The sequence below is a fragment of the Leptosomus discolor genome, chromosome 3, assembly GCF_034619465.1.
Source record: "Leptosomus discolor isolate bLepDis1 chromosome 3, bLepDis1.hap2, whole genome shotgun sequence".
Taxonomy (NCBI): Eukaryota; Metazoa; Chordata; class Aves; order Leptosomiformes; family Leptosomidae; genus Leptosomus; species Leptosomus discolor.
Window position 1 is genome coordinate 83,373,877 of NC_141393.1, and position 144,179 is coordinate 83,518,055.

Consider the following 144,179-nt stretch of genomic DNA (forward strand, 5'->3'; position numbering starts at 1 on the left):
TGTTCTCTCTCTGCTGTTGTCACCAGCCCAACATTTTTGTCCCCAAAGACTAGGAAAACCAAACCTGATAACCTAATATTAGGATGCCACCCACCCCCCAAGAAATTCAAGCACCGTACACTGGCCATTTCAAAAGTCGGGATCATTAGTTTTTGGTAGCTGATTACTTTATCTCCTGTTTTAGAACACAGGTTAGGGACATCGTAAACATCTCAAGCTCAACTTAATTTATGTTTATAAAGTGAACTGAGATGCTTGTTTGGAGGCTGCTCAGTTTGTGGAACAGCTGCCTCCCTAAAAATAATGAATTTCTGTGGTCAGCATAAATGTTGACTTCACAGCTTTTATAGATTTCCCATGCTCTAAGGATTAAATCTTTCCAGCTACTAGACAAATCAGTCATTTGTTTAATGGATTCCTTATCTGAACAATGACTATTCCTATTTCATCAATACTAAAAAAAAAATAATTGGATAATTGCCTCTCTTTACTGGCGTTTTTCAAGTGAATTTGAATGTATCTTCTATGGATATAGATTTCGAACTGTACACATGTATTGACTGAAATTGAAGTTTTCAGTCCTCTGCAGAGGAGGACTCTTCTGACTAGAAACAATAAGAATGAATCTAAGCAAAATAGACTATTTTAAATGAAACGGCCATTATATAGTTTCAGACAAATGTACTCACAGCTTCACTTACCGCAGGATGGTATTTGTAGACAGACTGTCTGAAAAGAGACAAAATCTTTCTCCTGTGAGGGTAATAGCAGGACAATTTTGTTCATTTTCCTGTAAATGCCGGGAAGTCAGCTATTAATGGACTTAATTATAAAAGGCACTGTTGGTTTGCCTTTAGCATTATGGAGCAGCAGTAAGAACTTTGTATTTTGATCATCCAGAAGCAGTTTAGTCTGGGTGGGACCGTAAGGGAACGACGAAGCAAAACTCAGTTTCTTTTTGTACGTTAAAATAAAACTGTGCAACATAAATGTATCTTGGACACCTTGTTGGTATTTATCCCAGCTCTGTTGAGAAATGCGTTACCAGGTTTTGCTGAGTGATGAAGCGTGGCACGTCTAGCTTAGCCGGGTCCAGTTGTGTTGCCTGCTGTGGGGTTGCAGTCTGATTGTTGGCTGGTGTAAATCAGAATTCCCTGTGATTTGTTTCTCCTCATACGTGTGATCTTATGCTGCGTTTAAATTTGTGTGAAAATGAAAGGTGGCTGCCTCTGTTGGGCTGTCCACCTTGAGGGTGCTCCTCTTCCTCCTTCAGCAATTGGCAAGCGTGGGTTTGCGTTAGCTGAGCTCTGGGCTACGGCCAGGGGGGCTTGCCAGCCCCCTCTGCACCCTGCCTCTGCCCGGGCCCCGGCTTCTGGAGAAGGCAGCCGCCGGTGGCGTTGCTGCCTGCCTGAACCCGCGTGTTCCCTCCGCCTCTGACGGGGAGAGGGGCCCCTCCGGTCTCAGCTGAAAAGTGGTGGTTTTGGGGCTGCCTTTCAGAGGGGTTAAAACCAGCTCTTCAGCGTGCCTCCTCTCTCCGCTCCTGGCAGGTATTCTTCCCGGCCACAAATGGCTGTTATTAGTCACCACCTTCCAGGAGCAGGGAGGAGATGTGTGCCAGCAGGTAGTTCTGGTCTCCGCAGAGATTTGTGTATCTGAGAGGCGTTAGGAAATAGCTCCGTAAGCTGCCCCTGAGCTTTGGTTTCGTTGAAACAGTGTTAGCGAACTTGATCAGTGGGCTGTTTCATCTCTGCTGTGACACAGATTGAAAGGCTTAGCATAACATATAGCGTATAATTTTTACCAATAAAGTGTTGGTGAGGATTAAAATAAAGACATCTTTGACTGTCTCTGGTTGTGTTGAGCATTCTGTTTAGATACTGGGTCATTACTTGAAAGCCTGTTGTCATTGAAGAACAGACTCCGTTTACTACCTGAATATTAACTCTAACTTGAGTTTGATCTAGCGTGAAACCCTGATGTTGAATGTTCTAATAATTCTCATTTGAGTTGGTTATCTGGAAGGGAGTAAGCACAGTAGCTATAGTTAGCAGAATTTGGCAGCTCATAAAATAATAATGTTTTTTTCTGGTACATTAGTTCCTCTTAACAATTGAATAATCTAATCTGATTCTGCAGCCTTTGATAATAACATTTATTTTTATAAAGTTTGCCTTGTTGTGTATCTTGAGTAAGAATAATTCATTTAAGAGGAGTTGTCTCAGGTGTGGTTCGCTTACTGTGAATATGTAGCCCGATTTGAAGCAAAGATCTCTACTATGGGTTGAATCACAGTAACACCTCTGCAGCTCTCGCGCTCTTCTGGAGGTGTTTGATTCAAACACTGACCTCAGCTGACCTGGCTTTGCTTGCGTGACCTGGTGGGATCGTCGTTGGAGACGGTATTGCTGCGGGCGTATTGAAGATTATTATTTCACTATCAGAGCAGTTCACTTAATACTTTGTCCGCCAGTTTATAAATTAAGCGTTTATCATGGAGAGGCTGTTGTGCTTCAAAAGATTATGGGGCTCAGCTTTGTCCTACCTCAGGCAAGAATCCTGTTTGTTGAAGTGTAGTTTTACCAACGGACCGTGAGTCTGGAGTTTTGGTTTATGTCTGCTGAATAACTAATTGTTGGAACCCTAGATCACACAAGAGGCGCTGGCCACTTTGTTCGTTGGATGCCACCACTCGTACAATAATCTTAAAAATATAGCAAAAATTCTGTATCTAAAAAAATGATGACCCGATTTTTTTTTGTCATAATACAGTTGCGGTGTTGGTGTACACAAGAGTTTCCCTTAGATCATGTCAATATTCACCCTGCTACCGAAGGTGGTGTTACCATTTTGGATTTTAGTGGGGCATAGGTCTTTCCCAGACATCTGAGGACTGGAAGACTGCATGTACCCTTGCCTGCCATCTCTTGGAGGTGGACAAGATGTCAGAAGTCAGTAGGTATTGAACTAATAGAAAAAGAGCCTTAGTATAGTGGTTAAAGAAACATTGATTTATTTTTTAATGTTAGAAATATTTGTGTATAGGATGGATTTTCCACATTTGCCCTTTACTATTGCATTGACAAAACCCCCCATATCCACACCTGTTTGTTTTTCATCAGGTGGAATTGTGTAGTACACACAAATATTTGCCACCTTGTTTGACCTTGTCCCAAGATATTTACATTGTGGAACCTATTTAAATTTTCTTGTTCTGTTGGACTTTGAAGTATTTGGCAGTGAAAGAGATGTTGTTGACATACCAAATACCAAATACTGCTTTTAGTTTTAACTGCTTATCGTACTGTATATGCTGCATGGAAATGAGAAACATTTCAACAAGTTGACTTCATTTCCTCCTCTTTTCAAGGCAGAAGTGTATTTATTTAAGGGAAGGAATAAACGTCCAAGGTTCAAAATATTGAGTCTAGTATACCTGAGCAAAATAATAACAAACCCTTTCTTCGGTGTATTTGAAAGACGTTTGTGTTTGTGCCTTAATGCTCTTTGCTTTAAAGAATAAAACAAGCCAGAAAACCGCAAAACTCGGCTGACCTGTATGTCAGCCAAGGCATGGCCATTCTGAACGGTGAGGGCACGCTGGTACAGCCGGGCCTAGCCCCTACCAGCCATGGCAAGTGTGAGACACAGGTGTAGAATTTCATAAATGGACCTCTTATCTTGGGGTAAATGAGAGAAATGCACTTCCCTTTCCTGCTTTTTATAAGGTACCACATCTGCTGCCTCTCTGGCTCACCTAGAAGTTCTCTCTGTTCCTCCTGAGATGGAAAACAAACACCCATTTAAAGCTGTAGTTAGAAACGAGTCTCGTGGGTTCGCCTCCCTCACTGTGGCTGCTTGTTCCTTCAAGTGGAGCCAGCTGCCTTCTGGGTCTGAAGAGGCCCTCATGCCCCATTTTGACTCCCACGTGGTACAGTATGAAAGCAAACCAGTATGAATTCATCTGAAACAACAAGTTGAAATTCCAAGGTAAAGGCACAACATAAAACAAGCCAAGTGGAAGTAAAGGTCCCAGGTGAAAACTGGGGAAGCGGGGGGGAAAAAGACAGTAATAATTGGAGTAATAAACATCCCAGAGGAAGTGCAACCCGAGTAAGCTTTGCTGCCAAGCCCTCAGTTATCGCTTACCTGGATTGCAGCGTCTGCTAGAGACCCTAAACAAGGCTGGGACTCGCTGTGCTGGGCAGGAGCATGCCTGGAGTTACGGGCAGTGCCTGCCTTCAACAGGGCGTTTTCTAATTAGGCCAGTCTAAATGGGGGTTAGCGTCTCTTAAGGTGTTAACGGAGCAGCTCAGAATTCCTTCCTGGGACTTGAATCGCTGTGATGCCAGGAGAGCTTACTGAAGAAGAGGCGAAAGCTCCATTCCTGGAGACTCTTCAAAGTAAATTGAAGAAGAGACTAGAAGACTGCAGGGAGCAATCTCGCTTTGGCAAAGGAACGCGCTGTAGATGACCTGAGGTCTTTGTTATCTCCCGCCTTCGTTGTATTTTACATGATTTGATTCATAACAGTCTAGGAAGGAGACATTTATTTGTCATACAAAAAAAAAACCCTTTAAACATCCAATGAGAAGTTTATTACTGGAAGCCTGTAATAGCTCCTTGGAGAGAGGACACAGAAGCACATTCTGCTGTGCTGACATCCCGTTAATTGGCAGACAGGGTAGATGCTCCTTCCGCTCTGCGTCCTGCCATCTCCTCACGTACATTAATTTCTTCTGTACACTCGTAGTAAAGACCTTGGCCCTGCCTGTTGAAAAGTGCCTGCCAAGTGTAAATCAGCCCGGATCGGGCAGGATTTAGGGAGCCCTGCCATTCCTTCATCGGCGCCTGGAGGCTGCTGCGTTTGAAGTCTTACACCAGCTCAATGCAGTGCTTGTTGGGTGTAGCCAGCCAGCCTTCATCTGCGATGCGTTACCACGGTGTATCTTGAAGATAACTCTGAGCAAGCTCCCAAAGAGCTGCATCTTTCCAGTCTTCTGCTGTGGAAGTTCAAAGGGGACATATAGAAGAGACACTACACCCTCCCCACTCCCTTTCCCCCCGCCCCTGCAGTGTATTATGTAATTTGATCAAGAGGGAAAGGACTTTCCCCAGTATTTGTACAATCATGACCACATGAAAAGTAGAAATCCTGCTAGCTGTGGTTTAAATGTCTGGGGAACTGTCTGTATAACTGACCATGCAGTAGGACCAAGAAGGGAAATTTAGCAGAGAAAACCCGTGAGAAGTATGAATTACTTGTCTAGAGAGCTGTGTGGACATTCGTTCCCTTTTGTTTCATTTTTAATTATTAGCCTTTGTACTCAATAGAAAATGTAAAAAATTCATCTGCAGAACTGTTGGACCCTATAAATATGTAAGTTGGAGGAATGGGTAATTATCATGTTTCAATCAAGCACTAACATTTGTATAAAATAGCTACAACATAACGCCCCCCTATACATTAATATTAGAAAAATATTTACTCTGTCTTTGAAAACCAGTAGCAGTGCTTCTGAATGCTTTGATTTAGCCCGTTTTGCTTTGATTTGGTGTCTTCTCAATCAGAGTTTGTAAAAATAATGCCAAATTCTTCATATTGGTTTTCTTCCAGAGGGATTTAGGAAGTCGGTCTCTCCTTAGATTGGGTGCAGAAAGAAATAATGCATTTTTCCTCACCTGCAACAGAGAAGAAGTGCAGTATGACAGTTAATAAGCTTGCAAAAGCATATTAGTTATATCATCATGTATTTTCCCAGTTTTTAATGTGCATGAGTAACGTGCATACCTGTGTTGCATGGATCTGTTGGAACCGATTCAGTAAGTTCTGTAGTTCCTCCTCTCAGGAGCAGGAGGACAAATTATACAGCCTAAAAGCTCACAACTTTTCACTTGTTTTTTCTGCTTCTCTTCCCAAATGACCTGAGTCATAAGTAGTGGAGTGGTTCACACACTCCATCCAATACAGGACTTCGTTCTGTGATTAATCCTCAAAACCAATATATGCTGTGCTTAAATTTGATGTTAATGTTACTTTACATCCTTTTCATTATACTTTTAATGGATTCTAGTAAGCACTATAACTAGCATGTTTTTCTGACAAAACGTTTTTTTTCGTAGCTGTCACTATGGATTTATTCTTTCTGTTGGGTTAAGAAAGTTCTTTGGAGACGTATCTTTAATCCTTGACTACGCAGCTGACCACTGTTTGTGTTTTGGTATGAGCAGTACTGGTGTAGAGCGACGTTGGCCGTGGTTTTAAAACCATGTGTACTCATCAGCTTTAACTGTCTTTGGCCGTGTCTCCAAGTGCTCTTCAGCACCACTGAAACTAATGGGTACCATTGAAACTAACCTACACCAGCTGAATTTTGAATTTCCTGGCATCTTTTAATGGTGTAGGCATGGTGCCAGTCTTGTATGTTGAATCTTATGGAGGGGACAAAAGGACTTTAGCTGACTTCACGAGGGCCCAAATGGAATTGGGCCCAAGGGTGACTCGTGCTTCAGCAGAGGTCAAACCACAGGCTCTGTGAGGAGAGTCGGTTTTGCTAATGAGGCCCTTGCTTTCATAGACAAATAGAAGCACGTTTCTTAAAAAAGGTCTCACTTAGCAGAGGGCAAAGCACCTGTTGCCTAAAAAAATGTAAAGAAGAATGGTGCTTGAAACGTTTCCATTGAGTAGCTTTAATGATCAATGACAATTAATATGTTTGGGATATAGAAATCTTTACATTGGAAAAGACCTTTAAGATCATCGAGTCCAACCGTTGACGCGCCCCTGCCAAGTCCACACTAAACCTCGTCCCTAAGCACCACGTCTTTTACGTACCTCGGGGATGGTGGCTCAACCACGTCCCTGTGCCAGTGCTTGACACCCCTTTTGGTGAAGAATTTTTTCCTCGTGTCCAACCTAAACCTCCTCTGGTGCAACTTGAGGCCGTTTCCTCTCGTCCTGTCGCTTGTTGCCGTACCGTAGACAGCTGTCTTTAGGTGGGCCTGTAACCACACAGCGTTCCCCACGTGCTGGTTTTGTCCTCAGTTCGGTAGGATACTTTCAAATGTTTTTATATATCTTAGATATATTTGTTTAGGTATTTAATATATGTTTACTATTTATTTACTTTATTTTTTCACAGAATTAGGTAAGATTCCCATTTGCTTCCGTTTCCCGGCACTGTGTTTCCCTTCTGTCAGCATGGTCCGTGTTTCCTTCCTTCAGCACCCGCCGTTCCCGTTAAGTACTACCTCTGGAGCTGAACTTGCATGTGGCGCGAATTGATGCCCCATCCTTCTGCTGCCTGTCTGTAGAAGGATGAAGGATCATAATTTGTCCTGGCTTCTGGGCTTTTGGGGGTTGTTACTTTATGTGCGTGCATGTCTATATGTGTGTGCGCTCTGCGCTTCCGCAGCGCGTTGTAAATTAAAAGAGAAACCTGGAGCGGTTTGATGTTCCCGTATTTTTTCTTTAAGCAAACCTGGAAAGGTTCTGGCCGTGGCTTTGCTGAGCTGGCTGTTGCTGTTTTGATCCATCTTTCGCCCTCTTGTCTCACATGATGCTCTAGGCATGTGCCCTGTAACAGTTGTATAAAATATGTCCTGCTGTTTTACCCGTACCGAGGGGGTTGCAAACAGCTGTAAGGATCCTCCTGTGACCCAGGAATATGTGAATCAGATTTTTCTGATATGAGACTGGAGACCCAAAATTATTCTTATGACTTTTCCATAACCACTGGTATTTGTGGTATGTAGCACTTTTTCAAAACAGCAATCATATTGTGCTATCAAAATATGAATCTCATGTATAGCCAGTAAGTAGTGTTGTATAACAAAGTCTGCGATGAGCACGGCAGAGAAACATTTCCTGAGCAACTGATCATTTTAGAAGTCTGGGGAAATGTGCCCACCGACCTCACGCAGCTTATTTGTACTTTAAAGTCCCAGCAGCGGTGATAGGAATTTGTTATTAATGTGTTAATGTGTATAAGCCCTCAGTTTAGGGCACCAGAGAAATACCTGCAAAATTGGCTATTACTTAATGGGGGCAAAGGGACTCGAATCCAGTACGGAGGAGCCGAACAATATCGTGTATTTCAGTGAGGGTTTGAGTGCTCCGTCCGTCTGAATGGCATCGCAACTGTGTGAGTTCCACCAAATCACTCCAAATTAGGGTGGAAATGGGGACGTCTTCTGAAATTGCATTGTGTTCACCTTTATTTAAAAAAACCCCAACAAACGCTTGCAACTTTTCTTTTGAATGTCTGTATTTAAAGTGTTCTGTATCAACAGAATTGCCGCTTATTCTCTGGGTTTGAAAGGAATTCAGATAGTCTTAGTTGTATTTATTGTTTGAGTGATCTACTTCAATGGCGCTTGTTGCTTGCTTTGTAATTTGTTGCTGCAGGTGGCTCTGACTTTGAATTGCATCAGTCTTTTTATTTGAAGATAATCTTTTTGAGCAATCTGAAACATCATTCAGCCGTTCCAGCTATGCCCCCTGTATTTAAAACAACAGATTCCTGAGCTGCTTTTCTGTTCTTCAGTGTAAGCCTCATCATACGTATTTCTTTATATTGTTCCTCCTATAGTTGCTCTGGTGTTTTGTGTATGGCCTGCACGTAGCTGAGCCGTGCAATCCTAGCTATGGTTTTAAGTTTATAATGCATTTATGTTAAGAAAGCCGGAGTCTCGGCTGGTGCGGGTTGGTTTAGCTCTCCTGAAATCAATAGTTCTCTGCCAGTTCCTACCTTTTGATGATCTGGCCATAATACTGTGATGTTCTGAAGCGATACCACGGTGAAAGGGATGGAGCTGGGGCAGCCGTTAGGCTGGAGTCCTGCTGAGCACGGCCTGTCTAATGGTCACCTAACGGCTGACAGCCATTGCGTGGCACCCAGCTTCTAAACCTCAGCTAAGCGGAGTTAATGAAGTTCGTTTTCCAGTAGAGGGTGGGGGGATTTTTTTAAAACCACCAGAGTTTTACCAAGACGCACGATCTTCTGTTGGAACAAGATCAGCTCGTAAGGTTAGCACAGAAACGTGAGTTTTGCCCACGTCTCTGCTGAGGACCTGGCACCAAGGCTCTTGCTTTATTAGCGCCATCGGAATTGAAAAGGCGGTTGGACAAACGCCCTTTCCCACATCCCAGGGTGCCTCTATCGCAACTTGTAGTGTGAGGAGCCGTTCTCAGGGTGCGGCTCAGGGTCAAATGCAGCTGGTTTACGTTGTGAAGAAAATACCGGCGGTGTTCCTTGGCTGCTAAAATAGCACATACCTTTGTTTCCATTTCTAAATGCAAATATGCTCTCACACATAGCATAAATTGTAATTGCTTTAAAGAAAAGGTTTTTAGGGATAAAATTGCTATGAAAGCAGAATAACAAGTTTCACTTCTGAATGTACAGAGATTCATAATATATTGGTCTAATTGTACTATGTCTATATTTTTCTCGTGTTCTACAGAGAAAATTAAAGTGTCTCCTTTCAGGTAACTTCTCATAGCACCGTGAAGTCAAATGCAGATAATGTGGATGCAGATAATAATTCTTTGGTATGATTTTAAAGAATTTTTAATCTTCATTTCATCAAGTAAATTATTAATTGGACTCAATATTTTTTTTTGTTCAGTTCACTTCTAATTTAATGCCAGTCACTAAGAAGATTTAATGTTCTTACTTTTATCCTCTAGCACACGCTAATGCTGAAGCCAGTGTTTTTATTTTATGATCTAGTTTCTTAACGTGACTGCAGTATAGGCACGGGGCTATGCCTGAGCACTTAGGCAGATTGCTGCCGGCAGGAGCACACACGAGGTCCGGGCTTGCATACAGGGTGCTGGATGAAAGGCTTTGGAATACCATCTGTGATCGCTCAGATAGACCTCATTTTCAGAATTTATTCCATAAGTCTTTTCCTAAAGTTACAGTAAAGAGTGAAGTGTCGAGTCTCTTAAGTTTACTGGATGCCAGTGCTCTGATTATTATTTTTTTTTTCTTTTCCTTTTTGAATTGAGAAGGAAAAACCAATATGTGAAATTAAACTCTAGGAAATACTATGACTTTCCTACTGCCTTTTCCTCACTGTTGAAAATGGCACTCTCTCCTGGCCAGCTGTACTTTGCGATGCTTGGAAGAAGCATTTCACAAACTTTCGGCTGTCTTTGAAATGGTTATTTTTTAGTTTTTCCTTTTTTATCTAATTTAAAAATTAAAGGATGCATTTTTTGATGAGAACTTTGTCTTTTATATTAAAAGAGACGTGCTCTCTCTTCACTTCGTTAAGAAAAGCCTACTTGGCTGAATGAGCACCTTGCAGTGTTCTCATGAAGCAGAGTTACGGTTCACCCATATTTCCCCTTCCTCTGAAGGAAGTAAGCAGGATTTGCCTTCTCCTGTCTCAGCTACCTTCTTTTTCTAACGCTTCCTTGCTCAGCTCAGAGACAGGGAGAGCAGCCACGAATCCTTACTGCTCACCTGATCAGCATGCTAAACAGCAGCAGAGCATCTCCTTGCCCTTCGGTTTCCCTGGCCAGCAGCGTGAGTCCAGCTGCAGTAAGTTTTTGGGCAGTGATTCGTGCCTGACTTCTTCCAGTAGACTTACAGGCTGCAACACAGTTGAGACCGAAGGTTCACAAGTTCCTCTGTGTGCTTTCTTTACCTGTTAAGGTCATTGTCTGCTTTCGTGCAACACAAAGATAGCTGGTAGCGTAACTTTTGTTCCCTGTCCTTGATGGTTATTTCTGGTGGGAGCATACCTTTCCCGATAGTTACGCTAATAATAATGAGGCTTGGATGGACATATGGATGAAATCACAGTGGAATAGGCAAGAAAACTCAACTGAATGCTTTATTGGCCCCTGACACTCACTTCTGCTTCATCTGCATAGAGCGTGCTGATGCATATGACCGTGAAATTTCACCTTCTACTGACTGTTTTGGATATAAACTTGTCTAGTTGCTGGACTTTAATCTGTCAGAAGTATTTGGGTGCATTTTTTCACGTGTCTCAGAGTAAAACGCAAGTCAGAGTTATCCACGCAATCGGGGAACGAAACCGTACGAAGTTATTTGTAGTATAAATACTATCTGTTAATGTGTACTGTAGGGATGATTTTCTCTTTCAGCACCCTAGGTAGGAGAACGGCAACTACAAAAGAGGCTTCACACTTTATATTACTTCCAAACAATTGTGTATAACAACTGGTGTTACAGCATATCAAACCAAGATGGGGTGATCCCCCTTCCCTTGGTTTGATACACTTTCAGCTTCTTTAAAGGCTCTTGAGATCAGGACCCCTGCGGAGTCTTTGAAGCTTGTGTTTTTCTTTCACTAGAAAGTGAATCCTTGGCTTTTAATGGCAGCTCAGCAAATATCTCATCAATATTTAAAGTGTCAAGTGTACCTCTGTTAGAGGTACCAATCGCAGATCAAAGATACTAGCACCAAGGTGCAGCATTTCCTTCAAAGGTCTTCACAGTTGAGCTTTTCCTTTTGTTGGAAAAGAACTTCTCTCTAACATCCGTTGCTCGCGTGAGCCTTAAACATGTTGTTTGACAACCGTGGGGAATTAAATGTTTTGTTTCCGTAGCCAGCGAGGATGGTGCAGTAGTTTTGAACAGTCCTTCGTGCTTGTTTAAGAAAGGAGGATGCTTGGAAAAGCCTTTTTCTGGCTGTTTCCACCTTTCTCAGTTGACCAAAGTCTGTTAGATTTAATGGTAGCAGTGACGTACTTGTTGAGGAGCTCAACAAGAATTCGAGGTGGATGAAAGGTGAGTGGCAGGTACAAATAAACTGTAGCAGGATGGCTCTTTTTTGGCCTTTTCTCTTTCAGTGAGGATTTATGATGTTTCTTTTCTCAATTTTTTTTTTTTTAATCCTCCGTTGCCTTCCTTCCGCTTGTTATGTAGGGTTTATGAATATGGCTGGGAAATCTAATCCTGTTATTACTCTTCCAGCACTTACTGTGTTTTTCTTTTTTAACATCTGTTAAAGCAATCACAACAATAATTACAGTAAGAAGGGTTCTGAGTATGTTGTGCTTGTGGTTTATCTGTTCCCATGTTGTAATTTCGGTTGGCCCATACCCATAGGCCAAGTCTGATGTCAAGGTGTTAAACAGAGTTTGGACGGTGAATGGCCGAAGTGATGGCGCTTTTAAAAAAGAAGGAAATGTGGATTAGGCATGCTTCATGGTTATGTGAAAAACTGAAAATTAGAATTAAGAAGCTTATCAGAGGATTCCTGTAAAACATAGAGTATTTTGATTCCGTGACCTGTTACCTGATTGTCTTCAGAGTACACTGGGAGTAACAGGTGTGCTGTTACTGGAGAGTGTTTTTACCCTGAAGGCTGAGTTTCACTGAATGATATTTACCTCCTTGGAAAACAAACAGAAGTTTGTGTTCTTCACTCAGTTTATAAACTTCCCCGTTGTGTACCTCAGAATACACCGAAGCAATACAGAGGGGTGGATGCCAATTTATACTTTCCAAAGCTGCTTGCGGAGCCAAGAGTCTAAGAACTGCTGTTGCACAGTGGAAAAGGACGGCTACTGTCCTACCACACACAAGGTGGTTCAGTTGTCACTCCTCGCTAAGGAATGTGTCATAATCCAGATTTCAGTATGTTGGGTATTTAGGTGTTTTTTACTGAACAGCTTAGGAGTCATGTGGATTTCAGTGGCGAGAGGTCTTACCAAGTAACGAATTTGCCTTGGAAAAGCCCTGTGAGCATTAGGGTAGCAATGTGTTTTCCCGTTCTTGTTCCTTTCCCATACGGGTCCCGAGTCTGCAGGAATCCTTGTTCACGTCTGTCTGCCCTTCTGGTGCACTGACAGGGCTGGTGGCAGTTTGTCTTCTGGGTGGCTGTGAATAAACCACTGATCTCACTCATCTTTAGCGACATTTTATCAGGGACCCCCGTTTCCATGAAGAGCAAGCAGAGGTGGCAGGATTTTGCTCTTGACTAGCAGTACGGCGTTCAACGTTGCGACGGTTTGAAAAGAAACTTTCAGAGTGGTGCATTTAGTTCTTCTGTCCCTTCTCCTCGTGCCGGAGCTGTTCTCTGACTTTAATAAACGTGGCAAGGCTATAAATAAAACTGGCAGTGGAAGCGCTGGCCCAGCGCTGTGAGCTGCACGCCATTTATATCCTATCAAGACCATTGAGTTGGCTGCATGCCCAGGAATAGCAAGGAGCGTTCCTGCTCATGGCTGCACCTTGCGCTTGGAAGAGGATTATATGTAAGTTGACAGCACGGCAGAAATGTTCCCTAAATTCGTTTTCATTGTGAATAAACTCTGTGCCTTAAAGAAGAGTGCCCAGCTGTGATTTGACAAGTTCTAGCAACGGAGAATCCACCACCACTGGTGGAAGGCTGCTACCCTGTTTCCTTCTACCTGGCAGCTGAAATCCGCCCTTGGTTTTCGGTTAGAATTTGCCTCTCGGCTTCCAGCTGTGGATTGTGTTGTACCTCTGTCTGCTCAACAGAAGTAGGCAGAGGTGTCCTATAATTATTTGCTCCCAGATTTATTGCTCCACGTTTGGCCGTGTTGAAAGGAGCATAAATACTTTGTGCCCCGTTCGCTGCAGTGATCTGCTCCGTATCAATGAGCTGTTCTCTTCATTACAACTTGTGCCAGAGTCCTCTTTGCATGCCAGCTGTGTGGGTAAAGATTCTGTGTTTTCCCACAGGGGACTGATAAAAATGCTAAATAATAACGGGACCAAAATTTGCTCCCTGTAGGAGCTCGGTCGGAGCACACGCACAATGAAGATTCTCCACTTGCAGTTGTATTTTGAGACCTATCAGTTAATAAATCTTGAATCTTCCACTGAATTTTTCTAAATCTTTATGAAGTGACACACAAGCAGCTCTGTCATTACTTGTGCCTGTGACTGAGGTTGTATCCACTCACTCGTTTACGTCGTACCACTTAACTTTTAAATGTCATAAGTACAGTATTAGTTTTCATAATTTTCTCTGGGAAGTTCCCTGAATTTCATGACCTAACAACAACAAAATAAATTTTTCTCCAGCTCTTGGATCACTGTTTTCTATCTGTGCTGGTCTAAAAAACCCCAAGGTCTTAGTGTGGTAGCTACTCAGCATTACTTCCTTAAATCACTTTTGGATCATAGTGTATTTTCTTGACAGTGTAGACCTGTATTGGAACCCTCCCAAATTCAGAATGGAACTAGTTTGTGAGCCTTTCCATTTTGCTTGGATTTTAATGACCATTCTACTACATTAATCTATTACTGTACTAATACTGCTGTTAGAATGCATTTTGTTGCTAATGTACTTTGAAAAATCCTTATTGTCCTTAATTGTGTTGGCCATTGATTTCTCATTGACGTTAGCCTCGAGCATTCTAGCAATCTCCTTGCTCTTAATTTATATTAATTGCTATCAGTGTTCCCTTTTTTGCTTTCATTATTTATTTTTACACGTGCTCTTACTCTCCCTGTAAATCTTTTTCCTCTAAGGTTGATTAATTTTTCCTTGACTGAGGATTTTGTGGCATTTAGTATAATATTAACTCTTAGCTGTTACCATAGCTCTGATTTCGTAGGTCTTCAGATTTAGAAAGTGGTTTCAAGCACAGTATATGCCACTGTCATTTGAATTTCAGTCTCAGGGTAATTTTCTCTTACAGCATTCAACTCTCGGTCAACCTTATAGTATGTATTGTTGTATAATAAGGAAAAATGTTAGAACGAGCAGTCTGTATATCATTTTCATAAAGGTCTATACTTGTAACGATCAGTATTTTGAAATGACTATAGTTTAAGTCAGAAGTGGATGAGTAGCCATCTTCAGAAAAGCATTATTCTTTCAAGTAGTTTGAACTTCCATTTTTCAGCTTTTCATGCTCAAATATGTCAATGGTTCTTTTGGCTAAATGCTGAACCCGATTTGCATTTTAAACCCTCCTGATGGAGACAAGTTTAAATTCTTTGAAGAATTAGGCTGTTGCGAAGAGAGACTAGCATATGTTTTAGTAAAGGCCAAAAAATTTACATTTTCTTACTCTAAATATGGAATGCAGACAGAAATTTTAAAGCCTCTTCGTCTTCTCCTCTTCCAAAAGTGTGATCCAGTGGGCTTTTTAATGAAAAAAACAGATACCTGGGCTCTCACTCCCTGGTCTCACTCAAACCTTTGGGACTTCAGAGCTACACCTTAACTGTGGTGGGTTGTTGGGTAGATCCAGCACCTGTAGAGCCGTGCAGCTGCAGTACGTGGCTTTACAATGAAAAGTAAGGCAAGAGAAGACAGAAGGTTATGGTGTTTGGTGTAAGCAGCATAGCTCTGTTGAAGTCCTGAGGGGACACCCGCGCGTCTCTCGAGGATGGATGAATTCGTGCCGAGCTCTGCGATACTGCAGCTCAACCGGTGGTTGCAGTGAGTGTGTAACCAACTAAACCAAGTAATTTAGTATTGCGACTTGAGTGGATAATGGCAGCACGTGCCATGAATTGATACAAACGTGCTGAAGGTTTTAATCTTTTAGCTAGAAGAGCTGACGTCTTGTAATCAGGGAGTAGGGTGGAAACGGCCTGTTTGCCTTCCGTTGAACTTGTGTGGTGTCCTGTGGTCACAGACGCTAAATGCAGCATGTCCGTCACAGTGGAGCAAAAAGTACATGCGTCATTTAGAAGAAGGAGAAGTTGGCTTTCAGAAGAAAGATGGCTTTTAATCAAGAGCCATTAAAAATTCTACCACAAAGGTGTTAACACCTATTTCTAGAAACGGTTCCTTTTGTGAAAGGTGAGCTTGGACAGAGCTGCCTGCCGCCCTGGTAAGGACAGGTCAGTCGCCAAAGGCAGTGACAAAACAGGACCACATTGAGCTCTTTCTCGTGACACTTGTGGCTCCAGGACTGAATGTGCGTCGGTGTGAAAATGTTTAAGGTAGCCTTACCGAGGGTTAGGCTGGGTGTTAAGTCTGAACGGGCTCCTTCGCCGTGTCTCTGCGAAACTGGGTGTCTGGCAGAGAGTGCATTATTGAAAAAGAGTTGAGGGTATGGAATGGGAAATTTAGGTAAAGGATAAGTATTGTGAGTAGCAAGTTCTGGTAAAAAATTACCATTTTTTTAATACATTGTGGCTGACCCAGAAGCCCCAAGAACGTGGCCATGTTACCCTTGGCAATGTAAAAATCCCAGGGAATTTTAAAAGTGAGATAAGCAAAGGAAGATATTTTTATTCTGGGGCAGTATTTTAGGCAAGATGTTGAAATGACAAACAACATGCAAATCCAAACCCGTGATTAATGGCATCGGAATATTTTGTTTTCCTTCGTAACTTTTTTTTTCTTTTTGCATATTAAAACTTTTTACACATAATTCATGTTTAATTTAAAAATATTTGCTTCTAAACATAAGGTTTTTCTGAACTGAAAAAACCCAACAACTTTTCATGGTGAGAATGTTGAAATGGGACAGCCTGTCCAGAAAATTTTACAGTAGTAAATTTCTTAAACTAATCATGTACGCTTTCAGGTTCGATTAGTTGATATTCCATGATGAGAAAACCCCAACTTTTAATTAGAAAATTCCAGACTGACTCAGCTGTAAAGTTTGTGGAATGTCAGGGTTCTTACCAAAGGCTTCTTTGCCAGGGGTTTGTTCACCAAACTCAATTTCCTCTGTGCCATTTTGGTGCTTTTGCCTTCCGTGGGCTTTCACAGAGTGAAGTCAGCATTGCTGCTGTGGTGCTAACCTTGAGCTGTTTTTTCTGTCTAAGTAATAAAGCGTCCTTAGCTCCTGGTTCCTTTTGTTCTTCACTCGACGTATCAAATACCCATAAGTAGAACATTTTATTAACACCAAGGTCACTGCCTATTTTAGCTTATAAAGGGAGAAAATAGAACTATTGAGAAATCTTTGCACTGACGCCTTCTTGCTATCAATCTGTAGAAAGACGTATTTTTCTCCGAAAACTAAAAAAAACTGTTTCTGCATCTATCATTTTGCTTTGATATTTGTTAAAAAAGGATTTTTGTTCACAATGAAGCGCTACAAATTTCTTTTTTTTTTTTTTTTTTTTTCGTTGAGAGGAGGTAAGGAGCGTACAAATCCGAGAACCGTTGTTAAGGAAGATGCATTTGAGGGAGGGGAGTCCTCTCCCCTCCTTGAAAGCTATTCGTTATCTTAGTTCTACATTATTTCTGTACTAGAGTAACGTTTCATTGCCTTAATAACCAGAAACTCAGCAGGAGGTCCTAAGAGGTAGAGGTGGCTCGGCGCTGACCTCCAGCTGCAGTGGCAGAAGGTCACGGATGGCCTGTGGACTGTCATTAGAGTTCCATGAAACTGGGAGGTAAAGGGTGACGGAAGGTCTTGGCAGTAAAGTGGGATCTTGTAAGTACCAAGTCTGGATTCTACAGCAGTGTCACTCATTCAGGAACAAGTCAAATGTTACGTTAAAGAATAAATTTACATGTAGAATCCCTAAAGCTTAAGGAGTGGTGAGGGTTAGCGTGGCGGTAGAAAAACAAGTGCGTATCAGTCCTCACAGCTTTTAAAATATCTGGCTTTTCCCTCCCCCTCCTCTTTTTTTTCGTTCATCCTTTCCCCAGTCTGCCTTTAGAGAAAACTGTAAGAGAATCTAAACAGGGGAAACTAATATAAAAACCCTTTCATGCAAAGAAACAGTACATCTGTCTTTACATTGTTTCTATTCACGGCTGGCTAGTTTTACATTTTCTGATCAGCAACGGGCGCTGCGACCAGTAAGCCAGTTACTTCGAAGAGCAGCAGTGGTCTGTCTGGAGGTCCTGCATTATTGATTTTCTGCTTGTACGTTCTAGTTGCCCTGTCAATCAGTGGGCTGAAATGCAAGATGACAGTCAATAAGCAAAAGGACTGAGCTCCCACAGATACAACAAAATAATTCAGAAGCTTCAGATACGTGGGGAAAACACCAAAATCCTTCAGGAGCAGCAAATCTGGTAACCTCTCGGAAAGAACAGCACAAACTTATGCTCCTCTTAGCCCGTCTTTTGTTACCGTTTATTGAGTCTGCTGGTTACCAGATGCGTATGAAAATCCGCCGAATCCTATATGGAAAGCACATGGGGTGAACAAAATCTTGAGAACTCTTTTGAAAGAAGTTCTGTGGGGGTGAGATGTTGGGGTACGTTGTCCAAAACCAGGTTCTAGTCGAAGCAGTTACGTGGCTGAATTATTCCCTGGCGTCTCCCTTCACCGCTGACTTTCGTTCAAGTGGATCATTACCCAAGTTAGGCTACTGCAAGGTATTTCTTCTTCTGTCGTATCATCTTCTCCTTCCACGGGAAACAGGATACACTGGTAAGGGTATCTGCTGCCTATGGATTACATTAGCGCTGGCCGAAATGAATTCCTAGCATTACAAAATGAAATTAAAAAGCTGTGACTTAGGTTAATTAGGTTACTGAGAACCCGTGATGTCAAAGTTAAATCTCTCATTTCGTTGATAACAGTTGAATGTGTTATCTGCTCATCTTGCTACGCGGCACAATTTAGTGTAGAGATACCGAAGTTCATTTCAAACAAGCCGGGCTGGATACCAGAAACGGTCTGTCTGTGACAGCACTCAGCTTAGCACAGTCTAATTGATTTTTCTAAGAAATCGAATACATTGGCTTATATGGAACTTCCACTGTCATCTTTAGACTACTTTTGATGCCCAGGCTGATTCCCACAGGTATCCAGTACCGGGTCAGGTGTCCTCCTGTTACACTGAAGCGTATTGTGCATGTAGCCCTGTTGGTTCATCTCGTTCCTGCAGGGTCAGAATGTAGATGAGGATTGCTCGGAGAAAATCGAGATGAAATGGTGGTGATGTTAGGAATTTGGTAGCTGCTACTCTTTTCTCTTAGTCAGTAAGTAATCCTGTGCTTGGTTAAAAGCTGCTTGCAGAGCATATGGAGTTTCCCTTTGATATTTGTTAATGAGAATCCCCACTTGATGTGCTTAAGGGCATTCTTCAACAAATTCCCAGTTCATTTTTAAAAATCTGTGAAAAACAGCGGGGAATCTTCACTAGGAGGGACTTGAGCTGGCTGTTGGTACAGGCAGAGGAGCTGCCCTAAGGGTGGAAATGACAGTTGCTATCACATAACTTTGTGACCAGTAGTAATATTTATACTTTGCATGATAAATGCAGGGGCAATCAAGTAGCTTGCTTTAGAGTGTGTGCTGATCACCCCAGCGACTAAGAGAAGATCTTTTCCCCCAGTGTAAGAACCGCTTCTTTGGGCTCTCTTTCTCCTTTCAGGCAGTCAGCTCTCTTATTTAGGGTCGTGGGGTCTAGGACACACTGCATAAGGGAAGAATCCAGAGAGTACCAGCGCTGGAAAACAAATCCTAAGAGGCTTCCTATGAACCAAGTCTCCTCCTGGCCTCCCTGCCACTGATTTTGCCTGATAACCACACAGCTGTTCAGAAACTGCTTCAACAAGGTGGTTAACTGGACCTGAGCTGAGCCTGAGCTGAATCAGGGCGTTTGGGCTGGCGATTGCCCCCGAGCAAAGACAGCGGCAGGCTTCTGGGCGGCTCTGCTTGTGTCACGTTGAGTTGGGGCTGTTTGACTGCAACTCGGTTCTTGTTCTAGTTCTGGTTCTTCACACTGCTGCTGACTCGGCTCAATTTGGGTAGAGGCTGTAATTTCTGAACAGTTTTGGTGGCAAGAAGACAACGGTTGAGCTAGATATAACCCGCAGTGTTTGCAGTCTGACATAGATGTGTGTATGGAGTGCCCGCGTTATTCTGAGCAGAGAATTTAAGAGTTCTATAGACAGATTCCCTAAATCCATGTCACGAGAATATCGGTTAATTAGCAGGGATGTTCAACAATGGATTGCAACTCCTGTGTGGAACAGGGAGGCTCTAACAGAAACCAAGTTCTAATAACCCTGCCATGTCTTTTTATTTGCAACTATTTTTCACTACTTGTTTACACGTTAGTCCTCTCTACAAAGTTTATCTGGAGTAGTTTTGGAGGCTTAGGAGTGTTTCAGTTCAGTCCGTTGCTGAAGAGAGAATGTAAAGTACAGGTTTCTGGTTCAAACTGATGAAACCTTGTGTTTTTTTCAAATCAGTTCTTTTCTAGTGGCAGCAGAGATTTCCGTTATATTGTTGAAGCAGAACTCACTGTTGAGGTTGGAATAGTTTGCCAACAGCATGGTAAATATTTTTTTGGGGGTTAGAATAATTTTCACGTTAAAAACACAGAAACTGAATCTCAGTTGGTTCATTGCCTTTGCTTTGAGTCTCCAAATGAGTAAGATGGGCGCGTTTGGAGCTGGAGAATCACAGTTCAATTTCATACGCGATAAATCGTGGTTTTCAGCAACTTCTCTGTGGTCACAGGAGGTGCAACATGGTTTGTGGACTTCTACTGTTACATACACCATTGCTTCTAAATCTCTTACAGTAAAGCTTAGCATCTGTTTTGTGATTTGATGAATGGCTTTGATCTGTTATTTTAATTGCTTCCTAGTAAGACACTAATGACCTCTTTTGTTCCAATAAACACTGTTTTGCTTGGTTGTAAATTAAATTTAACTAAACACTTGGAGCTTTATTACTTGTTTCTGTTTGATGACTCGTCAGGCAATGTGTTAACTCCATATGCAGAGACTTCTGGAATCATCGTATCTTTGACTGCATTAGGGGAAAAATACCCTGATAATATCCTAGATAAATGATATAAAATATGGATAGACTTCACTTTCACATAATTACCAGGTCCATAACTGGCATCCAGTTACGGAATAAAGCAGATTTATATCTATTCTATTATCTATCTATATTTATTCTATCGTTTATCAATTCCTTTAAAAGTAGACAATGTGAACATTGCTTATAAACTTAAAGAAGAGTTTAGGGAAGAGCTAATCCAGAAACTTTTGCATTATCTTTGAGTAGATCCTGAGTAACATATAGACTAAAGCTTTTTTACTGCATTGACTTCGTTTCATGGTAAAATAAGAAAAAGACATTGGTATGAAACAAAAAAGAAGAGGGCATGTCCAAATGAGTAAAGAAACCTACAAACCAGATTCTGAACAGCTGAACTTTTGAGTACCATTTGTTGTGATTTGTAGCGTGATTGTGGGCAGGGATTTCTCAGGGCTGTCGTGGCAGAGAGGTTCTTAAAACGTTTTGCATAGTGACCTAAGAAGCATATAACGAAAGCCAGTTCTGCTTTGTCAGCTTGTAATACTACCGTTTTGTGCAAAGCTGCTATGAAATCATTAAAGATCCTTTGGGGCCGAAGACGCACAGATTTTACTGTTTATAGTATGTTTTGTTCCATCTCGTGTTAATAATCCGCCCAGATGCCCAGCGGAGGGTGGTGTTTGAAGTTCAGGCGGATCCAAGTCTGGGCTGCGTGTGCTGACCTCATTGCCAGCTGAGCGGTTCTGCCGCTCCTCCAGTGCCACGCCGTCTGGTGTCGTGCCATGGCTGGGGCTGGGGCACCATCTGACTAAAAACTATCCCAGCAAACAAGAGACGCTCAGTTACACAGCTCCTTGCACAGCCGGAGGAGGCGCCGTTAGAGGATTGTTCGTCTGGCAATGATCCGCAGTTAGATCAATTCCAATTGATCATCCAACCACACCCTTAGAGCCCGAAAGGCCAAAAGTGGTGCGAGCTACTCAGGGAGAGGGTCTGCTCAGATTTCGAGCTGATAATAGGTCTCTTGGAAGAGCGCATTAACAGAGTGTGTTGCCCTTGAGGTACGAGGGCTGACTGCAGTTTTGCTCGGAGAAGATTAATCAGAGGTTCAGCAGGCGTTAGCGGCAGCTAAGAAGCGCAGCTCATCCAAGAACAGTTTCCAAGCTTTGCCTTCCTCCTACCGGGTTCTTGTAGAGGGAAACGGGGTCCCTGCCCATGTGGCTGGGCGCATAAAAGCCTGCTCTGCTTGCGGAGAAAAAACGGAGCAAGCTGCAAGTGCTGCGGCAGTGGGCATGAGGACATCCTGTGGTTTCCTCGGTGATGATGGGGAAGAGGAGGTCTTGAGTAGCAACTTTAGTGTTTACCTGGTTTTCGTAGTAAATCTTGTGTGAAACTGCCCAGTTTTGCCATTTCCATTAGTCTCGAGGAGAGGAGACTTTTTTCCGTAGATTAACTGCTGTTGCAGTACTTCTCTGACACGACTGGCTGTATTGTAGCTTGCTTACTTTAATATTTTCTTCTTATTTGTTATTACTTCTGGTATCAGTTTGTAGCCACTCTTGAATCTTTGACTATTTGTATACTTTCTTGCTTCCCCAAAATGACAGGAACTTGTTTTATTGAAGAAAAAAAAAAACGGTTAGCATTTCTCCTTCTTGCAAAATGAGTCACGTTTATCCTTCTGTTGGCCTTTTGATGCAGGATATGTGCTATCCTTCCTAACGTCTGTCTGCATTAGCTTTAAAATACTCATAGAGAACTATGGAAATTGCCAGTCTCAGCTCAGCTGAACTCTCATATCTTATTCTTCAGCTGTGTTAAACAAACAAGCTAAACTATGTATCTCTGTAGTAACTCAAAAAGCTGCCTTTTCCTCTGGGCTGTTTATTTTGGACTTCATAAGAGTTTTCCTGGGGGCTGAAAGGTGAGTGGCCTGGTTTTCTCTGGGACTTGGAGGTCCACAATTTCAGTGACTTCTCCGACATACCTAATTAGGAACCTCAGGAAGTCGTTCACAGAGCAACTTTCTGAATCAGCGTTCTCCAGAGAACCCCAGTGTTTCTTTTGGCAAGGAGGAAAAATAGGTTAATGCTGCAGCGCTGCAGAAGGCACAGTGTGAGCTGTTGCCTGAGAAGGAGGTGCTGAGAATTCAGGAGCAGGCTGGTTGGGAAATGGAGACAATGCTAATGTTGCTTCAGGGAGAAAATAAGAGCGAAGTACAAATCTGTACAAGCTGAAAGTGAGAAAACATTCAGCAGCAAGGAGAATACACACACATTGTAGACATTCTGACTACGTTACAACTTAGGGGGAAAGGTGTTTTGTTTTTTTTTTAAAGTGAAAAAGGGAGGGTTAAAGAAAAGCATGTCTAAATATTTCAGCTTTAATGATCTGTTTCGAGATCTCTCCCAGCTTGTAATGATGAGCAGGAAGAGTAAAGGCTTGAAGCACAGTGGAGATCTATTGATATTCTTGCAGTTTATTATTATGTGGCTGGGAAAGTTTAAAGAGCAAGTTACTGGGTGACACTATGAATCCATTTTAATTAAAGAGAAATTTTATCTTCTCTCTTTTAGCTGTTTTTCGGATTTACTATCCCTTTGCCTATTGTTACCTTCGTTGCCATTTAATTATAGTTGACACAATGTATACTTTTTTTTTTTTTAATATTCTGGCTGTAACTAGTATGTATATTTTATGATGCTGGCAGACGTGAAACATTTTTGCAGGGGTTTTTCTTCTACCTTACTGCTAATTTTGAGATTTCTCTGTTTTTAATTTATTCATTCATTTGTAGTTCCTATTCCAGCCATAGCTTGCATACCTTCTGATGTCTCTTGCTTCAGTCTTGCTCAGTCTTCTTTCGGATTATTCCCTGCCATAAAGTAGGCACAGCCTGCTCTCTTGCGTTCATTAAGTAAAACCCCTTTATCTTCCCAATTATCCTGCTGTTTCTTTTTTATGTTACACATCCAAACTCACTGAGCATGATGCTCGCAGCTATTGCCACAAGCTCCTCTCTGGTAATCCAACCTTGATCCATCCTGGGTCACCTCCAGCTTGGCGGCCAGCCCTTTTGCTTGACTGAAATTGGTTCAGCTGAAATCTCAGCTGACTTTTCCTAGTGGTATCTTGGAGTTTTTACTCTCACCTTGGTCTTATAGCTGCTTATGATATTTAGAGTAATTAATCTTAAAATTTTTTATTGGGTTTACTTTCAGACACTCTCCTCCCTGGCCAGTGCTTCAGTGTGACTGTAGGTGGGTGGTCTCTTTCCCCCCCAATCTGTGGGATTTTCATCAGTTGAACGTTTCTGAGAATGGAAGTTTTGCACTGAATGTGGAATGGGAACAGCCTCGAGATCTGCTGTGATGTGCAGTAAGGAGTGATTCACTAAATACTGTCCTCTTACTAAATTTTTAAGTAAATTACTAAAAACTGCACCTCTCTTTCCTTTTCTTCCAGCTCTTACGGGTCTGATCTGTCATTTGGACGTCAGTGACGTACACATGTAATACCCTGTTGTTGGTGCGTGCTTTGCCAGCCTGGCATTTCATCTCGTTCCGCTGACACTCCTACAGTCTCATGTGTGGTGCTGGTTTTCTTAAACATTGCGTGTGCTAGTCAAAATAGGACGTACGTTACCGGTGGGGGAGAAGCTGAATTGGAGCCCAGTTAGAGCACATGAGGACCCCTGCAATGCAAAAGTCAAATAACGACCCCAAGCAAAGGAGCGGGCTATACCCCGATGTGGCTGACTCGCCAGCAGCTCTGCTGCCTCGCTATTTCACGCAGCTTTTGTCTCGCCTCTGCTCTCATGTTCAGAGGGAGATGCCCGTGCAGTTGGCAGCTGCCCACGCAGCAGCGGAGGTAAATCCCGTCCATCTCCCCACGGAGGAGCTTTCTCAAGGGGGTACGCAGCTAGGCAGTGCTCCCTGAGGCAGTTGGTGCTGCTGCTGCTCCAAGGATAGTTTTTCCTCGTCTTTTCCTAACTTTTCGTTTTCTGGTCAGTGAGTCTAAAGCCCCAAGGGAAAGCTGCTCTTTCTCTCGTGTTTGTCTGGATAATAATTGTGCTGGTTGGTACTGACTCCTGCTCGTGCTGGCTGCTGCTGCTGGGCTGCTGCACTGGTTGGGGGCAGAGGCCAGGCTGGTCCCCTCGTAGCGGGTGGGCGCCTGCCCAGCGCCGGGGTGTACGGAGCTGCCCGAGGGACGTGGGGTCAGGAGCGGCGAGGGCTCCCCGGGGCTGGGCCTGGCAGCTGGGACCAGTCCCACCATCCCAGCCAGGGAGCAGGGCAGGCCCGGGGGGAAAGCTCGTGGTGATGAGGCAGGTCTGAAGGCCAACTGGGAAGCCATTCAGCAGGCCAGGGTCAGGGCTGGGCCTCCGCCGGGCAACCAGGGTCATGGGGCAGGTCCGTGGCGATGGGACAGGGCCAGGGTCAAGGTGGGACGCCGGCCCACGGGTGTGGATTAGCAGGGTCCATGGACAAGCAGGGACGCTGCTGCTGCCGCTGAAGGCCCCAGGCTGAGCCAAAATGGAGCCCTGGATCATGGGCAGGGGTCGAGGCGGGGAGGCCCAGCATGGCGAGGCCTACGGGTGCCTCAGGGCACCTGCATGCGAAGGGCAGCTGGGCAGAGGAGCCCAGCGGCTCCCAGTGCGGCCAGAGAGGCTCTCCTGAGCCCCTGCTGGGAGCAGGACGGTTTTGGTGGCCTGGTTCAGGTGGGCTGGAGGAAGAACAGCACCGAAGGAGAGCAAACGGATTGATTTGCTGCCCTCCGCTTATTCTTAGGCAGATGGGAAACGTGGCGGCCAATAATATTAATGGATGCGATGAGAAGTTGGCACATACGGATGCATAGAGAGCAATGGTTTGGGGAATTTTTTCCAGTCTTTGAAAAAAATTCACCATGTCTTTGTTTAGAAAATCAGGCTGTGTGCCCCTCTTTCCCATCCCTAATACTTTGGCCTTAATTATGTGATGTAACAAGTACTACTTTCTGTCCTGCTATGAATTACATGAGTTTCTTTTCTAAGCCCACATATTTACTTAATGTTTGAGGAATGGGAAAAGGAAATGTCTTTGATCACATATTGCACAAATGACAAAAGGATTAAAAAAAAACCCCTCCAGCTTGGAACTTCTTAATGAACATTTATTTTTGAAAGTTTTGCTTGTAATTTGTCAGCTTTTACTGCAAATATATTTATCTATTTGGTACATAAAGTAAGGTGAGGCTTTTCCTAGGTACTGGGCTACAAGGAGTTTTATTGTCTTGCCTTTCTCTTGCCTCTGTGTTACCGTAGAGGGTTATAAAGCGTATCACCCTCCTCCCACCTTTTTTCTCGAAACCCAAGCACCCAGGTCACTGGTGCTTTGACTTCTGAGATGCTGGAGTTTGTTAATTTTTTTAATGGCAATAGTGTGGTTTCTTCTGTTTCTTGATTAAAAGTCATTTGCTCATCTTCCTTTTGTGACGGAGGAGAATTTCCTTTCTTGTCACTCTCAATGCCTAACATGCGTGGTGCATTACCTGGAAGGAAAGTTAATTCTTTGCTAAATTGCTGTAGTACAGAAGGGCATTAAAGAAGCCTTTAAAACAAGAGTGGCGGAAATTCACAGCTGTTGAAAAGTTTTCAGTGAAAACCTTTGGTTTTCTTAGGGTACCGTGTAGATGCCTTAAGAGGTGCCTTTCTGGCCATTGAGCCATTGAAGAGGTAGTGGAGCCTGTGTGCGACAGTCGAATGCCAGTGTGTTTCTCAGATGCCCTCATGCTGCTGTTCTTAATAGTCTCAAGGAAGGTCTCTATGGATGGGAGTGTAGGCTGACAGACCCCACAAATTATGCCCTAGACATGGGATAAATCATGGTAAAACAGCACCAAAATGAATACTGCATTCCCTATATTTTTTGTGTCTTATTTTTTGTCCCCAGTTCCAGGAAATAATTACCTGAAGCAAACCAAATAGTGTTTACTCTCAGTATCGTCCCTACTGACTTCAATGCAATTAGCTCTTTGAATTTCTCTTGCAGGATAAGGGGGAAGTGTCTTAAGAACAGAGCTGAATCAAGTTGATTTCAGTATTGTACAGTGTAAGAAAAATCCTGGCATGGTCCTTCTGGATTACTGTACCTTGCATATCACTTTTTCTTAAATTAGCTTGAGGTTAACTGGTCGATTATGGAATCAGCTGTGCTGTAATGGCCCAGTGTGAAGGAATCCTGGGATTTTAAAGGAAAGGATAACTGAGTTTTCATGCCTTTTAGCATCTGCGGTGCTCTGATGACCAGAGCACTAGGGAGAACAGTGAAGTCATGAGCATCCTAGAAGGGCCAAGAAAACAAAAAAATCTAAGTTCCAGGATTATAGGTTTTGGTTGGGTTTTTTTTTCGTTGTTAAATGTAAAAAATGAAAGACAAGGATCTGGATTACAGAATTACAGAGGAATAATGTTAACTGTGTTTAAAGACAGTGTTGATCTGTTGTCAAATGAAATCCTCATTTCTTGGTATGGATCTTATTACACTATGGTTATTACATTGACATGGTACTGATTCCTCAAGAAGAACAAAAGAACTACAGAAACCACCAAAAATCTGTTTTTGTTTGTCTTCCTTAGCCAAACCCTCTGACTCTCCACAAAGACAGCTGAACTGATTTTTCTCTAATTAAAATATAAATCCCTTTTGGAACGAGCTTGTTTGCTACATTTTCGCCAAGACGACATTTTTGTAATGGAGTTTTAATTGTAAATCTCTGAAAACAGGACTGTGTAATAAGGTTGCTGCCAGTACTCTCGCAGCAGAGCAGCCAGCGTGATCTGTGATGGATGCTGTATGATTCAATCTGCTCTCTCCCAGTTTCCCCTGTCGGTCTGGCGGGCCAAACCAGCAACAGCCCTTCAGTGCCTTTTCCCGCAGGGCCGACCGTATTAAGAAAACTGCCTTATGCAAAGCCTTGAGACTTTGCAGACCTATTGCACTGCAGCGTGGAATATTGTTTGAAAAAAAAAAAAAAAAAAGGGGGTTGCTGGGTCTGGATCCTAAGCTAATCAATCCAGCATGGCTGTTTCATATTGTTAAGCCCATTACAACTTTGTTTGACCTCTTTCATCTTTGTTGAGGATATAGGGTATCATTAATGTTACCAGCTGCATTGTTTTCTCCTAATATCAACAACAGAGAACCCCCCCCCCCCGCCCTGTTCTCTTGTTTTCCACTTAGATAGCTCTAGTATTGCCAAACAAATGTGAAACAGGCTTTTACAATAATAGTATTTTCCCAAATGCCCTGTTACTTTTCAGTAAACCAAAATAAAATGTGTTATTGTTTATTAAGACAGTGTGACCCATATGCATTCCAGATGATAAAAATTTCAATAAAACGCTGCAATTAGATGCAAGTAACTTGAGTTTTCTTTCAGTTCACATATTTATATGTAGCTCAAGACAAGAATGGCCATTAAGTTGTGTCAGCGATTGGGTTTTGCTTGCAATGATGATAGTTCTTTTCACTTCCATGCCACTTTTCACTTGAAACTACCCAAGGCGTCTTGACCCGTCTGGGAATAACTTTAATGTGAGAGTGTGGTAGACACATTGATCTAACTGTGTGTTGCAACCTGTGCGTTCTGGCTTTGGATAAGGACTAAAGGGCTTCATAACTATGGCTTCTGGGGAAGCTGTGTGTGTAAGATGTCTCCCAGTTCCCGTTTTGTATTGGCTGTGTCACAACATATTGATGATTTGGACCTCAATAACTAGATTTTTCTGGTAAAATGAGTTATGAAAAATCCATACAACCTTCTGCTAATTGACATATAAATGTTTTCTCTTGCTATATGTGCTGTGTTATATCACAATCTTGCAGTTGTTTTGTTTGTTGTTTTTTTCCCTCCCCTGAGATTTGTCATTTTCAGAAATGGTAAAAGTGATTTAGGTCATTTACCTATAGAATCAGGACATCTCAGATTCATAACTGAACTTTAAATCCAGCTTTTTGTACGACACTGTATCATCATAACGTGATCTGTGTTCCATCTTTGTATTAACTATCTGAAACCACCATAGATTCTTAGCATTGTGAAAAAGTTGCATCTTAGGGACAAAACAGGAGCTGAAGAAATGCCTTCTTTTTCCCTGACAATGTTAAGTTACCGATAGTTGTGAACATCCATAAGATTTTTTCAGTTCACAGGTGTTACAGGAAGGTTATTCCTGAATATTTCTACACCTGCACAGTAATTGTGAATACATAGTTCACTTAGTGTCATGGAAGAGTGTGCGTTTGGACTGAACTATATGGTCTCTGTAATGCAAATCTGGTAGAACGTTTGTCATCTGATGGTCTTTCAGTGTAACTAATGAAGAATAACGCTCTCCTGGACAGTATACATCTGAAGATGTTATTCAAAGCAAAATTCATTCTGTTTTTCCAATGGCAGTTTGGGCAAATTTTACACCAGATCCTATTACGGACCGTAGAACCTTGCAAGTATCAGCTACTGCCATCAAAGGACTTTGCTGCATGCTGGAAGTATCACATATTTGCACTAATTGTTGTTAGAGGAGATCTTGGGAAGAAATTCTTCCCTGTGAGGGCGGTGAGACACTGGCAGGGGTTGCCCAGAGCAGCCGTGGCTGCCCCCTCCCTGGCAGGGCTCAAGGCCAGGCTGGATGGGGCTGGGAGCAACCTGGTCTGGTGGGAGGTGTCCCTGCCCATGACAGGGGGGTTGGAATCAAATGATCTTTAAGGTCCCTTTCTGTCTAAATTTCGGTAGGTTTTGTGACCACCAGATGTTTCGGATCAGTCAGGGGTAGTTTCACTTTTACTGCAGAAAGGGCACGTGTCACCTTTGGCGTGGTGAAGGTGGTGTGACTGGTGTGTTCTTCAGGGAAGATCTGTTCTCTGAGTGCTTGCTTACGTACCGTGGGGTTTTTTTTTTTCTTGCTTCTTGTTTGAAGAGATGAGTTAATTAGTCTGTGATATGTGTTAGATTGGCATTATGGCCTTTGTTTTGTTTTGTTTCTTACAGACTGCTGATGAGCTGTTTTGCTGGAGGGAACTGAACGCTCGTTACTGATTTGTGATACAGATCAGCGAGGGAGTCTTCATTTTAATCCCAATGATAAAGATGCTGTCCCCATGTCCTGGGTACACAGGAGACTGTTTGGTGCTGTCATCTAGGGGTTTTTTTTCTTGCAAGACTCGTGGGCAGAATGAGTTTTGATGTTTGTGCTTGTTCATAAGGTTTAGAGGAAAAGCTGAAGGTGATGTTTTGGAAGAAGTTAAAGTGCATGGTTTCGATAATGCATTGAGACTGGTAGTCAGTATTGGCTTTGTTCTGGTAGTTGCTCAAGGCTGGCTGTGATGTGGGATGACACTGTGCAGAATGGTGTCCATGGAGACAGGGACAGTGTTGTTCGAAGGTGGATTATGTGGTTTAGTTTGTAAAGGGAATACATCTTTCTTCATATCTTACTTACACAGTGCATTGCTTGGAGGAAATTCTTCGTGGTGGAACGTGTTCGTTTTTACAGCTTCTTTCATTTGGAGTCCACAAGGGGGGTTTAAAGAAAATTAATCTTTCTTCTTGAAACTCACCTGCGTTTTTGTTAGGCAGGAGGTAGCTTTGCTGTTGCGTTTAAAGAATGGATCATTTGTTACTTCCTTACAAGTGCAGTGTCCCCGTCAGCGTTAGCTTACCGCTTGACCCGAGGCTGCGCTGCCACGGGGTGATCACTCAGTTCCTGAGCGAGGCGCTCCTGCTGCTCCCCGGCCTTTGCTGTTCTGGTCGTGCGGCTGCTGAGTGGACGAGATCACAACCCACTGATCCGTCAGAGAAATTACTGTGACAAAAAGGAAGGACAAATAGCTTTCGGCAGATTTCACTGATGTCGTGGCCATGTGAAGAGGAGCTTACGCAAGGCCAGGGGCAGGAGAAGGTAGGGGTGGCAGACCGGCCCGTTGGGAGCCCACGCGTAGATCGACTGACGCGTCTTGTGAAGTTGCAGGGTTGGTGGGCGCTACTTCGAGCCACAGAACAATATATTTCATCTTAATTTTTGTATTGACGAGCACACATTTTGCATAAACCTGAATGGGGTAAATCCCTGTGTCTCATTACTTGTTCTTTATTTAAATGAGACGTAAGAGTTGTGGACAGTCTCCTTGATGTCCCTCAGTTTTTCTTGTAATTTTACCTTAACTACCTCAGAAAGGAATTTCCCAATAAAGTTATTGTTACAGGTTAATTAGTTGCATGTTGTCTTTCAAGCATTTAGTTTAAAGAAACAAATAATCTGCGTACAACAGAAACTCAGGGCATGAACAGAAATGTTGCTATTTTCTCCTACCTGCCCAAAGAATTTTACTGATGAATATTTCTGTTTCAGTCAAGCAAAACTGCTTTTTCTGCTTCATTTATAAAAGCAGAACTTAGAGAAGGATTATTATGTGCTCAGAAGCAAATGTGAAACAAATACACTGTCAAAATGAGCAATGTATACCAGATACTGGAGGAAAGGCCTAGCGGACTCCCAAATTAAACAATTTTATTAATGTGACTGTGCACAAGAACCGCAAAACCAATAGGTAGTTGTGTTCCTCACCTGGTAATTAAGAGTAAAAAATGAGAGTTCCCAGCTGCCAGTACTTTATTACCAATCTTAATGACTAATTTCATATGGCTTTACCAAGATTTAACTAGCAAAAGCAAGTTAGTGTGCGTATAGGCAGGTTTTCATACACATTCTTTGGGTGTCTTGACAGTGGTGGAATAACGGAGAAGATCCCAAGCCATCTCTGCGTCTCAATGCTATAACTGCTGATGAAATACAGGATGGCAAAAAGACTGACAAATTGGGCGATAAGCGTGATGAGGGCGATCATCTGGAGTCGTCTCTGTCGTTTGCTGGTGTAATCCTCTGAAACCAAGTGTGCGTTAGTCCCAGCTGGTGCTGTTCGTAGCTGGGGACAAGGGGAGAGAATGGAGAACGGTGCTCTGAACACTGGGGCTTCTGCTGGAGGGGAAGCTGGAAATAGAGGGGGTTTTTAACCTCTCTAAGCTGGCATTATTAGACTACTGGGTACACTTTTGATATCACTTATTTAAAAGGTGTATAAAGGCAGGAGGTGATACAGATACCAAGTTTATACCAGTAGCGAAGGAAATGCCTACAGTGAGAGCTGTAGAAAGCCTAACGTGTGCCATTTTTAAAAGAGGGGGTTTAGAAGTGACTCACTGTGCAGGAGAAGGTAGAACATTGTAAAGGTGTAGCTAGGCTGATGGACTGGAAGCTGAAGTGAGACGAACGTGACATGGTGCTTACTGTACCGTGAAACAGCTTACTGAGTGGAGTGGTCTCTCTGTATGCCTCGTGTTCGAGTCGTGATCGGGTGCTTCCTTGGGAAAATGCTGTCTAGCAAATGAATCTGCTCGATATGGAAGGTACTGGATGAAATTGAAATGCCTCTTAACTCAAAGTGGTGCAATAGAGAACAGATAACCGGGTGCCCCTTCTGGGTGATAACTCAGCGACTTCCAGACCCTGGATCCCGTACACCTTTGCCTCGCATCAGACAGTTGTTCTCACCGCCGTGAAGTGGCATGAAATCACTGTTCGTGTTTCCTCTCTGAGTAACCCTGGAGCCTTCCTGCTAGTGGCCAGCCGCTACGTTAACTGTGGCAGAGACGCATCCTGCCGATGGATCCCAGTCTCAAAGATACATGAAGGTTAAATTTAGTTAAACTTCACCTGTTGGCCTATAATGTAGAGTGAGAATGTTTAGAAATAGTCGCCTGTCTTGGAAAGGAGGAGGGTTCTCTCCATAGGGACTATGAACAGTGGTTTCTCAGGATGTTCCGTCTGGCAGGGTAGGTGGATAGTGTTTCCAGGAGAGGGCACAAGACTAAAGATTTCCTTTGCATCTGTGTTGTTTGGTCAGCTGGGTACGGATCTGATTCTGTGGATGGGATGAATTTTTATTTGCTTGTCACTTCGCCTGTGATTCATTTTTGTATTCCTAGAGGCCAGGGATTCCCAGAGAGCGCGATAATACATCTTGCAAATAGGTGTTTATAACAACGTTAATGATACAGAATTTACTGCTTGTTGTTTTATATCTATAGACTGGAAAGTGATATGTGGAGAGAACAAATATTGGAGTAAATACTTCACTTTGCAATTTCGGCAAATTGACATTCGAAGGTCTGGAGGCATTTCCAGTGAACTCCCACGAGTATTTTCAAGGATTCTACCAGTGGGAGAGTCACTTAGAGACTGAAAAGGAACCTTTGCAAACAATGTATAAAATTTGGAAATTAATTTCTTCTGAAGACAGACTTTGACTTCTTTAGTGCTTGTGAGTTTTCAGAGTGAAATAATGATAAAATAAATAAAGTTCCTTTTCATTCTGCATCCTTCCAGTAGTCTGGGGGTTTTCTTTTTAAAGATTTGTAGTTTTTAAGCTCTTAAATTTGTGAGTAGCCAAAATTGTTATTTAACCAAATTCCGTGGGAAGAACAGAGTCCACCAACATGAGATTTTTCCAGTGTTACAGGAGTCAAGCTTCACTTTATTTTTTTTTAAATATAAGACCATACTGATTTAAATACAAATAGAATATCGATAAATAACAATGCTGAATTTTTGATACACAGGTCTTTTGAAATTCAGTGGATGTCTTTACGGTTTACAAGTTATCCTTCTATTTAAAATAATATTTAACTAGACTTTGACAAAACAGTTGGGGTCTGAAAAGCCAATTATACGCTTTTAGATTAACAGGACGTAGAGTTGTCTGGTCAAGTGTCATGGTTAAGAGTGAAGGAGCTGTTACATCTTATTGTATTACTGATTGTAAAGCCGAAGAACTTGTGTAGTAGAGTACGTCTTGCTGCGCTAGCTCTTTGAGTAAGTCTGTAACTACGGCTTTAGTTACGTTTCCTAACTGTGAGCCTGGATACGCACCGTTCTGGTGTTTGCAGTGGCTTTGGGAAGTACATGCGGGATGGGAAACCTCTTGTAAGCGTTTTAGTCTTGGTGCATTTCCGATTACAGGTGCCCACAACCCCTCCTGCTTACTCAAATTCCTTTGGATTTTTTGTTTATTTTTTCTTTTTCAGAGAATAACTGAGATGGAGTCCTCAACTACTCTCAGCGCGGCGGAGTTTTGCGCAGCGGGGCTGAGCACACCCAGGACCAACGGGTGAGCCTCACCCTGGCCATAGCCCGCTTCGAGTCAGGCTGTCTTCCTGCCACATGCACCTTAAAAGGTAACTTGTGATCTGAAAACTTCAGCTTAAACTTAGAGTTCTTGTCTATCCCTCGTTGATCATCACTGCCCGCCATATGACGTCCCCCTATTTGTTTTATTTTTTGGTGGTGCTGCGTCAGGCTTGATAGTCATTCAGGATGCGTAGCCCAGATTCTGTTGTCCCTGAAGTCACTGTGTTGTTAAAACTCAACTATATTAAAGTTTTTATCAAATTTGCCATAGAAGAAAACGTTCTCGAAGATTAAAACTACTCTCCCAGTGTGGATGTAGCATGAACGTACACTCTGCGTACCAGTAGACTTGCTTGTTTTAGGTGTACTAATTGGATGTCAAAGGTTTGCTAGTTTGCTGTTTGAGGAACTCCTTCAAGAAGTTTTGGTTGTTATTCAGGATCGTCAAATTAATATGAAATATTAGACAAAGCTGACAGCAGCAAGATACTTAGAATGATTGATGCCCGCATTGTTGAGCTTGCTATCAGTTTCCCTGCCCAAACAGTGCTGCTCGTTACTGACAACAGTGATTGATGATAAATTTCAGCTTTATGTTAGTTTTTAATGTAGTGACTAAACTTTGTGGAAGTATTTTGTTATGCTCTGTGTAATGTTTTCCATTATATAATGAGTTATAATTTGCTTGTTTTCCTTTATTCTTGTTCCGTGTTCAGTGTGCCCCCCTAGAACAGTGCAATTTTTAGATTTTGATCCAGCTGAAGGTTGGTTCTCTCATGAACTTGCACAAAAAAAAAGCACAGGTGATTGCAAAGGACACGTTTTGTGGCTTTGGCTCACTTAGGTTACTCCTATGCCTTTTTTTTTTTTTATTTGCCAGATACTTTAAAAAAATCAAGAGCGGGTAATTTTATTTTAAAATAAAATTGAGACCTGAAAATTAGAAGCAGTTTAGTTATTCTTGTTCCTGTTTGTCATAGATTTGGCCTAAATAGTCACTCTCTCCGTCTTAAAACGTGTGAGAATGTGATAGTGAGTCCGTAATACTGCGTTTCAGAAACAGTGTAGTAGTTGGAAGTACGGACAGAAAAGATATTTTAACAAATACTATTTTTCTTTTTCATTATTTGTATTGTTAAAATGTCCTGTGTTGTCATGAAAAGAAACATGAAATTTCATGAATTGTCACATTATTGAAAAAAATAGAGAGGGAAGACATTGGAAAAGGTCTAAATAGATTTTTTTTTTTTTCTTTGCGATTAATTAAGAATTTGAAAAATAGCGTTAACATTTGCCTGCCTTAGCCACTTTAAAGGAAAGCTTCTCCTTCATGTAGCTATTAATTTCACTGGTGCTACTTACAAAGACTAGAGGCAGCAAAGTTGATGTATGTTGCTATTCTTTTGCCCTCCAAAACCAATTTGTTTTGCCTCCAAAACTAATGTTGAATTATATGCTGCGTCCAAAATTAATTAAATATTTCTCAGAGACATAGGAGACGATCTTGCATTATGCCATACCTTCTGATGCTCTTATTAGAGTGTAGGTGCTTGGTTGCATGCTTGGACTGAGCAAAACTAATAAATATGAAATATCTCAAAACATAATATTTTCCTCCAGAGCCTTTGAATGAAATCTCATTGTTACTGCTTAAATGCATTGCTAGTATAAAGCTGTGTGTTTTGTAGAATTCTTTTTCACATACCTGTAGGTTGTTTTAACCAAAACTTATCTTCAAGGCTATCTTTTGTGAAATGTTCTGTCCACTGTGTTTCCTTGCACAGTCCATTGAGAGATGTTCTGATCTGCTTTTTGTATCCAGATGTAGCTTAACTGTTTAAACGTGAAGACATACGCTGAGATTTAGGAAGGACTCCCTTCAGAGCTCAGTATTATCGTTCTGTGCCAATTAAAAAGTGTCGGTGATCAGCTGGAGGTCTTTGTTGCCCTTCAGTGCAAACAGGCAGGATCTGTGGGTTACGGGGAACCAGATGTAATGATTAGGAGAGTAGTTGGACTGTTTGTACTGAATCCTATTGGCTACTGCGTGACCGTTGAAGAAATAGTAAAGCCAACTAGGACTGCAGAGTCTCATAAAACCTCTAGTTGGCTTGAAAACACAGTACCGTTCACGTTGAAGTGAAACACTTCAGTGAGAAAATGACTTCGGCAGGGGTAAACTGCGTCAACAATTAAGCAGAGGAAACGGACTCAAACAATTTAATAGAGGAAATGGATCGTGGTCAAAGAAAAGATTTTTCACCCTAATAACAGGAAAGGAAAATGCAGCCTCCACCCCGAATCGTTTTGTTTGGAATCTCTAATTAAGAGGAGTTATAGTAAAGATGAGAAGAAAAAGGTATTTAATGATTATGATATATAATGGCAAGAAAGAAAGTCTTTGGAAGGTAAATATTTGGTGTATAGACTGGTTTAAAGATAATGTACAGTCAGTTACGTGTTTTCTCATATTCTCAGATACCACATCGTGGACTTTCTTTCAGCTGCTTGGGAAACCAGTTGCAAGGATTTTCCCTGAAAAAGATGAAAACGGGTCTTTCTGCACACCCAGCCAAATCCTAACGACATGACAGGTTCTAGGTGCGTCCTGCTTGTATGCAGGACGCAGAGAACGGCTGCAGCTCAAGTCGCTGTTACTGGTGTGGTGACGATTTGCTACGGGTTAGGGTGCCGACCATTCTCTACCGTTGCTGTGGCCTGTTTTGGCTGCGGCGCACGGGGACCCGCAAGTGGATGTGGTGGGTTCTGCGTGTATTTAGCAAAGCTCTTACAGAACATCCAGTCTTGCTTTGCTCTGGTTCTGGATTGAGAAGAAAAGCATGACTGCAAAGGGGTTTTTAACCTCTGAGCCCCCAGGTCAGCCTGGCGCTGGTGTTCGGTTCCTGCCCGCTGTGGGACGTCTAGAAGGTTGCCATCTCGGGCAGCGAACGGAGGAAGTTCCTCTGGGAGAGTGTGGCTGGAGAGCGGCCCAGTTTATTCTTGACTGGATTTGAGTCTGCCATGAGTTCAGGAGAGCGTGTTGTTGCCTGACTGTAATGCACGTTTCTATACTGATTTGTAGAGATCTGTTTTTCATGATTCTTCAGGCTAAAAACGTGCACGTGCGCCTAAGAGAACAGGTGGCCACGAGAACAGTAGGGTGTTACAAGAGGGTAACTTCGCCAGTAAATAGTAATTTTATGAAACAATCAGAATTACATTCTTTTTAAAGAAGGCTTGTCAGGTTTGCTTTTCTCCTGTGGCCTTTCTTTATGCCGCAGTGCTCAGCTTCAGGGTGTGTGCGTAGCAGCCACGGACGTACCTGTGAAATGGCGGTACTCGCTATCCTTTCCTTGTATCGAAACACGTTTCCCTCCTTTCTACAGTTATCTGTCTGCTCTGTATTTTGAACTGCTGGATGTCCTCCCTGTGATCTAACTGTACAACGTGAGTGACACTCGGACAGATTTGAAATCCAGGGCTCTGGTTTGTGTTCACGTTGATGTCTGCCAGTCAAGCGCAAGTGTAGCTGTAGTCGTGAGCAACGACAGTCAGAAGCGCCTTGTGTGCTTAGAACCTCACCATCAGCTATTTACCAGAGTTCTCTGCAAGCACTAAATGGAAGCTTGAGTTGAGACCGCACAAGCATGGCATGGCCATTAACCCTCTATTCTTAGACATCTTTTGTATGAGTTTTGAGAATAAAGTCACAGGTTCCCCAGGAATTAAACGTCTGATCCCTTCTGTGCTGAATCAGAGCTCCATGACAATTATCGCAGGTGTCAGTAACTCTCACACTGCGGTTCCTGAAATGTTTGTTGCTGGTCGCTCAGAAGCTTAGCGTTGGTGGGATGGTGCGGTGCTCTTGAGTGCTAATTCAAAGCAAAAGGCAGTAATTTGTGTTTTTAAGATTGCTTCTCTGCATTTGTGTTTCATTGAAAGGTATCATGGAAGAAGAGGAAAATGGAGGGGGAAGTAGGGGAGCACAAAAAAAGTCCTTTGTGAATGATAAATTGTATTCAAAGGTTTGAGAATACTTTTCAGGGTATAGAAAAGACAGGTGGCTGACCAAAAAACTCTGGCTGGCCTTAGGGCTTGGAAAAGCCTGTAATTTAGTGCACTGCTAATTCTAGATGAGTTTTCTGTGGTCAGCTTCCAAGCAGCTTTTCCTCTCCGGGTTATCCAGTTCTTCCCAGGGATCTTTGTAAAGTATTCCTGCAAGACAGGTGGCCTCTATTCCCTTATTGGCTCCATTATCCTCTCATACAGACCTGTCTAGTCCTTTGAAAAGTGATCATGGCAAAGAAAAAAAGGGAGTCCTGGAGTTTGTTAGAGTAAAGGCTGTTTTCATAAACTCTGGGCAGGGGAATTTTGGCCTGGCTCAACTGGTTATTCGTTGTTGTCTTTGTCAATGATGCAGGTAATTTGTTTTCATTGAAGCCTTTGGTCCGGGAGAAGTCGTCATCACAAATAACACAAATATCGATGGTTCAGCAAAGGCGTCTCCTCTAGCAGAGCAAATTGTGTGTGCTCGTGCACACGCGTGTGCGTGCTTGTGCCCCGTGTGGGTCGCGGGCGGGTGATGGGGAGAGATTCTGTCCTCCAGCAGTGAACTCCACCTGCGGATGCAGGCAAATATCTGGAAAACAAACTTTGTGCAGAAGTAGAAGTGGGTCTCCTGTACTTTGTGTTGTTTCCTTTCATCCTGCTCTAAAGCTGCAGATATATTGTTTCCTGACTTTCTGCCAGAGCCCAGCAGAAAGGCTCTGGCTACAAAGTGTGAGAGATTAAAAAGAGAATGACTTTTGAATGAGGAGGCTGCTTTAAATTATTCAGAGATCCTCCCTCTTCCTCTGTTCCTTTTCTTGATGTTTTGGATCAGCAGCACATTTCTAGCTGTAAATGTCTTTAGAAAATATGGTTTAAAGGAACAGCTTCAGTGTGCAAGAGACTTGAAAGCATAAAGAAGCAATTTTTGCTTCATTGCGTGTAGTGTAATAGACAACTGTCTCTGTCTCATTCGGAATTACGGAGAATCACTAAAGAGACAAGTTCTGCATGATTTCGTAAAATCCTTTTTAAGGAACAAACATGCGAGGGAGACTTGCCACAGTAACTGGTTTAACTTCAAACTTCTGGCATCAGGGTGCGTTTGCTGATCCTTTTGTCAGTGAAAAAATACGCTTTCCTAAGAGCTCTCTAGGAAGAGAATACTCCCTGAGGGTGCCCAGGCATCTTGAAGAAAATAAAAACTGAGTTAAATATTCACCCAAAACTTGAACTGGACCCAAACTTAACATTTCTTGAGGCTTGACAAGTTTGGAATGTTTCCTTCCTCTCCACCCTCATTACTTTTCATTTTCACGCTCCTCTGCGTTTCCAGGATCTGGCCAAGATGTGAGCTGTGTATTGCTGGAATTCTGTACCAAAAAGGGGCAATATTTCTGTGGTATATTTTGGCCTGCTTATACGAAAAATTTTCCCACAGAACTTAAGGAGGAACTTGTCCTTATCAGAATGCTGCACAACTTTTTGCCGAAATCAAAAGGTTTAGGTAATACTTTTGTAATAGTAGGAAATGTTTATAGTTTAGGAAAATAGTTTACAGTAATTTCCTCTCCTTTCCTGTGCCAGATCTGATGCTGTTCACGTAATTACCTAAATATAAGAGTAACACTGTTGTGTGTATTTAGAATTTATGTAAATTACTGCAGTGGACTGGAACAAGAAACGAAGATTTAAAACAAAACAGGATGAGAAAAAAAAAAAAATACTGAAAAAGAAAAAAAAAAGTTACTTTCTCAAACCTTTTACATTTGGTCGTTGCTAATACACTAGCCTGACTTGGAAGTTCGGAATTCTGCATCTTGACTGAGATGTCTAAGTACTGTTCCTGTAACCTTAAATGAACTAAGGATCTGACGACACACTCTCCACTTGCCTCTTACCCTTTTTTTTCTCAGTGTGCGCTCTGCCAGTTTCTGAATGCAATAAAATCTTCAACATGTCAGACAGCGAGTGTAAACCTAAATAGCTCTGGCTTGCAGATATCAAACCGGTGAACTAAGCTCTTGAGAAATTCGCCCCATAAATTGATACCTGGAGGTTTTTGCTGCTGAGATTCAGTAATATGAGTTAGGACTGCTAAGGACTCACACGGTTATGTTGTGATGATATGTTGCTGTTCTAATGAAAGATAAAAACTAATAATAAAAAAGGATTTCTTCCTCAAATTTAAATAATTTTGGAAACATGGCTTCCTTAGGGACCAGCAATCTTCACAGCCAGAAGGTACATTTACTTTCTGACAGCCTGTCTGACTCTTCTTGACAGCAGCTACCCTGAAATTGCTGTGGGCCTTTGGAAAAACTAAGTGTTTTTGTTTTATTTGTTTTTAAATAGTATTTCAAAGAGCTAACTCATTTTTCCCCTTCTGATTAGAGACGGTTGCCAACGTTTTTGTTGTTTATCTGTAATATACCTCCAGAAATTGTTTGTCGTTAGGAATGGAAATATACTTCCAAAAGGCAAGAATGTAACTAATTAAAAAAAATTAAATTAGAGGTGTAAAATAACTTTTTAATTTGATTCTGTGCATTGTTGTGGGACGTGGCTGAGGATTTGGGAGAGTGGAGCGAGTTGTTTGCGTTAGATGGTGATACCCGACTGATAGATTTTCCTTACGGAGATTTTTTCCAGCTTTGATGGAGTTTTCTTGGGCTGTCCCTTACAGGAGCTCTGTGTCTTTGCGTTGTTAGGTACAGGACTTCCAGAAAGTGAGCAAAACGGCAGTGCAGCCGCACCTTGGTGCGGCTGCACTGCCGTTTTGCTCACTTTCTGGTTCCGATGCTTTGCTGTGGGTGGGATCTCTCCCGTAAGAAAATTGGCGTTTGCAGCCGTATTCGCTCCGGCGAGATGCAGACTGGCCTCCCAAGAAGTCCAACAGCCCAATGCCCTTCTTGTGGCTGAACGTGTACACTGAACGTGCCTAGAAAAGTGACGTGGAAGGACAGTCCCCAAACCGCTGCCTGGCCCTCAGTGCTAGAAATGTTGAACTCATTTATCTTAAAAATGAGCACCTTAGAATTTACCTTAAGTGGATCTGCTTCTCTACAGGCGCTGCCTCTTCCAGACAGCTGTTTGCCCAGATTAACTGTTAATTGTAGTTTTTCCTAGCTGGGTAGGGAGCCAGGCTCGGCTTTCGCAAGGCTGCAGAGCTCTGTGAAATGAATAAGCGCTGTGTTGGTTTGGATGAGCTGACAGTTTTGCCTGCAGCGTTGAACCGGAGAAAACTCAGGAACAACTCAGGGTTATTAAGCAGGTATTCTTTATTGCAGCACGGGGGAGAGCTCCTTCCACACGTGCGTGCCCAAGCGTTAGGATTCTTGCCTTATATTTACAGCTTTTATACTTAGTTATTACATTTCTAAGGAAAGGTTGGGTTATTCTAATTATTTCCAGGAATTCATTAACATAAGTTCCTCCCATAGTCCCACTTCAGTCCGCCCAAGTTACGCCTCCGTTGGTGGTCCTTGATGGTCCTTGGGGAAGAAGGTCTGAGTCTTCCTTATGGTTAAACTCTTGCACTTGTCCTGTGGCGCATGCCCTGTACCATCCTGGGTCTTTTCCAAACTGCAGGACCAGCTCTTGCTCGCTGCCCTCCTTATCTCTCCTGCTCAGTCCTTTGCGTTCCTTGAGCCCCACGGTTGGATCGGAGGATTCCGCCTGGTGTCCTTCGCTTGGCTAACTTGGCTTTTCCCAGGCCATTGCCATTAACCATTTTTCTTGCCTTCCTCCTGATCCCTAAAAAAGTAGGCAGCTGTTCTTTACAGGAAATTCTGTGCGGTTCTGTATGTGGAGGGGAAGTCCACACACCCAACGGGAGCCATCCAATTAAGCCGGGTAACCTGTACCTTAGGTGCCTTTTCCCATCCGCTGGGAGCGATGGGCAGTCTCCAAGGGGGAGGCCAGAGTCTTTACGTTGGCCGTACGGAAACCAAGGAGTCTGTTTTGCTGGAGCAGGTGCCTGGTCATTAATGATGTGCAGTAACTCTTGATTGTCATCATTCTGGTTTATGATATGATGCTTCTGTGCAATTAACAAGCTTGACTTGATTTGAGCGTTTATACTGCATCATCTCAGAGCCCTTCAGTGAAGCCCCAAAGCTCTCTGGAATTCTGTTGGTTTGACCCGAGAACCCTTGAAGGGAAGTCCTGGTCCACTTTTTTAGTGAAAACCAACTTGGATTTGCTGGTTTCTGGGTAGGTGACAGGAAGGCTTTTTTCATTTGTTATTTTTGCAGCATCTTGTAGGCTTTGGCATGTTGCTTTGGTGCCCTTTGGCTGCTTGGACCTTTACTGCCCCAAGGCTCAGTACTCTGGGGCCAGGTCCCATCCTGAGAGAAGTGGCGAGCTCTGACAGAGGAGAGCGGCCCGGAGCGGAGCTGGTGGAGAGCTTGTGCATGTCGTGCATCAAAGACAGATACAGCGTTTGCTTTATGTTGGGATATTTTAGAACTGGAAATCAAAATGGTTGTATTGCCAGTTATAAAATATAATAAGGAATTAAGATTGTGTAATACACTTTATTTTTAACAGTTCACAGATGCAGTTGCTGTGGGTGACTCTAATGAGTGTTATACCTGTGCAATTTGCTGAAGCAGGGTAGGCAGAACATCTGCTTGCTGTGTGTATGAACCAGGCTGGAGATATGTTCTATATCATTTAATAAATGATAATAAACTATTTATAAATAGAAGAACAATAAAAAATGTTACCATATGCTCAAAGTAATGATCAGGCATTTATCCTCACTCATGAGAAAATGTTTTGGATCCAAGCTTGTTGTGCCATATGGACACGGATGAGAAAAGAAAACAATTATGTGTGTTTCATGGGAGTGTAGAATTTTCACTTCATTATGGACAAGAAGAAAGGAAAAATTAATCAAATGATCAAGTTCCTTAAAAATATTTCTCAAATTGAAAAGCCTCATTGCGTTTATTACAATGCAGATTTTTCACCTCTGGCATCAATACCTTGCTAGTGATGTAGCTCAGGTGTAGCCACGGGTAAATAAGTGTATTTCATCACATGCTTTTGAAGTTATTTGGATGGAAGACTTTTGTTTTCTTTGGGGCTGCATTATTTAGGAAGAGAGAATTTGCAATTTATTTCTTTCTAATTTTGTGATATAAGTTTAAGGTCCAGACTCTCAGCCAATGTGGAAATTGGCAGAACTCCACTGGAGTCAGAAGAGCTCTGCCAGTTCACACCATCGGAGGTGTCACCATTTATTTTATTTTTTGCTGCTGATGTCATATAAAAACTTCGTGATTGAATGCAGAAAAATTATTTGTAATGTAATCCCAAAGTTTTTTGCAGAAATTGTTTCTTTTATACCACACAAAGTGTGTCTTAAATTGCTCAAGTTAAGCTGAAAATGAAAAAACGTGAAATGGAAACCCCTAGAAATAGAATTATTCTGTTCTGTTATCAGAGTGCTTAGCACTTTGCCGGAATGATAATGTTTTTCTTAATATATAAGGCGTAGTTTCTGCATGATTTCAGTTGTCTTTTTCTTCTTAAAAGAGAAATGAATATTTGGATAAGTTAGTGAAGCGATAAGGGGAACAAAAGAGGTATTTTTTTTCCTCTTCAGAGATAATGAGGGAAAGCAAGTGCCCAGAACCAAGTGTCTCTATCAAGCAGTCAGTCTTTTAGGGTCCCAGGAAATAATAAAGGGGAAAACCAAACCAAACAACTCAACGAAACAGAACCCACTGCCAAACCTTGCCTGCCTAAAATAAAAACGTAAACTTAAATCCCAGACAGTATTACAGTGCTCCCAACTTTCCAGTCTGAAGGAGATGTGAAGTTTTATACTGCTTTAACAATTCAAATATATGATTTTAAAAAAATACCTGGAAGTCACATGGGCCAATTAGGAAATGGATATTTGGGGAATTTCTCTATGCCTGTCTTTCCTTTCACTGATAAAGACTAACTTCAAGTCCTAAGCAAGACCTGTAAATCGATTTACTAGGAGACCAGGAATTACTTATGGCATTAGCGCTGGTCCCACAGAACATAATCGTTGGGCTGACAACTCTCTTATTTACAATAAATAAGTTGTAGAGCAGGGACATCTTTACAGGTCAGTGTGAAGTTTAAATTTAAGCAAACCTCACAGCAACCAGGGATTTCCTTATGGATTCAACAGATATTACAATAACCACTCCTTAAACTGCAAATTGCTTCGTACTGTGAATACATGTATTCTTTTCTGCATGCAGGCATGCATTCTTCACACCTTGCCATGTGTTGACACATCATATATATTTTCTCTGCACTGACTAGTGCAGCTACCATTCATTTCCCCTCACACCTGCCTGTAAATTCCATGCTTTTTCCGTGTGTATTTTTATTCTGGCTAGAAAAAAAACAGCCTTACCTACCTCAAAGTTTTGCCTTCACTGGGAAGTGTGATGTATTCTTGATTGAGCCATCCTGAGTTAATTAACAAGAGATAGAAATCCAGTCAAGACAAAGGGGTTTGTGGTTTTTCGTATCAGTTAACTGGTCAAACCAGTGTTAGTAGGTCATGGTTCTGCAGCAGAGTAAATTGGGTCCAGGAAGATGGTGGCTAACTGGATGGTCAGCTGGCTAGTGCTACCATAGCTATGTTGCTAGCAATTCCTGAGCTGGGTAGTTTAAACTTCGCTCAAATACACTGAGGTTGTGCTGCAGAGTCGGGGTGTATTCGTGGACATGCCTGTCGTCCAGAAATCTCCCAGCGAATTTCCGTGCCCGTGCAGCCTGGGCCACAAGCACACCCGGAAAGCCGAGGCTTCCAGCGTTGGCACGTGAAATCTGGAAGCTGTGGCAGCAGCGAGTTCAGCTGAGGCTCTTGGGGCCCCACTGTGCATCCTTCAGGTACGGGAGCTGAGGTGGTGGGGGGGCTGCCGTGTCCTGCTGTCTGGGCTCCTGGCTCCGCCACATGGAGCCTGGAGGCTCTGAGAGCTTCAGCTTCGCTCCAGTTCAAGGTTTTGGCACTTTCCTGTAGGAAGCCCTCTTGTGACAGAGGGCTCCGAGGACTTTCAGTCCCCTGGCTCTTAGAAAACCCCATGCAGTACGGCTGGCCGGAGCTGGAGGAGCCTGGGTGCCAGCCAGGAACCAGCCAGGCCCGGCGGGTACTCTGCCAGCGCATGGAATCGGTGACATTTCTGCAAAACATTTCAACTTTGACAAATTGTCATTTTCAGTTTAGTCAGAAAATTCCCCAACAGTTCTATTTATGAATGTCTTCTGAGAATATTTAGGTTTCTTTTGGTGTATAATTCAAGTGAAGGTTTTGTTGAATAATTTTACTTACTGAAAGGAAAGATGAGTTAAGTGCTTTTGACTTGTGCTTCGTTCCCATAGTCCTGAGTGTGCACATCTGCTGAAGGAATGCCTAACATTAAATTTTCAGCTACCCTTACTAACACCAACTTGGATCAATTGCTGTCTTAACAGGAATGTTTACTTACTACATCGGAAGAAATCAAATTGCTGATTCCTTCTGACTGAAATAACCTTATTTGATTCTTTTTTTTTTTGAATCCTTGTTTTAGAGGCTCACTAAAAAAATGAATACGTACAAAAGAAACAGCAGGAACACTAGGGATGTTTTTAACTCAAGAGATATCAAGCCTATAACTTTTGATTACTCAGAAATACAGAGAAAATAAATCCAGACAAGATTAAAGAAGACCCAGAGGAAGTGAGAGAATATTGTCTGCACTAATATGTTGGCTGAGTAATGAATAACATTAGCTTTGACTCACAATAAACATGTTTTTAAACTTAGATCTAAAATCTTAGTTTCTATAGTCCCTCTTCTACTGTGTGCTTTGCAAAGACATTCCTGAGAGTAGCTCACTGTGAATGTGTGTGATCTGTAAATCACTCTCAAGTACCTCTGTGCAAGTTTGTACTTTTTTATCTTAGTTTCTAAGTGGAAGCACTTTAAGTTTTTTGAACATTCATATCTCAGTATGGATTTTAAAACTTCAGTTTCTTTTAAATTCTTTAGTCTGATATCTGTATCATACTTCAAGGTTGATCAGATAGAACTGTATCTACATTTGACTCTCAACAGCAATTTCCTAGTTTTTGGTGCACTTCATTAGTTACCTCCTTGGGTACTCCCAAGTTGTCCAGATTCTGCTCAGTGGTCACTGTTTTACCTTTCTAATACAGTTTATTCTTGATAGATCTCCTCAGGATTTTATTTTCTTCTTGGAATATTGTTGACAGATTAAATATATATGCAAACAGTTTAATAGGTTAATGCAGACAAAGTTCCCAAAATTCAGGTTTTTCTTACGAGTTGATCTGAACTGCTGGTGCAGATGCTTTTTGGCTGACAGCAGCCAGCGGCCCGTGTCCATCTCTGTCTTATCAGGTGAATCTATTGCTTTAGCTTTATAATGACCTCCTATGCCCTTCATATCCTGTTATCCTCTATGTTCAGGAAGCGTGGTTGTCGGGGATCCAAAAGCACAATGACCTCAAAGCTACCTTACGTGTGTGCTGCCTTCCTCTTGTCCACCCCGGTGGCATTTGTATCTGTTTCTGGAAAGCTGACATGATATGAATCAGCTTCTTTACTGAAAAGATCCATTGTGGAAGAAAAAGGTACCTGCTTCTGTCCTGCCCGTGGCTGCAGGGAGCTCCGTTGTTTCAGAGAAATACGTTGTGCAAGTCACCACTGCCTTTTTCCATTGTAGATGACTGTGACAAAATTCATTTTCCTATGGTTTTATCCCATTGATGTTTCTTTTGTTAGGTTTGGATTTAGTCTCGCATCTTAATCTTTCTGGGCTATATCTATGCATTTCACATTCTGTGTTCTTGTATAAAGAGATTTTTCTGCACGAAGAATCCTTGCTCTTTTATGACTCATTCCCTCAGACTGTTGTAATTTATAGAAGACCTAATGCTAGTTACTCTTACACCACCTCAATTATAATTATTGTGAAAGGCAGAGTAGTGCAATTTTGTTCCAGCTTAATAATTTCCATGCTGTTCTCTGGCTGTAAATCTTCAGCTAGATGAACCCCCCAAAAACCAAAGGAAAGAGTCAGAGTTCTAATTCATTTAAAGAATCTCTGAGTAGATAAGATTTTATTTCTCTTTTTTAAGAAACTCAGTCTGTATAGTTCTGGCATGTGCTTTGCTTTTAAGACTAACACAAGAGCATGCTGGCAGACGTACGCGTAACGAACGGTGAAGGCTTTGCCTTGTATAGCGTCCCACACAGGTGTGTTCTTTGAGGTGAATGCCGCACGCTTCTTTCCATGGAAGTTACGACAGAGTGCCCGTATTTTATTAAATTTTACTTTGCACATTCAGTTGAAAAAGAATACTCACAGCTTTGCGTTGCGCCCTGAGTTAACGCCTCTTTCAGTAGCAGCGCTCTTTGCATGTCCACGCGTGCTACAAGAACGTGTATGGCCTCCTGGGTGGAGTGTTACACAAGTTACACCTTGGGAGGACTTAGGACTTCCCTAAAAGAAAAAAATAAATGCCCTATCTTCATCAGTTCCTCCACTGGAAACTCTGTTGTCAGTTTATGCTGGCCTGGAGGACTGCTCTACTGTCAAGCCTTTCCTGGTCTTTATATATAAACTCACGTTATTTATGGCTCTGAGCTGCTGTTTCTTCTCCTGTCTTTTCTGTGACATCCTTTTTGATAAACTATGGTCTAATGGAATGGTGGTAGATACTGAGCACTTAGATCTTCATCTGTCCAGATTCTCTTGTACAAAACCAGCTTGGTGACCATTCAGACTAGGTAGTTTTTGTCCCTGAAAATAGCATTTGAGATCCATGGTTTGAAATTATTCTTTACGGGTTCCGGAATTGTGATAGATGAGCAAAACATCCTGGAAGGAATTCATGGTATAGGTTGATCACGCGTAGCCTAGGATTTTTGAAAGTCTTCACTTTGAAAAGGCTTGTATATTAATTGAAGAGACTAACCTCGTGTTACGCAGTTTTAAGGTCTACATCATTATAGCTTAAATGTATCGATTTCCTTTAGAGGCTTGTCTTCATTTGTTTCTTACTTTATGATATTGAAGCTTATGGAAGGCTGTTTCGTGTTTAATGGTTAGCAAAATGTTGAGCTTGTTTGGGATGTTCTTACTTCTCTTAAGGTCACAGAGTATCCCTTCAAACTCTTAATGTGCCTGAAAAAGTCTGTTTAATAGTTTAATAGCTTCGGACTGCCCGTTGTCAAGACCTCTGGTGTTGGTTATATTCCACTGCAAAAAGATGACTTGTCTTTGTTCAGAAGCTTCCTCTGGCATGGAGAAGAGAATTGAGCACACTAGAAGTATACGAGAGTGCCTTGGTAATCAGTTAGCTTCCCTTCTCTTCCCCCTCTTCCCTCTGTCAAGTCTAGTCTAAGCAGAATTGTGAAAATAAATCTGTCTTCCCGCTAAGATGTCCAAAATGGGTAGCACCATGGCTCTGCTGCGCGATCAGCTTGCTGGTAGACTTTTCCAGCCTAGTCTGCCAGAACATAACCAACGTTATCCGCCTAATGGATTAATCACCAGGGAGAGTTTATTTAGCTGAGGTCCGTTCTGATTCTTTCAGATACTGAGTTCGCTGTGATGCTCCTGATTTGTTGGTTTTGTTCTTGTTTTTGGAGTCCTCAAGCGCTGGAGCCTTGTGGAGGAACTGAGGAAAAGTTCCTGCTTTTTCCTATTGTCTGTTCTTGTTTGGGAGCACTAGGAAGCATAAGACAAAAGGCGTGGTCTTAAAGAGGAGTGTTTCCGAAAATAAGCTGGCTTTATGTGTATCTGCAGGTATATCTGGATTTACGGTACAAGTCATAGGGAAGGCTGAAAGAATTCCAGACTTTAGATAATTAACTGCATTTTTGGTTTGGTGATGTGGGATTTTTTTCGGTGTCTTTTTTTTTTTTTAAGTTTAATTTTATTTTTAAATTTTTAATTAATAGCTGGTATGTTAGAAACAGGTTATGAATATTGACAGTGAATCTTAATTTGTCCAAGAAACAGACTAGTACCGTTTTGAAGAAATTATATCTGCTTTAAAAATGAAACTCTAGTGAAATGTTGCTCGTTCTGTGGCGATCCCGTTTGAGAAGAAGTGCGTTTCCGTGCTGATACCAGTTCACAAAATGGAGGAAGATCCGTTATTGCGATGAATGGTTCTACCGACTGCTTGCCTGAAAGAGGTAAGTAACATTTTGTTGGTAAGGAATGAGCTGTTGGAGCCGAGTTCTGAGACTTGTTGGGAGTGCCATGTGCTGTGAGTATACCACAGGCTTTAGGATTTTGTTTGGAGTCTCAAAATATGCTTGAAGACCATAACAATAGCATTGTGATGGCAATGCATGTATAGCAGTGAATGTAAGAAGATGTGTTATATATTTGTGAAAGAAAGCCAAGTCGTCATGCCATTGATAATTGCTATAATGAAAGCTGTGCAGAAACCAGGAATGGGTCTTTGTCCACAGAATTGAACCGTGTTCTGATTCAAAGATCTCAAAACTTTGGGGTTCAGGTCTTAGGAATGGGCATGCAGACAATGTTGTGTTTGTGTTTACTTCCCTGGAAACTAAATTGTGGACTTGTGTCCAAGACTTGTCAAATCACAGGGGAAACTTCACGTTTCTTTAGAGTATTTAACAGCGCTGCCTTAGTTTCTCTTAGCATGTTTTAGCCTGGAATCAGTCATAACTAGAGATATTACCATTCTACTTTTAAGTAAATCCTATTTCCTTTAGGTATGTCGGTGTGGATGTCAAAAAGTGAATTCTGGGGGTGTTGATAGTCGTGAAGAGATTATTACTATGATTCTGAAAATCCTTCCTTATGCTAGGTATATTATCCTGGCAACTGGTGCTGTCAGATCTGCTAGCAGATGCAGAAAGGGTCACTTCTAGCACAGAAACAATTTGGACTGTTTTGCAGAGATTTGGTCCTCTTTTCGAAATTGTGATTCCTGTATGTCCTTCTTGACGTATATTTACAGCGTGCATTTCGGTGTGTTTCTTTTCTGGTGTAGATTGCTTGTCACCATTAGTTGTGTGTTATGACAGCAGAGATTATACATCTTCTGACCAAGCGCTCTGTCTGGTTTTCAGTCCTGATAGAAACATCTTTTCTTGTCTGGCTGTGTATGTTTTCACCACGAATTCTGGGAGCTTTATGCTCTTTTCATCTTTAAAAAAAAATAATCCAGCAATGATATTAAGTTTAGTATTACTTAATGCCTGCCGTTGTGGTTTTTGCCTGTAATGTCCGTTTTGTATTTGGTGGCACCGTGCATTCCGTGATAGTGCCACATATACAGTAGGTCAGAGGAGAAAGGAATTTAAATCTTTCTTATTTTAAACACAGCATTTAAAGATCCTCATCCATAATCTTTATTTTACTACAATGTAAGTATCAATCCCACAGGTGGGCTTGGTGACCTTTTCAAGCCATCAACACCACTGAGGTCAAAATAAAGGTGTCTTGTGTTTCCTTGCCATTATGTGAGATTCAGGTCTCAATTCCCTCCCGTGTCACAGTTAATGAGCACCCAGGAGGCCGTGTGGTCCAGTCGGTGTGCGCTCCCTCTTCTGCTTGGTGCTCTGCCTGCAGAGGCTTTGCATCACTTCTTTATTTACAGCCCCAGCCTGCAGAGCTGCGTCTTTTCAGTCGGGCTTTGGAGTCTGCCGCTCGCTGGAAGCACTTGCTGAGTCTCTAAAGACCTAATGTTTTACTGACTTCCCGATTTGCCAGCTCATGAGAGTTTTGTGGGAAGCAACAGGGCACACAGAGCTCGGAGGTGAGCACAGTGGTTGGAACAGTCGTTTTTGTGTCAGCACCGTGTCATTAGCGTGGCCGCTCCCTTTGGTGACAGGCTTCTTGGAACGGCTGCTGCCAAAAGCTGCTGCGTTACCGAAGAGGGACTCAAGAGCCGGTCTCTGGAGACCTATCAGCAGTTCAAGAAGCCAGAAGACTGAAGATGCCATTTCACATATGTCATTCCCAAAGCTCAAAGAGAAAGCACATCCATGGGTCGTTAACCTATTTAAGAAAAACAGGTGCCTTTTATTGCGGGTTTGAAAAGTTTTGTTAAGTAACAGAGAAATAAGAGTAATCGACAGGGAAATGTTAAATTTTTCATACGTTGTAGATGATCGTTCTTGTGATGTACATTAGAAGATACATCTATCAGTCCATTAAGGTCAGTGTTATTATCCAAATGGATTTATAAACATTAAATACATCTTCCCATCAAGCACAAACAATGTAGCTCCATTCTGACCTCTCTGAAGGTCCCCATGAAACTGAGGAGCGTTCATTAATAGTATTTTTGGCCAGCTTCCACATGTAGGCTGAAGGATTTTAAACAAGATTAGTTTCCGTGTGCAGGAGTATGGGTTCTCACCAAACACCGTCGTTTTGGCATTGTCTGAGTTTCTAATTTTAGAAAGTCTGTAACGAAGATGGAGTGAGGTACCTGTCAGGTGAAGGCAGCTCTTGGAGTCGGGATGTGGTGCTCAGCACGCGAGCGTGGAAAGCAGTGGATCTGGAGAGACTCTCTGAGTAGCTGTGGGAGTCTGGTAGTGTAGAGGGTGACAGTCTACTTCCAGCCAAATATTAAAAAATAATTTGGTGGACAGATTGTGGAAATACCCAATGTAAGAGATGATCTGTTTCCTGCCAAGCCTTTTCTTGTTCTTCAGAAAATGCCTCCAGCTTCTCTGTGTGTGCTAATCTCACACAGAAAGAAAAATGAGAAGAAAAAAACTTGTCATTTTTTGAAAGATTGTTCCACTTGTGAAAATGAATATAAAAGGAGTGCTCTAAATGTGCTGTTCTTTGCAGAGCAGAAAATAAAAAGGCAAACTACTAATGTTCAGCAAAGAATGAAATGGTGGGGTGGTATTGTTACGGTTGCGTGAGGGATGGGAAGAAACGGTGGTGCAGCTGCTAAATGTACCAGCCACCACCTCTTCAGGCTGAATGAGGGAGCAGTTAAACGCATCTGTGTGTAGAGATAGTTGCAAATATTGAAACAGCGCCTCAAAATTCAATTTGTGTGTACTGCTGTTCGTTATTCTTGGTGGGCAGTTTCTTGGTGGGCTGGAAGTTAACTGCAGGGGTAGGGGAAGGGCTTTGGCTGCAGCTGGGTGCCGGTGTGGGTGAGGACACGCTTCGGGAGCACACGGGAAAGGAAGAGGGAAGCTCCAGGTGCGACCAAAGCAGCAGTTTTACCGCGAGCTAGGAGAGCTGTACGTCAAGTACTTGCTAAAAAGGCATGAAGCTGCGAGCGAGGAAGCTATCTCCTGCTGCTCGATTCCTGTTGTGTTCAAGAAAATTGGGCTTTAACGTACAATTTGCTGTAGATTGCACTGACTCCATCACCAGTTCCTCCTCTTGAGAGAAGCGAGGACTTAGAGCCTGAATTTTGGAGAGATGCTTAGGTCAAAAGGGTGGCAGCGTTTTGTTTTAATAGCGGTGTTTGCTTACTGGGTATTGAGCAGGGAATAAGCAGGACACTAACTTTATTAGGCTGTCGAGCGATGGGCCTTGTTCCAAAACATGGTTTTATGTGGGCAAGGCAAACAGAAGGTATAACAAGGTATATGGTGTACAAGCAGAGCGACCACTGAAGCTTTCGCAGTGTTTCTGACTCTCCTGGGTCTCTGCCGCCGTTCTTTGTCCTCACAACCTCTCCTTCTTTCCTCCTTCCACCCTTTTTTTTTTTTTCCTCAGACCATTTGTTGACTGAGGTGTCACTACCCGGCTCCCAATGTCCAGAAAACAGTCATCGGCTGTGCTTGCCGTGTTTCAAATCTGAATTTATGAAAATAATTGCACTGATAACGTTACTATAGTGCTGCATCTTTCTGCTGATCCTGGGCTTTTAATTATTTAATATATTCCAAACTGATTTATTAGGTCTTCTCGATATAATTAAAAATGAAACAAAACCCCTTTTTAACAGCAATGTGTTTTAGATACTTGGAAAATTGTAAACCTCTAGGTGGAAGTGGTTCAGCCTCTCCTAGGTGATTTCGAATGCACAAACATGTGAAGCTTGCTTGTTGCCAATGTGGAAGTGAACATAATTATGACTTTGCAGCTGCTTCTCCTAAAGAAAACAAACAAGCAATAAGACTCACACTTTTTATTGCAACTAGAAAGGAATATGCTCAAAGGGAATATATTTATTCCAGAAAGAAGCAGCCATAACCAAGGTAATGCTGTCCTATCATGCCAAGCACATTCGCAACTATGGTATGAAACTGTGAGAAGCAAAAACGCTTCCTCAGCGTCCGCTGCCAATATAGATTAAGCTGGAAAAAAAAACCCAAAACCAAAACAGTGGAAAGAGTTTTGGCCGCGACAAGTCTGTGTAGGTATTTAGGTGTCTGGGTACATGTTGTAGTGGCCGTGGGTAGAATGCTTACGTCAGAAAAACCCACTCCGAAACACCCAACCCCAATATTCCCAAACAAGCCTTTCCCCTCACGAAAAAGGGCTCAGCTTTGTTGTTGTTGTTGTTGTTGTTGTTTGTTTTGTTCTTTAAATGCTCACAGTTTGTCATCTGTCTATCTTCTTTTGTCCTCCGCTCTTACTTGGTTTTGTTGCCTAACCTCTGGATCATAAAGAACATGTGTTCGCTATTTCTCAAAGAAAATTTCTTGGAGGGGAAATTAATACCTCGCTGATACGAAACCATCAGTATGTCGTTTTTTTTTACGTGCCTGTGTGATGTACAGCAGTAAAATATTAATATCAGGTCAGTATAGTTGGGACAAATATTAAACCACAGTGTCGCTTGTGCTGAGTGTCACGGAGAGGCTCCTCTGGTGAATAAAGGCTTGCCAGGTTGGTTTCAGATAGCCTGGCTTGATCATTAGATCAGAATAATTTGCTGGTTTGAATTAAAGTAGGTAATGTACATAAATTCCGTATTCTTCCGTCTTTATATGCTCGTTGTTCAGCATAACTGCAGTCAAAATATCTGGTCAGCCTGTATATAATTTTATGTCAAGAGGTACATAGAAGTCAGGAAAAAATGAGGAAGAATATTAATTTGCACGACTCATTCATAAAATACGTATTTTCTTTTGCTTTTAATGAAGCACTTACCGGAGAAGTAGTAGGAACAAATATTTATGTCTCCTGATGAAGATCTTTTTTCCCCTTATTATAGTCACCTGCAGTTCATACACTGTTATCATTAAGTACCCAGAAACAAAACATGTACAGTACAACAATACACTCTTTATTTGTAAAATGAGTCACACTGCTTCTGTCCTGCTTCCCACAGATCAGAGCTTTAATAGGGATATAAATAAGAAACTTAACATATGTGACCTTCTGACCACAGAGTGTTAAATTCCAGGCACTATATTGCTTCACCACTTTTTTCTTTTATTTGAATGTGTATTCATCTTAGTTCTGTCGGAAATTGCGTGATTTACAATTGATATTAGGTTATGATATGAATTACATTCAGATACACGGAGAGGAAAATTGTGGAGGAGCAATTCTTGCCAAGGATGTTGAAAACAGTTTCCACTTAACCTTCAAATGTAGTGGAAATGACACAATTGTATTTAGGTAAAGTTTTATCTTTGGGAAACATCTGCTTCTGTACAAAAACTTTATCTTTTTCTGTCCAATGCAATTGTTTGTGTTAACATTTGGATCTTGAAATGTACAGCTCTCCAAATGCGTGACCGTTGTGACTTGATTAATGAAGTCTGCCACTGCAAATATTGTTTATTCTGGGCAAAAGGACTTGAAATAAACCCACGGAATGTGCTACTGTAGTGCAGGTCCAAATAGGTTTTGTGTTCAGATATTTACTATGAAATTTTATTATTAGCTTGATAATATCTGCATTTGAAACCCAGGCAAACTCTGTCAAGAGTGTAGTTTGTTCTCCTTCGCTATTTTTAAATAGTGATTTTCTCTCTTTTAATTAAAACATTTCAAAGGAAATGAACACACAGAATGCATTTCTGTTTCAGTCAAGAGGTACTAAGGATCCTTTAAGAGAAACAATCGTATGAGCCCTCCAGTCCAGTCCTGCAGTGCTATGAGTCCCAGCTATTCAGAGAGACGTTTACTGTGTTTTACGAGCTGCCTCATGAGCCTATACATTTTTGGTATTTCGTCCAGGGTTTCTCCAGACAGAAAAAAACCCTTCCAAATTTCACAAGCTTTTTCTGTTTTGAGGCAACTACTGTGATCATCACAAAACACACTGACCATAAGATTCTTCAGAACATACTTCAACATCCCTGTTCAATAATTACTGTGAAATAAGCCTGGGACCAACAGAAAAACTGATTTAGTGTAGGAGATGTCTTTCAGTCAGTGCCCTTTCTACTCTTAGTCATGAGATCATGTTTGGGGTGCACTTGTTTGCACAATTGAGAATACGTTTTCTTCTAGAGAACAACTGCCATGTTTCTGAAGTCCATTCAGAACAGCGTATCAAACCCTGCACCAAAAAGGACTAAGGACCTGAACCAGAACCATGAACCTCATGACTATGTTCTCTGTGTGTGTGTGGGGAAAGACAACCTCAGGAAAGGTAACAAAGTGATATAAATTGATATAAATTGACTGAAAAGGGAGCGTAAGGTCCTGTTGTCAGCCAGGAGAGACTTCCAAGTGCAGAGGATGAAGGGTTTTGCTGCTGTATCTGCTTGCAAAGTGACAGCTTAAGGGCTGTGTTGTGGAATCAAAATCTTGAGGCTCAAAGTCTGCTTACCAGATGACTCTTAATTCTTCTAATAATTGTGCCTGCACTGTATGAAATGTGTTCAGGAAGACAAAACTACAAGAACAGTTAGCATTAAGTAACATGGCTTATCAGCAGATGTATTAGGTGTTTACAGAACTCTTGGGAATGGAGGTATTGGGGGCTGGGTTTTTTTTTAATTTCTGAAAAACCTATTGGACAAACTATACGATGGTGCTCTCTGAAAAAATACAGCAAGAGGCAGCAATTTTTGTATCATTGAATGTAGTGTTGGGCAAGAAATCCTCACTGGGAGTAAGTCAACCTAGAGAGGTTGGGAATGAATGCTTCAAGGTGTGTATTTACCGGCTAAATTTTATCTCTCTCTCTTATTGTGTAAACGTACAGCTTTTTCTGCCATATGAAGAGAGGATTCAATTTTTCTTTGTTAGATTTTTGTATTATTTTGTGGTTGGTTTGACTGAATATTGTGAAAATACTTCCATCAGGCTATATAGTATTGCCTTGATTGTACTTAGTGTTTAAAAGAGGGGTGAAGCACTCGGGGGATTTCCCTTTGTGCTAAAATATACTTTTGGGTGAAACTAAGTTTAGTGTTCTCCCGTTGCACACTGAGGTGTCAGGAGCAGCCGTGGTTTCTGGTGTGTCGAGGGAGCAGTGCAACTGAAAAGTGGACTCAAGTTGTGCTGCTCTCCGGTCTCCTATAAAGCAGAATGATAACACGGGTCTTGGTGATATACCATGGTCATTAGAAAGTGGTACCTGGGCAGAGAGGAGAAAATATGTATTTGTCAATGCACTCTGGGCTTCAGCTTTTGGAGGCAGAGGGACTGGTTCAGTCTTCCTCAGGCTCCCTTCTTAACATACCCGTAATATTTCTGTCCTGTGAGGATCCCAAAGGTTTATTAGATGTTCAAACAATTCAGTTGTGGTTCAATCCATAATCTTAAAACTGCCTTTTGCTCCCGACCTATCCTGACATCAATTTGAAGAACCAAGATGTAACCCCAATGACATTGCTTAAAATAATATTCTAATGCTTTCATTCAAGCCGAGGAGGGCCTTTGGCACTATTCAGGAGTATCTCTCTCTGGGACATTGTGTAGGCACACCTTTCTGTGCAGTAACAACAGGGTTTTTTAGCTCACATTGCCTAAATATGCAGATTAATAGGTGAAATGGGTCTGACTTTGGTTCACCCAAAGACCAAGAACTTGTCCTTCAGTGTTGTTGCCGATACTTACGCATGCGCTTTCCGCTCCTTGGCGGCTGGCTGTGCATTCCTTTTGCAGGGTTCCTATTGCGAGGTTGCAGTCCCATTTTTGGGTTGGTCTGTCCAGTTAAGGTGAGCAGTTCAGAGCCAATTCCCCCTCTAGCTCCCAGCTTAAGGCAGCAAACCCCACTCTCCCCATGCGCACATTCTTCCATCTTTTTTTAGGGTACGTGACTAGCCCAGCACCATCAGGGTGACACCCCAACACAGGCTCTTGTCTAGGCATTGGCATGGCATTGAAGCTGAAATCACCACTTGTCACGAGTTATATCTTGTTGAGATTGACTCTTCCTAATGAAAGTTCACGGCTGTTTGTCCTTCTGAGGCCGCCCCATCGCGTAAAAGCTCTGCGAGCTGAGGAGTTGCTTTCCCTTACTCTAGCTGATCCTGTTTTGGGAGGGGGAGAGGATGGGAGGAGTGGCTAAAGTTGACCTTGAAGTTTACCTCAGTTAGGAGAAAGAAATGGGAGGAAAAAGGTGGTCTTTAGAAATTGGCCAAACGCTGACGTTTTGAAAAGAAATTGTCACGTTACCTAGTATTGCTAAACTCGACAGATGAAAAATTACCCTTTTAAAACCGTGTGATTTCATTACTTTTCTCTGAACGGTCTTTTTCTTGAGCTTCCCTAGCTCATCTCCAGCCTATGGGTTTGGCACTTAGTGCTGCCCACGCCACCTTTTTTGAGAAAGGTGACTTTAACTCTTGCCTGCTGAAGATGTTGTCGCTGATCGTTCTCTTGCCTATCTTTACCCCTTTGCTATCTGTGCTTGCCTCCAGTTATTCCCATTTTCTTAAGTTCCTTATCAATTTTTCTTATCTATGGAACAGCTGCTATATAAATAATTTATGAAAAGCTTTCAGATCTTTGAGGATACATTCAATTATAAATGAATAAACTCAGTGTTACGATATTCAATTAATAATTAATGGTTTTATATAGTTATATATTTGTACAGGTATGCCAGTGTTTTCTGGATGTTATCACTTTTGGAAAGACCTTTAGTATGGAAAATTATTCTTTACAGTATTCTTGTATAAATAAGTTATGGAAATCCTTACAGACTATTTGCCAGATGCTTCGGCTATTATTGGTGATGAGATATTATTCATGAGCAACTGACATGAGAAAAAAATGGGTAGAAGTACACTTGAGCTGTTTTTAATCCTCCCCTTTTGAGAGGTTGTAAGAGATCATTAAAAGTGATTGCTTGTTTACCTTGAAGATTCTCCGGTGCAGGATTTTGAAACTTTTTAACCTGTTGTCTCTGTTCTACAGAGGAAGAAATGTGACTCAGCGCACACAGGTAATAGTGTTGGTAGCTATCGCCCTTTCCAGCCTCTCCTCTTAGGAAAGTGTTTGGAACATTTTTGTCAGGATTTCACTTTCCTAATGAACACCTGCAATTTTGTCATCCGAAAGCTGAACGTCAACAACACGTGATGTCTAAATTGAGAATTTAAATTAATATTCGGCGGGAGAGATTTCTCCAAGTGAGTGCCTGCGGCCGTCTGCCTGTCCGGTGGAGTCACGGAGCAGTGTGGGAGGGCTGGGCTAAGGACAGAGCGTCTGCTCACCGCCTCTCCTCTCCCTGTAACTTCTGTCCCTACGTCAGTGGAGAAGGTGTGTGGTTACTGGTGCAGCTTGGCACTGATGCGTTCCGTCTCTGCTCAATGGTCTGTATTGTCCTTGTGTTGTTTCGGAGTACGTTAACAGGTCTTAATTTTGGCACAGAAACTCCGATTCTTGGTCAGCCTTCTTTTGTTCCACCCAAATGCTTGGGCAGGGAGCCTTCTAACCTGGATATGTAGGGACAGAGGACAAAGAGGAGTTTAGCAGGAGCTGCTGACTTGAAAACACATGGTTTGTCAGAACCCTAAGACAGTCTGTTTCCAAACTCGCTATGGAGCTCCACATGGTAGTTAGGAGGAGGCTGAGGATGCAGAACTGATGGTGGAAATCACTGGCTTTGACAGGCTAGGGTGAGGGGGAATCGTAATTAAGATGTAGCTGTTAAGTGTTGCTATTTGAACATTTTGCATATTTGCAGTGGAGAACTGAAAACAGGCAGAATGGTAAGAAACCCCAGGAACTGGAACGATAGTGGACCGTTATCCTTAGATGTTTAAGGACAGCAAACTGGTTTTGAAGAAGAGACATGATACATTTAAATGGCGTCTAGCTCAGATCCACGGAGGAGCAGAGTTGTGCGTCGAAGGTAATTGAAAGCACCCTTTGAAACGGGCGGAGAGGAGATGGCTCTTGACCCTGGATCGTCCGGAACTCGCAGCAATGCGCAGGGACTTCGCCATCGTGATAAATGGTTGGAGTTTTCACGAAGTGAGTGTCTGAATATCGTTTATGCTGACTCCCTGATATTTCACTGCCAAGAGGTCAGCTGCTGTATTTGAGCACAGATGAGAGTCACTTGAAGATGAATCCAGGTCTGGACACCTTGCAGAGAGCAGCACTTAAGGACTGTGTTAGCAGCAGAACTGGGTGTTTTTTGCTGGATATTAGATGGATGCCTGTGATTGAAACTGCCACAGAATTGGACATCATTGATGTCTGAGTAGAACCAATCCTGCCTGAAAATCAGAGCATGAATCAGTGATTTCTTGGCTCTTGACAAAGGACGTGATAATGACCGCACTGGATAACAACCGTCAGCTTCTGACTCGTTAGGATTCCAATCCACAACTGTTACCTGGGGGCTGATGATTGAATAAAAAAATACTTTTATGACTAAGGGAGGCTGGAATTCAGCAGTGCCTAGGGCTGTGAAGGCACAGCCTCTTGAAAACCCAGCAAAGTGTTTGGTCAGCAGAGAACAAACTCATGAGCTTCTGTGATGCGGAGGGTATTGTAATGGACCGTAAACAGCTTCGATGGCCCATACTGGGGATTACTGCAACAAATTAATGCACTGCTAGAGACTGGGAGGAGAACTCGGGAAACCTCGGCATTTTGGTGAGCTACTGCTTAACCCAGTAACACGGAGGCTGTAAAGTGTGTGAGTGTGCCAAGGGTTCCCAGAATCCCATTGAGTTTTAACCAGTTGCCACTTATTTGTTCATGGAAATTAGAGACGAAAGCAAACCCCCGTGTTTCATGGCAAAGGGCGATCATGTTCCCAGTGCCTCAAGGATGGTTTGGCCGTGCGTCCAGGCCTGGGCCACATTTCGATGTGAGAATGTATTTGGGAGAAATCAATACACGGGGATTTAGGGTTCAGCTCTGTTTCTCTGCATTTGCATTGTTATTGAGATCCCCCAAACTTTTGGTTCCAGTTTCTCAACTGAAAAACAGACATGATAATGATTCTTTCTTTTCCCCACCTTTTGGGTTTTTCGGGGTTTTTTTTTTTTTTGGTATATTTATTTTACTTGAAACATGTCTAAGTATCATAAGGCAGTAAATAGTAAGGTCCTTGCTGTCAAAAACTGAAAAGCTTGCATGCACTGTGAACTGAAATTGCTAAAATTTTCTTTTGACTTCTCCTCTTTGTTTCTATCACAAGGGATTTCCTAGGGACCTATCAGTTTCCTACACATGATAATTAAGATTCATATGACTAACTTGACTTAAAATTCAGTAGACTGCTCATATAACCCTCTAGCAGTCCCCGAATCCTGGGTTATTAGTCTGAAACTGGCAAGTACAGAATAGTAGAGAGAAAACTGGGACAGATATGTTCAATATTAATGCAAAAAGGTACAGAAGGACTATAGTGAAAAATAAAAATAAACTTTCTTTTCCTATGCAGTGGAAGTACCTCAGGCAAAAGAAGTTATTATAATACACATTGAACTTAACTGAAATATAGATCTAAACCTTTAAACATATTCCCCTGTTTTTAATGATGTAAAATATTCACTGTAGTCAGTAAATTAGGCAATGATTGAAGAAGTGGGCTAAGAAATTTATTTTGTAGTATTTCTGTATAAGTGCAGCAAAAGAGCTCTCTGTCTTTTTATCTCTCCTACTCGGTTAAAAAATTTTAAGAATGTCCACCAGGAATAATTTGTATTTACAATTGAAAGGTAAGACAGACACCTTCAGCAAATGAACTTTAAATAGAAATAATTCTAATGTTTTAATTGTCTTGCTTTTTTGTGTTGCTTCTGAACAGAAAAATGTAAGAAAAATATTTCAGTGCTTCCATTCCAAAAATCAGCTGCAACTTTGAGCATTAAATCTGTGTTAATTCCTTGCTTATGGATATTGTACAGCAAAATAATGAATGTACTTATCGGAATTTTATCTACATTTGGAGGCAATTGTTGACATTGGTAAAACTGACATCCTTTTCATGTCTTTCTGCTTTTACCCCTGACGTTCAGATCTTTGTGAGCATTTTTGTCGTTACTAACTATTCCAGTCATTTGTGGAGACATTTAAAGTCAGTTCCTGAATATTTTTTTTTTTCCCCATGTTTGTAAAAATAATTACCTTTCTCAGAAAAACAATTTCAGTGCTTTTACCAGCCCTCCTTTTTCTCCTCTTAGCTGTCCTGTCTTTTTGAACATTTTTCCACTTAGCATATGGTCCCTGTAAGAAACACAACCTCTGGCATTTTCAAAATTTGGGCTGCATAGGGTTGTAAAATTATGCAAAAGGAATTCAACTTTCTGAGGAAGAAGAGGAAATGTTTGGTGAAAGCCATATAGCATGTTCATATTTAGTTTCAATTATTCTCTGAATTCAGTTTATGGTTTTCAGCTTCATAAATTGTGATATGAATGACTTTGAGGAATTCTGAAAAAGAAATAATCTCTGCTTTTACCTTTAATGCTGAGAGAGGAATCAGAGTGCCTGAATATTGCCCATGGAATTTTTCGTCATGGTATTTCTAATTCCTGCCTTAGGTATTTTCTTTGTTTTGTGTTCTCTCTCCTCATCCCCTTTCCGAGTTGTGTATAGATCAAAGATGGCTGAAAAATTCAGTTAAGCGTTTCATGAGTATTTTGATGACCAAGTCTCTGAACGTTTCAGTAGAACACTGGGGAGTGGTTCAGTGTTCTTTGAACCTAGGTTATACAACAGTGTCTTCTCTTTGATTACCACCATTGCGTAAGAGCCACTTCTCCCCTTTTTTGCCTGAAATATCTGAGATAGTCTGGCTAAGGAGACCCAGAATAAAAAAACATTAATGAAGGAATTCTGAGCATGAGTCTCTAATAAACACAAGTTAGAGGACAGTGTGTTCTGTGCTGAGTAGATGCATATGGCAAGTGCTTTGAATCAAGTCAGGACTAAAAGGAAATGATCTGCAGTCCTCTGCTTGAGCACATGTTTAGATGAGTTTAAAAAAAAAAAAAAAAGGAAAAAAAAAAAAGAGAGGAAAAGCAGATTTAAAGGCTTTATTAGACCTCAAAGTGGGAAGCAGATGTAAAGTTTAAGGGTAGTAATGCTTAAATTCCCATGTAACTGCTCAGAAACAGACATGTAATATAAGATAAACAGTCATCTTTGAAATTAAAAGCCATTATGATTTCAGTGTTGCCACAAAATCAGTATCCTAGCCTAATTCACCAAAGCCACAGTAAAGAAAATAAAAAGAAATAACTAAAATCTCTTCATGAGGCCAACCTGTCAAAGAAACTTACACTACAATACGATTTTACGTTGTTCAGTGGCTTACTGAACAATAAGTTTATCTTTTGAAGTCTACAGTGGGTCCCAAGAGAAACGAAGCACTGAAAGCATGAAGCCCCTGTATCAGCACATGGCACCAACAAAAAGTAAAATGAACTCTTAACAATGGATTAAATTTTTTTTCTTCACTAAATTCTCTCTTCTTAGTTTAAAAAGATGGAACTATGGTAACCTCTTAAACTCTGTTCTGTCCCTTTTTGAAGAAGGAGAAATTTTGATTTCCAGTGTGTCAATATCTTGTCTCCTTTTAGAAGAAAGGACTTTGGGTAGGAGCCATCTCCATCTTGTCTCCTACACGCCATGAGGGGAGCAAGAGTGTTCTTTAGGGAAGATGGAGTTGTAAGCATATACCCATACCGTGTGGGTCCTGTGCCAGAGAGTCATGGTGGCACGGCTACAAAAGATGGTCCTTCATGCCCTCAGAAATGTTAAGAGTTTATTTAGAAGGGTGGCGGTCTGCCTGGGTCAACGCACGTGTGCTGGGTCCTAGAAAATCCCTAACAGTCTCTTTAGTACAGGGCTTTGAATAGTCTCCTCAGTAAAAATGGTTTTATAGTAGTTAAATCAGGAGAAATCTGAATTGCAATTTTAGGACTAATTTAGCTATCAAGGATTGATTGCACTTAATTACTTAGTGACTTAACGTGAGCTCCCAGAGATTTAGGAAGTAGCTATTACGGTGTTGCTATTGTGTACCTTTCTAATAGTGTGGGATTTGATTACTAAATTCTGCCTTCGGTTGCACTAGAGAAACTGTTTGCCTAAAAACTCTGACACCCCCCCCCCCCCCCAAAAAAATCATTAGCTCAACACCTCGTTTCTCACTCTCAGCAGAGTCGTCCCTCAAACCACATCTCCTCTGCGCGATGCGATGTTGCGATAGCAGCTGTTGTCTCCTCTTCAGTTGGCTGAATTAGCCTGAGCGCCACGCCACGCTAACCCGTCTGAACTCCTCAGGAGAAGCTGGTTTGAGCGTTTTACATTTGCTTACAGTTGTCGATTGTCAGGATTTCCATTTGTCAAACCCTTCCAGCCACGTGATGCTGCTTTACCTCTCGGCAGTTCTGTGCAGGCTGTGGAGCTTGATAACGAATGCCGATAAATAATTCTTTACTATCCTTGCAAGAATGCCGTCAGCAATTGCCTGGAAGTGCCATAGTGCTAGTCCTGACTGTGGCTGAGGAAAAAGGTGTGGGGCGTTTTCTTCTGTTACATATTGATAAATAAAAAGGGAAATTTACAGCCCTTTGCAGTTAAAGGCCTCACTTACAGTCTGCTCACATCAGTAGAAGTTCTTCTGTTGATTTCAGTGGTAGGTGAGTTACTGGATTGTATTTCACAGGTAGTTCTGGCTGAGGACAAGAAATTGCAAGATTTAGCAAGCGTTAGAAAAATGCAATCTGATTAGAAATCAGACCTTCCTAGCTAATAGTACAGGATGAAAAAAGGAGAAAAAGTTAGGTTTTGGGTAATCATGAAGATAGCTTTCCCAAATCAAGGTAGGGAACGCTGTGAAAAAGGTTGTCCATAAATACATCCCATTATAGGGAGATATTTCTGGGTGATTTGTGGCATCCAGTGCATTAGTGCAATAAGAGGATGAATAGAAAAGAAATCTACTTTAGAAAAAGAACAGAAATTCCCATGTGCTACCACTTCTTGGAAACACTTATTTTCTGAGAAAATGTAAGGGTAGGGAGGAGTACATCTTGTATTATTTATTTCTGATTGGGAATATGTCTCAGGGTGGAGAAGTAGTTTGTGTTGGCTGGCATACGTGATGGAGTCTGACTAAGGTACAGATATACCATTGTTTTCTGCTGAAGCAGATGGATGGCAGAGGGTACAGGCACTGGGATGTGGCAGAAGCAGTTTCATATAATCCCCAACTAAAGGGACAAACGTACCCAGCTGCTTTTCAAGCTCTCAGAAGGAACAAGGAGAACTTTAAAAATTCAGCAATAATGGAGAGGTGATTTCACAAGTCACAGTTAGAACCACAAAGATCATTCCTCTAACGTTTGAGAAAATGAAACCTACTTGGTATCCTTCATCACCATGCATGCACCCTCAATTAAAGCAGTGCCCCTGATAGCAGGCAGTATAATCTGCATTTTATTTCACTCATGAGCAAAATAACAAGTTACTCAGGCCTGCGGCACTCATGAGTGATATGGGCCGTGTAATATCCTCTCCATTGAGTTTCCTATTATTAAGCTTGAAATAAAGAGTTCAAAATTAACTGTGACAATGATTTTATCTAGCGTTGGCATCGCCATTAGCTTCTGCAGTTTACTGCTAATAAAACTTTAAATTTGCTATTACTTGTAATAACCCTTTTGCCACCTTAGCTGTAGAAATGAGACAAAGAACCCTGCCAAAACATGGCTAATGACGTTAGTTGCGTGGAAGAATTGACTAGAAATCCTGGCTGTTATTTATAAAGTGTTGATACAACAAAGTACAATATTTGGGATTTCAGCTGATTAATCTGAAGCACGTGCTTCTTCTAACAGGTATCAATGGTTCATGGTTCATGCATTTAGCGGACCAGCTTTACATGCAGTGTGTCAAACGGGTGAGCATTCTCTCGGGAGCTGTCAGGTTGTTTTGAAAAACAGACCCACAGGTGAGCACAGGTCGTTTCATATTTCTGAAGCACTGCTGAGCTCTTCTGTTTAGAATGGACGTTAATGGGGCAAAATCCTGAAAAACTTTCAGATCCTGAAGGTATCACCCCAAAAGACTTTTATAAGGTGTTATCCCGATCGTTCCCAAACTGGTATAAATCAAGAACAACTTCACTCAAATCATTGGGCGTGTACTGTAGTGTAAGTTGTGGAACCGAAACTGCAGCTCAAAATCCACTTTATTATCCCAACGGTCTTTGTTTATCCTTTTGACATCTTTTCTAAGCTGTCGGTTTTCAGGCTTCCTAGGTGCAATTTGCAGAGATTTCGTTGAGGCAAGAATTTCAGCACCTTTCATCTGACGTAGCGCCATCCAGAAGTACAGATTGTTAAACATCAGTAAAATCACAAAAGAATTAAGGCTAGGCATACCGATGACGAGGCAAAAGCAAAACACTCAGGATGAAATGCAAAAAACCACTTAGATCCCCTTAGCTAGAGTTTTTAAAGTAAGTACACAAATTTGGTGTGACTGTGGAGTCAGCCCTAACAGGTCCTACCAGGATGCAGAGGGAACGAGAAGCCGTGTAAAGTAACCAGCAGGGGAACTGACTGATGGTGAATATTATCAAATACCTCTTTTCACATAATTTTCACAGCTTGGCATACTGACTTTGAGCTATATCATTCTCCTAGAGTTGAAAGTAATAAATGAATATTCTAACCAGAAGGCGGCCGTGCTCTTTCTTGTGGCCTTGCTGTGGCATAAGTGACCTTTAATTCTTCATTTTGTATGTGGGACAACTGTAGAAGAGGTAGAGATTGTTCTTTCCCTTTCCCCGTTTCTTCCCTGTGTCACAATGTGATGGGTGGGAAACTCTGCAGGGAGATGGCTGAGATGAATAGGAATTCCATGAAAGACTGACATGAACGGAGCCAGGGTTTCCCAGGACTAATTCTCATGGTCATAATATGGTGAATATATTGTGAATAATTTCTAACTGGTGCTGGGCAATGCACTTCCCAAACTTCCAAGTTCAAGGAACCGTTCTGAATTTCCATTTGAAAATGCTGTAGGTATTCTTGCATGTGATGTCTGAGAAAGTACCAAACAGAGGATAAAATGCTCGGTCCCTAAGTAGCTTGCGTAGCTTGCACATGCAAAATGTCTTATTCTGCGTACTCTGCTTCCTCCCTTGAGGAGAAGAATGCTGGGAGGGAGAGCGATGGACATTGACGATATTTTGTCCCCAAAATGATGGATTTCCAATAGCTTGCTTTTGTGCCTATCTTTTTGTGCATATCTACTTTAGTACATGATTTTTTTAGGTGTATCAAAATGAAGCAATCTTTAGACCCCATCCCCGAGAAGATTGTGCTTAGCTCTGTTTCTGTGCTGAACTCTCAAGCCAGTGGTACCTCCGTCACGAATGAAATGCTAAAAATTAAACGTTTGTGTCATTATTCAGGAAGTAGGGGTGGGTGGGCAACATCAGCAGTTTCCTGAGCTATGCTGCAACCACAGTGAAGCCAGTATATGTATGTCAGATATTTTCTTTTAATGGAGAGATTTATTTTATTTTAGACCTGGTCAGTGGAGCAATTAAAATTATATCTATGCTACTTTTGATCTTTCAGGGTATATTAAATGTTTCCCAGCAATTTTTGCAAAATACACCTCGACCTTACAAGCTTTATCTGAATGACACAGGTCAGGAGTGGTCCTACCTGTGTGATGAAATGTAGATGTTGCTCCCATGGTCTGATACGCTTTCGCCGTGGTTTCGTCACCTTTAGGGCTGTGCCTTCAGGAGTGATACTTTCAGCCAATCACCTTTTAATTAGAAATGTAATTTAGATTTTCTTCTTCCCTTGCACAAGTGAACTGTCCGTCTTAAAAGTACACTCCCTTCCCCTTTCCCCTCCTGCCCCCTTTTTTGCATTTTGGGTGTAGGTTTCAAGCAGGCCAGCTTGTGTTACCCTCGGTGCAGTGAGCGCGCTTACAGACTAGACATGATCCTCCCGTGGTGAAGCTGTTACAGAAGGGTTCTGGGCTTTAAGAGGAAAGACCATGGCAGGCTTAGCTTGATGGCAAACATACTAGAGAGTTAAGGTCAAAATCAGGACTTGATTGACAGAGGTGCACTGTAGAGAGAGAACTGGATACAGAGCAGCTTGAATTCCAAACGGAGTGGACATGCAGAAAAAGCTTTCATCAACATTTATGAAAGCCTCTCTTTTAGAGAGAAGGCCTTGCTTCAAGTCTGTCAAACGGCCCTTCTTAGTGCTGTACCTGGGTCACTCATTCCTGAGTCGGGGCGGTGGGGAAGGCAGCAGGGGAGGGCAGTGTGGGTGGTGGATGTCCTCAGCGTAGGAAGTGGCCGCTGTGCCGCGGTGGTCGCCCCTTCCCTTGCTTTGAAGAGTGTTTCTTGTCCCTGGCTGAGGGTGCTCTCGAGCTGGCCTGACCAGCTGCCTGGTTTCCACATGTTTTTCTCAGGCTAGGCGGGGCTGTTGTGAACTGTCTCGTCTTCTCGTGTAGCTTTTATCCAGAGCAATTAAATTTCGTGGTATAAGTGGAAAGAGAAGAAATTGAGGAGGAGGAGGAGGAAAAAATATGAAAAAGCTTCTCTCAGTGCAGCATTCTTTTTGGCTAAGTTAAAGTAGCTGTGGAAGTACAGTTGTAGAAGCAGTAACCTTCCAGATAATGATGGAAACAATTGTTTTTGATATAACTTAATTATGTTAATTGATTTGACAACTTGAGAGAAGGGGGTTTTTGGATGAGTGTTAGCTGGGGAGAGTTCCTGTGGAGTGGAGACAGAAACTGCGATTTAGCACCAGTGAGTGGAGAGAGATCAGTAGGATGTACGGTAAGAAGGCTGTAATGGGCCATAAAACTAATGTCTTTATTGAGTCCATGATTTTTAGTATCCATTAGTTATTGAGTTCCTGGATTAGCTCTGGTAGGTGTTCTGTAAGTCTTGCGTGGGGGTGAAGGCTGAAAGGTCATTGGGGAGGGGCTGTTTTTTGAAAATGTTTTCCTGCTAATAGCTGTGTTCTTTCTTTTCATTGATCATATGAATTTAGGTTGGCACAAAATATGTGAATTGTTTTTTAAATCGTTGCTATGAGGACTCCTTCTCAGTATAGAGTTCACTAGATGGTAAAATAACATCCCATACCGTCACAGGTGGCCTTAAAATATGTAAACCCAAAAATGACTCCAAAAGGCTTTTGCTGTGGGCTTGTACTTCCTCATCCTGCTCTCAGATGCTGAATTTGCTCTAATAACGAAAGTTATTAGATATATAAGGATATCCAACAGTTACATGCTTTTAGAAAAGGAACAGCGTTTTGGAGTACTCCAGAGAAATGAAAGTTCTAAGGAAAGTTAATAGGTTTTATTTGGACCTTTTATCAATTCTGAAAGGGCAGAAATAAACTCCCCAGTGAAGTGTCATTAGACACAACTGTTGGCAGAGTCAGCGCAACAGCACGGGCCCTGACAGGTCCCGCTCTGCCCCGCTGGCTTGTGGCCTTACCTCGTCCCTTGTCCCAGCTCCTCTCCATCCCTCAGTGAGCAGAGGCGGCTTACTGCAGCGGCACAAAACCGTTTAGATGCCTTACCGGATTAGTTTTCTTCTGACCCGTTGGGCTGATTTGGCTCCCTGCACGGTGGGGTGAGCGCTGCAGGCGGTGAGAGGAAGAGGAAGGACGAAGGGGAGGGCGGTGAGGCAGGGGCAGGGCACCAGCAGAGCAGGGCACCTTCAGCAGCAGCAGCCAGGCGTCGGGTCCGCTCGGACGTTTCCTCTGGCTCTGCAACGGGGTGGCTTAGCCCGTGGCACCAGCACCTCGGTCCGTGGGTCAGCTGGAGAGAAGGGACACAGGCAGCTGAGGAACAGGGGAGCGAGAGGCTGTGTCAGCAGGAGGAGGGGTGGGAGAGGAAGACTGGTGGGCCATAACCAGTGTCTCAGCTGGATCTGTGGCTGTTGTTTCCAATCCGATAGGGTCATGAGTTTCAATTTCTACGATCGTCTTTTGAAGGTACTTGTGGTGAGCAGAAGTGGGAGTAACGGGTTTGGGTGTTTATGAAGAGTGAGGAAGCCACCAGAAAAAAAAAAAAAAAGAAGAGCTGTAAAAAAGTTAGCTATCAGAAAAAGAAGAGCTGTAAGAATGTTGGCCTGCAAAGACTTCAAGGAGCTTAACATAGAGTCCTCTACCGTGGCTAACAGGGACTGAGGGAAAACCCCACATTTTTTTACCGTAAAATACAGTTTGTCCTTAACGCTGTTCCTTAGCAGCTTCAAGAGAAATGGCACTTTCCCTCTTCTGGAGCTTTTAGTTTGTTCTTTGAGGTCCGCAAGGCAAAAACTGCTGGCGGACCAACCGGACTGAACAATCCTTCAAGGACTGCTGGGAGAAATTGTCCTCAAACTTTTCATCTTTTGAAAAGCCAGCTTTCCTCTCGGAGCGGGCAGCCAGTCTATTAGCTGTGAGATAGAACCGGCTCCGCGATTGCCACAGAGCAGGCGTCTGGTGGTAGGCGCAGGAAGCACAAGCTTGTGTGGAGAGTCCCAGCTCTTGGAGTAATTCTTGTTCTTGTAAGCGTTTAAGGGAGGCTGGAGTGCTGTCACAGCGTGAGATGTTATTCTGCTGGCTGGTGACATCCACAGTCTGTTTTATCTTTTTATTTTAAAAAACCCACAAAAAACCCCCGTAAGTACAATTAAATACAAATAAAGTAAGTGTCACGAGGATGAAGGAATGCTTGAAACCGTAAGCAACTGTAACAAATTAGGTTTTATTTGCCTGACTCTCGAGATAGCCTGAAATAGTAATCCTGAATAACAGTGTTTTTACCAGGCAGCTCAGATTCAATTCCCGAGTCCCATGAGTTGAGCGCCTCTGTCCAACACGGCGGTTCAGAGGCTTCGTTGCGGAGAGGCGGGGGCAGACAGGACCTTTTGGCGCATGTAGGCATTTCACAGTGAGTAACTGCTGCGCCCCTTCCCTTATCCTAATTGCCATTTTTAAAGAGAGAAGGAAAACTGTGTTCGGAGTAGACGTGTGGTCCTGGAAGCATAGTGCTGGGGGAGAAGGGTGTTTGTGTTTGTATCACTTAGGCAAGGCCCTTGGTCATAACCCTGGAAAATCTTAAAATCGTGGGTTTATTATGCACAGGAAAGTAGCTTTCGGTAGGTTTTGGGAGCTGGTTGGTTATTGGGAGCATAGACCATGAGAAGCCAAGGTTATCATGTTCGTAATGAGAGCATCCTCGTAACATATTTTCCTTTTCATATTGCTGCTAGATTTATGCTGTTGTAAGCTACCAGAACAACTGGTGTGTCTGTGTTTAAACTACAAACGCTGTGTAATGACTTACCACTAAATCCTAATGCATTTTTGTTTTGTTTCATTTCATTTTGTGGCTCATTTCTTGCTCTGCACTCCCAAAGAGCTTCAACTCTGTGCTTTCTTTCTGAGTCACGAATGAATTTTTAAAATAAGCACTTGTACTGTGAACCATAAAGCAAAATACAGTTATGGAATCGAAAGAAGAAGGTAAATTACTTTTAGTGTTCTGCAAAGAAACTTTCACTTGGCTTTTCCTGTTGTTCTGAAACTGTGAAAATCAATATAGAAACATATATTCTGAAGACAGGTCATCTGTGCACCGGGTGTTTGTAGCAGTGAGCTTTGAAGGGGATACTTACGCCCTGCCTGACATGAATCTACAGTTCTTTGCGCTAAGTGTCCTGATGAAACTACATTTTAGCTGTGGCTATCCATCTCAGTGGCTGTTACTTTTTGCTGTTTCAGACTGCTATCTTTTATTATGGATTTACTGATAGATCAATATGACACAAGCAAGATAAAAGTCAGTTAGCTGTACATGTCTATTGTAATCTCGAGACATCAGAAAGCATTTTTGGGGGGATAGAAAGGATATGCCATCCCCAGAAGCCTCACAAATGCGACTTTCCCATTAAGTAAACCCAAGTTTCCCTCCAATCAATCCGTGGCTGAACATCTTTATTTTGAGATCCTCTTGGCCATTCAGCATCACTGAATGGAGGAAAGCAGATTTCAAAAGGGAGAGTGGCAGTTGTTTGCCGTGAGAAAGAGGCAGGAGACGGGAGTGCTGACATGTCTGTATCCTAACAAGAGAGAACTGCAGTAAGGGTGCTCTATTTTAAACTTTATTATAAGCCAGGGCGAAACTGGCCAGTTTTAAACTGACAGCGTGAAAATAAAGAACTATGGGTTCTGTGAGGAGTCTTCAAAACTTCTGAGAACAGAAGTGACGTCTCATGACATCTCTGTGGTGAAGCTGTCCAGCAGAATAAAGAAATACCCCAGGGCCACTTTCTGATGGGGATAGGAGAGAAAGCCAGCGGGTCTGGGAGAGGTGGTGGTGGCAGGAGCGGATTGCTGGGACACCACGGGCTGTGCCTGCCCTGCTCTCCTACAGCCTTCAGGGTCAGAAAAGTGTGGGACCAATTTTTCCAGAAATTAGGGCGTACATGAAGGTTTTCTTTAATATTGGTTCCTTCCCAGGACTGCTTTTCCTTGCCCAACAACCTGGCTGCATTGGCAACAGTTAGAAAAACTGTTAACGAGGAACACAGATAGACACCTACTGTGATAAAATTATTGTGCTGTATAATACTGGCCCGCAGCAAACCAAGATCCCAGTTTCTCGTGGGTTTGTCACCAATTTTTAACTCTGAGTTTTCCCCCTATATTTTCCCTCTCAATTTGTGATGAACCCATTAAACTGTTTGTGGACCCACAGCTGAAGAAAGGCTGAGGAACTGGGTGTTTATGTATTTGCTTTTCATTTATAGCTGTGCTTTCCTGGAACTGTAACCATAAAAAAAGGCATCAGTAACAGAGCAATAAATGTATGCTGAATATTCTTGCTGAAAACACTTTGCTCTGGAAAAAAATGTACTTACTAGTTTGTTGGCTAATACAGCACAGTGTTCATTTTGAGTGAGATCAAATAAGGACTGTGCATGAAAAGAGTTTAAGATATTTTTTGTGTTTTTCTGAGGTGTCCTCCTTTCATGAGATTTTTTTTCTTAAATACCTGTCGTCAAATGCAGTCTGATGTATTCCCAAAGTGAAGCAACAGTATTTTTAAAGGTCAAAGTGTAACTTTTCTGATTTGAGGAGCATCTCAGAAGGGACCAGACTTTATCAGCAAGGAAGTCCCCAATCCCCTGATTTCTTAAAAAATTAGATCCTACAGAATCCTCTTTACCTCCAAAGGCAGCTGTGCAGAGGTGTTCCTACCTTCTTGCCTCGCCAGGACTTCCAACGCACTTTGCTGGAAGTGGTTATCCTTTTGCAAGAAGGATGTGTAAAAGGAAAGGCCTGTTCCGTTTCTTCGTGTAACAGGAGGTACCCTGAAATAACGCAGGAGAGACTCCTTTGGCTCTGTTAAACCTTTCTTCAGTTACTGCTCCTACGAGTGCACCAGCAGGGGCAAGAGCAATGCAGAAGTCTTACCCCAGCAGGACCTTCAGAGGTGTTTGAGCTCTCAGTTCCTATAGGTGCTGTTAACTGCTCTGTCCCAGGAGATTATCCGCAGCTGAAATTTCAGGTAAGTTTGTGTTCCTGCTGGGTGGTTTGGCGGGCCCCTTCCAAGGAGAAGCGCTCACGGAGCCTGCTGTCGCAGAATGCGGTGTATTTCACTTGAGGTGAGTTGGTACGGTTGCTTCGTAAAACGCCCGGGCTTGGCTTTTTGTGTGTGTTGTTTTGGTTGGGTTTTTTTAAATCTTTTTTTCTTTTTTTTTTTTTAATAAGTCAAGTGGAGGATCTTCCAATTTGTCTTTGAGCAAAATCCTGTTTCTGAAATGACCCTTAATGCAGAATTTTGTTGGAGGGGCATTGCTCTACAGGCACTGCGTGTGCGTTGGGTGGCCTGGAAAGCTGGTGCTCGTTTCAAACCCTGAGCTCAGGCTTAGCTTGGCATTTCTGCATTGCGTGCCCCCGTGTGTGTGGAGGTGTACAGCAGCGTAATCGGCAAATATGCAGATGAGGGCAAACAACTGGTAATTACTTGAATAAGAGGGGTGAGAAACTGAAGTGATAGAGCACTAGATTCTTCTTCGGTGACTCGCAGTGCCAATGTGGTACGCGCTCCCAAGGGTTAGCAGTGCTCTGAGTGGAGGTATCAACATCTTTTTTGTATTCAGCCCCTCATATTAACGGTAATTGCTGCTGCATCTTTTTTTTTTTTTTTTTTTTTTTTAAAAATAAAATATCTTTTGTCTGAAGATGGCAAAAAAGTGGCATTGTTTGAAAATCCCAGTGGTGTCATAATGAGACTTCACATAAACATTAGATCAAGCAACCACAAGCAGTCTGTGAATTATTCTGGGAAGTTTTTAAACGTGGGATATATGACATTATTTAAGTATTTATAAATGTCATCTCATCTGTTATGAGGAAAGCTAATAGACTGTTTTGCAGACATTTCAGCTCCAGAAAGCAATTGCTTCTGTAATCTATTTCTATAAAATCGGCAAAAGTGGAAGCAGACGTCCTACGGGTCAATACCAGTGAAAGGCCTCTCTGCAGACAAAAGATTCACAGTCCATTAAGTTTCAGGTCTGCCCTGATATGGATTCCTCTGATGTATTACTATTATATCCTATTTTTGTTGACTCAGTTACTGTGTCAGCAAAACCAAACATTTTGGCTTGTGTCCCAGCATCAAGCTGTCTGTGGAGGATATGTGTTTGCCTCCACCACGACAGTAATGAGAAACTGGCATTAGTTTGATTTGCATAATTGTACGCTTCTAACTTAGACTCTGTGTCAGTAGGAGACAACTTACTGTGATGATACTCACTGCGCATTATTCGTTTTGTGCAATCAGCATTTATTTATGCAAATTCCATCATTACAAGAGGTCATTTTCCAACCTTCTACCATGAAATCGCTTTCTCTGCCGATGAACGGTAAGAAAACACCGTAGGAGAGCAGCCAGGTATATTTGTCATTCACGCTCATTGGCCAAGACACTGCAAAGGGTTTATTGTGTGTGTGCATATGTTTTTAAAATTATGTTTTATGAAAGACTGACAGCTCTGATGACAAAACTAAAATCTGATAGACCACATGTGATTATTTTAGACAAATGCTGTCAAAAAAAGCACACACAAAACCCCAAACAAAACCAACTCACTGTCTCACTAGTTCTGAGAGTTTCTTTAAGAATAATTTATAGACTGAAAAAAATATTTTGTGTTCCCCAGATGATCAGTGGAATGTTTTCTGTGATAAGAAGCAGAACCCTGTAATTTATTCATGTGAGAGATAAAAAGACAGAATAACAAACTAGGATGTCCCACTTGTAACAGCAACCTGAAATAGCCATAAATGTTGAAAAAGCTTATCAGAATCATTGGGATCTTCCGGATTCATGAACTGACCTTCAGGACTCTCTTGACAAAAAATGTTTCCGAGGTCACATTGTTTATCTCACCATTAGTGGTAGAGGAGCCTCTTAAGGTTTAGTTTGCAACTAGCTGAAGCGGCACCAGAAATTACACCTTTCCCTGGACAATCACTTCGAAGTTTTAGAAGAGTTAGAATACGTCAGTGCTTAAAAGGTAGGAGGAAATTACACAGAGCAGGTAATTTGGGGGCTAGTTGACTCTGACAGAGCGATGAGTACTTAACAGATTGTATCTTCACAAGAGGCACAGAGAGTTCACTGGACTTGCTAGCCTGTGAACTATTGCTGAAAGGAAAAGATTGAGAGCCCAAGTACGGCTTTGCCTTTTCTCTTCCCCAAAATATCAAGAGGAGTTCTGAGCAGAAAAAAATAGATGTAGGATATCAGCAGTTGGACTAAAATCCTGAGTGTTATAACTACATACAAAACAGACCCCACAGGTGGGCCACGTTTGCAAGGAATGGTTGAGTTTCTAATGGTCCTTTCTATGCCAAAAAAAATCTGTAAGTCAGATGTTGTGCTGCGCAGGAATAAAAAAAAAAAAGTACATTTTGAAAGAATGAATGCAGTTTAAATCTGTTTCTATGCTCACTAAGAAAGAAGCTTCTAATAGACAAGCACATGCATCTGGGAGAGAAATTGCTATCCACAGGTGTGCATCAGATGATTAGTTCCTAAATATTTTTACAGCCCTTGCTTCATGTGGGAATAGAATCCTCTGTCCCAACATATGCTGTTCCGTACTTCTGGAGTGAAAAGATTCTTAAAGAAAACTCAGCTGGGCAGCCGATGCTGTATGAGCCCCAAGTGGTAAATGAAGCAACGTGAGCTCAGAGTTCAGTAAGAATATATTGCTCTTTGTATCATTTACCCCCAGTCAGTCAACATGCTGGATTAAGATTAGAAACTGTATAGTTAGGACTTCCTGAAATTTTTCTGTATTTTTTTTTTTGAGGGGATGGGGTTTTTTGTCTTGTTTTCTTTTCTTTTTTTTTTTAAGTTATGAACTAATTGGGAAAGAAGGGGAGCTAAACTGAAAGAGCTGTAATAAGACTAGATTCAAGAACAGAATGAGAAAAGGGAGTCCTAAAAGGAAAAAAAAAAAAACCTCTAGAAGAAAAGCGAAGAAAAAGGCTAGAAAAAAGTACCGTAAAATGCAGTCTCAGCGAGGTAAAAAATAAAAGATTAGTTTCACAATCAGAGCCAGTGCCCTTAGAAGAAAGGACCAAAATCCCCAATTACCCCGAATAAAAGAGGGCCAAATGAGATGAAGCTATTGGACACAGATAAGAGACAGAAATACTCAAAGTAGAAGTAAAGCAGATACTCATCTACGACGTTTACAGAATCCTTGTGCTAGCCAAGACACAGGAGATGGAGCCTTGGACTAGCAACAAGGTGAGCTCTGAGTAAGTTCCATGAACAGATGATTAAGAACGGACAACACAGATGTGTGATAAGGGAAAGACAACTCTTTGGGGACTGAAAAATGTACAGTGTATGGGATATATTTCGGAGGGTATTAGAGGACCTGACACGTGGAATGGGATACTCTAAGAGGCATTTCTGCAGGACTTGAGAGACCCCAACTGGGGTCTGAAAGGCGGCGGCTGAAAAGCTGACAATAGCAGCCTGAGGAGCAAGTGGTTGCATCTGGAAGAAATGAAGGGCAGATTTTTCTCTAAAACTTGACTTTGAAAATTGCTTTCAAAGACAACAACCCCCCAACAACTTACTCATTCTAATTTCACTTTTATGTTACAGAACTGGTTTAAGTAACAAACCAGAACTTCCTTTGTAAATTAGATGGGATATATCCTATGCAAAAACATTCCTTATGGACACTTTGATTTCATGAGGTCTTCACTTAGGAGCTGCCCCAGGCATGGCAGTGAGAGCTAATGAATGCTTTTTCTATGTTCCCTCTGAATTGTATTTTGTCTGTTCACCCTTCCTGGACAGAGGGAGTCACGTGGAATGAACTGGAGAAACTCGTGTGTGTCCTTTGCTAGTAGGCGACAAAGAGAATCCTTGCCATTTCCTATGAAACGAATAGATGCTCTTTAACTTTCATATTTTAATCTCGTGTCATGCTGCCACTAAAACAAGTAGAAGGTGAATTACATGTCCTACGTTCTGACTGTTGCATCTCTAGCCCGATTAAAATAGTCAGTGTGGGGGTTCAGCATGGTTCTCGTCTGTCAGGCGTGGCACCAGACTTTCTTGTCAGAATTCAGGAGAAGCATTTCTGTAGCAGACGTGACATATCTGAGTTAAAAATTCCAAAGGATAGTCTGTTTTATTCCGAGTCTTTACGTTTCCTTCCATTGTACCTGAATTTGTGGAGTTTTACTGACTCGCAGAACAAGCTCTTGTGTAAGTCTCTATAAGTCTTCTAATGCTGCCTGGCTGCAGTTAATCCAAAATAAAGTAAAAGTAGTTTGTCTAGAAATTAGAGACTGAGAACTGGGTAAATCACAGGGAAGAGATTTGTTCAGATGTGCTGCTCACTGATAAGCACAGAAACATATCTCAAACCCTGAAGCTGTATAGATGTCGCAAGTATTTGCAGTCACTGCTTAGATTCTCTGGTAACTGAGGATGGATTGTCAGGACAAATATATGGAGAACTGGAGAAGTCTGTGGGGTCTTGAAGCTGGGGTTTGATGTCTGAAGTTGTGTGAACTCTGATTATAGTCTAGTGTTTCAGCCCCGGTCTGTCTCTAATTTTATACCTGCTCTGCGCGTTCGTACTGTGGAGTGCTCTGTCTATTAAAAGACATCACGTGAGGTACATATTGCTTAGCAGTCATCCAAACTGTGCCAGTGGGTTTCTTTTATCTAAATCAACAGCATGTGTGGATGCTTGTTGCAGATTTCAAGTACACTATGCCAATGATTCACACAAGGCAAAGGCCTGTTTGTTGAAAAGAAATCTATGGCCATGGCAATTACGATGTAGCTGAACTGTTCTAATGGTGAAGTGTCTTTGATTCTGTGTAATAAAAACCATGCAGCCTTGGAAATATTTATTAAAATTTTTAAAATGTATTATAACTATTGATTTGTGGATGGGCAGAATGAAAGAAGCAGAAACGTTATACGAGGTTCGGGAGAATGCCAGCTGCTTTGAAGTTGCGTTTTAACTTCTGCAGTTACCTTTCCAAACTCCACTGCCATCCTCAGTGGCTTGGGTTCAGATGCTCAGGGCTAGAGCCACCGTACCTGGCGTTGGCCGTGAAAAGGGGCTCACCAAGGCACCTTTTGTGGTCAACGGAGGGAGGAAGACACATTCGGAGGGTGGTTCTGCTGATCTTTTGCTGTCGCGTACCTGCTCCTCCAAAGATGTGTGCTTTTCCCTTTTTTTTCCCAGAGGAGATGTAGGCGACTTGCTTAGAGTAGGTGCTTCGCGTCCGTATGGCTGGGGTCGGCCTTGGGAAACCTGTGCCAAAGCGGACAGCACCGCGCACCCCCCAGCGTGTGTCCTGCTTTTCCCCGGTGCAGAAAAGGGTTGGAAATACGTTGGTAGGTTTCGGAATGGGAAAGCTGCACCTCCCAGATCACTCGGGTGGATGAGTTCATGTGCAAGGCAGGTGCTCTGTGCTTGGGTCGCTTGTAAAACTTCTAAAAAAACCCCAAATTGTCAATAATTATAGACCTTTGCGTGAGGAAGTGAACGGGGCTTGAAAAGTTCATCTCAAAAATCCCTAACGTAGGCTGGAATTGTAAACTGAAAAATAAATTTTGATCTTTTGTCTCCTCTCGATTTGATTGGCTCTGAAAGAACACAATCAGGTAATTGAAAATAGGACTTGAAAGAGCTCCCGCACTAAATTACATAGCCATATGGGAATTAAAACATGGTTTAAGTCAGTAACTAAGCCTCCCAAGTTGAATAGTACAAATGGTTAATCTTTAGTTTCATAGCTGAATTAAGAACGTGAAAGTAATTTTGCTTGTGGTCACCTTAAAGATAATTGTATTTTTTCATCTATACAGAAGCCCCAGAATTTCATTTTCATTCAAATGAATTATTGAATTTCTTTTTTGCTTTCTTCCAGCTTCTTATAGATGTATACTCAGATTTAATTCAAATTAAGTAAATGTTTTCCATCTTCTTTTTGGAAATAAAATGCTTCATGGATTTTTTTTTTCTTTATTAAAAAATATTTACCAAATTTAGCATTGACTGCAAGCAATTTCAATCACAGATTGAGTTCCAGGGGAAAATACTTCTACTTCTTAGAATGTGCAGTTCAGATCTGTTGAGACATTCCAATGACTGGGAACTATCCTCCTTGAAAGGGAAAAGGGGAGTTAAAAAAAAGTTCAAATGACTTTATGCAGAATTTACAGGAAGTTTGTTGTGAAATATAATCCTGATTTTGCAAGGATTATATCCTTGCCCAAATTAATTTGGTAAGACCTTCCAGCATCAGCCAAATATACATGATCACCTTTTGCCAGAGGAATGTCTGAAAAAAAATAATTTTTCAATGTCTCTACGGAATCAATTTCGTGCACCTCTAAATTTCAGAAGATGCTAATTTTAAAATGTGGCTGAATTGTTCTGTATGGCAAAATGGACTCTCCAGTAACACGCAGTTTTGATGAGTCTAGCATGAAAGATCTGTCTGTAATGGTTATTTCTGCTTTAGTTTTTTAGTAATTATAATTAGTCAAAATAATTTAATAATAATTTTGAGTAGATTTTTATTTTTATAGTGTTATTTGAAAGGAAAGAAAAGTTTCCTTCCCCTCTGCGTGAGCACCTGCAAGGCAGGACTGTGAGATGGTTAAAAGAGCCTCTGGAACGTCACTGCTGGCATGGTTTTCTTTGTTTCAGGGGAATCGGCCAGTGCCCTCATAGCACCAAGTTTGTGTGTGAAAAATATCTGGACTGTTTGTCAGTTGGAAACTTGTGCATAATGTTACGAAAATAAATCCAGAAATCACTATTTTTAGAGAATCTGTATTGCTTACAGTGATAACAGAATTAGGCTAGCCTGATCACATGAAATGATGGAATTATATTTTTAAAAGAAATTAAATAGGCTTCGTGGTGAAGGAAGAAAGTACGTTTGAGAACACCCCTCTGTTCTTTGCAGAGGACTGTGATGGTCACATATATCCACATGATTAAGGAATTAATTCACATTATCGTTTCACTTCTGTCATTGAACACTTACGGGCAGCAGAGCGTGGCGATCCTCGCTCTAGAACGCGTCACGAGGAGCTCTGACCGATGAAGTGCTCACGTTGTAACTGGTATCTCCACTGGATCGTGACAGATCCCTGTGCTTTGAAGCGCTTGTTTGGGGACGTGATTTACAGCTCACTGAGGGGGCAGAGGAAGAGACGTGGGGCTGTCACGGAGCGTGCTGCTGCAAGGGCGTAGCGCCGTGTCCACACGGGCTGTCCTGAAACCACGTCGTCGTGGGCGTCTCTAAAATGGTCGATACCCATCAGGTCACAAACCAGTGTTTCTGGTTCACTGAGCGCTGGTGAAGGAGACCCCTCGCGAGTCAGTTCTGTATCGCCAGCGAAAGGCGTGCTTGTGTCGTTCGGTGGCCCTGGGCAGAGTATCCTGTATGCTTGCTGACCTCTTAACTAGTAAAAAAAAAATAACTCGTATTAATGCGGAAAAAAAGGTTTTCACACGGAGCAAACTCAGGTGCAGTGCTCAAGCTTTATTTCTGGGCGGTGGCACGTTTCAGTTGCTCCGAGCAGCCACAGCCTGCAGGGTGGGGAGTTTACAAGAAATAAACTTTTAAGTAACTAGTTGCAAAAGCGGCAGTTTACGTTGGAAACATGGTAAATCTTTCAATTCTAAATTTGCAGAGAATTAAAAGCCGTTACTTAGAAAACATCCCTGAATTCTGTTACTTGACTGTAAGTTTAGTTTTAGGAAGCCCTTTTAAAAACTTCACTCTATCCTGCTGCAAAAAGAGGTTCATTGTGGCCGTTTACGAACAAAACCCATAATGACGAGTTCACGGATTGTCAGAGGTAGCACGGGTTTGTGCCTCTGGATCCTTTTGCCGTCCTGCAGACCTTGAGCAGTATGCCTGGCTTACGTAGGGAAAGTTACTGTGGCAGGAATACTGTGTGATCTTCGACTCCTTTTCTGCCTTCAACCTGAAGTCCACGGGGAAAAGCCCCTATTGCAAGGGGAGGCAGCCGATAGGAGTAATGGAAAAGGTGGGAGATTGTTCAACACTTCGCACTAGGTTGCAGCACGTCTTTTTTCCTGTGTTTTTACTGCCCTGAATTTTCCTTCAAGTCCCAGCAGCGTTGGCAGAAGCTTTCTTTATTCACTGGCCCTTGGCTCTGTTACATGCCGATATCAGTTCCTCCGATTTCCAGGTTGCCGAGAAAGACCAGACAAGATGTTGCCAACGTTATCGTGATAGCTTCTGCCTGAACAAAACCGTTTCAGCAGCAGGGCTTAATGTTCTTAATGATTTACCTTCCAAACCGTGACTGCTACTGGATATCCTAGGATAAGGTGATCATCTTACATCCAAAGGCAGCTTTCCTTCATCTCATGTTCCAGATGGATATCAGAAGAGATCGTATTCTTCAAACGTTCAGACATTAGTGCTGATAAAAAACCTGCATTGCGAGGTAGAAAAGACTGTAACTTCGTAAGAGCAGCACCAGTTCCATCCCATAGCTGCCTAGGCAATTGGTTTTTGTTGGCCTGTTCTTTTGTAAGCAGCTGGTGCTTTCATCAGATCTGTAACGGTGCTGTACGTGCCTCTCAAAGGCTGATTGATACCTGCCTCTCTTGCCTTCCAAAGGTTTTACAAGAATTTTTCCGCCGCTAGTCCAGCTGCCTCCCCGTTCTCGTTTGCTTCCCGCCATCCGAACTGCTGGTGACGCGTTTGCAGTCACGTACTCCTGTGACGCCTGGTTAGGCAGCGGTTCCAAAACCCACTGGAATTGAGGAGATGCTCCTCGCAGAACCTCCCTCTGAAGCAGTTTGAGAGGAGCGTCTGGGGCCATAGCTCAAGCCCTTAAACCTGTGTGACTCCGTGTTCTGCTTAAAGTAATCCATTTCCAGAATTTGATCCTAAGCTACTTTCTAACCACAGTTTTATTGAGATGGGCTTTATTGTATCCTTGAAGGCTGAAAAGTCATCCGTGTGAAGACTGTCTAGTCAGATAGCAGGCTGTCTTAAAGTCTGTAATGATGTAATTATTTAGGATTCCCAGGTATTACATTCATTGTAATTACAGTTGAGCCTTTTCTGGCACATCCTGCTCTTTCTCTTATCTTCCTATTTATGTCAGTGCATACAGGGGATTGACTTGGTAGGATCAGCCCATACTTTAAACACAGTTGCCCAAGGTTTCATTCAGCAGAGGTGCGAAACAAGTTTTCTAGGATTAGACTGGCACCCACTGCAATGACCAGTGTATCACCTGGGAACTGTAGAGTGTCCCCAGTTATTCTGTCACCTGCTCCGGTTCCTGGTATTGTGGTGGTCTAATGAGATGGGATTTTGTGGAGCAAAGAAAATACGCAGCAGGTCCCCTCTGCCTTTTTGCGTATAGAATACGACCACGGTGACATGCAGTTACATCTCTCAAACACACAGGGAGCCCATTTGGAGCCTGTCTGGGGTACTTACTTGCCCCTTTTCAGGCTTATGGAATTTTGCCCCAAAGGCAAAACTTTCCTTTAGGCATTAACTTCCTTTTGGTAGAGAGCATGGATGCTGAATTTCCTCATTCCAGTTAGCAGTAAATTCTTCCACCTGCTCTTAGTGCTGACCTCTTAGGTCACATTAGGGCTTATTTTAAGGTGGAAGCATGAAAAGCAGCACTCACTTGCACCCCCATGTAGAAGAAGATAAATTCCGTAATCGTAAGAGTCTGCATAGAAGTCAGCAGTTTGTTTTTAATGTGGTGGTGTTTGAGGATTTTTAACACAAATTTAGTGTTTTTATGGTTAATAAACACAGTTTAGAAGGATTCTTGTCAAGCTGAAATCTTCTGATTTCCATCCTCCTTTGAGCTGTTGCTGGTAACAAACCATAGTCTGAGAAAATGGTGTGGTGGATTCTGTGATCTATGAGAACTGGTGTCTGGAATGGCTGTCACTCAGTGAGGAAGGATATCGTACCTCATTAATAGGGCAACCTACAAATAAAAGAGGAGTGCCCTGTCCTCCAGAAAAGTTGTATTTCTCTTTGATGATCAAAGTATACAATACACAAACGGTGTTTCATGCCAATCCCATGAATAATAGAGCGTTTCTTCCCTCAAAACGTTGTGAAGGCATCTAGCATTTTGCAGGAGGCAGTCAGCGTCTCACGGAGTTATACTGTAGGAGGGAACGTGGGCATCTTTTAAAGGGTATGACTGCCATCGCGTAGGAATTCCATGTAGCACTTCCTGGAATATCAATATGAAGTTGTAAGTGACTGGTTATTAGTTAAACGCAGAAGTTAAACAAGTTCTGCTCTTGGTTGAAGAATGTAGGCTCTTGACCCGGTGTGGGGAAGGTGATGGACAGATGCGGTGCGGGAAAAATGGACAGAAGGAATGGAAATCTGAGTTCCAGAGCAAGCAGGGTGTTTAAGCTGGATGAAATTGAAGGTCTGAAGGAAAGCATGCACGAAAACAAAATCACAGAGCAACGCCCCCAAAAGGACTATTGCATCTCTAAGGACATTAAATAATACTAATATAGCTGGTGAAGTTCACAGTCGATTGCAGTGTTTTGACCCTGTATTTATCTGTTAAGGCCCATCTTTGACCGCAACAGAAAAGCGAGTGCTCTCTGAAACACAAGCTGCTAAAGTTTTTAATTCTTGCATCCTATGACACCTATAACAAAGCTGAAGATCAAACAAAGTAGTATTGCAGCTTCACCAGGAAGTCAGGTGGTTCTGCACCTGCACACTGAGCGTCCTGGGGAAGTGTTCCTCTCCCTGAAGATGCTTCAGGCTCAGCCCTCCTGCCACCTCCTGATGCCTGTGAGGTGTTTAGAACACATTTGGTTGAAATTAATTGAATACACAAAATCAAAAAGAGCTGAAAAAATGTTGAAAGATTTATGAATACTGGTGAACGATTAGAACACACAGAGGCTTAGAAGCCTTCCATCTTATCTAACAGATGAGCCTCCTTTGATCTTCTTCTTCTCAATCTTTTACATGGCTTTCTTGTGCTATTATAGTTGTTCTGCCAATATTGTAGCAGAATGAAAGAATCTGTCAAAGTCCAGGAGGTGTCAACTTACAAAAGTTTGAACATGGATTTAATTTTATATTCAACTGTAATTGGCTTTAAGTCTGTGTAACAATTCACTTATATTAAGTTAAACAATTTGTATAGTTTAAGAGAATCAGACCTTACGCAGTGTTTTGATAAAGAACAGTTTGCGTCACTGTCTCTTTAAGTATTTATTTTTATGAGTAAATGAAATGTTAAAGATTAAAAATACATCCAATTTAAGAAAGAGACTACTATCCATTTCAGGAAAGTAGCTTGTAAATGTAATGTCATGTATAGTTTGGTTAGTTAAAAAAATAGACTGAAAACTGCTACTTATTTACATATTGTAAATGAATGTGGCGATTTTATCACTGCTGCATAAATATGTAGGACCGAAACTTACTTGTGTAGAGCAAAACAGTGCGTGTAAGAATTAAATGAACTAACATCCCTTGCCCCGTACTTTCCTGTATTTCAAGTTAAGACAAAGTCATTTCATCTTCTTTTAGGAATGAAGACATGCTGGGCTATAGGGATTAATTTTAGAAAACATGATCTTAGTGTGAAAAATAAAAAAAAGAAAAAAAGGGAAGGTCATGGGCTTGTGTGAGATGTGTGTGGCTGCTCCTTGTAATCCATTTAACACACTCAGGGAGTGTGGCTTGTTAGCACCAGCCCCGACTGCTTCTGGGACATTTAGGTTGATGCCAAGGGAACACGAGATGATAGCTCTCAAAGTCAGCAGTGTTTCTTCTTCTACCGAGAGCATTAGAAACTTCTCAGAATAAGGTTGTACGACAGTGTCTATTCTATGCCCCTCTTCGTTTGTGCAGAAGATGCTTAAATTTTTGGTGTGTTCATAAATACAATACTTGTACATTAGGTCATGATCAATACTGAGAGAGAGAAAAAAAAAATCTTGCAAAAAGTTTTCCTAGAGCAGAAGTTGAAGGCTGCAATTTGAAATAAACTGTCTGCCTCACTGATGGGGAAGCAGTGCCCGCCTTTATCCTACAGAAAACCCGGTTTGGTCTCTCTTCCTCTTATGAATATTTTACTACTTGTAGTATGGTACTCATGAAGTACAGTAGGTGCTGTGTAGGCATAGGGCCTCAAACTGGACCTGGACAACTTAGCATCTGCCTTAGGGTGCACCTGCCTTAGCCTTTCAGCTTGGAGGAGAGATGGGCTTTCGCAGGGAATTTCCTGGTTATCCCCACTAACCGTGCTCTGCTTCCCGCCACGGAGCAACTTTCAGGGATGCGTGAGGGCTGTGGAAAACTCTCGTGGACTTGGCAGTGATAGATACAAGCTGGCCATACCGCTCCTTTGGTCAGCCACGGGGTTGGTGGGCGTGGAAGAATTCTGAATGCTTAGGAGATCCCTGTCGCTGGATCCGTGTCGCTGATCCCGGGGGAGGTTGGTAGGGAACACAGGCATAGGTTGCTGAGGTGTGATCTACATTCCTTAGTGCTTGACTGATGTTAAACTGTTGCTTAGCACTTGAAAGTCTTCATAGGAAGACTTTCCCGAGGGCTTAGGGGGTCCAGCAGACAGGCTGGGCAAAGTCTTCCAGCGTACTTTGGAAACTCAGCAGCTGGGAAACCTGCTGAAGTTTTATTTTGAGGAGAGGATTTTAATTAATTGCACAATTAGAGTATTGTCATGAAGCAGCTGAAGAGTCCTCTTGAGCCTTGCCAGGTTTCCAAAGAACGAATCTCAGATGCAGCTCCTGTTAAATACCCTAGGAAATGCCGCAATAATAGGAAGTTTAGCTTTCACGTTAAAATACACAGGAGATGTCCCGATCTGCAAGCTGAGCTCTGCGTACTTGTACGTATGCGCTGCAAAACGGAGCCTTTAGCTCCGTGCTCCTGTGCCCTCTCTAACGTGTGTTGCGGGGGGCACTTGCATACCGACACGTAAAGGCACCCCCCTTTTTTTTTCCCCACAGCCTTAGATACACATTTAGCATCTTGTAAAGGCCCAATGTATAACGTGATTATGCAGTCACCTAAATTGCTCCATAATTATCGTTCATTTTGAATGTGCCATATAATAGTGCTGCAGAATGTGAGCTTTCATTGCGAAAGTAATTAAGCCTCTAGCCCTTATGGTTACAAAGATAACCTTCAAAATGTCAAATGAACCTAAGCAGATGCGTTGATGTCTGCCTGCCTCTGCAGACGGCTTGAAACAGTAGCTTCAAGAAAATGATACCATGTGCTGCCTCCTCCATGGCGATGGGCGCTGCCTCGGAAGGAAGCCTACCAGGAGCGCTCTGGTTAACTGTTTCACAGCTGATAGACTGAGCAGAGACAGGCAAAGAGCTTCTCTGGCCTTGTTACAGAGAGCGGAAAGAAAATGAAATACGGTTCCATCGGTACCACTTACTTTGTTAAGCTTAGCTGTGGTGGGGAAGAAATGATGAGTTAATTTGTTTGCTGTGACTTAATGTCATTCTCCTCATGCTCAAGGGTGGCTGATACAGCCTTGCTCAGCCCCTTGACAGAAATAATCAAGTAGTGAATAACCATCTCCACTGTTTCCCATCTAACTGCCGAAACTCCTTCCTTCTCATCAACATCATCTGCCACACGGTCGATGTAGTGACTTCAGTTCCTTTGGAATGAATGCTCTTCTGTCCCCTATTGCCATCCAGTTGGGTTATGCACCCGGTAATAAAACACGTAAAATAGCTGGATGTAAAAAAAAAAAAGTGGGGAAAATGCAGACGTTAAAGAAGAGAAGAGAGTGTAAATCCAAAAAAAAGGTTTCTAGGAATTATCACGGTAAACTTGGCGTCACACAGTGTGTCTGGATATTGTTTGTAACCAGGTTTGTATTTTTAAGTGCGCTGTACCTTTAAATGAAAAAGAATGTGTTTTTTCCTGTCACGGTGAATGGAGAAAAGGTCCAGGTTAAGATTCTGCCCGCAGCCTGCAGGGTGGTGCTCACAGGGTGCTGGCTGGTAGCAGTACGAGCAGGATGCGCTGCTGGGTTGTGTTTTCTGGGAAACTGAGCAGGAGCACCGAAGATCCGAAAGCTTCTGCTTGACACTGCTGCTTTGGAAGCCTGGGGAGCACTCATGAGAACTATTCATCTGTTTCATGACAATACTTTAATCTTGCAATTAATTAAAATCTTTTCCCAGTGTACAAGCCTTCCTTCATCAGCCTGACGTGCCATGCGTGGAGAAGAACAAGAATTGGCGAAGAATTGTACAGATTTGTGACAGGATTCCAAAGAATGCAACGTTGATTATTTAGAGCAGCGTAGGGCTAAACTTGCAGGTCACCCAGTGCTTGAATGAGAAGGGGGAGTCACCCTGGAGAAACCCCCAGGTCAGAATTCTAAGTCTGCATTTTTATCCTGCTGGTTTTAGGACAGAGTATCGTGTTAGTTGCGTGGGGCTTTGTGGGAGGGATACGAAGACCGCGATGGTAGCAGAAACGTTGTCACTGATTTTCCCATGCGGTTGCCTGCCTTTTGAGCTATGCCACCGATTCTTTTCCGTGCCTTGTATCCAGTTCAGTTGAGCTAAATTTGAAATCTTCCTTCAATGAAAAGAACCAGCTGATGTGATCGCTTAGTGTCAGACTGGTGTAGGCTACTTTAGACTGTCTTTTTCTCATTTTAATTTAAGGAAAAGCAGCTTCCTCATCCTTTCCTGTGTTTATGTAGCTGCTTCGAGTGAAAATAAGGCTGCTCGAACATTCAAAAGCTCACTTCTCCTGCCTGTCAAGAGTGCAGTTCTCCTTGATTTCACTTTTAGCATCACTGCTGCTGGTACGTCTGATGTCAGGAAGAGGCGCGTTCCCTAGCGCGATGTGTTTCATGCGAATGAACTTCACTATGGAAAAAAATACCGAGGGATGTAATGGAGATAAAATCCTGAAGCACTAGATTATAATATGATAAATTGTATTATATTATGATTTCAGGAGCTTCTTCTAGTGCCGGTAAAGTTGATTTTCAAACAGAGATACGATCAAGGGGAGGCATGTCTCCTTTTAATATATTGCATTTCCACGACGTGATATCATTTCACTCAGTTGAAACCTCAAGTGAGCAAATAATTTTTAGTCAACGTGTGTTGGGGAATAGTTATATTTCCCATAGGAGCTCTGTGAATGTGGAAACACTTTGACAAATATTAGCGGTATTAGTCAGACGCTAAGCGTGATTAACGCTGGTTTTGGGCATTTTCGAAGCTTGAGACAAGGCCAGGTGCAGTGGAGTCTGGGCGGATGCTGTGGAACGGCACGGTTGCTCCTGTCACATCGTGGGAGGTGGGCATGACATCTGCTTGGCTCAGCAGGGGCAGTGTTGCAAAGCAGGTCTGTACCTCCACAATGACACTTGACTTTTCCTCAGGTGAGCTCCCTTTTTGCTGGCTGCAGTGTTGAGATGAGACTGTACAAGTGATTAAGAGGAGTCCTATGGATGTCAGTGTCTTAGGTTACACGGTGCTGTCACTCCATTATTGATAGGGAAATTGGCTTGCTGTGTGGCTTTTACTTGATCAGTTAACCTCTGCCTGCTTCATTTCCCCCCTCTGCATGATCAGAACACTAATAATAGTTGCTTTCCTTTGCGAAGTGCTTTGACGTCTGTGGCCATAAAGCGCTTCACAACTGTTTTCTCTGAAGACACACCTCATTTGTGCGGGAAACATCCATTTGGGCAGCATGGAGGGAATGCTGAGAGGTGAAAGAAGTGCAGAGAAAAAGAAAACAAAGATGGGTAGAACCGGTCGGTTGCTGTGGTGTTCGTCGGTGACTGAATTGTTCCCGCTCCAAAGCAAAGTGACATTGCCAAAGTACGATTCCGTTAGATTATCTTTGACCCACATGAAACGTTCGGTGTTTTGCAGTTTGCTAGATCAGACTTGACCGTTTAATGTGTTTTTCAGATACTTTCATATGTTTTGCTTCATCGAATCAACCCCAGCGGTTCTCATTTCTCCCCTCTCATCTCTCTCTGAAGTATATAAACACTGCTTCTCAGCAACAAAGAGTGAATGTTTGGGGGATAAAAAATATGTTAAATAAATTCTGCCATGCCAGAGAAAGGTAATTTCGTTAATCACTTACGCTGTGTCTTAGAAGATACTATCCTGTTACAGCACTTCACAAGTTCTGAGGTGAAAGAACAGGTAAAAACCTGTGCTTCACAGACTGGAAAACTGCGTGGGGTTACGTGATTTGCTGAAGATCTCTGTTCTCCACTGGTTTTCTGTATATCAGAAAGTTTGTATCCTCTCCTCAGCAGTCTGCCTGAGTGTGCTTTTATAGTCCACTTCACCAAAGCATCGAATTGTTTCCCTGTTTCGGTGACTGAACGCTGAGATCTGTGATGGTTAGAAAAACACAGAAATATGAATCATAGTAGTTATTGGGGTTTCTTCATTTGTAAAAAAGCAGCTAGAAACATTTCACAAAGACCATCAGCCTCTGGATTAGCAGCGCTTGCTCTTCCACAGTTTCAGTTCAGGCACGAAATAAGTCTTGCTCTTTTGTGTAACATCAACCTAGTTCCTTGAGCAAATGTTTTTTCCTTTGGACCGTTACCTCCAAAGTAATATTCTTGTCAGTCGCTTCAACGATGGAAGCGTAGGGAGAGTATAAACCCTCTGATCGCAGAAGTGCATTTACCGATAAATTCTTGAGTACTGTATTGTAAACATATGTGCTTTGCCTCAAGGATATAAAATAACTAAGCTTTGTAATAGAAAAGCATGTTAATGAGGGTGTATACTCTGGGTATTATCCATTTTTCCAACACAAAAACTTCTACTTTGCATTATCATCTGTTTGCGAACTTAATTCCTTCACATAAGTCTTATTTTCATGGAAATAGCCCAAAAGGCTTGCATGATGTGGGGTTTCTTCAGTAACTGATATAAATGCCTTAGAGTCATCCTTGAAAATTTCTTGCTGCGCTAATGGACGTTGCCTTGATTTGTATTTGATAGGAGATTATCTTGTAAGAGAAAAAGCAAGAAAGCACTAGCATAAAACAACTGCTTACCCCTATTCATCCAGGGAAAGCTTGGAAAACAAAGAAAAAAATCCCAATAAACACGTTAACTTCCGTTTTACGGATTCATCCTGTATTGCTTGCGTGGCAGACCACTAAAAATCTTATGGACTTCCCAGCAGTATTGACAGACCCGTATGAAGTTAAAAACCATTATCCCAAGTTTTCACTGGAGGTGGAAGTACCAGCTGAACGTTAATTGCCGCCTACCCCTTTCTTTCCTGGCGCAGGGTAAGGAATTTCTATACTCTGCATCCAGCTTGAAGACTCCGGACGCAGAAGAGATTTTTTAGGTGAAGCCACCTAAGGTGGAGCAGAGCAGCTTCATTGCTGTAGGCAGACAGAGCTGCGGGGTGGAGCTGGAGGTGGTACAGAAGGAGCTTTTGAAGCCATGGGTAAGTTTGCTGCAGGGAGCAGCAGCCCGAATTTCAGACTGCTTTTCCCACTGTCAAACCCCGAGTCGCTTCAGCTCGGTTCTGTTGAGAAAGCACCAGGAAGAGGCAGAGCACTACCCGTGGCCGAGAAGGTTAATTAGTCTGGACTTTGTATTCCATCACGATTGTGCGTCTTCTTGGAAAGCCAGGGTGTCTATGAGTAGGATGCAGATGAGGGAGGCAGAGTTAATGTTGGAAGGAATAGCTTCATTGCCTGTTCGTAAGTACAGCTAAGTGAATTTTATTCCTCAGCAGGTATTAAATTGTAGAAAGGAAAATGAAAACAGAGTCTTAGGGAAATAAACCTAGTATTAAATCTGACCTAAATTCATGTATAGTTTCAGGAAATTACAAATGGGGGAAATTACAAAAGCTTTGTATTAATATTTTTCAAATTAATATATACATTTTTTTTCCAAAAGTAACTTTTTCAAAATTGACCTACATTTAAGAGGAAAAACCCCTGCCATTTAAACTATCTGCTAAGAAATATCAATCTAATCTCCAGTTGTTTCAAGTTAAATAGACAGTGAGACTGATTCAAAACCTTTTGTTTGGCAAAAGGTCCAATTTCACATCGACCTGAAACAGCAGTTCTCTCGTCTCTACCTCTTCTTCTGTTTGCATATTATCCAAAATAGATGAATTGCATTATGCTCATAGATCTACTCACACCTATAAAGAGAGCTAAGATCCTCACTGTTGCAAAAAATTTTGTGGCAGAATGGAGTTGCATCTACGAAATATTTCTCATTTATTAATTGTTACTGGTTTTCGGTGTGTTGCCACTTATTTCCCACTTCTGCCCCCTGCTTTGTTAAGAAGGGTTTGGTTTAAATCCTTGAGCTTTGCAAGGGTGAGATTTCGCCCAGAGTTAATGGAGTGAATTTTTTATACTTACCCTTACGTTACGGCATGATTTTACCCTTGTGGATCAATGGGGTGGAACCATTACAGGTTGCTCAGACAGAAAAAAAACAGTTTAACCCTAACTGTCTTCTGTGGTCGGGTTCAACATTCAACACACCCTCCCATCCCACGGGCCTCCAGCGGCATTGCTCGCGTGCGTATTGCGGCGGTGCCCGAAGGTCCCAGGCAGAGAGAGGGGCAGTGCACAGGTGTCCTGGAGACCTTGAGTTTTTCCCTCGGGATCCCGCGGGCTGGGGTTTAGAGCCTGCAGCTGGCAGCGAGCGGGGAGACTTGACCTTGGCTTGTACAATCGAGGCTGACTTGATACAAGTATAATAACTGAGTGGAACAAACAGTAAGAGGAAATTAAGAGAGTGAGAGTGAGGACATAACTTAGGGGAACGTGGGCCTCTACAGACAACTTATTGTGCACTTTGAGGGTTACGAGGTGAGTTATCAGAAGGCATCTTGCTTTCACTTCTTCAGTAAATCTCTTTCAAGTACTTGTGAGTATAAAAGAACCAGTTTTTTTTTCATGATTTTTTTTTTCCAATTTCTTCCCTCATCTGCAGAGTAACTTCCTTCATCTCACTTTTCTTTATTTTGACATTTTCTATTATTTATCTCTTTGATGGTGGTGCATGTGAGGGATTATGACATTATTCCTACAGTTACCTTCGTTCATTGCATCATCATATTGCTTTGTGTGACCTGGAGCTGGGACACTTTCTCCGCCACGTTTGGTTATTCATTAGTGACTTACGGAGGCTGTAGGCTGAGCCCTACATGAACAGGGTGTAGCCCGTAAGTACTGGCTTTCGGGTGCACTATTTGTCAAGATTTATTTCCTTCCTTTTAAGAGAAGCAGAAAGAGGGTTGGAGCAGAAACCATCTCTGTTCTCCTGCTTTTTTCCCCTCCTCAAAAAAACCCCAAGCCAACAGTGAGCTTCCCAACTATAATTAAATTAATGATCCAGAAAACTACCTTGAATTATTGTCTGTAGTGATAGTCCACTGTGATAAAGTAGTAGTGTCGCAACGATATGGCAAGACAGTGTGCCAGGCTAGTGCAGATTCTCGTTCCTGAGGAATCTCAGAAGCTCAGTTTATTTCATTTTGATGGGACAGATCCAGTCACTTTCCTGTTGAACATTAATTTTCTTTCTGAAATCAATAGGAAGTTCTGCTTAAAACACACAAATAGATTTCTCTCTCTATCAGTCTGAGGCAGCACAAAGATGGCGTTTTATTTCTGTCTCTGAATTTCCTGGCTTCTTTCGTTCATCAGAAGATCCTGAAAATAATGGGCTGTAGCTCTTTGCATCCGAAAGCTTCCTCTGTTTCCATGAGTTTCTGCTGTAAATGTGTGTTCTAGTAATGCATAAACTGTAAGTATCCGCTTGTGGGCCATTATGTTGTTTGCTCTTCCTCATGAATGTCACAAATGGGCGTATACTCTGATAGGTTTAAGTGACAAACCAGTATTTTGGTAGGGTACAGTACAGCGCCATCATTGTAATTAAACTTGTCTAAGATTAGGCCCAAGGCATTGGAGGATTTATGCCTCGTGTTTTGCATTCTCTTTCCAAGTTATTTTATTAACATAGGGTGTCTTTAATTATGCAGAACTGCAAACTGCATTATTGATATTCTATAAACATTAACTACTAGTGTCTCTAATGAAGCAGGAAGAAAACACGCTTTCTTGTTATTTGTCAGGACTTGCAAAGCACTAAGTATTTGAGATGCATCATTACATGGCGTAAAGTACAAGGGATCCGAGACGTACCACCAGCTCAGTATTTGTGTAGGTGTGCGCACACACGTACACACGTATGTACAACAGACCTCTCTTTCTCCACACATATATACATACATACACACGTGTAGTGATTTCTGTGGTTGATTTCGTTCCCGTCAGTGGATACTACATGTTTTAACCTTCAAAACCTTTAACTGTGCTTGTTTTCTTTTACGTTGCCATGATATATGGACCCATAAGGAGGAGAACCCAGATTACAGAGGGTGCTGGGAAATACTAATGGAAATAGAAGTGTATGTCAGAGAGAAATCAATGATTTACCCAAATGAACTCACGGTTCCAAGCCATTTTTTCCGAGGTGAACTCAAATACATTCAGAGTCCCTGCATTCAGAAGTTCAGACCTTGCTTGTATGATAGTCTGTATAGGAAAGAGTCAGAGGAACCATATGAGAGACTCTGGTGTCTTCCCAAACATACAAAACCAGATGTTGTATCCTAGCTGGATGGTTTGCTTAGTTAAATAGACATTGTGAGAAGGCACATCAAGCCCCAAACTTCTGGCAGGAGGAGTGGGTATTGCCCAGACTGTAAAGAGGTTCAAAACTGTATCCTACTTGTCTTTTTCCCCCCCTGTTTTTTAATTTAATCTCTATTAAGCACTGTAGAACTTAGGTAAGAAGTCCAAAAGAGACTTCTAAGTAGCTTCTGGAGATAAGATACAGTTCCACTTCCAGCCTCGTTCAGTACTCAGACTTTAGATGAGCTCAGAGGTGTCCAAGGGCCCAGTGTTGAGAATCAGCTTTGAATTGCTGAATTGCTCTGAAAATAAAAGTAATTATTTAAAAAAAGGGGAAAAAAAAGAAAAAAAAGAAAAAAAAAAGATTCTGCAGTAATAATAAACTCTGGCAGAATCCTGTGAGCTATGATGTCTCTCCTGAACATTTGTATTTGCACCCGGAGATCTGAAATTGTCATCTAGCTTCTAAAAAATTTAGAAAGAGCCAGATTGCAATACTCACAAAATGAACACGGACAGATGCTTTCAGCTATCTGAGTAGTAATGTATTTTGGAAAATATCTACTATTTGGAAAAAAATTTGTCTTTGGAACAAATACATTTTGGGCCTTTTTGGGATTGGGTTAATGTTGTGCCAACGAAAACCTAAAAAATATTGCAGAACACAGGAGGTGGAAATTTTTAGGGAGTTTGACTAATGAGAAGCAAATTGTCCTGCGTGAGTTCCCCTTTGTTCATTTCCCGCTGCCGGTGAGAGACAAGGACCGTCGGTGTGTCGGGATCAAAATGTGTCCCTGGTAGGACTGGATCCTCCTCTGTGGGTCAGTGCTGGCACTGTGAGTGAAGGAACTTTCTTTTTCTGGATCGGTTGTAACTTTTGGATTTCTCTGTTATAATCCTCAGTGTGACTGATGAGTGGCTAATTGCTGCTGAAAGTTACTGACGGTGTCCCAGCGAGCGGCCAGCGTAAGCTGCACGTTGGGTGTCAGCCAGCGGTAGGGGTGGAGATAAGGAATGCATTTACATGGAAAGACCTACAAAGCTATGGACAGAAAAGAGATTTTTAAGATGAATTACTATATTGGCAGAAGAACAAATATACATACACAAGCCACGAGCAGGTGGAAAGTCAGAGGTGGAAACAGTCGAGTGTGTAAGAAATAGGCTGAAGTACAGCAGTGGGGGTAAGAAATCTTAACTGCTTTCAAGAAGGAGCAAGAGAGGAATTTTATGGAAGGGATTAGATGATGTGACTCCAGGGAGATAGACCTAGGAGTTTCCTTTGCCGTGCTGCGTATGTTGCTGCAACTCTTTTTTATTGTTTTTTACAAGTGTTGTTGCACTCAAGGATAATGAAAATGGAAAGTGTAGTTAAGAGGAGAGCAGGCAGAACACAAGGTTGCACAAGGATGCTAAAGATGCTGGTGAAACGGGACAGACATCCCAGTTCCATGAAACATCCTGCTAAGAAACGAGATTTGAGTAGGCCTGTGGTTCGTCGAGAATGGCAGTCACATAGTACCCGAGTGTCATCCTGTAGCTGAATGGAATCTTTTCGTTGGAATGGACAGCGATTGTCAGGTTCTTTCCAAACATTTCTTCATGGTGATGAATTTGGTTCAGTTGTGGTGTTTGACCACAAGCACTTTTTCTTTTTTTTTGTGACGTTAACTTTATCCAGCATGCTGTGCGATTGCTAACGCAGCACGCTGCGGGCCTCAAATTGATGTCACACGTAGTGATAACTATTAGAGTTTTTAAAAAGGGAAGGGCAGAATGTCAAAAAATAAGCTGATAAGAATTTGGTTGACTACATTGCATTTAGAAGAACAAGGAAAGTAATGCATTTTAAAAGATTTTTTTTCAATTTAAGCCTAATTTGGCAAAATTATTTTTGAAAAGGTAGGTGGCTATAAATAACACACACAAACCAATATCCTGTTACTTAAGTGTAAATGCTGACATTAGTGTGATAAGATTGCTTAGCTGAAGCAGCTCATATTAAGGCTGTGTAGCAGGGGCTTAATAGTGATGTTCATACTCTTAGATTCTGGTTAAAACTCAGGCACAGTGGGAAAACTGAAAGTGCCTTTGAAGAGAAATCTCCCTAGGAACTTTACTAATCAGTAGGGGAAGTCTGGATGAGAATCCCATACTCATTTGATGGCCTCAAAATCTAAGGAAAAGCTAGAGAAGTTTGACTGCTTTGTTCCTGCATATTGTGATGGAAAGATCTTTGGGAGATCTTTCCCATTTTCCTATGGAAATGAGCTTTAAAATAATCTAGTTACATCAGCTGTATTCCCCAGACAAAAAAAAAAGAAAAGAAAAATAGAGAAGGGATCAGTCCTTAATTTGAGGTGTTGAACAACCTCTGAGACATGGTAAATTATGTCCTAAAATTGTACTATGCTTGCGTTTTGGGCATAGCTAACATAGTCTTACCTGTGCCTGGCCCATGCAGCATTTGGCCTCAATGTCCTGACTATGTTGAAATGAGTGTTGAAACCTAGAGGTATTGCTTTTCTTCATATGACTCAAATGGCACAGGGCAAGAGAACCTGCGTCATCACAGTTCCTTAAAGGTGGTGTCTCTTAGGCAGAGATCAGTGTGGATGTTTAGATGATCCCCACTGGCTTCGTATGAAGGCATCTGAAAACTAATTGCCAGTAATCACTGCAGCTTCCAAAGGGTTTCAAGTAGGTGACACAGGTATATTGAAGGGCTGATTTCTGTAGATACCATTTAAAAGCCTGAATGAGAGTAAGCTTTAAATAGGATTGAAAATCCTTACCTAAAGGAGCTTCTTGCACCACTGGTTTAACTGGGAGGTGGGGGTTCTCCCTCAACATTTCACATCAGACTTTGTGGCTCGAGAACTGATGTACCCAAATGCTGGTGGAACTGAATAATGTCAGTGTTGTGTGGCACCGGTGGGCTGGCTCTTCCTGTCCTGTGTCTTCCACAGATCAGGGTCCGAGAGTCAGTTAAATAGTGAAGGGCTTATTCACATGAAAATGGATGCTGTCAGCATCCACCGTTGTTTGGCCCTGGAGCTTTCAAAGAAAAACTTCGAAAGAAGCACAAAAACTGGATCAGGAGCCCGCAGTCTGTCAATGAACTGCTGAGGGATGCAGCACGACAACATAATCAAATCTGATGTGTCTTTGCAATGACATACCCAGCCTGCAGAATTCAAAATGACTTAGCTTGCTGAAAGCCATGGCCAAAACGTGTTTTCTCTTAGCTGCAAGTATTTGGATGATTTTAAAACTAAATTTTTAAATGAAATTCTTTGCTATCCAGAAAAAAAAAAAAAATTCTGTGACCCAAATATTTTCAGTGGTACAGAGCTTGAACTGAAAAAAATCCAATCAACCCGATGTCGCCTTGAATTTCCTACCAGTGCCTGAATCTGTGGGAAAGATACGGCACCTATACTATATTAATTAAAATCCAAGTTCCCTGCTTGTGATTTTTCAAGAAACTTCCATTACAAGGATTTGCGTTATTGCATACTTCCAGTGTAGTGTCACATACTGAATGTGTTAGAGAAAAGACAGTCTGGCTAGCAAATTAGAGGTAATAACAGCAAATCTCAGCTACACTAGTCATTATGTTTATTATATAGTCAGATTACATCTACTAGTTCCTGGTTTTCTTCTTCCTTGGCCTGTTCGGTGTGCTGTCTTAAGCGAACAGTGTTTGATTATATACTTCTGGTGTATACTTTAATCTCTGTAGGTGCACATAGTAAAATGTTTTTTCTCATACTTTCTAGCACCGCATTTTCATTTGTTTTTATCCTTCTTACATGCCTTGTAGTAAGTACTTCTTCTGTAATTGCCGTATCACAGCGTACGCCTTTATGTAGACTGACTAATTGGTAAATGCTGGCTTTTTATGCTACTATTTGTTCTCTGTAGTGTCATTTATGCCATTCAGTGTTCAGCTGTATATGGTATTAACAGTACTTTCTGGAGGTTTAAAAGTAATGACTTGCTGATTGTCCTTCAGAAAACAGTCTCCAGAGCAATATTTTTTTCTTCCGCAGGTTTGCGTTAGTGTATTAATTCAGAAATGATATTTTTTTCTTTTGTATCAAATGTGTGCATATTTATTGAGCTTTCACAAGTATTTTGTTACATTAATTTAATACAGAACAAAAGTGTATCTAAAGGATGGTAACAACACTTTTTTCTTTGTTGAGAAAGATGTTCTGTCTGTGTATAATCTTATGCAGATGTGCCCATGGTAAATACCCATGCTGACATTCTTTGAAAATGGCCAGAACTGTATATTTAGACCCACACCAGACAGATTTAAATTACAGAATGGTATTTTTCAAAACTTTTTCTACTTACGTCTTCTTCTTCTTCTGAATGTACTGAGTAAAGTTTTCATTTCTGAGACAGGAATGTCTGATTTCTGCTAATCCCACAACTTTACCATATTCCAAGCCTGCAGCAGAACCACAAACAGCGATCCATTCGCTCATAGCTTGGAGGAGAGGCCCCAAGTGAATTTACTCTCTTTTTCAGTTTTTCCTTTGCATTCCCAGGGAAATGTCATACAAGCTGTCTGGGATTGGTTACTGAGGGAGATGGTCTTTTAAGCAGTTTCTCATCAGCCTTTCTGTTCTGTAGGGAAATAAAATGGAATTTTGCTAAATAGTGAGTCATAATTCAAGGCAGATCTTGATATGATTCTTAATAACAAACAAATATCAAATGATCATGAAAATCATTACTGGCTCTATGTGCTTGCATCCTTACCAAGAAGGATTTTTTTCCTTCAAATTCTTATATGTGACATATAAATACATTTGTAAGCGTTTACAGGATCAAGACCGAGTGCAGTTGTGCTGTTTTAGCACACCGGTGTTTCTGCGCAGTGGGGTGCTAGAGGGGTGCTTGGGTGCACGATTTGAGGTGCCTGGATGTGTTCGCTTTTTCTGTCATTCATCAGCTCGGTTTTGATATTATTTTTCTTTATCTTAATGAAGTGTTTCATTTATTGAGATTTCATTGATATGGTAGAATGACCATGTTTAGGCCTTGCTTGTATACAGTAGTTGAATTGCTCAGCCAGCCCAGCTCTGTGAGTAAACGTAACACTTTCACGAAGAGGTTCTTGCAGTTGTAGTTCATTTTCATGTAGAAAGGTTGAAGAGGGACACCAGTAAGATGGATGGAATCGAGCATTTAACTGCAGGGGAGAACAGAGGTGCCCGTTGTGCCCGTACTGCGGGCTGCCTGATGCCGGGGAGCGGCACAGGCCGGGGGCCGTGTGTCCGGGTGAGCGAGTGTTTGAGCGACGGGTAGGTAGGTGGCAATGGCAGTGGGGTTCACCCCAAAATGTTGCGAGGCTGTTCTCTGTGCTGGACTGCTCGGATGCAGGTGTTTGATGGAAGAGGTGAGACGTCGGCAGTTGACACGGCGAGCGACAGTAAGCGATAGCGGCGAGTGCAGTGGCAGAGGACGTAAAGCGCGTGGGTGAGGAAGTAAAGGGTGGGTGGTGTACCAGGGATGAGCAGCTGGGGGTGGGCAAAGGTAGAGGGTGACAGCGGTTCAGACCCTGACCCAGAAATAGTTGACTGTGCCTCAGGGGATGAGCATCTGCCTTTTCTGTCATGCTGAAAATGGAGGCTGGAATGCCCAGGCTGACGATTCTGGATATACCCAAGCTGGTTTGTGCCTACTGGGATATATCCAAGCTGGTTTGTGCCTACTGGGTTATATCCAAGCTGGTTTGTGCCTACTGGGTTATATCTAAGCTGGTTTGTGCCTACCTGCTTGCATCTGCCCTGCGGGCAGGGCTGCACTGGGGCTGGCTCCCTGCATCCTGCTGTGTGGAGCATTCCTCTACGGTGACCCTGAGGAGGACAGCTTGGAGAGCCTTGAGTTGATCCCCAGGGCTCAGCCTTGCAAAGTCCAATATGTCCTTGAGTTGTATCGGTTCAGCTGCCAAACTGCTCTCTGGAGGGGAAGAGAATGGCGCCTATGCCGGTAGATGTTGGCTGTCAACCTCCGGTAACCCAGAACTTCATCAGGCTCAAGATGAGCAGTCTGTAACCTCACATTCAGACTCTTCTTTATGAGGTTTTACAGCAAAAAAGAGAAAATAAAGGTTATGTATTTGGCATGTTTTGAAACACAGGATCGCTGCATTTCCCTGAGCAATGAGGCCTCAGCACAGGCATCTCTTCCTTCAGTTCTTTGTTTTGTTCAATCCCTTGTGAAAAGGGCCTTAATCTGTGACCAAACACCCTGCAGTATGTCTCTGTCCTTCAGTTTTCTCTCCGTGTAGCAGTCACTCATTTCGTCTTGTGCAGCCCGTGCCTCGGGAAGGCCCAGAACTCTCTGTCGTAGCGTGAATGCAAACGCCCTTTCCCAGAGCTCCCTCCGGGAATGCGCACAGTAATATCCCGGCACGAACTCGCCTGCAGGCACAGACATTTACAGTCACTGCCTGTGGGGACAGAGGAGACGGGGGAGGGTACCCTGACAAATACTGTACTAGCCTTTTGTCGTTATCCTTGGCAGGACAGGTGTGGCACAAGGGATTACAGAGTCAATGGCTAGTTCCTGTTTAAATACCAGATGTGTTTGGAGTGAGTCCCATGGTGATGGGAATCAATCACCTGCTAATGCTTTAACCGGCTCAGCCAGCCCTTAGAAATATGTGCTGTCCTAGAAGTAGAGTTTAAAATAAGATTAATGTTTAAAATAAAATGAAAATGACATGTTAAGGAAACATCACATAGACATGAGAGGCAATGCAGACAAATACGGAAAGATTTTTAGTAGCTATAATAGAGGGTAGAGACACTTTTTAATAATCAAAGTATTTAAAGAGTAAGATATCGTCCTTTTTTAGGGACTATGCATTTTCTGTTGTGAGTTGGAAGGCATTATTCATAACAAGTTAGCGTAGTGTTTCTGTGATTTGCCAGTATGACAGCTCAGGTTTGTAAAACTACTTCAGGCTGTCGTCCTCACAACAAGTGATTTGCCAGAGAGAAGCTGGCAGCTGATGCCGTTTCATTTTTATGGGATTTGGTCAAATACCCACACATTCGTTAAAGTTTTTTGTGTGATTATATTTTAATTATGTTCCTGGTACCATTCATATTGCTTTTTGCTCATACAAACAGCAGTGCCATAAAGTTCTTCGTGGTCTCTGCAGCCTCCCAGTCTCACTAAGTGCTTTTCCTCAGGGACTGACGTGGGGTCTTCTGCTGTGAGACTGTTTTACCTCGTTTGAATCCTGATTTTCATACAGGACAAGGGGTATTTCTGCACTAGACAGAGAATCTCTGTTGGTTACTCCTTGCTTAACATTTGCTGCTCTCCAGGCTGGTTTCTAAGCAAAGCCAAGCAACCACATATCTGGGATTTTCAGGATCTGTCCTCGTTTCCTATTTTGAAAATTTGTCCAGGTAGACCGGAATAACAAGGAGCAGGTACCAAAGCAAGTGTTCATCAGTATAGTCTGAGATCTGGGGTTTTATTCAGCAAATGCCTGGAAATAATGAATATTTTCTTTGAAACAAATACAATACATAGTTCTTATAAAGACCCTGGGTGGTCCTTTCTGGAAATAAATTCAAGTATTCCCTAGATCTCTCAGGGTCTAGTATACAGACATAAAATTTAAACAATTGTGTTCTGAGAAAAGCATCTCAATTTATAAAAAGCAACAGCTTACAAATTTACTATGCAAAAAATGATGTGTGGTAAATTTTATTTTTCCTCAGGCATATTTTGAAATTTACAGGGTTTGGAAGCTTAAGAAAATACTTGACATGTGTTTCAAAGTGCGTTGGTTTTATGCCTGAATGTAGTTCTGTTTATCTGTCTCATGGCAAGAAAAATCTTTTACTCAACAGTGTTAGAAATAGGCCATATTGTATTTTAGATCCAGTATATCTCTTTATCAGGAGTCTGTTCTTAACTCTATAGTTTACACTTCCCCATGCTGCAGTCACTGCAGCCATGAGTAAATGCTGGAGCTTTCAGTTCCTACCTCTGGGAGGAATAATAAGAAAACTCTCGAACAGATGGAGCGGGCTTTCTCATACGTGTTATCCATTAACGTCAAACAACAAGCTATAGAAAATGTTTCTATTGCACAGGTGAGAAGAAGATAATAATGTCACCTGTTTTCAATAGCGTCTGCATTCGCACAGTTTAAACTTCACTTTGTCCCTATGCCTTACAGAACCTCTTGGCTCTTATCTAGCCCTTACAAGGTGCTGAGCCCGCGGGAGATTGTAGCCACAATGACCTAGAAGGAACGCAGGCCGCGTCAGCATAGGCCTATCTGTATTCTGCACGTGCTGGAGACCCGATAGTCTCCTTCCCTGCCGTTCTGAGGAAGCGGGAAGAGGTGGAACTACCATTTTACAGCATTAAGGGCTCGATCCGACGTAGCCACTGGCACAACTTCAGCGCCGTCGCGTAGTTTAGGGCAGCCGAAGGTTTGTGGTTCAACTTGGCCGTTGTTGAACAACGTGTGTCGGGTTATTCAGCCCCCCTTTTTGTACTTTGGACACATGGTGCATGCAGTTTGCAGCCTGCTTGATTTCGGTGTTCCGTCAGTAGCTGGGCAACTTTATTTTAACGTTTGTGAGTGTCCCTGTTTCAGTACCTCTGTAGGAATCAGTGACAGGCACTTTTACTGAGCAGTCCACCCCGCCTGTCTGAGCGTTCTTTTGTTGTGTTTATTTTAGACACGAAAATTTGGAAAGATGAGAATAGCTGAACTGCCCTGTAGGGTGATTAATGGTCAAGTGTGCTGTCCTTTGACAAGCTTCCTGGCTTCCATGAAACATTACCTGGGTTCGTTACCACAAGGCTTCTTCATGTTATGAGATGTGCTGAGATTCCGTAATTCTGGTGATGACTGGATAAAGTAGGACTAGCAATTAAAGTGTGTATTTAAAAGCACTTGAGAACAGATCCACTTGCAGGGGTACTTCTCGTTTTGTACTTTGGAACACTCTGCAGTAGAAAGGAGCCTCGTAATCTAAAGGAATTGTGATCCAGTTTTAAACATCTCCTCGTTTTGATGGGTAGTCTTTAACCGCACTGTGTATGACTGCAGCGGGTACCTTCGCGAGAGCCGGGGTTAATGAAACTGCCTGGGTTTCAAATCTGTCAGAAGGGGCTGCCTGAGAGACTGGCTTGTGCCTTTGTTCTTAATGAATGCCACAACAAAAAGCATTCCTGTGGGCTTTTTCTTTTTCTGACTAAACATGCTTAACAGTTAGTTAACATGAAAAGACCTTCCTGCTTTCTTGTGGTATTTCCTGGTAGGGGTCTTTTTCATAGTGCGTGCTTGTTCGTGAAACTTTGACTGAAAATACTGAAGAAAAAGATACTGGGGGAAAAAAAAAAAAAGAAGCATTCTCTTATGGGAGCTACAGATGTAAATAATATATGTCTGTCTTTTGGAAATTCCGTAAGACAGAACTTTCTTGTGTTACAAAATGGAGGGTGAGACTCAGAGACAGAATACTTTAGAGTAGGAAGACAAAGAAACTGAGAAACTCAGAGCAGGAGACCCAAAACCCCACCTTTTCTAAAGTTCAGAACAGAATTTCTGTGTATGATTAATATAGTGGTTATTATTATAATTAAATATTTATAAAGTACCAAAAAAACATCGTGAAAAATATGCTGAAAAAAGTGTGTTTTTTCCCTTCTCCTTTTTATTATCAGTCTGTTTCTTACTTATGCCGATATTACAATTAATGATCAGGTAGATTTTTAGTCATACTCAACTAAATCTCTCTTCTAAATCTCAAAAGTCTGGGGATTTTTTATTTTATTTTATTTTTTTTTACCATTAGATAACTCTCGATCATAGATATATTCTTGGGAAACTCCTGTTTGTGGCACTATCTATCAAAGTACCCCCAAAAGAATTCTGTTCTTGTAGGGTAGGATACCGACGCTTCCGAGGAAATTATTTCTGAACCTGCAAAATTCATAAACTACAGAGCTGTTCTGCCCCATAGAAGATAAACTAGGTTCTCTGGAGGACTGCTGCCAACATTTCTGCTTTTCAACTGATACTGGATTCTAATAGGTTTTGGTGGGTTTTTTTTTTTAAGATGCAATAAAAAGATAAAACTTCGGAAAAGTGCGAGTGAAGCCTTATCACTGGGAAAATGTTGCCTGTCTGAGATAATTTTATCATTGCTAAGTTCCCGGAATATCTCAGTAAAGAAGGGGAGTGGAAAAAGTTATTAGAATAATGAAATACTGTCCTTGTAGTCAAAGTACTGAGTGGAAGTTCATCCAGGTTGTTGGAATGATGGCAAAGGTGTTGCAGTTCTTTCAATTACAATTATTCTCTGTAATACCATCTTGAACTAAGACACACCCTTCAGGAGATGTTAAGATATATTGGACTTTAGAAAAGCATATGTTAATCTGATTTCACCCTAGGGATAAGATTGAAAAGAGCCTCGAAAGACAAAATCTACCCATACTTTCCTAGATTTAATGAAACTATTTCACAGCCAACGTAACTGAACTTCTTAAAATACTGTGTTACATAAAAGAGAAATAAAAGACATGATCAGGAGTTCACGTGAGCGTGAAGGAGCCCATGTTTCAGGGTCATGGTCATGTCAAACAGGGATGCATTCTGTCACCTCTGCTACATGGCATGGCCCTCAATTTTATTACAAGAGAAGGAACAAATTAATAAATAAAAACCAGACACGGCAAGTCTGAGCAAAAGTACAATGAAAGATCTAGGTTTTGTTGATAGTTGACAGCTCGTGTGAGGCCATGGCACGCGTGCCACTGGCAGCTGGAGGAACTTTTGAAAGCGGACGCGTGGAAGAGTTCCTCCGTCTAGCAGCGCTTGGTGTGAAACGGGACTTTAACATTGTCGACATTCAAGGAGAAACAAGACAAAAAGCATGACAAAGCTTTTTTGCGTCCTACCCGACTTTTCATGAAAGAAGACCCGTTGGGTTTGTTTCTACACCAGGAATCAGTCGCTTGGTTGACCCGTTGCTAATCACTGGTAGTTAAAAACTCTCAAAGCAAAATTCTGAGAGGAGATAGCGAGGACTGTTCGGGAGCGATGAAGGAAGGCCGTGGCTGAACACTGCTTCTCTGACACGGAGCAGGAGAATGGGGAGTACCCTGTTGTGTGGTTAAGCCCTGTTGGTTGCACTCGTTTCACTGCCAAAAGTTTGGTTTCCTCCATTTTTTTTTTCCTTCCATGTGTTTACTGGTTTTGATTCAGAGCTCGTCCTATTTAAGGGCAAATGTTACTTTTCATGATCCAAATGAATTTCCTGAAATGAGAAAGCAAAAGAAAAAGACTTTTGTTCTCCTGTGCATTTATTTAAGACTGTGCTTCCCTTAGCTTGATGGCAAAACTGTGCTCGTCCCACCAGTTACCTTAGTTGTCAGCCAGTCAGTGTTTCTCTGCATGTTCAGAGCTTCTCAGCAAATGCAGGAAATACTTGCTGCACGCTGCTGGCAACACCAGGAGCGGCAGTCCCCCAGTCTCTTTGAAGCAGCAGCGGCATGCAGAATGTCAATTACTTTACAATTTCAGGCTTCAAATTGGTTCTTTGGTAAGCAAAAAACTTGCCCTGCTGCACTGACAGTGTAAGCAGGCAATCTGAATAGCTGAGAGAGGTGATCGGCGCTTTCACTTTAAAACAATTTGAAGTCTTTTCCCCATTCTTGCTTTTGTTTTACACACAAGTTACCAAGACCTTCCTGATCTGCTGGTGGAATTCTTCTAGTGTAGAAGTTGAATTTCGTCTCTCGGCATTAGAAAATCCACAGCAATTTTATTATCCCTCTGATTGAACATTGGCTTGGAGGAAATCCAGCTGTGTGTAGGTGGTGTGATGCCGTCAGATACCTCCTTATCCCAGAAAGTTAGCTTTGCATGACAGCAACTCCTATTACCTGTGCTCCTGGAAGGACCGTGGCAGTTTAGCAGCAGCTCTCCAAAAGCAAGTCAGGTGAGGGGGCCAAGACTACAAGAACACTGCAGCACTGGCCTTCCATACTGTCATCACAGTTGGTACCTAAAACACCCGGCAGGATGGAGCGAAGACGTCGTTGTTGTGATCTCTAACATTTCTGATGATTTTAGTGTTAGTGAGAAGACGGTTGGAAAGTTTAACTGAGATCAGACTGATGTTCCAAAAAAAAAAATGCAAGTGCTTTCTGCATTTCTGTGAAGGCTGTAAAAAACTCTGAAACTCTTCCAGTAACGTTTGGCCTTGGTTAGAGAAGCAGAGCAAATGCTGGGGCTCCTCCCTGCTGTTCATCCAGTGAAAGCACAAGTAAGCCTTGTAACAGGTTAGTAGGAGAGTAAGACTTTTTTAAGACTTCCTTCTGCCTGCATAGTTGCTGTCGCAGCATTGCTACAGCCCGCGTGGAGGACTCAGACCTAGGATGCAGTTGAGGCAACTGCTGAGGCTGTATCACCGAAAGCTCTCCCGTAAAATCTGGTTTTAGAAACTGGTACAGTCAGATTTTTCTGACTGTTGTGAGTGCTGCTGAGTATGATGTAGGTTTCTCCCGCTATACGTGTCTTTTCTAAATGTCTGAAAGAGTAGTGTTCGACCGAGTTCACATTTCTTCTGTTAATTTATGCATGTGTGTGTACATTGCTTTTCTCCCGCAGTTCTCGAGGAGTTTTATGGCCCATTACTGCGTGAGTAAAATGTGTGCAGATTTTGCAAGCCTCTGCCAGAAGATGTTTATTACTCTCATCATTCTTAGGAAAATCACGTTCCAGCAGGTTCAGGCAATGTGCAAAACATGGCACATGTGTGAATTGGCCATTTCACACTACACTTACAATATTAGCAGCAATAATAATGCCAGGGAGGGGGCCGTAGGGAAGGGGATAGACCTTACGTTAATTTGGTCATGAAGCTCTGATATGTCATCTTCGTTAAACCCAGAGGTGTAAAGAACAGTTAGCTTATTTTCAGAAGTTACTATCGAGTGCTGAGGGAGGTGACAAGCCAAAACACGAATGCTGAAAACAGCTGCCAGTTTGTCCTTATCTTGCCCGTTTTGGGAGTGAGGTCTTCGTCTGTCTCAAGGCTTGGCTTATTGAGTGAGAGACGGTGCTCTAAAGAAACGGTTGGTGTTGCATAGACAGACCAGCAAAATCTACTCCTCTCGGACAGCAGTGAGTACTGCTGGTGGGCGCAGCACGGTCACACGGCTGGTGGGAGGGTTTCAGGCACGCTGAACGAATAGTTTCGTGTGGTGGAAGAGCCGAGATTTATCTTCTCCTCTTTGCTGCGCTGGTGGTAACAGTGCTGGAGGCGCCTTATCGTGGGTCTCCTTCACTGAGTTCGCAGGTACCGCGGCTTGCTCCCGTTCACTGCTCGTTGGCCTTTGCATTGCTGTACAGCTCTCGTTTTCCCCCGCTTTCCCGTGCAGCGAGTACCTTTTCCCTGTGCTCTGCTTGAGACACTGAAGAGTACAGAGTTTAGGGTGACTTCTTCTGTTTCAGGGCAAGTTTCTTGAATTTTTTGGTTTAAATCTTTTAAGAAGTTGAAGGTTTTATTGTTTATGCAAATGAATCGATAGATGGTAAAGCCGAAGGGACCACAGTGATCAGTTATCATAAATGGCCTAATATATTATCAGAGACCATAGTATGGGCACATGGTTTTTGTCACTCCTTTCTTCTGGTTCATATTTTGAAATGGGGAGGCTTTTGACAGCAAGGAGAGTTTCTATTTCTGCTCCTTCCTTGTAGAAGGATCTGTGACTTCCTTCTTCACAAGGTCCTTTGGCCAGTGTATGTTTAAGCAGACACCTAGGGCAATCTGAAAAAGCAAAAATCATCAGATAAGCAAGATAGTCTGAAAGAAAAAATTAGACAAACTCTGATGTCTCTAGCATTGTGCTTACCTAGGCTTTGTCTTCCCTCTGATGTTCAGGACTTAGAATCAACCTGGAAACTCCTTTTCCAATGTTCATTGGGTTCATGACTGGCAGTTCTTCTTAGACTTTCCATCTGCTCCCTCCTGCTTTTAAGAGATACCGTTACTGTACTTCCAAAAAGAGGAAGGCGACTTTCATAGCTAGAGGAGAATTCTCCTTGCCAGCACAAAAATTCAGTAACTATAAAATCTTAGGTTAAAGTTACTTATCTATATTTCACTCACGTTGGAAATTCCAGTCCAGAGGGAGGTCTCGTTAGTCAGGTGCTTTAGAAGAATGTTCCTAATTTGAAGACTTTACAAGATAAATTAAGAAAACCACAAACAGAATAACCGGTAGGTTTCAATCCCATCTAGTTACCAGATCGTGCTCTGTTCCTTTATTTACACTTCCTTGTCTTCAAGTCAGCATCTAAACTATGACATTGTTTGACTTCAAGATCTAGTTTCTTTTGTCAAAAGCTTTAGAAGCCCATATAAATATTTGCTGTTTTTTCCTCATTCAGTTTTGTTTACAATCCCCAAAGTGCTAAATAGATGACAGTGACACATCTTTCTCCGTAGGAGCGGTGCTTGTTTGTCCCTACATGTGTAATTTATTCTTGTTGCAGTTGTTTCAGCACTTTTTTTTAAAAAAAACCCCAAACCTTACTAGTGCCTGGTTTCCAAAATCACCCCAATACTTTCTGAAGGATAAACACAAATTAACAATGCCCCCAAGTCCCCTGCAGTAGCAGATAATTTTAGGTTGATAACTTTTTTTGCATTCAGCTCAGCCATTGCATTCTGAAGTTCCCTTAGGATATCTGCATGAAGATTAGCTTGTCTCCATGTGCTGTGGCACGTAATATGTATTTCCTCCTGTAATCAACCCCAATCTATGGATATGGCTGTTTCTGAGAGGATGTTCTCATTCCTGGATGCAGAACCGTGGCTGACTCTGTCCTAGCTACATATCCGGGGCAGCCGTGCACCCTCCCAAGTCCTATGGGTCGGAAACCGGTGAGGAACATGAGGACCAGAACTGTGGGACTTGCTGCAGAATGCGGTGACCATGCACTGCAGGAAAAACTGTGACGAATGTCACGGGCACCGTTACAGAAAGCTAGTGAAATAAGTCATGGGCCAGACAGAAGCTGTGTGTCACCAGTCTCGTGATAACTGGACGTGAATGAATCAATAACCTGTAGGCAATGAACAGATCTGACTGGGGATCAGCAGCCAGTTGGAAGGTGTGAAGAGGGAATCGCTCTTTTACACCCAAAATGATCAGGAAGAAGTCACTTACAGGTTTTTGAGAGCCCATGTATCTTTTCACTGGTAGGTGTAACAGGGTGGAGATGATACCCAAGGCAGTTGGTCAGCGGAGCCAGAAAGAAGATCTGTATTTGCATCTCAGACTGGAATTCAAAATGAACATACTCTTGGGGCAGGTAAAATAAAATTGCTGATCACTGGCAGTGGCATTCAGGAGACAGGTTATGTTTGTTAACCTTCACCTTTGTCTCCAGTGTGTCAAATACATCTTGAAATCCCATGTAACGAGAGTAAGCAATTAGAAAAGTATTCCATTGGTAAATAGGAAACTTTAATTGAAGCAAGATTAGACTAAAATTGGGTTTTACTTGTGACCTTTTGTATCCGGTGCCATAGCTAACAGTCTGATCTTCAGACTAGGTAATAAATTTCTTCTTTGTTTTACAACAAGTATTTTTTTCTTTTTTTTGAGAAGTTCAATCAAAGTGTAGGTTGCAAACTTGGAGTGCTCTTGTCTCCAGGGAGGGAGGAAATCCAAAATTGTTCATGGAACCACTGGGGTGTCTTCCCTGTCAAGGTGCTAAAGAGCACCACAAGGGTTGGTGTGGCCAAATGCCGGCTCTTGCAGGAGAAGAAAAGGAGAGAGACAGCTCACAGCCCCAGACGCACCTCTGACGTTCCCACATTGGGTGCACCCTGCTTCAGTTCTCTGGAGAGACGCAGTTGGGCCCGTTATTGCCTCCGTGCAGAGTCTCCTGCCAAAAGTAATTCAGTTCTTTTGGACTTCTGTCCCTTTCTGGTGCTTTTCGTTTTCTGCTATTCTAATGCATCGGCCTCCCTGTTTTGTTGATTCTTAGAACTAAATATTTTTGGTTTATTTTACATCTTTTGCTTTCTATATTCAAATTTGATCTTTGTTTTCTTTGCGTCTATCTTTCTGTATCAGCTATTTTTTTGCTCTTTTTGCTGGCCAGGAATAAAGGCAGTCAGTTCACAAATCCCTCTTCTAAATTTTCCTAGTTTCTCGGAACAGTCGTTGGATTTGTCAGCCCCGGGGGCTGCATCCCAGTGGTTAGATCTCCCCAGTAAGCCAGGCTGAAGTCGCAGTGGGAGCTCCCGGCTGGCCCTCCCTGCTGCAGGAGGGCAGCGAATGGTGGCTCAGGCGTTAAGCACCTGGTCACACACAACTGCAGGAGCCGGGCAGAGATGGAGTTCTGCTCGTCTTCAGGCCGCGACAGCCGTCAGCCAAGTAATTTAGAGACAAAGGGCTGAAGTTGCCTGTTACTGCGGTTTTATTAGGCTTGGTTTTCTCAGTGGGGTCCTGCCCCACGACTGGGGATTGTAGATGTTAGAACAATGCTCAGAATAAATAACGTGTAGGAAAAATATTCAGAGTACAGTAATGCACAGCAGCCTTATTTGCAGACCCTGCTGTCGTTGTACTAGTCACTGTTTAAATACGTAAGGAAAAAGACCTTAGATAAAAATACCTTGTGCCGTCGAGAGATCATTCCCTGATCAGGGGGTGATTAACACAACGATGCTTCTGACGTCTTCGTTTTCGGTCGTTTGGGCTTGTGTCCGTATGGGTATAACCGATTTAAGTGGATTTTACAGGGTAGTCTCCTCTCTGTTATATTGTATGTGGTTAAAAGAGTGACCTTCCCCCCACCTCCCCTTCTGTGTGCTGTGTTCCCTGCCGCATGGAAGGGCTAGCCAGCTCTGATGTAAGGCTGCTTTGCTGTTTCTGTACAGACACCCGTATTTCCCTGCTCCTTCAGTTCATCAACTCTGGCCTCAAGGTGCTATACTAGTGCTTTGAGGGCCATTAACTGCTTGCACCACATTTCGATCAGACACATCTATCTAACCTTATCTTTGAAAGGTCTGGAGAAAATAACATTGGGAAAGAGATCTTCTGTTCGAGTTCATGCCCTCTTGACTAGTTTGAATTAACACCCACTTAGAGGGGGTAAGAAGTCAAAAATATGCCTGGAAGGTTAAACATTAAGTATGTAAAGCTAGACTTCCAAACTTCCATCATGCATGAAAATGTGTATGTAAAAAAATGTCTGAACAAGACCAAAGTTTAACAGTTAATACATTTTAAAGTATGTGGATTTTAAAGCCTTTTTTTGAGGTTCCCTTTTGCTGGTTGCCTTCAGGGGAGGTGAGACAAGTTTCTAACCTTTGCAGCCAGCTCAATGGAAGAGAGGGAAGGAAGAACACAGAGGCAGAAAGAAATCTCAAATTTCAACTTGTTGTGTGATCTTTGAAGGGCTTCACGAATAAAAATCTTTAAAGAGAACCCCATAGGTGCTACATGATCTGCATTTTGTCAGTCAGGCTTACAATCATCACAGGAGACAGAAGCCACAGATTTACTGCCAGCACTGTCACCCCTCTTTTCAGCTGCCGCGCCTTTCCCTTCCCCTTCCCAGCTCTGAGGTTTGCAACTGGCAGCTCTTCCAAACAGTGCTTTGTGGTGTTTGGGGATCCACCCTGGATGCTTCTAATGACAGAAGGAACCCCAGCCTTGCCCTGAGCTGATCTTGTGCAGGGTCTCACGTTTCATCTTGTCCTTCCCTCTGTTCAGGGAGAACTTGTCTGGCTTACCAAAAATACTCCTTTCCCTTCTTTTCTTTTTTTTTTTTTTTAAACAGAATTTGTTAAAGTCAGGTCAGATTCCTGATGCAGTTCGCAGCATGGCTGTGTTTCAGCTGCCTTGGTAAAATGGAGGAAACTCTGAGCTGTGGGATGATGACACATGGGGGCTGTGGGGTTAGCAGGAGCTCCTTAATCTGCAAAAGTCTCTGTGTTGTTAAATCATAGCCTCAGTGCCACCAGTTAGCACAAACATCTCTGACGTACCAGCAGTCCTGTGCGGGAATGCAACTTGTTTTTCACTTGTGCTGAGATGTAGATGTATTTCTGTGTGTCTCCACCGTAGGATGGGGAGAGTCTTTGCCTCTGACTTCGGTCAAAGAAGTTCAAAGAACCCCCCTGATTGCAGTGTTCCCTAATAAATATGACACCGGTTCAGTACGCATTAAATAGTGTCTAGAAATAGTTCCAGAGTGGTCAAACCATTTGATGTTTGATAGGTTTTTTCCAGCTGTCCAGCCCTTCTTGGTGTCACTCTGTGAATTTCTAAAGTTCAGAGCATTAGTGAGACAGAGGCAGTTGGACATTAGTCATTTGAGCAAATAAAAAAACCCAAACAAACCAACAACTGAAGTTGGTTTAGGATCTCTGTAATTTTTTTCCTGAATTTATCATGCCAGCTATTAGTTAGTCATTTGGTCCTGAATAAGATTGAAAAATGATATATGCAACTTGCTGCCCAGTGTCAGCACTGGCAAGCTTGTGTGATTGCATTTGAGCTGAATATTTCAGCAAATAGCATAGCCCAGCAGCAATTGCTGAGCCCTATCTATATTCTCTCTTTGCAGTGAGCAGGGATTTTTCATTTCATACATCATTTACAGCTTGCCACAGTGATTCCAGTCAGCCAGGATATATTTTCAACACAAAGAGAAGAAAGAGAAATATATATCATTTGTTGCAGAAGTTGGGCACATTGGGTTCAAATTTAATTACGCTACAACATCAAAAGCTACCCTAATAGACAAAAAGTCAACTATCCTTAACTCGGAGTAAAATAAGATCAGTTTTCTTGTTGCTCAAGAGTTCTGCCTGGGCTTATTGGGCAGTAATTTTGCTGCTGTGATACATTACATCCATAAGAGCCAGTGCACACACTTAAACAGGTACAGTGCATATATCATCCGTGTAAGCATTTTACAAAATAACAGATGCCTTCAAGCCTCTTGGCAGAGTTGCCTTGTTAACGACACTTATTACTGCTAAAAAGTGCAGCTCCCATTCCTTTAGCTCCTGGAGAGTCTGCGGGTTCCTGCTGGGCAAGACAATCAGTGAGGAAGGGGGGTCTCAGCAGGGATCCACCGACCGCGGGATCCGTGTGACCTTAGAGGAAGGCATGCTCACTTCCATTTTTCCCTTTTTTTCCCCACCCGCTGTCCTGCCAACATGTCTGGATCCTGATCTGCAGTAGCTAAGACAGGGAGGATTGGTTTTATTCCGTAAGCTGAGCTGAGTTAAAAACAAAAATCCAGACAGCCTTTTCCTGCAAAATGCTGGAAACCTTCGCCGTTTCTGTGGAACTCAGGAGATCCCAGGCATTGCCCCTTGAGATCGGATCCACAGGTAGGGGATCTGGAGAAACACAGGTGAGACACACCGGGCTTAAGCCTTGAGACCTTCTTTTCCTTTCTCGCTGGAGCTTCAGAAGAATTCCTCGTTAGAAACTAGAATGATTCTTTCCGTTTTGGAAGGCCTCAGAATCACAGAGCTCTCTCAGCGAGCAGCTCTTAATTTCTGAGACTTTTGTAAAGCTTCCCTTATCGAACTGCGATGATTGGTGAAGATTGCATAACAAATACGAATTTGTCTTCAGTCGAAATGCAGGAAACGCTGAATTTGTGAAAAGTTGAATGTGTGAAAAATATGCAAAATCTGGAAAAACTTCGGTATTAAATGTCGTTGTGAACCAGGATGCGTGATGCTCATTAACACAGTGTCTGGGGCGGTCAACGGAGCGCTCATCCACCACAGTCACGAGGGGCTGGGGAGGCTGGGGTGCCCGATGCCGATTTTGGGATCGAGGAGTTAACTTCGAATGGGAGAAGTCTCTGGTATTTTCTGCTCCCTGAGTGCCCCGCGCTCTCCCTCATAATGCGCTCCTTGGCTTTTCAGGGGTGGATCAATTTGCCATTGTGTCCTTACTGTTGCTGAAGTAGTTTGGAGTTCCTACTCTGCGGAGGCAGGAGAGCGAGTGCTGCAAGTAAACCTCATTATTTAAGGAAAAAAATCCCGTGTAAAAAGAAGGTGGTATTAGAGCATGGAAGTAGTTCACCTGCCTCCAAGGTGCTGGGGAAGGAGAGCCCAGGGCAGCACCGCGGCGAGCGATGCGCTTTTCGTTAGCACGCAGTCGATGGAGGCCTGGCGGGGCAACGCGGGGCACAGCAGAATTTTATTTCCATTCTTCCGATGACACTAAGAAGAAAAACAAAGCGGCAAAGCCTTTCCTGGGATCATCTGTGGTTGTCAGACTTCGTCAATGTGCTTTTGACACCTTCTTTAAAGATAGAAAAGCAGGGAGAACGATGTGCCTACAGCCTTGACCTTGTTTCCTTGTTGGGGAAACGGATCTGATGAGCTGTGTTTGTTCTTTCAAGTTTCATTTGTCAAAATATGTAAGGTCATCGCGGTTGTATGTGTTTGACTTTAGGAGGCGAACTGCTGTAATTAGTAACAATACGCTTATTTTATGACTTGGTTTGATGGAAGCCGAGGGTGTTTAAAAAGAAAGAATCTTGATTTCAGAGTGAATTGTATTAGTTTTTTGTTGTCTGCTTGTGTTAAACTTTTTTTTTTTTTTTTTTTGGTGTAATTAGCAAGCAGTAAATTACTTTATTTCTCTTTTGTTTGAGTTAATGATGTCTGCAAAGAAACACGATACCAAGGGGTTTTTTTTTTGCTGATCCCAAGGGGCTCTCAAGAGTTTCCGATTTTGCCAGACTCAAAGCTGTGAGGAGTAGATCAAGAGCTGTCCCGACATCCTTTAAAGAGCTCTTTCCCTTCGTTGCTGCGGAAAGGTGAACCTAAGCAGCAGAGAAGACAGCTTGAGCAGAAGCAGGCGGACTCGAGCTAGCAGAGGGAGCGTGCCTCGCAGGCTGACCCCTCTGTGTAAGTGAGTGCGTGTTTTTTCCTTGCTGAGAGGGCAAGACTGGTACGTTAATGAGCCATCTGCCTTGCTGGGCCACAGTTTTAAGAACAACGTGCCTTCCTGTCCTTTTCATACTCTGCCCTCTAGAAAACGTAGCTCTATCACTACTTATGACAGGAGACTCCGTCGTATCAAAGGGGAAAGAAATCAGTGATGAAGAGAGAATTAGGGAAATAAGAGGAGTCACAGGACAGAGTGCTTCATTAGAGGGATAAAAAAAACAGGGAAGAGGAAGATTTAATGAGGCTCTTGTTTATTACTTTTCCTAATTTAGGAAGTCTTGCTGCTGGCTGTGGCACTGGAAGGTTAAATTGTACAGACGCTTTCAAAATGAATATTGCAGTAAGCCAGAATACAGGATTTAAGTGTTCACTTACATTTAATGGGTAAATCTCAGCCTTGGACTGTGAGCAACTTGAGTTGCACAAGCCAAGGCTCCTTCAGGGGTAAAACTGTGCCTGGCCTTTGATACAACAGGTTGGTTGAGGTTATGGCTGCTCTGTTCCGAGCACCCTCGTTTGCAGGTTGTTACAGGCTGTTTTTCCTCTTTTTCTTCCCATTTGCTTGTGAGTCCTGTTTCTGTTTGGACACTCTGGTTCTGAACCTTGTGGAGCAGAAAGGGCTGATACCAGTCACCTAAAAAGAACTCCCTTGACTACACTTTTTGGGTACTTAGGAACTCTTCCTAGTCGCCACCCAGCGTTGCCTGTAGCCGCTGTGAATGCAGGCAGCGCTGGCCGCGGGGCACCCTGTCAGGCGTGCTGGCAAGTCGGAGTCAGCAGAGCATGTTGGGGCTGTAGATGCGGGGTGGGTGTATGACCTGATGATGGAGGTGCTGTGAGATTGGGTCTGTCTTGGAATGACAGAAATGATACAGAACTTTTTTTCTTCACCTCATGTAGCTTCATCTTTTTCTGACTTTTCATTTGTTGAATAGGCCCATCCATAAATGAACATTTTTAGGGCGGTCTTTCCCAGCTAAGATTGTAATACTGCTTTTTTACCGTGTGGTTCTTCCTTTTTTTTGTCACAGGCAAAAAGAGAAGAGTCCTCCGTGGCTATGCTAGCCGTTATCGCATTTTCCTTCCTTGTTTTTCTTATTTTTAACATCTCCATCATTCCAGCTGGAAAATGGAGATTACGTAACTTTCCCCTCTTTGTGATACATGAAGATCCATCCGTTGGTATTTGGCGATGGAAAGTGTTACACACTCACTGAGTATTTGGGAGCCAGTATTCAATGTGTGTCTGTTAACAGATGTGGCTTTTCGAAACAAGTTCTTTGAGTCCCTGGTGAGTAGCTCCACCAGTTTTAGGGATTATAAACAGTAATCTTTTTTTTTATGGGATTTAACTTCTAGAGGAAGTCAAGATTTAGGCTTTCAGGCTGCCTGGTGAGTGTAGTTATTGTACTCACGGTGGCTGTTTTTGAGCTGGATATTTGTGGCACAACCCCTAAAGTAGATATTGTTTTACTGTCATTGAGGTAGTTTATCCCAAGATATGGCACGTATTTGACTTTCCGTAATAACTTAGTGCCAACGACACCAGCCCAGTCAAATCCTTTTGCTGGTGGGTGAGGTGCTGTGTGGCCCAGAGGCGCAGTTGCCTCCGTGTGATCTCCTGAGCAGCGCTTCGGTTTCCCTTTGGGCCGGAGGCCGGCGTGCCGCCCAGCAGCTGGCGAGTCTGCGCTCCTCGTCTGCAGCCTGGTGCCAAAGATGCTCTCCGTCGCTGTGGGACCCAGCCCCGACGTGAGCCTCTCCTCCCTGACGTGGTCCAAGAGGCGGCGGGGTCTTTTCCAGAGCGGCTGGGTCATGGAAAGCTGCAGGGTTGATAGAGTGCTACTCCCCAGTGGAGATGGATGTGCTGCAGTGGCTGTATTGATAGAGTTCGAGGGAGGCAATTTCGGTTATTGGACGCTAACTGAAAGCTAAGGTTTCCTTCTCAGTACAGACTGTCGTTGCTCCTCTTTGCAGTTATTGATACAGTAGATAGTGTTTTGCGATAACAATATCATCAGGGAGAACCATGGCAGCTCAAGAAAGATTTTTTAATACGATCTATCAAAAGAGCAATAACAGAAGGACGAAAACATGGAAGCAGCTGTGTCATTTCAACGGGGAGCTAACTTTTGCAGGGTTACAGCTCTGGAAGACAAGTTGCCCTTTGAAATTCGTAGGGCCAGTGAAAGCTCTTCCCCCCAGCTTTCCAGCCAAGTAGCTGGGAGCGTGACGTCATGTTCTCAGCAGACATTATTAACTCGATTAAACTGAAGAGATATAAAGTAAATTACTGCGTCCTAATTATACAAAAAAATCGATAAACAGGCAACAAAAACAATTATATAATTCACTCTGAAATTAAGATGTTTAAACCACTAACCATTTGAATCAAAGCAACAGTAATAAAATAAGTGTAATGTTACTAATTACATCTTTTCATCTTCTGGAGTCAAACGCATAAATTTTTGTTGACTTGGTGCATTTTGGCATTTGTAAGCGTGGAAATGGAACGTGAACGGGCTGGACTTACACAGCAGCGCGGAGAAGTGCATCTTGTGTAGAGGGAGAAGCCGAGCCTGCGCTGCTGGGGGAGAAAATGTTTATCAGGAAGCTTCGCTCAGGCTGGCAGGCTGTGCTGAGGTGGGGAAATGGCACTTGGTACCCATGGCCTGCAACCTGTTTCTCCTTCCTAAACTCTCTTACGGTGGGTTGATTAAAACTCCCAGCTGATATACCGAGACTGTGTTTGATAATTGCTACTGTTTGCTACGTCAAGACGACTGACAACAGCAGAATTGAAGCTCAGTGATGTTAAAGCTTGTCTGTGATGGCTTTGGTTTCAAATAGACCACAGTATTCTTTTAGACAAATAGTAGAGGAGGGTTTGGGCTTTCTTTTCCTTTCTTTCTTCCCCCACCTCCCTCTTTTTTTCTTTTTTTTTTTTTTTTTTGAAAAAACCTAAGACTGTGCAATCCGTGGAGGTTTTTGGGCGTTACTTTGATTAGTGAGAGCCATATGTCCCTCAAACAGATGAGAACTCTGATACTGACAATGAAAAAAAGCCAAAAAATACAGTAAGTTGCTGCCTGCAGAGTAAGATTTGGGTTTTTTTGGAGTGTTTGACCTGACCTTTTTGACACATGGGAGCTTCTGTGAGAAAGCAGCATTCAAAGAGCATGGGCAGGCTCACTCTGGCTCCTCGGAGATAGTTCCATTGGCTTCACTGACAGCTGGATCTGGCCCAGGCAGGGTAATACGATCAAAAATTAAAACAGTAGATGTTTCATTTCTGTGCACCTAATGTACTGTTTCAGAGTAACATGGAGCAAAGTTATGTACAAAGAAAGACCAATTATAATGTCATATATGAAAGAACCTCTATATAGACCTTAGACAGAAAATTACTTCTGTCTTTTGTAGAAGCTGAGCTTGCAGTGATGGAAAAAATGCAAGGGTGTGTAATACTCAGTGCCCACAATGACCCCAGGTTTTCTAACAAAATCAGCTGTCAAAAGATTTGACCCATCCAAACACGAGCTGTGGAAATGCACCCTTCTACACCATTGCCTCGTACCAATCGATAACAATTCAATCCTGGCAGAATTCAGGCAAAGCCTATTATAAGCCATCTAAAACTGAATTGCTGTCAGAGAATTAGACATGAAGGGGATTGCCGTACTCGTCTCTGATGGGGAAAAATGCTGCCATCGTTTAGTGGGACAGTTTCAGATATTGCTGGGTGCCAACTGGTGAAAAAATCCAGAATCATACTGAAAACATTTTAAATATCTAAACATAAACGAAGATTGACAGCTTTGGCTTTGCTCCTAGCAGGAACTGAGGCAAGTGAAAATACGGTTGTAGTGATTATTTCCTGCTGGTCAGAAACCTGCTTGGACCCGTGTCTCTCGATCCAGAACAGAAGATAGATTTCACTCCCGAGCATTTAATTTGTATAAAGCTCCAGCTACTCCTCCTGCATGAAAAAGAACTGCGTTTTCTTTTTGGAGGAACAGAGAAGAGGAGAGTGTTGCAGTATCAGAGGAGTTTTGTTTGTCTGTTTGTTTGGGGTTTTTTTGCCATTGCAGAACTCTGAAGGTTCTTACTCTTGGACGCCTATATTAAAAAGTTTCCCGCCAAAGTGTTATTTGATCTTTTTGTTTTCGTTTGAGTGCAAGGATAGGGTGTTCTGCCACTAATTGGGTGCGTCCTGTGACATAATAGAGAAGAGGAAAGAGTGAAGATTCTTATTTGCTTCGGGTTCCCTTCTGTAACAGCGCTATTGTGAGTAGGCATTTTATTGTTAGCTGTCTACCAACGCAAAAAGAGTGAAAGACTTTTTGTTGTCTGAATAGTAAAAATCTCATTTTATATACTGTGCAGGGAGCACCCTACCAAGGAGAGGGCTCCTTTGCCACTTAGAGATTTGGTTAGATGGAGGTACCTTGAAAATACTGCTCCTTGAGCTTACTGATGCTTTCAGGACAGGGTTGGGAGGACGGTACAGATGGGCTCGTAACTCCGAGCCCCCGCTGACTGGTTAAGTGCAGTGTTACAGATTGCTTGTGTGGATGTGCTGTGAAGCAGCTCTTAGTACCCAGGGAGATGAAATGGGGCCCGTTAGGGAAACAAGGAGATGTGAGGTAATGACTGGTTAATACCCTTGAGTGTGAGGGTGTAAGGGGTTTGCTCCCGAACCATGCCTGTCGGTGAGCGAGGAGGTAATTCGGGTGCTCTCGTGGACTGGTGTCCAAGGAAACCACTTTGGATTGATAGGAGTAATCAAGTGTTAGATTAATTTGGGGGCTGCGCGCACATCTGTAAGTCGTCGGCCGTCTTAGCCGCGCTGTGTTCCTCCCCAGGCACTCCTGTCCGCAGAGTGCCTCACTGGTTTCTCCTCCTGCCTGCATTTTCCTTTACCTCCTGCGGTTGACATCTTTCCTGCCAGCTGGGTCTTTTCCGCACGGTAATTCTCCTCGCTGCTGACTGCGATCCTGGGGGATTCTGGGGCTGTCAGCCACACTTCTACCTTCTGCGGCTCTGTCTCCTTTCCTTGCACGTTTTCCTTCCTTCGCTTCTCGCTTGCCACCGCCGCCTTCTGTTTCTCTCCTAATCTGGACTCGGCTGTGCCCGGTACAAAGGGGGAAGGCTCAGCCCCAGCTAAGCCAGAAAGGGGCTGTAACAGTTAAAAATCGCTCTAGGAAGAGTATCTTCTGAACCAGAAAGCCAGAGATTAAGGATTTAACTAGTCAAAGAGGACAAAATGGCCTTTGTGGTTATAAATAGCCTTCAAAAGGAAATATTAAATGTGTTTTTGATGGAAAATAAAATACTTGGCTGTGTAACGTATTGAAAAGCTACGCATTTGTCAGTTCGTGAGCTTGCAGTTTTTGCTTACTGGTGACAGTACCTAGCAGTCTGCAGATACGTCTGACAGATAGTGTGGTATGAACCAATATTCACCCCATATGTTGTCTGTGTGTAACATACAGAAATAAGAACCACAAAAAATATCACAAATAATTAGACGGTGCCACAGACTTGCTGAGACATAAGGTATCCTCTTCTGTGCTGTCAATTCTCTTTTCTTGAGGTTCCCTTCTTGCCACTGCCTTGGCATATAACTCAGGTAGATATCCTGACTGAATACCACATCCCCACTTATTGTAGTTTTTCATGCGATAAAAGCTGCAAAGAACGGTATTTAAATGCCCCGCTGAGAGCACACGGAATGCTCTGTTCATATCGTTGCCCAAGAGCACCGTGAAGTAAGAAAATGTCTAGTTTTTCTTTAATTGTATCTATGTAGCTGTGCAAATATCAATTCAAGAGCGTGAGAAGGTCCCCTGAAGATAATAAACCTCTGTGGCCTGTATGGTGGTGGCTGACTGTACACTTCTCTGGTCAGCCCGTCAAACAACTTCATTCCAAACACAGTGGGTATGTCATGGATGCAGAACAGCTTTTACATTTTGCTTTTAATTTACCCTTCTACTAACTGTATTATCTTCCCAATAGAGCCGTTTATCAGGGTGGCGATTAAGTGGAGTCTACTTTACATTATGTCTTTTGAAAAATATCTAAATTAAGATGATCTAAAACTCCAACAAATTATGGCTACTTCAGTTGCTTATGTTTGTGCTCCATGGGCAGCAATTTACCCAGTGTTTTTCCAATTGAAGTAAATGGGAGACAGCTGGGGGTTAGCAAGACTCATCTTACCAAATCATAGATATTTTAAACAGCTGGCAATAAACTGTAATTTATATCTGTGAAGTAAAGTGTTTATCCAGAAGAAGTACCTTTAGAACATGCTTGAAAGCTGCATCCAAGCTGACATGAAGGAGAGCTTTGTATCTTATTGCCATGGGCTAGGGCTTCAGTTTATAGTTAATTTATGTGCTGTTCCTCTGAAATGCTGTAACTTTTATTATTAATCAATTTAAATGAAAGAAGTAGTAGTTCTAAGAATTAAAACCAGACTTCCTTCAGTAATTGAATTCATCAGACCCGTTTCATAAGTAGTAAATGTGACTGAACTCTGTACAAAGAGAGCATCAGTGGAGCTAAATTCATCTACATCATGAGCCTCACAAAGTCTGTATCTCACTCCGTGTTTTCTAAACAGTTGCCAGTGATGCTCCAAAAAGCGGGCTGAATAAATGGGTTTTCCAGTGCACTGAGAGTTATGATATTTCTTGAATATGTCAACTTGGCTTTTTCTACACCGGGTTCTGATTGCTGGAAGTTTTAAATGTATTGCCTTTTCAAATCTCTTTCCTGTCATTCTCTCCCAAGACCTGGCAATACTCTCTCTCTTAAAACACACCCAGTGTTACAAGACTCGCACACCACTCTGTTGCTGCTCTTCACTTATTCTTGGAACGTGTTGTCACATCTCGGTTAAACTCAGTGGGCCAACATAGCTTTACCTCCGAATGTGATGATTTGGCGGTAGGGGTCCGTGAGATATGCATAGTGGAAGTTGTGTGACGTGACCAGAGCATCTGAGGGGTCGTTGTGGTTCGATGAAATTGAATAAAATCCAGATTCTGGGTTTTTTTTGAAATAAAAGCAGTGCATGTAAGGAGATGGATGGGATGCACTGAAGAGCTGGGGCATTTGAGCAGCCTGCGGGTAAAAAGAGAGTAGTGTCTAGTGACTCCGAGTAACCCAGAGCAGCAAATGTGGTCTCAAGAGGTAATTAATTATTGCTCTCCACGTATGGAGGTAAAAGCACATTTTCCTAATGTCCCTAGCAGTGTTACAGCTAACTTTGTCATATCACAGTATTTGTTCAGGTGGGATGGAATACTGGTGGTGGAATCTGCCACTTCAGGTAAGGCCTGAAGAAGTAAAGCGACAGAAGCAGACTTTGAAGTGGGGTTTGCATTCTTCCCTTCTTGGCTCTCTGATGAGAAGATAAGGACCTGCTGTTACCTGTTCTCCTCAAACACCTGCTCAGGGCAGTTCGGTTCTCCCAACAGCAGCGTCAGACTCGCCGAGAGCTGAGCTGCGGCGGGAGCTAAAGCACGTGGCCGTTCGTTTGTGAAGTCTCGTCTGCCTGTGGCTACGTCACTGGGGACTGAATATCTGCGCGATGGCAAGAGTGTGGCAGAGACTAGAAATTAGTAAATAAAAGCATTTGGTGTGTTGTTTTGGGCACTCGGCCTTCAGTCTCATGTTCTGGAGCTCTAATGCAGCCTTAGCCATCTGCTCAGGAGAAGTAAAGACGCTGCTGAAGATCAGTGCTTTGAGCTAGCCCAGTCTTCAGAGGAGCGAAATTGCTCTTTTTCACGTTGCACTTCGAATAATGATTTTGCCCTGTGACATATTTTACTATTAAATTTCACTTAAAATTTTAGCTTTCTCTTTTGTTCGGTAATCCCTACTGTGACTTTAGAATACGGCGTTGGGTGGTACCCTGTGCACATACGCTGTCTCAGTTGGGTTGTGAGCTCTCGCGACCGTTGTTTTTGTTGTACTGCAAGCCTTTTGGTATGGGGAGCCTACACATCGTTTCCAGAGTGTAGATCTGGCGTATCTGCATTTCTAAAATGCTAAAAGAATTCATGTTCTCTGTTTCTCTTGATTTAAATTTGTAGACACCTAGATACAGTGAACTATTCAGCAATTACCTAGATATGAGTTAGCAGGAGTATCAAGTTTAGCCTAGATAAATAAGGCAATCTACTGACAATAGTTCAGCACGACACCTTGAAACATTTCTTATGTATTTAAATATTTTTCTTGTGATAGAAGTGATACAAATGACTAAATAATGATAATAATGCCTTTTATATTTTCTTTCCCCTGGTTCACTGTCTAAAATCCTGATGTGTTTTAAAAAATCAGGTCTGGCTAGACTAAAGTGGGAACTTTCTGATAAAACTTTTTTTTTTTTCTGAAAATACTGGTTCATCAAAACCATGACATAATTTTAACATATTCTTGTTTACCTGAAGTTTCCAGTGGGAGAGATTTCTCTGGTCTAGAAGCAGGAAAGATGAAACAGCAGCATAGGGATTAGCTGCCTGACTGGGTGCAGTAAAATGTTGAGTGACCCAGCTAAGGAGCTGTTTCGCTGCCTTCGGTTATCTTTCTCTGCCTCTGGTTTCTGGGTTTTGTGGTCCGTTTGCTCCCAACTGTTGCAAGGCCTTAACTTTTTTTTCTCTTTTCTTTTTTTTTAATTTTTTTTTTTAATAGAAGCAGAGGTCTTGGGTTTTGGCAAGGCCTGGTTACGTTAAACCTCTCTGGCCCGTACTTGGCTATGAAGTCTAGAAACGCTTCACTGAACCTGTGCGAGATCTAAAGTGTGTCGTCCCAAATGGGAAACAAACACGGGATAGCACAAAACCGGGTTTTGTTAGAGGGTGATACGTGACTCGGTGCTGTTTGGGAGCTCTGTGTTCGCCTGGTTGTACATCTAAGGGTTGCACTTGCCGGGCATTGGCTAAAGCGTCATTGCATTCTGTTGGCTGCTCACCATCACCCTGTGCCCCTGCTTTTCAAGACCTCGGGTCTCACCCTAGAAGCATGACCTGGTCCGTGGTTCCTTTTTCCTCTCTCCATCCTTCTGTAGCTTTGCTGCCTAGGGAAGCGCGCACTGACAGCTTAAAATAAACCAGTCAGCCCTGTCAGCTGTTACGACTGAAAGAACATCGCGGTTAAGGTCTGTTCTGTGAAGTGACTGTGCTGGTTTTAGCACTGGGACAGTAATGACAACTGTAGTCTGGAGATTTATTAATGTGATTTATTCGCAAAATACTGTAGACATGAATGCATATGTAAATATATCATCACAGAGTCTCCAAACATTTCCATGGTGATCCTTTTTTGGAAGGCGTAAGCTGGAGGCGTCAGGTATATCCAAATGGATTAATCAGGACGTGCTGCACAGTAAAATTCTTAGAGAACTGATGCCTGTTACCAGTGTATTCCAGTGTGTGCAGCCCTGTGTCCCCATGACAGGACACGATCTCTTGGTTTTAAAAACTTTCCCTGATACTTTGACTGTGAGATCTCTGGTTTTATTCTGTGCATACAGAACTCAAAGGTAATACACCTTGTAATCAATGCTGGAGCTGAATTTAGGACTCTGATACCGTGAAATATTTGCTTTAAGAAGCAGAGATGCACGAGCCTTTTCACAGGGAGAGTGATATGAATAAGCTAATGAAAGGAGTACACCGTAGCTGCTGTTTATGTGGTAACAACTGCAGACTTGAAAAGCAGATGCTCATAGCATCTTCTGTATTAGTTATGCAAGAAAACGGTACTTTAAAATGCACCTTTAAAGTTTAATTTACCAGAATGCTAAATTTTGCAAATTTCTAATCCTTGTTTTATTTATAGGTCTCCAAAAAATGAGCAACCGTGGCATTGTGAATGGTAGATAATGAAGGAGAGGCCAAATGTGATGTAATCAGTCAGTGTCCGTATCAGAAGCACATGAACTAGTCCTATGCAAAACGGCCCCCAGCTATTTCTGCTTCCCGCAGGTAGCTTCCTTAAAAACAGAAGTCTCCCCATTGGGTTTATCCTCACTTTTTTATCCTTGCTGAATCACGTATTGCACATTTTCCTTTGCACTTCTGGCCTTAACTGTGTTGCTGTTGTTGCTGATGCAATCCATGAAAAGGTGGTGTTGAACGACTCTGTCCACATTGTAATGCCAAGAAAAAGGGAGAAGTGAATAAAATCTCCAAGTGAAAACCAAGGAAGGTGATGTCTGAAACTTTCCTGAGTGGACTTTCCTGTGCTAATGCTTACACACACTCTGCCATCAGCCAGGAAGAAAATAAGTGAAGTTTATTCAGTATCTTTTTTTTCTTGGACTGGCACTTCCACAGTTTCAGAATAAAGGATCTTCGTTAGACTTGGTTAAAACACTAATCAGAGGCCACTTCCACAGGAAAGCGAGGAGGGAGTGCGTTTGCTAGGCCACAGGCAGTGAAGCTGTAAGATGTCAGCCGCCTCTAAGCTGTTTGATCATGTTGTCCCCTATTTCAGTATATTCTTAACCTGTTCCAGAAAAGGAGAAATCAAATCATAGCTTTCCTTTTTTTTTTTCCTTTTTTTTTTTCCTTTTTTTTCCCCTTAGGTACAATTTCTTTTCTCTTTACGTCACAATCTGTAAATGCCATTCCCCAAGTGTACCCAAGAGGCAATGTTTCTGGGACTGTAGGTCTAATCCAGCTCTTGGACTGGCTGCTACGAAGCGCTGCGGCTCCGGCACTTGATGCTGGGGTGAGGAGGGCTGCTCTCTTTCCCTGCTTCTGATCCCTTGGGCTGATCGCTGGGAATACCCTACGGCCCTGACGGCCGAGCACGGAGGGTTTATCTTTTTTTTTTAAAAACGGTTGCTCGTTCTCTCTGAAGGATTTCTTCCACTCCACTGATTTTCAAAAAAAAATTAAAGACATGACCGGTCAAAGCATTTTGTACAATTTTTCCAAAACAAAGCGTTTTGTTTCTGGTAATATTTTCTTATATTAGCAACATGTTGTTCTGTTTCTGGTTTCTGCCATGGCAACTTTTGCAGCCCTTTGATTCACCGAAAGAAGCAGCAGCGCTTATTAAATGCATCTCCTGTTAATGATGTTTGTGTGTTCCTGTGAAACGCGTTGTCCTTTCGATCCTTACGTCCTGTTGTCTGATGTTCATGCCTGCTAGCTAATATCAAAGTATGGGAGTGGAGAATGAAACAAAATCGGAGCTGTTTCTGAACAGTTCCCTTCGGCTGCGGGTTTCTAGAGAAAGCTAGCTTAGCTCACAGCAGCTTGACCAGTTTCATTGTGAATCAAGGTGTGCAAAGAAACATTTGAAAAAAATATACGGCTTCAGGAATGAAGGGGTCAATTGGGCAATTTGATTTACGTTGGTAACGTTTGTCTTATTTAAATCTCTTGGTTGTAATTGGAAATAGCATCTAGGTTATCAGTTGTCTCTTTTCTGTTTTCAGGTTTTTTTCAGTTCTCAGAGCTCTCTGAGGGTATCTGTTCTCAACTCCTTCCTCCTGGTGCTGCTCCTTTCTCTCTCTGTGTCGCTTTAGTAAGGAAATTTGCTTTGGTTTGTTGAAGCTGCTGTGTTTGCACCAGTAATGGCTGCCTTTTTCTCTTAGATTTTATTTCTGAAAATGGAGGAGTGGATGTTATACACATAATTTCTGAAGTCATAACAACCTTTTTCTTACTAGCTGGAAGGCAAAATGCTGTCATATAATGCAACATTAATTATCATACTTACGGTATATGGCTGCAAATAATTCCCCAGTTCCAGTTTTCTTCCAATTTTGGGTGCTTATAAATAAAAATGTTCCATTTTGTCACTTGAAATGATCTCTAATCTTGGTTTGAAGCAATATCGGCTCCAATTTTATTGCTATAGTGGTGGTTTTGGTTACTCTGAGTTGTTTCACCTTCATAAACATCTCCATCCTTTCCAGCCGCTCAGAGCGGATTGCCGTGTGCTCCCTGCAAATGCTTACTGGGCCAGCTGCAAACGAGCAGTAGCCCGGTACGGCACCCCAGAAAAAGATACTCAAACCATGGGACAAGTATCAAACCGCTGTTCGCTGAGAGCTGTTCTCATATGAACCGCAAGAATTCGTTCTGTCAAAACAAACAACAGGAAAAAATCAGCTAGGGGACAGATCTGGACGCCAGATTTAGTGTTGCTTCTCAAATTGTCATAATAATAAAAAAGAACCCAACGGGATTTCTGCGTCTCTCTACCTGCAGTTGTTTTACGTTGGCTCTTTGTTTTCTTCGCCCGTTCCTGCCCTTTTGCTGGGGACACAGTGAAGTGCCCCTGCCTGAGCTGGAGGAGACTTACAGATGTTATAAACCACGGGATTCTTCTTTCCCCGGGATGTAAAGGGCGGGGGGAAACCCCGTGTGCCCATTGCCCGACTCGTGCAGGGCCGGGGCCTGGGCTCCCCGTGAGCAGCGCTGTGTGAATGCGGGTGTTCGTGTCCAGCCGCGCGGGTTCTTCCTCTCGCACGCCGAAGGGGGAATTGTGCAGTTGTGCGTGGCCAAGTATTTAAGATTCTTGTTGGCCTAATGTAAACAGATGTCGGAGATACTCTGACGTTAATGAGGAATTTCTACACCCACGTACAGCTTTACGACTGGCCGTGGAAGCCCGGAGGCCTGATGTGTCTTAAGCTGCAGAAGTACTGTAACAATCATTATTCTGTGTCAGGACCAAATTACCTTGTAGGAGCATTGCATAATGTCTGGTATATTAATCATTAGAGAGGTTTTGCAGCGCTCAATTATATTACGAAGGCTGGGTTATGTTCTGATCTTTCTAATGGTCACATGTAAAGTACTGAAGCCTCTATTATTTTATAATAAGTAACGCATATCCGACAGAATAATGCATTATGCACATCCGCTCCTATATGACTCGAAAGGTCAGCTAGTAACTTGAATATTTTTGTCCTCCAGAACATTTCACTTTAAGGGTTCATTAGAAAGCACGTCTTTCTCTTTTCAATATGTTCTAACAGCAGGCTATCGCTTACAATACAGAGATTTGACTATTTTATTTTAGACAAAGTGAAATTGCATGAGCATGGCCATTGCGCGCATTCGCTTACAGTTACCAATTTAAAAGCATTTCAAGATCAAACTAAGCCAGCTTTTACTGGAAGGTGTGACAAAGGAAGCAGCCCAAATGCTGCAATTTACTTTGGGTAGATGTTTCAAATTCAAATGTAATAACAGACACCAACAGATACTGCCCTAATTTATAGATTGTGGCGTTGCCAACAGGTGCTTCGTTCTTAGTCTGATTGCTGTTTCTTCCCCAAAATGTACGTGTAGACCTTTATTTTTAAAGTCTGGAACCCCGCAGAAAGCTTTAGTGATTGTCAGAAACTGTATCTCATTTCAAACCCATGAAACCACTATGTTTAGTGGTGGAAAATATTCTTTCCAAAGGTATTTATTTAAAGTTGAAATATCTTACCCTATTTGAATTCCCAGGAATGTTTGCTCGTTTTCACAAATACGAACTTACAGTTTCATTTTTTTTTTTTTTTTAATTACTATCCTCTTCAGAAATCTGGAAAAGCATGCAGAAATGGGGAAAAGCAGCATGTTTTGCCTGTGTAAGTCATAGCATGTGCGTTGCGTTTGTGAGAGCAGGCTTGTCCAAAACTGATTTGCCTGCTAAGAGCTGATGGGAACCATGAGGTCCGACAAAGTTGAAAGAATCAGCTTGACTTCGAACATACCGATGCTCCCACATGGGTGAAGGATAAGTCCAGTGTTAGAGCTTTGCTCTAGAAGGGTGTTACTGGCAAATTGAAGGAGAAAATAAAACCTGTATCTTAACAGGCAGCCTGGTAAGGTGAATAAAACTGTGAGATTGCACCCAATATAGTTTTCTCTTGGTAAGAGGTGCGCCTCTGACCTTTGCTTTCTCAAATGTTTGGTGTTTAGACCTGAAGTGGCTGTTTCAAATGCTATATGCACTTTCTCGGTCGTTGGTGGGAAGCTCCTGTTTGATAGAGCTGAATTGTTGTGATGGGTTAGTCTGGCAGAAAACTGGCTGGAGGGTTTTGTGATAGCTTTGGGGCCAGACCCCAATCAACAGGCCATATGTTTAGATCCTTCTCCATAACAGATGACTGTGCGTACACGCTCCCAGGTGCAATGTCGTTGGGATTGTATTTGCAAACATAAACTAGTGACATTCAATTATGTTCATAGGCAACGTTGTAAAAGCCACAGAGGAAGTAATTTACAACACTAGCACAGTATGCAATTCTTTGCTTATAATCAATTTTTCATTATATAGGAATATGCTATACCATGTTCATATTTGTTTTTCTAATTTGTTGAAAGAGCTGATAATGTGTAAAGTTTGTCCCTTTCAAGCAACTGACATTTGAGAAAATAGCGGGGCGAAAGGAATTGCTAATAAAGCAGTATCGATATATTTTTATGAAGTTTTAATTAGAAACAAAAGCCTGAACTACCAGTGTTTGTGTTTGGGCCAGTTCCTGAAATGCATCTCACTCTTTTTCGGTGTTGGAGCGTGAGTGCTGTGGCCCGAGCCTGCGTTCACCAGGCGGCCCTTCGCGGGTTCGCTCTGTCCTCTCGGGCAGCGCCCGGGTAGGGCCCTCGGTGCCCGGTTCCTGGCGTAAAGGATCCGTCGCTGGTTTCCTCACGCCGCTTTCCGAGAGATCGAGAGGCGGTTGTTACTGTCAATACAGAAGAGCTAAATTTGTATCTCATGGGAGCAAACGTTCTCTTGAGTAAAACAACTACTTTGTCCTGAAAATGTCCGTGTGTATCACGTGTGACGCGTGTTTTATTGTTGAGAGTGAAATGACTGTCTGTGACTTGGTAACAGCACAGCCAAGTGCTTAGAAGGTTAAAAGGCGCTTTCCTGGCTGGAGTTTGCAAAGTTTGTTTGTAACTGGTTCGCTTTCTCTCCTGAGATAAAAAGCCGGGTACCAGCGCCAGTTCGTGGCGGTGATTATTCTGTTAAAACTAGCAAATAATTTGGTGGGGGGCTTAGCCAACAGTCACCAGGTGGGATGATTTCTGTGGGTATTCAGGTTAGGACCGATTTCTAGCGGGCTCTCCAGTCCCGTTTTAGCTTGTCCTGGTGCTAAAGTACATTCTCTCCTTTAAACTCGCAGGGAAGTCTTAGGCACCGACCTCCTGTCATGGAGGGTATCTGATGGTGGAATTAATATGTGCATCAACACAAAAAGATTTTTTTTGGGCAGTATTGTCAGCTGTTGTGCGGCTCTTGTAACAGAAGTTAATAAAAGGATCATATTACTAATAAAATGATTAGTTTAGCGGGTAGTAAATTTATTCTGCTGCTCTGACTTTATTTAACAAGTGGATCGTCTCGGTCTTCTCTTTTAACTTGGACGGCTCCCGAGGCCCCTCAGAAGATAATGCTGTTCAAGCATGCATTATGTGTCTTTAAAGCATTAGTTGCTAGGAGAGCCCATTAGGGACCATATTCTGAAAATGGCTGTAGCTGTAAGGTTGGAAGTGATATTATATGAGACAAGGAGATGTTCTAAGGGAGAAGCATTGCGTGTTGCACTCCAGCTTGAGGGCAACAAATGGCTGGCATGGTCTTCAAAATGGTAGCACCACCTTGGGAAGCAGATGCTCTCATTCAGACAGTAGAGCGCGCTCTCTATCGTGTTTCTGCTGGTGACTATAACAGCCAACTGAATCTAAATGGTATGAAGAAAAATGAATCAGGTAATTACTCACAACTAATAAGACATTTTGTATGCCGGTGACAAACTTGTATTAAATGTTCTCTCTCTTCTTTGCACTCCTACCTTTTTCAGAAGACTTGTATATTAAAACTGGTACATTCTTAATAGGTATTATATCTAGTCATATGCGATGAATTATCTAGTTTCATTCCGCCAAATTTTATCTTTTCCTGCCTATAACAACATCAAACCTAGTTTTCAGCAGCACCAAAATACGGTGTTGTCCTTCTCTGTCTTTTTTGTGATGGAATGACAGAATTCAGGATTTGGTAAATGAGTGCTCAGGCCTGCCTAAATACATTATGAAAATTGGGAAAGCGTAGTATTGGATAATGCTATAATGGAAAGCAAGAGGATAATATATTAATATAAAATAATAGGAAATTATATTTGGCCCTCTATTTATGGACTGTGCACGTTGCCAGTTAGTTATATTTTGGCTTTAGTTGTCTATACGTTATCTTTTAGATTATTTCAGAGTGAAATTTCTTTTGCAAGAAACAGCATGGGCTTTATACAACAATCCATAGAAGCATCTTGATCAAAACATCTTGAGAGGACTATCATTTCTATAATTCATGCTGGAAAGCTCTATTGAACTTTCTGTTTCCATTGGAATAATCTTCTCATATCAAATGATAAGTACAATTTTCTTCTTAGAAAAAAGAAGTTATTTCTCATTTTGTGGGATCACATATTGCTTGTGTGATTTCAGAGACGCCGACTGAAAGCAATGGACGTGAGTAAATGTTTGCCCTCAGAAGACCAAGCTTAATGTACCAGCATGGGTTGTATCGTGGTGTGTTGATCCTCTGAGGTGTGTTCATCCTGATGGTCGAAATCGCTTCCAATTGGAACTGAAGCATGTAATGCCAACCAGGCAACAGTGACTGAATCAAGTATTAGACCTGGACGGGACAAAAAGATACCAAAGCCTTATTTCTGTTAGGTTTGTTTTTAACCACAAACACACTAGTTCTCATCAAAAAAAGAACAGTTAAAAACAGAACAGCAGACTATTTTCTGAGTTACAAACATACCTATTAACTGTACCTTCCCTGTATTTATAAGTTAAATTCTCTGTCATATTTAATACAATGATCGTAAAGCTCAGAGTTACCAGGATAAAGCATTGCCTTGATAAAACATTTTTCTACCTTGCAGCTTCCCAGTGAACAGACGACAACCCTGTTTAGTGGAGCTGAGTCTTTATTTCCCAGTTTTAGTCAAGAAATTGGACAAGGCCAAGGAAACACAGGTTGAAAGCTGAGAGTAATTCAGTCCTTACCTTCACTGCTGAAATCTTGCTAGTCGTTGATTGCCATCTTAGAGTATTTGAACTGGTCACTTAGGAAATTAGATGTAGTAAAGCAAACTGAAGGCAGGTGCAGCTGCTTACGGTGTACAGGCACAGGCACCTCTCTGCTGAAAACATGCAGATCAAATTTGGAAATAATAGTAGTGGCTCTGCAAACCGCGGGATCAGTTAGAGGTTTGACGGGGAAGAAGGTGTGTTCGCAACATTGCTTGACCCATGTTCGAAGGGCAGCGTTGAAACCGTAATTCTACTCGGTGGAGCCATAGGTCATCGCGAAGATGGTCTCGTAAAGAAATTGTGTCGGGCAAGGTCATCGTCCTCTTGTCCAACTTCCTGGCCAAATAGAAGGCAACTCATAAAGTGCTCACTGCCCGTGCTCTTTAAATGCCTCTTCATGCAGAAGACACTGATGACTGAAAAATTAATCGCAGCAGTTTACTCAGTGAATAGATGCTGAACAAATCTTTCTGCTTATAGGATGACCGTGAACAAATAGCAAAGTCTTTAGAGTTAGTCTTTATTTGATATTTTCTGGATAATTTTAAGAATAGGAAATCCATTCCTTTTTCGCCGCTTCAAATTCCGCGTGGAAGCTGTGCTGAGGAGTAGTTGCGAGCGAAACCTCTGGTAGTGATTCCTGCTCGGGTGAATTTTAACCTTTCGGGTGAGGTGGGGTTATGGCAGCTCAGTGCTGTGACGGTGTCCTTCGTGCTGTTGCGGCAGCCGAGGAGCGCTGCGCCGGCAGAACCGCGGCAGCCCGCGGGGCAGGGTACCTTCTGCCCCAGTGACGGCAGCGCGCCGGGGCTCGGCGGGGCTGCCCGCCCGGGGTTGCGGGTGGGGGACCTGCCCAGCGGCTCCGGGCTCAGCGCAGCTGGGGAAGGGGCCGAGGGGACGACTGTTTGTTTCCGAGGGGTCTTTCGGCTCGTGTCGCTTGGAGGCTCCTTCGCAGGGAGGGTGTCCAGGCCGTACGTTTGTGAAGCCACGCCGAGAAGTGTCGACTTCATCGTCTTTGTGCTGCACGCTTGAGATCGCGTGCCCCTGTCCCGGCTGGTTTTTCTTTGTCAGCTCGGGCCAGAGGGTTTGGGGAGTCTGTTGTCTTCCGTTCCCTCTAAAATATAGTGCTATTTCGTGTGTGCAGGTTTCAGATCGACCTTAATTCCACATATTTTGATTTTTTTAGCACCAAGAGTTGTCCAGCTGATGCAGTGTAACTGAGGGGCTTCTGCTTCGGTCTGCGAGAGCAGTGGCCAGGCAGGGTAGAGTCGTACCGTACCTGGGCGCTGAGGAGGGGCGATCTTTTCTTTCCTCTCTCTTCTTCAGGCTTCAGTTCAGAAGTGTCTGATTGTGATGAAAAAAACTGGATCTAATTGAATAAATAACATAATAATGCCATCAGATATTTTCTTTGCTGACGTAATCACCCGCATATTTTCTATCGTTTAAGGTATCATAAACTCGGAACCCCTCCTTCAGGGGTTTGCGCAGAGTTAGGAGGGCTACTGCAGCACCCATCTTTACATTTTTGTTTTAGAGCAGGTTTCAGAGTCTCCAATAGGTGAATAATACATGATAAAATCTACTGAAGTTATGGAACCCTTGACTAGTACTTTTCTTTAAATATTAAACATTATTTTTGAAGTTGTTTGAACTATGTACAGTCTCACACAACAGTTTTCCTGTTAGAAGGGAAATGCGCCGTCCTCAGCCGGTTTTTTGTTTGATGTCCGTGAATACTGATACTACATAGACTCTCTTATTAACTGCGGTAGCTCAGAATAAACTATATGCAAGTTCTGTAATTATTTAATTCTGAAAGAAGGGAAAGGAAAGGCTTTTGAGCCAGAGTTGCAAATGTTCTGCTTGTTGCTTGCTGATGCAGCTCCCAAAATGATCTGATTTCTTTTTTTCGTTGCAAGATAACTTAACTTAGCCCCCCCCCCCCCCCAAGTTAAGCATTTTAAACATAAACAGACAAACAGGCCTTCTGCAAGTAGTTTTTCATCTGCACTTTTTCATTAAACTTTGAAAAAACCTCGCGACTACAAAGCTTCATTTGATATTGGTAAAGAGACATGTAGGGCTTTCTCTATTCCCCTACCTAGTAGTCTGTCTCAGCCTCTGAAATTTGAGCCTATGTTCTGGAAAACAGAGTTAGGACAAAGAAAAAATAAGTGCTATAAAGAAACTTTCCATAAGATATGTGGCTTAATAAAAGCTGCATTTCAGCGGAGTGCTGTGGCAAACACACGCTGGGCCTCCAACCATGCCCTGTCTCCGAGTACTTCGGTGACACAGTCGTTTAGCTCAGGGGTTTTATATGCATCCAGCAGAGGCTGTCTATTATATTGATTTTAGAAATTTCCTATTGCAATATTAATTTTCTGTGGTGTCAGATCAAAATGGTTGGGTCTTCAACCATTTCTCAGACAGAATTCTTAGTCTTTGGAAACTGGAAAAACTCCAGAGCATAGTTTATTCATAGTTGGGAGCTGGATTCATTATTAGTTATCTTTATAACGAACTTACATTATTTATGCCACGAGATTTATGGAAAACAGATTAATGAATGGATGGGCATGGGGGAGGGTTGCCATTCCAAATATAGCCCAAAGCCTTGGTTGAATGCGGTGCATAGTGAAAATTAAGTTATTTTGTCTGTCAGATTTACATAAAATTAGGCTGCGTGCCAACTATGGGGAATATGGAGTACTTTGTTTCGGAAAAAGGAAAGAGGGATTGATTTAACTGATAGGAAGAAAGATAGCTATTTAATAAGACTGTAGATCCACCATAATGGGATATTTGTATGCATACTGATCTATTAATGTGTTCTCTGTGGGATGGGCTTTACAGTTATGCTTCAGAATGCATTTATTTTTCTGTGCTGATTGCTGGTCTCATATTTTACAAAAGATTTATTCCATATGCCAGTTGTGTGGTGCTCAGATGCTGCGCTGCTTGTGCATTATAAATACTTAGAGTGCGTAGGAGAAGCAAGTAAGTGGAGTCTATGTCAGGGGATCCAGTGCTAATGAAATTTGGTTTGATATACTAAACTCCCAAAGAGAAATGGAATGTAAGCCCCAGCTTGCTCCGGTGTGTGTTGCTATATATCCTGTACACCACCCATAAAGTTTTCATCACAGCTTCTAGGATGCAGATAAGCAAAAGGGAAAATCATTACAGGTGGGCAGTCGTTATAAACAGGCGTGGACTCACTCCCTCACGTAGGTTGTCAGGTGGAGTTGATCCCAAAATGCTTCTGAAATGGGTGGCTTAGCTGCTTGCAGGCGTCCTCGTTGCTAAGCAGGGCACGTGCAGTAGACGTTGCTTGTAGACTCGCTAGTAATGGAATTAAAACCTAGGAAGGAACATGTTTTGGGATTTTTGTTATAGAAAATAATGACTTGATTAATGTATTCTTGCCTTTGAAGCCAACCGCAGAGAATAGCAAATAGGCGATGCGAAGGAAAAAGCAAACTGTTACACAGAAGAAAACGCTCAGCTGGGATGGAGTAGGAGGGCTGAGCAGGAAAGGCTGCTGCTCTGCCACAGAGCTGCTCTAGGCTGAGCCAAGTAGCTTGGCAGAGGTACATGCACGCTACCCAGCCTTAGACATCTCTATGAAATGAATCCAAGGAAAGAGACGATATTTTGGTTTCCAACACAATAATTAATGATAACAAGGTTAAGGGAGCACAGAGACACCAAATACTTTTTTTTTTTTTTTTTTTTTTTTGGTTTTAATAAATGATGCTACCAGATCCCAAGCTGTTGGAACAACTTCCAGAATGCTCTGTCAGTAAAACCAGCTTGGGAGGAGGCCTGTATAATTTGAATTACGAACAGGACGTGCATTAGTGTGACAGGACTGTCATCATCTGCCTCTGATGTGTGTGTTGCTGTGCTTTTTCTCTGTTTGGACTAATTTTTTTATTATTTTTTTTTCAGCAGGCACAGTACAGGTAAAAAAGGTTTGCATCATTCCTGTTTCTTCAGTGCCCTCTTCCCTGAATGATCGCAGAGGACCCGTGAGTTACATGGGAGCAAAGGGAAGCAAAACTTCTGTGACGAGAAGGAATGAACACAGGTAAAAAGACCTGAGAGGAATCTCTGTATTAAGATAAATTTATTAAAAAAGCACTCACAAACGTTATGAGAGCGCCTGTGATCTCAAATTAAAGCATGATTAATTTGCGTTATGTTAAGACCACGTTACTGAACTGAAGTATTTGTGTAACTTTATTATAAACATTGGAAATCAATCTTTTGGTAAAGCACTTTTAATTCTCTTCTGTTCTCATTATTTGGCCTGCCATCCCCCTCTGTGCCTCGTTGGCCTAGAAATGCCTTGCAGTGTCTATTCCTCCTGCTGCTGCTGTTCTGTTGGGTTGTACGTTCGCTGCCTCACTTGTATAGTCTCTTCACAGCTCTTTTCATAACCAGTTCAATTATAGCATGCAGAGATTTCTTTTTTTCTTTTCCTTGAGTAGCTTTGCTAATTTTGGAACTTTCAGTCCCCAGCCAGCAGAGTAATGAAGACTCCTTGGTCTTATAACTGATATTCGAAGTAGAAGAGTTTGCTAGTTATTTTATGTATTCACTGTGGGCAAAAACTCGTCCCAAGCCAAAAGGCCTGCGAAAGGCCCCATCATTCCTGAAGCCCTCAGGGCCTAATTCGCCACTTCATTTTATGTCAGCGTAGCTCACGCTGGAGAAATACGACTGCGGATCAGTGAATTTAATTCAAATACTAGATCTGTACTGAGAGGGCTTTATGTGGGTCACGCAGAAGGAAAATGGGGAAGCAAATTCTACCCTATGAACCTCGGTCCAAAGAGTGGCACTTGTGCATTACTTGCTAGCCTGGACTAAGAGGGACTGTTGCACTGTGCCACTTGCATGGAAATTTGGGTCACTCCATATTTAATGAAGAATCTCTGACCTATTTCTAGCCTTTAACATCAGGCTGTGCTGGTCCATCTTGAAGACCCGAGGATGGAAAACGTCCTCTGTGGTGCACAAAGGTGGAGAAACCCCTTCCGTGCTCTGTTATTAGCCCTCCATTTAAGTGCATCATATATCAAGGTGAATAGTAAACTTAAAGTATGTCTTACATGTACCCTTAATTGATAGCAGCGTGCAAGCCGGGTCTCAAAGTGAGAGGTGACTTTTTTCTAGGTGAACCCCTGGATCACTTTAGCTGTTGGTACTATTATTTTTAAATTTCTTTGCACAGGCCGCAGTAGACAAGAATTTGGTCGTATGAAAAGTTGCAGTATTGCTATAGCAACACCGTTTACTGAGTGCTCTGATTAAGGGAAATGAATAGCAGAACAATGTAACAGAGCCCTGGATGAGCACTTTAAATAAATCTAAATAAAATAACAAGCAGCAACAGCAAACTGATGCAGGTAATAAACATTTTCAGTACCTCTAAGGTAATTCAGAGTGGACTGGCTTTGCAAAGATGAAAATCCCTTCATTTGAGTTGTGATAATGCGGGCAGCAACGTCTGATCAAAATTTGTTGCTTTCAAGGCTTTACAAAAGTCTCTTGCACTTCTGAGTAGACCTTGCGTTGGTTTATAAGCTGGATGGAAAGATGTTACTTTGCTTTTTTTCCTAAAGATTTGTCATAAATCTTGCAGACTATCTTGGTAATTTGCATTAAATCATCTGCTGCAGCGGAGAGAGCTTTCTAACGTAGTTCAGTTTGCGAAACTGTTTGTGAAAAATCGCAACCGAACAATCTGCAGAACACAGAGCTCCGTGAATAACCAAACAGCCTGTCCTCACAGGATGCTCCTCACAGCAGCCTGGGGCTGTAAGTCAACGCAAGTTATCAGGCAGGAACCAGTTAATGCTCTAGAGGGGAATATGGAGAGAATTAATAAACTATATTTAAAAAAATAACAACTGAAATAGAAAATCTAGAAATAGGAAAAGCTGTATCTGTATAATCAAACACTTTTATTAAGGGACTTAAATCTTCCAACGTAATGGACACAGGAGATCACTGACAACTCTGTTTAATGAGTTGGGCCTGAGGTAAGGACTGTCACAGAAACCGCTGAAAACGTGTGGAAACAAGCGAGCCGTCATGTTCCCATGAACTGAGTAAAGCAGAAGTTAGCGGCCATGCAGGATGCTAGCCTCCTGTTTACTGTCCATGTGAGAGACCTGGAGGAAGGCATTCTCTGTTGGAAAGAGAAAGCAAGGAGTTTGGGAAACAGGAGCTGCCAAAATAGCATCAGGCTGTTTGGATTTCCCAAGAGTCCAGAAGACTCAGACTCTATGGGGCAGTTTGGAAAATGTATCCCAGCTGAGCCTTCGAATTGCGCTCACTCTCTCCTCTAATTAAGAAAGCTAAGTGTAACACAACAATAGATAAATTCAGGGCAGATGTTAAAAGGTAGGGAAAAAACTATCGTTGCTTTGGCATGGAAATAAATGACCATCTGTACGCTAGCAAGAACATGTCTCGTTCGTTTCAAGACCTGCAAAGTAAACACAGCGTGCAGAACTTAGGTGCCGCTTCCCTAGAAACTTGAAAATCTGCCACACGATACTCATATTTCATATAAAACCCAGGGACTATTTTGCCAATTAACACCCTCCTACTTAATCTGAGACAAACATCTGAACATTCTTTATCTAACGGTGTCCTGCCTAACACTGTGCTGAGAATGCATCAAATAGATAAAAGACTAATTGCAAAATCCCGTTTGGGTGAGACTTAACAATTAAAATCACCAAATAATGCAAAATGTGTGTACGCAGTCTGCAGTATCCACTAATTGCTGTGAATTTTCCTGTATATTGGATTGGATGAAAAATAACTTCTCGTAGGGGCAGTCACTACTGACTTTCAGGGCTAATGCTTCTTTAAACGGTTGAGGTGATGCCACTTGTTCAGAATTAAGGTAGGCCAAACATTTTAGATCTTTAGCTCGTTTACAAAGTGTCAAACCTCTGCCTGTCATCTTGGTAGAAATTGGAAGTTATTCATGTGAGAAGTTTGTCTATATCCAAAGCTACGTCTTCCGATTTATTTTCATCAACCTGTTTGTGTTCTTGTGCCTTAGAACTGTCTTTTATTGAGTAGTGTCTCTAGCAGCTTGCGCTGAGACGATGGAATAGTTCCTGTGCTCTTACCCATGAACCGGTCTGTCTAAAGGGCTGCCAAATCTTAGCCAGAATAATACAATCGAACTGTAACCTTGACTTCTGTAGGGGAAAAAAAGTCTTCTTTGGCTTCACTGGTAGGGGGACTGGAGAAAAGAAAATCTCTTCGCGGGCGGACAGTATATCGGTGTTAAAATCACAGGTACTGGGGAAATGAGAAAAGGTGGGAGAATTCGCAAAGAGGCTGTGGGCAGAAAAGAGTGGAGCATCGTTTTGGAACAGTGAGGCCCAGCCATGGCTAGCAGGAGCCAGTCTGGGTAGAGAAAGAGGGGAAATTGGATCATTAGGGAGCTACAGAAAGACTGTTTGGATTCCTTGTAGGACGCTGAATTCAGGCCGGAGATCTTTCCAAGGTAAGTGGGGAGAATAGGCAGGAATGTGGTACCGGTGAATTCTTTTGATTTGAGTGTCCCTGTGCTCTCTCGTTTGCTATCTAAGGAAAGCTGTGTTGGAATGAAGAACCTTTGAAAGGCACTCGTGCGTCTGGGTGCGGGTCAGCTCTGCGAGGCACGCAGAACTTTCTGGTGCTGGGTTTCTCGGAAGGGGGTTGCTTGAGCTCATGCAGCATCTTGGAGATCAGTACTGATCCTCTGAACTTAGAACAGATAGGGATCTCTTTCGCTGGAGAGGCTGGGGCCAGTCGCAGAGGCAAGAGGACTTCAAAGAGCAGAGGTCTTTAGTGCCGGGTCCCCAGCCTAGACACCTGGAGGGTGTTGAGGCAGGCAGAGGCTCTGCGAGCCCAAGCGTGATAATTCCTCCTGCGCCTCCGAAGGCCCCGCTTTCCTGGTCTCATTAAGCAGTAATATCGGAGAAGTCTTGCGTCGTTTTTGCAAATCCCTCATCCTGGAGCCGTGTAGTTATTATTTCACCTCTGGAAGCAATAACCTAGCGGGCTCCTTCCATCATCCGAGTGCCTTTATTAGCAAAGCGGTGTTCCACCCTTCCTACTCCCCTGGTATTGAAAGAGTCGGGTAATTTATGCTGTGGCCACTGCGTCTTCGTTGGCAGGGGAGGTGAATTCAGCCCTTGTTTAAAGCAGGGTCCTGCACAGCCGTGTCTTCGCATGGTCTAACGTCATGGGAGATGAACTGATCGAAATTCCCCCAAATCCCCATTGCTCCAGTAAATCCACGCCTATTCAGGTAGCTGGGGGTTTGACATAAAGCTGATTTTGTAGCACTTAAGGGCTCTTGATCCTAGGGGGGGAAAAAAAATGCCAAAAGAGTGATTAACAGTGCAAAAGAACGAGGGCATGACCATGGATGTCGTCTCCAGTGTGGCTCTGGCGGGGGAGGATCGTGTGTAGAAGTCAGCTCCAGAATGCGAGTGGGAGCTTTGTTCATGTTGCAGAGGGTTTATTTGCTTTGTGGGTCTTTTAACATTTTAACCACTGTGTTTGCTGGGATGATAAAAGACTCCTCACCTTCCCTCTTGTCATTCTTGGTCATCCTGTTCAGGAAAAGCCCTTGTATTTATCGGAAAGAGAGCAGTTGCCAATATGGTAAGAATTATCCTAAATCCCAGATTTTAGCAGTTGCCTGTTTTGGGCTCTGTAGCACGTTTTTCTCTGTCCACATAAATGATGAAGTGGAACTGCTATTTAAAATCGAGGAGAAAAATCTTATTTCTTACAACGGTTAAAGGCTTAGTCTCAATGAATCAAAAAAAGTAGAAATCTTATTTTTCATTCTCTTCTCTCACTTGCTTTTCCTGCTGCTCCTCATTACCCAGATTGCTGAATCTTGTTTGATGATAGAAGGATCCGTGACCTCACCAAAACAATTTTTGTTAACTCAAGTCATTATCTTGTGACACAAAGACTGAGACACATCTGCCATTGCTCATATTCTGGGTCACCCTGCAAACATCTGATTATGATTTGATAAACAAAACCATTCCTCCAGCGGATTTTTGACGAAGAGGCTACAAAGAAAGCTGGTCAAACCTGGAATTTAACTACTTTGTAACCCCCTTTTTGTGGTAGATTATGGTACTAAAGAAGGGGCAATCACTTAAAAACCAAGTAAGAAATAAACAATTTCAGGAGCGAGTCTCTGTTTTATTAGTAAAAGCAATCTGTTAGAATGTCTGTGAACATATCGTTTGGTTGGTTTTCACTCTGGCAAAGGAGCAATTTAATATACTGACTGCTTTCTTCGTGTGAGTGAATAGGATGATGAGGGTATTTCCTCATCCTCTTTAAAAACAAGGTGGTTCCTTTAATTTAAATCTAATTTCTATCAGGTTTCACGTCTTTAAAAAAATCAGTGTAACCTGCATATGTATTTCTAGAGGGATACTCTATTCTGAAGTAAAATTTCATTCCATGGATTTTTCCGAAGATTCAGTCTCCTTGGACATCTTTATGTTGTTTGTGTATTTGGTGTCTGCTTCTTGTTTCCCTCCTAAATATACACTTTCTTGATGATTTTACCTCTTCGCTTACTTATTTCCTTCATTTACTTGTATATGAGCATTTTGGTTCCCAGCCATGGGAACGGTCGTAGCTAGCGGGGCTTGTGTCCCCGGTTTCTGGTACATGCCTCTCGTGTGGGAGCAGAGCATCTAAAGCGAGCGGCCGCAGAACGAGTTTGTACGTTGTGAGCTCTGGGTACGGATTTACGTGTTAGACGTTCTTCGTTCTCAAGGCTTGCACTCCTCCCTTTACCGGGGCTTTCGGTGGTTTTGTACAAGACATCCACACTCAGGCGTGTGGTCTGTAGTTTGCCAAGTGGGGCAAACATAGAGTGCACGGAAAAAACACCCCCAATTTTTTCTGTTTGTTGGGAAGAGCTGTACGTTGGCTCGCTATGATCTAGTTGGTCTCTTAGACAAGTGCTTTGGGACTTGGGGGAGTGGGTCAGTTCGAATATTGGCGTGTCCAAGAGACGCGGCCCAACAGATGAAAGCGTAGCAGAATTATCTGTGCTTCCAGTGCGGGAGCTGATGGTTTCTGCCGTCCTCATTCTCTCCTGTTACGAGAGGGTGGTATCTGCACGCAGTTAGGACTTGCAAAATGACTCAAATGGCAGCTTTGCCCTACGACACGCTACCTCTTTGCAGCTCCGCAGAGCGCTTCCCGCCAGCCAGCGCGCTGGTGCTGTAGCTGAGAGCGTGAGCAGTTTTACAGGTTTTCTGTAGACTTTTATTACAGCTGTGACACTAGATTGATGGACTGTTTCCATCTTGTTCTCTGTCGATTGTACGCTGAAAGGAGAAGTGACAACGTGATGGATGCACGGTAGTGCCACAGTAGGGAGAGAGCTACTGCAGTAACAGTGGTTTAAACCCTAAAGTGCCTTTAACCTCATGCAGTTGCCTTTAATTTATTTTAATCTAAAACCTAACAAAATCTACCACCGCAGACTGGAGAGGCGGGGAGGATGGTGGGTTTGTAAAGCAGTGTGAAAAAAGATGACAGTCGTTCTTGGAGGTCCAATTAGGGCAATTCTCTGCTTTAAAGGAAGAAGTCCTCCAGGAAGCTTTCAAAGGAGAGAATATTGTTATGCTCTAGACAAAGTCAAAGGTTAGCCTGGCTAGAAAGAAGATGTACTTTCCGCTGAGGGAGAAGGGGAAGAAGGGCTTGCTCTTTCACAGCAGGGAATACCCAGGTCTTGCCTGAGGAGCAGGATGAACTTGCCAGGGAGCAGGCTTTTGGAGGCTGTGTCAAAAGGAATGCTCTCCGAGACAAGCCGGCGTTTCCTTTGAACACGTAAAGGTTTAAGGTTTATTTACTGTTTCAAAGAACCAGTGGTGTCTTCTCAAGAGAGAGGAGAGAAAGTAAGAGGGAATACTTGCAGTGCTGTTTTAACCTTTGAAATCCCATCAATGGTTTCATTAAGTTGATAGCTTCTTTCTCAGCACAAAGGGAGAGGTCCAGGGTCCAGGACAGATGCCCAGACTGTGTGTACAGTCTCGCCTGTGCTTCGTCTGTATTGTGGTCGGGAGGGCGATAAAGTGAAGGGGCGAGCGTGGGAGTGAGAGGGAGGGGCTGGCTGCGAAAGGTCTGTGGTGCAGGTGCTCGGCTCGCGGCCTCACATCTCCTGTTATCCCAGCATCGGGATGGGACAGACCCGGAGCAGGGTGGTGGAGGACGAAACCTGTTCAATTAACAACAAGTTTCGTGTTCAATTAACAGCTGCTGGGAAGATTCTAGGGGCTCCTTCCGATCTAACCAGCTGCATTATTAAATCCCTGTTTGTTAAGGGCTTTACAGCACGTTGTCCTCGGGGGCAATCCTGAGACGTGGTTGCTAGAACTGAGCAAGTGCTACAAGACAGTGCTGCTGGAACTGTTAAACGGATTTCCTTCGACTTTTTTATCGTTCTTTTGATATACTTGCTGCTCTTGTTTTGGGGCATAATTTGCTCTCTGCTAAAAGACAGTTTAACAGCAAAAGTGGTCTCTAACAGGAGGAGCAAAGGAAGCGGCCAGTTTGAAGTGAGCGCTGGGGATGATGTTACCATTGGGAGTGTGAGCATATGCTGAAAGTTTTACTCTGAAGCTCTGTAATCAGAAAACTGAAATCTAGTGTGAGTGGTATATTTAGCCCAGATCCTCTTGACTGATTCTTCTTTTGTATATCAAACATGTTTTATGCATACAGTCAACACCAGTAAGGATTTGAAACTGCTGAGTGGCAAAGATCAGTAGGTATTTTTGATTTATTTGTGATCAGCTCGTAAATAGAGAAGACCATGAATTAATTGGATTCGCCGATCATTGATTATTAAATTCTTCAGTTGTTTTAGGATCATGCCCCGTAATTATTAGTAGCACAAACAGATTTTTCTAATAAAAATGTGCTTGATGACGCATTATTTGGAGGTGGCAGTAGAATAAACATGGATTTTACCCATATGCATGGACTTTGATTTGAATGCCAGTTGATCGAGTTCAGTTCTAGTTTCAGTAGATTCAGTTTGGCTGAAGTTAGTAGAACTGTACCTGCTTTCATCAGACCTGTACTTACCTCGATATGACTAAGTACATAGATGCCTTAAATAAAAGATGAGATGCACATCCAGAGTCTTTGAATAATATTGACAAAAAAGTGGAATCGATCTTGAACCGAGTTGATGTTGAAGTGAGATCTTGAAGTCATGCAGGGATCAGAAGCCTTTGATAGCACAGTTAATAAAGGAACAGAAGGTAATGAATCTTAGTCTCTCAGAGCTGATGACATGGAAAACAAAGCTGAGGTGTACAGCTACTAAAGTAGTGCGAATCCTCAAATCCTCAAAGTCTTTTTTAT